Source organism: Myotis nattereri, assembly GCF_964212035.1.
Source record: "Myotis nattereri genome assembly, chromosome: 3".
Taxonomy (NCBI): domain Eukaryota; kingdom Metazoa; phylum Chordata; class Mammalia; order Chiroptera; family Vespertilionidae; genus Myotis; species Myotis nattereri.
This window is the reverse complement of record NC_138077.1, coordinates 167,452,797-167,596,975: the sequence shown is the minus strand read 5'-3', so window position 1 is coordinate 167,596,975 and position 144,179 is coordinate 167,452,797. Positions and strand designations below refer to the sequence as shown.

At 44.3% G+C, this 144,179-nt stretch overlaps 1 protein-coding gene across 1 annotated transcript; it reads right to left on the bottom strand.

Annotated features, from left to right (window-relative positions):
• Positions 1 to 31,687: 31,687 nt before the first annotated feature.
• On the bottom strand, positions 31,688 to 142,670 carry WLS (Wnt ligand secretion mediator). Its single transcript, XM_081085729.1, has 12 exons — positions 142,512 to 142,670; positions 99,896 to 100,168; positions 69,524 to 69,648; positions 61,983 to 62,144; positions 60,572 to 60,708; positions 57,312 to 57,480; positions 55,668 to 55,765; positions 55,035 to 55,098; positions 51,888 to 52,031; positions 50,552 to 50,635; positions 43,645 to 43,798; positions 31,688 to 32,693 (listed from the first exon to the last, which is right to left on the bottom strand). The coding sequence occupies exons 1-12, from the start codon at positions 142,615 to 142,617 to the stop codon at positions 32,584 to 32,586; spliced, it is 1,626 nt and encodes a 541-aa protein (XP_080941855.1). The 5' UTR covers positions 142,618 to 142,670; the 3' UTR covers positions 31,688 to 32,583.
• Between the last annotated feature and the right edge of the window lie 1,509 nt (positions 142,671 to 144,179).

Genomic DNA, 144,179 nt, shown 5'->3' with positions numbered 1-144,179 from the left:
CATGACATTACTGTCTATGTTATCCTTCATCACCTGGTCAAGGTAGTGTTTGTCAAATTTCTTCACTGTAAAATTAATTCTTCTTTCTCCCCCTTTCCATGTTATACTCACAAGCCTGAGTCTTAAAATGTAAGACTGCCGAAGCGGTTTGGCTCAGTGGATAGAGCGTCGGCCTGCGGACTGAGGGGTCCCGGGTTCGATTCCGGTCAAGGGCATGTACCTTGGTTGCGGGCACATCCCCAGTAGGGGGCGTGCAAGAGGCAGCTGATTGATCTCTCTCATTGATGTTTCTAACTCTCTATCCCTCTCCCTTCTTCTCTGTAAAAAATCAATAAAATATATTTTTTTTAAAAAATGTAAGACTAATTAATACAATCCAGAGACTGGTATTTAAAAAGAAAGCTTTACAATAACAAAACAATTCTTAGGCAAGAACAAGAAGAGGTTTCCCTCCCCTGCACCAACAGTGGGAGAGAGGTTTCCTTCAGACTTCTTAGGATTGTATAAAGAATCTGATTTGATAAAGTTTTAAATTGACATGATGCACAAGAATATTCATTTTGTTTTTTATACAACACTAGAGGCCCATTGCACAAAGAGATTTGTGCAATAGGCCTTCCCTTCCCCTGGCTGCCGGCACCGGTTTTCCTCTGGCACCCGGGACCCAGGCCTTCACTCCGGCTGGAGCCTTCAGTCTTCGCGGCTCCGGACGGAGCCTTCAGTCTTTGCTCTGCTGCTTCGCCCCTACATATGCAAATTAACTGCCATCTTTGTTGGGTTAATTCGTATACTCTCCTGATTGGCTGGTGAGCATAGTGGAGGGATGGTTAATTTACATGTTTGTCTATTATTAGGTGAGATTACGCTTTGATTGGTTGAACGGACGACTGGATGACCAGACACTTAGCATATTAGACTTTTATTATATAGGATGGAGGCATGTGAATACTTTTGGTTTTTGCCTGGTTCTGTGCTTTGTTAATATACATCTGTCCTTGGCCACACAATGTGAGAATAATGAGAATAACATAATATATCAGAATAATAACATAAGAATCAAATACAGAGATAAACAAAGGACTATGAGAACGTTGGAAGAAAGAATACTTTCAGCCAGGCAACTTGAGGACAGCTTCATGGAGGGTATGACATGTGAGCATGGGTTTAAGAGGCAGAGGAGGCTGAAAGAATATCACATGCACTAACATGGAAAGCAGAAGGAAATGCAGAGGTCGAATGTGTGAGCACACAGGGCAAGTAGAATGTCTGTGCCAGGCTAAAGAGTTTTCACTTTATTCTGTAAGCATAGTTATGGGGGACACTGACATTTTGGGTTAAGGGCAGTAATATGATCAGATCTGAGTTTTAGAAATCTTAGAGGGAAGGCGGGGGCAGAGGGGGGGTGAGTGGGTGGGAAAAGATTAACCAAAGAACATATCTATCTAATAATAGGGTAATATGCAAATTGGTTGGGACGCTGTCATGTAACGACTGATCAGCAGGCTGCGTGCACAGCAGGCACGGGTGGGCAGGGACTTGCAGTGTCAGGGCTGGGGGCCGGGGAGGTGGGGCCTGGTGGAGGGCGGCCTGTACTCCCCACATGGCGATGGAGGCTATGAGAGCTTCTGATGGCCACTGCCGCTTGCCCAGGGCTGGCCCGGGGCTCTGGCAAGCCGCCAATGGTCGCTGCCACTGCGAGGGCCCGAAGCTCAGGCGATGAGGGCCAGGTGAGGCTCAGGCAAGCCACAGTGGCTGCGATGGCCGAGGCTCAGGCAACCTTGCAGCTGGCAGTGGCAGCAGCAGAGGTGTGATGGGGACCTCACCTTCCCCTGATCGCAGGGTCGCCTCCTGCAGAGGGAGGCCAGAGGCAGCAGCAGCGAGGGGGTCAAGGGGGTGGTCCCTTCCCTTGATCGGCTGGTCGCCTCCTGCAGAGGGAGAGAAGACTGCAGCTTAGGCTCGCTACCCGCGGGGAGCAGGCCTAAGCCATTAGTAGGATATCCCCTGAGCGCTCCTGGACTATGAGAAGGGGCAGGCTGGGCTGAGGGACACCACCCACCCTTCCAGTGCATGAATTTTATGCACCAGGCCTCCAGTATGCATATATGCATAACCCATGGATACAGACAATAGTGTGGTAAAGGCCTGGGACGGGGGCAGATGTGGAATAGAAGGGGTCAATGGGGGAAAAAGAAGGACACCTGTAATACTTTGAACAATAAACATAAATTTTAAAAAATTATTCACCTGATGTAAATAAAAAAAGAAAAGAAAAATAACTGGCAAGTGCCTATTGGAAGGATAAGAGGTTAGAAAGAGGGAGAAAAGGAGGTATTACAAGAAATTATGGAGAGAACCAAGATGGCGGCATAGGTTAACGCCGGAGTTTGCTGCTTTGAACAACTACTTCAAAAGTGAAACCAAAAAACGGAAGGGACATCACCCAGAACCACAGGAACGCTGGCTGAGTGGAAGTCCTACAACTAGGAGGAAAGAGAAACGCATACGGACACTCAGAGGAGGCGCAGTGCTGAAGTCAAATTCTGAGGTGCGGAGTGTGCGGAGCGGGCTGGCGGCGGAGGGCGCGGTTGGCGTTTTCAATCGGGAGGGAGACGCAGACTCTGAGCTCCAGATACGGGTGAGTCTTTAGGGACCCAGACTCAAACGGGAGAAGCGGGACTGTCTGGCTTCGGTCAGAGCGAGTGCAGCTTTCTCTCCGAGCTTTGCAGCGGGTGCTGGGACTCAGAGAGGCAGAGCCCCTGGGGACAGGACTGAGAGCCGCCATAACTGCTCTCTCCGGCCCACCCTGTTGATCCTGTGCGACCCGCCCAGCCCAAGCCCTGCACAGAGGCATTTGCTGGATAGCCTCAGGCAAAGGCTAGATTAGCACCTCCCTAGAGGACAGAAGTTCTCTCACTGCAGACACAGCTGATTCTCATAGCCACTTGGTCTGGAGGTCAAACCCTCCCTGGAATTAGCTACAACAATCAAGATTTAATTATAAGACTGAGAACAAAGACCACTAGGGGTGCACCAAGAAAGCATAACAAAATGCGCAGACAAAGAAACAGGACAAAATTGTCAATGGAAGATATAGAGTTCAGAACCACACTTTTTTTCTTTTTTTTTTTTTATATATTTTATTGAGTTTTTACAGAGAGGAAGGTAGAGAGATAGAGAGTTAGAAACATCGATGAAAGAGAAACATCGACCAGCTGCCTCCTGCACACTCCCCACCGGGGATGCGCCCGCAACCAAGGTACATGCCCTTGACCGGAATCGAACCCGGGACCCTTCAGTCCGCAGGCCGACGCTCTATCCACTGAGCCAAACTGGCCCCGGCAGAACCACACTTTTAAGGTCTCTCAAGAACTGTTTAGAAGCCGCCGATAAACTTAATGAGATCTACAAGAAAACTAATGAGACCCTCGATCTTATATTGGGGAACCAACTAGAAATTAAGCATACACTGACTGAAATAAAGGATAATATACAGACTCCCGACAGCAGACCAGAGGAGCGCAAGAATCAAGTCAATGATTTGAAATGCGAGGAAGCAAAAAACACCCAACCAGAAAAGCAAAATGAAAAAAGAATCCAAAAATGCGAGGATAGTGTAAGGAGCCTCTGGGACAGCTTCAAGCGTACCAACATCAGAATTATAGGGGTGCCAGAAGATGAGAGAGAGCAAGATATTGAAAACCTATTTGAAGAAATAATGACAGAAAACTTCCCCCACCTGGTGAAAGAAATGGACTTACAGGTCCAAGAAGCACGGAGAACCCCAAACAAAAGGAATCCAAAGAGGACCACACCAAGACACATCATAATTAAAATGCCAAGAGCAAAAGATAAAGAGAGAATCTTAAAAACAGCAAGAGAAAGAAACTCAGTTACCTACCAGGGAATACCCATACGACTGTCAGCTGATTTCTCAACAGAAACTTTGCAGGCCAGAGGGAGTGGCAAGAAATATTCAAAGTGATGAATACCAAGAACCTACAACCAAGATTACTTTATCCAGCAAAGCTATCATTCAGAATTGAAGGTCAGATAAAGAGCTTCACAGATAAGGAAAAGCTAAAGGAGTTCATCACCACCAAACCAGGATTATGTGAAATGCTGAAAGGTATCCTTTAAGAAGAGGAAGAGGAAGAAAAAGGTAAAGATACAAATTATGAACAACAAATATGCATCCATCAACAAGTGAATCTAAGAATCAAGTGAATAAATAATCTGATGAACAGAATGAACTGTTGATTATAATAGAATCAGGGACATAGAAAGGGAATGGACTGACTATTCTTGGGAGGGAAAGGGGTGTGGGAGATGCGGGAAGAGACTGGACAAAAATCGTGCACCTGTGGATGAGGACAGTGGGTGGGGAGTGAGGGCGGAGGGTGGGGCGGGAACTGGGAGGAGGGGATTTATGGGGGGAAAAAAGAGGAACAAATGTAATAATCTGAACAATAAAGATTTAATTAAAAAAAAAAAGAATGTTCTAAAAAAAAAAAAAACCTAAAAAAAAAAAAAAAGAAATTATGAAAGGATAGAAAAATAAAGGAGGTGATATTGGAAATAGAGAAGAATAGAAAAATTTAGAGATATTATGGAGGCAGAATAGATAAGACGTGTAGTCAATACAACAACTAACAGTAATAGAGACTAGTAGGATGTTCACTAAACCCATTTCCTCCTTTTCCTGGCCACCCAGCTGGAGTACATTCCCCAGCATCCTTTGCATTAGACGGCACTGTGTGACTGAGTTCTAGCCAAACAGAACACTATGGATGAAAGTCACATACATTCCTTCCAGACCCATCCTCTAGGCTCTCTTTCTCTTCTCCATTCCTCGTCACAGTGGAATGGAGAACTCCCATTCTGCTCTGTGGGCCATGCATTGAAAATGGTAGAACCACAGGAGAGCAGGAGCTCTGTTTCCCGAATCACCACTTGGAGAAGCATTACCCAACTTGCTAGACCTTGAGACAGGTGAGAAGTAAATGGCATGCTTGGGTCTCTCTGCAATCACAACATAGTTTAGACTTTCCTCAGCAAATTAGAAATTGGTACTTTGAGCCCTGACCGGTTTGGCTCAGTGGATAGATTGTCAGCCTGTGAACTCAAGGGTCCCAGGTTTGATTCCAGTCAAGGGCATGTACCTTGGTTGCGGGCACATCCCCAATAGGGAGTGTGCAGGAGGCGGCTGATCAATGTTTCTCTCTCATCGATGTTCCTAATTCTCTATCTCTCTCCCTTCTTCTCTGTAAAAAAATCAATAAAATATATTTTTTTAAAAAAGAAAAAGAAATTGGTACTTAGAGGTGGGTGCTCCCATAACAGAAAACTAAAGCATGTGACATCGTTTTGTGCGGAAACAGATATTGGAGGCTGGAAGACTGGAGGACCCTGTTTGCTATGGCAACATAGTTGATTAAATTGTTGCCTGAGTCACTGTGCAACGTTTGGGCTGTGCACAGGTAATATTCACAGGAAGGCTGGCTGCACCAGTGGCTCCATAATCCCTGATGGAAAGGGGCTGAAACAGCACCTGGGTTGAAGAGAGGTTGAATGAGTGTATACAGTACTTTATATTAGATGTAGGAATTGCCAATTGAGTTTATCCAACAATAGGATGAGAAAGACAACAGAATTATGAGGCCCTAAAGCCCACCTGAGAAAGCCCTCAGCACTGCCATATTCTTGCAGAGTGGTCTTCTCTGCTATCCCCCTCACAGAGCTGGAGCCAACCTCGAAAATGTCTCACTCAGACCTTCACCTGCAAGGGCAACTTGCTCAGGAGTAAGGAAATGGCAGCTCTGGATCTGGGGCCCAGGTTTGGGAGATCCAGGAACATTTTTTCAGCCAAGAAGTGTGGCCTGTTCTGTTTGGGGTCCTAGAAGAGTTAAGCAGGAGGGATAGGAGAGGACATGGGAGCTTGGAAATATAAAGTAACCTATTCAAGGTCACATAGCTGTTTCTCCATTCTAAATGGCTTGCCAGCATGGTGTAGCAAATTAGAAGCAGAGTCTAAACTATACCTCATGAAATCTAAGAGGGGAGCTGAAAGGGACATTAGTGTCTGTTCTATAGACATCTGATCCAACTCATCCACAAATGGAAACATGAAGGCCCAAACAGAGAACAATAAGAGTCTACTCTCTCTTAAAAAAAAAAAATTAATGAGAATTTAATAGACTATTTATTTATTTATTTATTTAATCCTCACCCGAGGATGTTTTTCCATTGATTTTTAGAGAGTGTGGAAGGGAGGCAGAGAGACACACAGAGAGAAACATTGCTGTGAGAGAGACATCGATTGGCTGCCTCCCTCATGTGCCCTGATCAGGGCCAGGGATCGAGCCTGCAACCAAGGTATGTGCTCTTGACTGGAATTGAACTTGGGACCCTTCAGTCCATGGGCTGAAGCTCTGAGCCAAACCAGCTAGGGCAAGAGTCCACTCTTACGCAGCACCTGCTGTGTATACGCCTGGCACCCTTCAGAGAGCGTCCCATGTATTAACTCATGTTATCATCACAACAGCACTATCATCTCCATTTTGCAGATAAAAGAGCACTCACAGAGTGGACAAGCGATATCAGAGGAGGACAAGTACATTGTCTAACGTCACACATCTCCTAAATGACAGAGCCAAGATTCAAATGCATGCTGTCTAACTCAAGAGTCTCTGTTTGCCACCACTGTGCTATATCCCAATGCTATAACAACACTGGGCCAGGAATCTCCCGACAGTGACAGTTCAGAAAGATGAGCAGCAGGGGCTTTGCAGAATACATGCTTATAAACATACCCTTTAGAAGGAAAATTATAAAACTCTAAAGTTCAGTCATGGTGAGAAATATTGGGAAAGTGTTAAAAAAAACTTTATGGCCTTAAAAATTCAATAACTCAATAGCTTCATTCTACTCAAACCTCTCAAGGGCAGAAATGAAGTCTCCTATTGCAGATTGTAACTTTCAAAGGGACTTTGACGTTTGTCAAAGTATGTGTGTGGGTGGCAGTACTAGTAAATGCCTTCCTTGCAGCTGCTGGGAGCTGCGAGCTCTCTGCATGGGGAGGTGTGGGTAGCGGGATGTCTGTTCTCCGGGAGGCAAGGAGAGGCAAGGAGTGTCTACTATGAGCCAGTTGTGTGCCTTGAGTATTTTATTCAGCACTCCCCTGCTTGTGTCCAGGAACCATTTTCGCCTCTGCATTCTTTCCGGTTTACACAGCAGGAACCTCTGCACCCTGAGCGATTGGGAAGTTAGCTCGTCCTCGCCTTCTCCCTCTCCTGCACCACTCCCCAGGGAGGGGAGGCCAGAGAAGGGCTCCCTTTTTCAGGCTGGCTGCACACAGGATGGAGACTGTTTTCATTGCTTCTGCTTTCCAGTGGGAAGAACAGTTGGATCCCAGCCCAAGACCATGTCTCTCTTTCTCCAGAATTCAGGGGTTAGAGGCGCTCTGCCCACCCTCGTATGTCTGTGCCACATCTGCAGTTCTACCCACGTACCGATCCAGACTAGGCCAGGGCTGTGCTGTTCTGAAGGTCATTTGGTGGCAGGTCCAGTTTAAGTGCTCCAACACGGCCATCAATCACGCTACTATTTTCATCTCTATCTGATTGTAAATATGACTATTTTTAATCTGGCCCAGAACCAGAAAATTCCTACTACCTACAAGAGCTGAAAGGGGGCTTGAAATGGTATAGTGCAAGCCCCCTATTGTGCAGGTACAAAGCTGAGAACGGTATGCCTTCTTTTTGGTCCACCCTTCCAGAACCACCCCCACCCCAGGTGCTGGCAGCATAATGGAAGTGGGTTACCCAAGACCGCTCCATAGCCAGGCCGGGTCCTGCTGCTTTAAGCCCTGCCCAAACCCTGAAGAACTGGGAGACCCAACCCTGCCTCAGATCTCACTGTGCCTTGGCTTTGCCCAAGTTGACCCTCTGCTAAAAATTGCTCTGTATCTGCTGTGGTCACTCACTCAGGAGCACCCAAGTCTCCCTCCCCTTGGCACGGCTCAGACCCCTTTGTATTGCCGGGACACGGCCACCAGTATGTTTGGGATATGGCTATGTTCTGGATCTGACCCAGTGGGCTGAAACCTGCATCTAGGTCACCTGCCTACCTGCCCACACCAGGGTGGGTACTCGCTGTGAACTATATAGTTGGACTTCTCTTAATATCAGACTTTATTAAAGAGAGCAATAATTTTATCTCATTAAGTGACTCCAAGATGGTTGCTAGGGAACTAATAGGCATATATACTAATACTAGAGGCTTGGTGCACAAAAATTTGTGCACTTGGGGAGTAGGGGGTCCCTCAGCCCGGCCTGTGCCCTTTCACAGTCTGGGACCCCTTGGGGGTGACCACTTGCTGGCTTAGGTCTGCTCCCTGGGGGATTGGGCCTAAGATGACAATCAGACATCCCTCTGGCAGCCCAGCAGCCCTCGGGGGATGTCCACTTGTCAGTGGGGAGCAGGACTAAGCTGCAGTCGGACATCCTTAGTGCTGCTGAGGAGGTGGGAGAGGCTCCCACCACCACCGCTGTACTGGCAGCCATCAGCCTGGCTTGTGGCTGAGCAGAGTTCCCCCCAGTGAGAGCGCACTGACCACCAGAGGGCAGCTCCTGCATTGAGCGTCTGCCCCCTGGTGGTCAGTGTGTGTCATAGTGACCAGTCATTCCCAGTCTTTCTGCTGTTAGGGTCAGTTTGCATATTACCCTTTTACTATATAGGATAGAGGCCTGGTGCATGGGAGGGGGCCGGCTGGTTTGCTCTGAAGGGTGTCCGGATCAGGGTGGGGGTCCCCACTGGGGTGCCTGGCCAGCCTGGATGATGGGCTGATGGCTGTTTGCAGCTTTTCACACTCCCTTCAGGTTGGGGGTCCCCACTGGGGTGCCTGGCCAGCCTGGATGACGGGCTGATGGCTGTTTGCAGCTTTTCACACCCCCTTCAGGGTGGGGGTCCCCACTGGGGTGCCTGGCCAGTCTGGGTGAAGGGCTGAGGGCCGTTTTCAGCCTGGCGGGTCACTGAAGCTCCCAGCCTCTTTTTTTCTTCTCTTTTTTTTTTTTATTCTGGGATTTACCTTCTATGGCTGTCACTGGAGCTGAGAGCCTGCTCCAGCTCTGAGGCCATGGCTGGCTGAAAGCAGGTACCTGGGTTTGTTTAGATTCTATAATTGAAACTCTGCTACCATCACTGGTGCTCTAAGCTCTGAGCCTGCTACAGGCTGAAAGCAGGTTTCTGGAGTTTGTTTAGCTTCTATAATTGCAACATTGTTGCATCTGGAGCTCAGAGCTGGGCTGCGGCAGGCGGGGAACCTTGGCTTCCTCCGTCACTGGAGCAAGCAAGCCTCATGTTCCCTTCAACTGAGTGGCTGCCAGCCGCCATCTTGGCTGGCAGTTAATTTGCATATCTTGCTGATTAGCCAATGGGAAGGATAGGGAAGTTACGGTTAATTACCATGTTTCTCTATTATTAGATAGGATGTAATTTGTAAATTTTGTAATGGCCCTAAATTAGCAGTAATCTGTGCTCTTGCTTCAAATGGATTTGGACTGAACAGACTGGGAAGCAGGTGAGGAGGAGAAAACAATCAGAGGTTGGTTTTCACTGCGGTGTGTGCACACTCCTCAAAGGGGGAGGCAGAGGGGACATCATCGCACCCTTTCTAGTGGACCCGGAAAGCTAGAAAGGCAAAATAGTGCAGTCCCGCTGTTCTTATGAATTCAGGTTCTCCTAGCAGAGTGATTGGAGGCAGCGTCAGAAGAGATGGAGATAAGGGAATATCTACAAGGACTTTTTATTTTAAGATGGATTCAGAATCTTAAATTGTCATTCATAGAAGGCTGCAAACTCCAAATTAGGAGAATCAAGCCACTTGGGAAATGTCATCACCAGAAAAACCCCAAGGTGGTCTGAATGTAGGATCTGGAGTCAGAGTTGGAAGAGGGTGGACATCATTTCTGCCTGGTCTTTTCGTGGTCTATCCCTGTGGTCAGAAGGTCATCCAATCTCTGTTCTTGGATATTTCCAATGACGAAGAACTCACTCCCAAGGCAGCCAACTTTATTTTAAAACAGCCCTCAGGGTTAAGAAACATGCTGTATGTTGAGTCAAAAGTGGGGTATGGGTGGATGGTATTTTCCCTTCTTGATGCAGTTGGCTGGCTGAGCTCACCGAGGCTGGTTTATGAGTCTGAAAGATAGTCTCCCTCTGCTGTATGTGCCCATCACTGAGCAAGCCGCAGTGGCTCTGGGGCCCAGGACTATCCAGAACATTCCTTGATGCACCGTTTGAATAAACCTGTCTCTCAGGGTCCAGCAATGTTTATCTCATTGTGATAAAAACCAAAATCGAAGTGCAGACCCCGTTGCCCAAGGTAAATGTCATATGAAACTTTTCTTCATACAGTGTCAGAGCCAAAGGAGGGTGACTCTGCTCTAGTTGTAGTCAGGTGTGTAAGTTCAGGGGGGCCCTGGGCTCTTCTTTGGAAACATCGTAGTTTCATTAATGCGCTGGATGTCACATCAGCTTGTGGCAGCTGCCTCCCCCTGGCGACTCCTGTTGAACTGTCCAATCAGTGAAACCCCCCAGGTTATTTCTTCCTGCTGGTGGAACATGACATGCCCCACCCCCACCCCACCTCAGCTCTGTTGGGACTGTGGATGCCCTTCTAGTTGCTGGCCTGCTTTTGCTGTCATGTTCATGCATATTTTAAAATTAAGATCTCAGGGATGCAACCTCCTGTCTCTGGTTCGTTGGCACCTCTTCTGGTCTTTGAGGCCCTGGGAGGTCATTGCCTTATGTGACCTGATTCACACGGTCCTGTTCCCTTTCAGTTCAGTCAAACTCGAATGTACTCAGACAGCATCCCGAGTGAAGCTAAATGTCTAATCTGCCCTTTGTCAATGTCTGCTCTCTTCCAATGCCTTGACAGAGAAGTCGGAGGAAAGGCAGACACGGGGGAGTTCTGCTCTTTCTCTGATCCACGGGAGCATCCTCATGTGCTTATCTGATGATACATTACCCTGGTGAGAGGTCATAGTTTAGGATTTTTTTTTTTTAAAAAAGACTTCCAACCTGAGTGTGTATATTCTGCATAGCCCCTTTACATGGTTTGGGACTGCTGGGTCTTGTGCTATTTCATTGTTTTAACAAACAGTCCCAGGGCCTATAACATATGGACACATTCATTACATTCTTGCTCAGTTCAGTCACTCTTGTGGAAAGTCTATTTTTATGTGCCACAAAGTCATAGCGAAGGTTTGCCTCACTGTAGAGAAAGAATCCAGGAAGAAATAAATGGTCACGGGTGGCAACTGTGTACATTCCAAACTGAAGTGATGATCAGATCCCTGTGGTGGGATTCTAGTTTTGTCTCTGAACTCGGCTCAGGATTTGCTAGAAAACCAGCTGCCCCGTAAACTGGGAAGTACAGAAAAGGGGGTGTGATGACCTCAGCCTTAGAGTAAGGAGTCAGAATGTGTCTGACAGGAAACAGGGGTGAAACGCTGGGACTGATGGGACGGGGTTTGGAAGCTGCATCTCTGGAAAACAGCAGTGCTATTCTCTTTACCCGAAGTCAGGGGCATGCACACACAGTTAGCTAGAAGGAGGAAAAAGGAATACCTTTGGCCCCAAATAGGAAGTAGCACGGATTTTCTAAAAAAAGAGAAAAGATGATGAGACTCTGCCATTATTTTTCTTTCTTTCTTTCTTTCTTTCTTTCTTTCTTTCTTTCTTTCTTTCTTTCTTTCTTCCTTTCTTTCTTTTTCAGAATACTAACTTTAAACTTTAGTCACTGCAGTTGAAATTGTCCTATGGGAAACAGTACATGGCTCTGAAATGCCAGAATTCCTTGGTGTAGATTTGTGCCTGGGAAGAATCCCAGTTAAAAGCAACTATCCCCATAGCAATGTTAAAACTTTGTGTTTAAAATGTAGATGCATCAATAATATATACACTCTTGAGTGGTTAATTAAAAGGCACTTATAACCATCCACACAGAGATAATAATAGTGTAACCTCCCCTAAGGGCCAGGAGGGGAGTCAGGGGTGAGTGCTCCCAGGGAGATGCTGAGCCTGGTGGATAGGATGTCTGCAAGGAGAGCCTAAGGGAGCCCTGAAACTGCCCCCCCCCCTCCTCCACCGATGGCCTCTGCAGTTTGACTGAACTGAAAGGCAGTTTGGAGGATAAAGATAGTATCTCTGGGCAAGAGGTAAACCCCAGGCCTAGTGGCCTCCAGGTTTGGGGCCCCAAAGGCAAGAGCTGGGGAAGTGTACTGTGATTTGATTTCATCCAGGAGGCAAATCAATCCAAACTCATTGGATTGGAGGATCTAGGAACTCACTACCCGCTGTTCACAATGCCAGGCATTTGGGGGCAGAAATCTTAGTGTTTCTCAGGCATATGTAGGGTGCTGCCTACTCTCCCTTCGAAGGGGCACACAGAAATGTGCAAGGCTGGTTTGCTTTGTCACAATGTGTGTGTGTGTGTGTGTGTGTGTGTGTGTGTGTGTAGGCTTCTGGCATTTAGTGCTTGGGACCAGAGATGCTCAGTGTCCTTCCTCTTTGGGTCAGTTTCACATAACATACTTGACCCCATTGTCAAACACTGTGCTTTGGGCTCCGTTAAAAGAAAAATTCCCTTAAAAGAAGTAGGTACCATTTTCAGTTGGTTTCGGTATTTTACAGTTTAAAATGATTGCATCTCAATCTTTCCTGCTTTTACATTTTAAAAGACTCCTAAATTTAGGAAATACATATTAGCATAAAGAAAATGATAAAATAATCGTCAATACCGCTATTTAGATATAATAATTGCTAATGTGTTGGTGTCTATCTTTCCATTCATTTGTAAAAAATAGGACAGAACTACATGTACTATATTTTAATCATCTCCTTTTAGTTAACACATTGTGAATCTTTTCATTTTCTTAAATGTAACCTTCTATACTATTTTAGTTGCTGCCCAATATTCCATTTTATGAATGTGCATTATCTTACTATCTTCTGCTGTTGAACAGCTAGATTTTTTGCTATTAACACAATATGGCAATTTATCTTTTCTTCAAAAAAGATCCTTAATTGTCAGAGAGCGACAGGATGTTTGACATCCTGGGAAGAGTTTAGGATCTGCAATGAGGAGCCTTAGATTCAAGTCCCACCTCTGGTACTTATTTGTTAATCACGTGGCCTTAAACCAGATGTCTGTGCCGCAGCGTCATCTGTAACATGAGAATAACAAGACTTACTCAGCAGGACAGCACAAGGGGTTGGCTGTGATACTATCCACAAGGCTACCTTTTAACTGTAACTCTCAGTAGGAGAAATTTTAAAAATATATTATCTACCATTTATTGCGAGCCTCTCATATGCCAAGTACTTTTCTATGCTTTACATACTTAATTTCATTTTAATGCTCATAGCAAATCTATAAGGCATGTACTATTTTATTACCCACACTAGAGGCCTGGTGCACAAAAATTTGTGCATTCAGGGGGGAGGGGGGGTCCCTCAGCCTGGCCTGTGCCCTCTCACAGTCTAGGACCCCTCCGGGGATGTCCACCTGCTGGCGTAGGCCCGCTCCCCGGGGGATTGGGCCTAAGCTGGCAGTCAGACATCCCTCTGGCAGCCCAGCAACCCTCGGGGGATGTCCACTTGCCAGTGGGGAGCAGGCCTAAGCTTCAGTCAGACATCCTTAGCGCTGCTGAGGAGGTGGGAGAGGCTCCCGCCATCACTGCTGTGCTGGCAGCTGTCAGCCTGGCTTGTGGCTGAGCAGAGCTCCCCCTTTGGGAGCGCACTGACCACCAGGGGGCAGCTCCTGCATTGAGCGTCTGCCCCCTGGTGGTCAGTATGTGTCATAGTGACCAGTCATTCCCAGTCTTTCTGCTGTTAGGGTCAATTTGCATATTTCCTTTTTATTATATGCCTGGTGTATGGGTGGGGGTTGTCTGGTTTGCCCTGAAGGGTGTCCTGAATCAGGGTGGGGGTCCCGCTGGGGTGCCTGGCCAGCCTGGGTGAGGGGCTGATGGCTATTTGCAGGCTGGCCACAGCCCCTTCAGGGTGGGAGTCCCTGCTGAGGTGCCTGGCCAGCTGGCTGAGGGACTGAGGGCTGTTTGCAGGCTGGCCACAGCCCCTTCAGGGTGGGGGTCCCCCGTGGGGTGCCTGGCCAGCCTGGATGAGGGGCTGATGGCTGTTTGCAGGCTGGCCACAGCCCCCAGCCACCCAAGCTCCCAATGGAGGCTGGCTGGAAGCAGGTATCTGGGGTTTATTTATCTTCTATAATTGAAACGTTGTTGCCTTTAGCAGAGGCCACAGCCAGCCAGGGCAGGTGGGAAGCTTGGCTTCCTTCATCGCCGGGGCAACTAAGCCTCCTGCTTGCTCCAGCTCCATGGCTGCTGGCCGCCATTTTGGTTGGATTAATTTGCATATAGTTGCTCTGACTGGCTGGTGGGCGTGGCTTGTGGCATAGTGAAGGTATGGTCAATTTGCATGTTTCTTTTTTATTAGATTAGATTTTACACAGGAGGAAAATGAGACAGGTGCATCACCTACCCCATATTGGGCAAAGCTAAAAGAGGCAGAGCAGGGATCCAGGTCTGCCCGACCCATGGCCCAGGCTCTGGAGTGAATACCCTGAAGACAAGGGGGCATGCACAGTTTTGCAAAAGACCTGCTCTAGCTTCATTGCTGTCTTCCATACCCGACTCTATGGGAGATGAATATAATCATTAGTGGAGATGTTGTAGAAGACCAGAGAAAAACCAAGCAATGCTTTAGAGAAATGGAGTTACACAGTTTATTATGCCGGCAGACTCAGAGGAATAATTTCCCAAGTCTGAGCAAAGTAACATGCAAGGAGTTTCTCTTTTATATTTTTCTGGGGTCTTTGTCCCCCAGATATGGATTATGCTTCCAGTCCTTTCACGGGCTTTGCAGAAAAGGCCCCAGGTATCAGGGGTCTTGAGACCATGTTTAATGGTCTAAAGCGCTAATAACCCTCCCCTCTGGGGCTGTGCACTGTTCATAGTTTATGGCCTCTGTGAAATGTGAGCATTTAGGTAATAGGTCCTGCAAGACCAGTTTCTGGGAAAGAGGCAGGGGCATAATTATAGGTTATCAAGAACGTACACTGGGCTTGCTGGCACAGATTCAGATTGCTAACCCCCCAAATATCAGGGTTACATTGGAATTAGCCTTTTAGCCTTCTCAGAGACAATCTTAAGGCCAAAATGGTCCCAACAAGCCTCACAGCCTGGGTTTAAAGGGGGCTTTTATCAATCCTTGAAAATGGATGTGATGATCCTTATACATACATAACACTTATATATTTCAAAGCTGTTTGCTGTTGTTCTGTTGTTCTCTCATTTGTTCCTGATGATATCTCTGTGCTGTGGGTGAATCAGGTGTCTTATAGGGGAGGAGTGGCTTGTTAAACCTCACACTATAGGCTGTACATTGGGGAGAGAAAACATTGCTAAATCAACTACATTAATATCATCAAAAGATACTTATAAAGAAAGTGAAAGTACCAAATATCTTGAGGGAAGATGATTTTAGCATAATAACTCTAACTGACAAGGAATTTGCCAGAAGCCAATTCCAGCATGTCATAATTGCAAGAGTTTCATCAAAAGGTTGATGGAACTTGGGGACTCAATAAGGGCTGAGTCATATATGTTGTCACCTGTTGGGAATGGCTGAAGGCATTTCCCCAAACCTGAAAAGGGATGATTGTTTCTGCCAGACAGCTCAGGGCATCTTAATCTACATGTTATTGCCTCCTACTGGCCAAACACCTGAACAGCCATAGACTAATTCTTTCAATCTGACAATGGACTGTGTATACGAAACCCTACCCTTTGGAAGTGTATATCTCCACCTCTCCTCAGGACAATTTGTGTTAATAAAAAGCATGGGGTCCTGAGACGAGGAGATCATAGTTTCTTTAACTAGGCTCCCCTGACCCTCAAATGACTTTCAAAATTATATTTCGTCTCTGGACTCTTAGTTAAGTTACAAACAGCCCCTTTTCCAGATTGTTGAATCCTTCTTAATGCTGGAACAAGAACCCTGGCAGAATGAATATCCAGATTATATATTTTAAAATTCTACAAATCAATTAAGACAATCCCCTCTCCAAATGGGAACAGCATACAAATAGGCATAATTGCTGATGAGGAAACACAAATGACAAATAAACATAGGAAAACATGTTTAATCTCAATAGTAATCAGGGAAATAAAAACTAAGACCAATGGGACACTGTTTTACACAATCTGAATTAGGAAAATTAAGATAATAGCAAGTGTTTATGAGGATGTGGGTCAACGGGGACTTTTTTACACTGCTCAGAACACTGAGATTTATATAATCACTTTGCAAAATGATTTGGTAGGATATAGTCCAGTGACAACGCGCCATCCCTATGACCCATCAATTCCATTCCTGGAGAAACACTGGTCCCTGAGGTACTAGAGACATGGACAGTAATGGAAATGAATAACACACAGCCATTCGCATCAACTTGAAAAAAATCTCACAATCATCCTTTTTAATTTAAAGAACAACATAACTCACATAGTTGATGATCTAATGTTCTAACAGAGCAAGATGAGACAATATCCATGTTTTTCAAAAATTCATAAGAATTTTTTGCTGTACCGGACGATGCTCCAACCAACTGAGCCACCTGGCCAGGGCCTGACCTTCCCTCCCTTTATCTTTTATCTGTTTAGCTGACATGAGCATCTGGCGACCAAGGATGCAGTTAGAGCACATGGCTCCCCTATGTTCTGTGGTCTCAATACAGAAACCTAGAGTCTGATTAAGACTTAAGAAAAGAAAAAGCTTCCGTGGTGAGTGGAAAAAACTGGTGAAAAGGGGTGAGGAGTGGGCCAATCTATGTGTCAGTTCTTGCTTTGCCTCACCCTGGCGTGTGGCCCTCGACAAGTCACTGGGCTCCAGTTTTCTCCTCTATTTCTTTTTTATCAGTTGTTCTCATTTGGAGGTGAGCCCTCCTGAAGGGGCCTTTGTAACATGCAGGGGGGAATTTTTGTCACCAGTGACTGGGAAGCCACAATGCCAGTGGTGCCCCTATTGAGAAACACTGGCTCTCACGGTCCCCTGAGCCTCTGCAGTTCTCTGCTCTGCCTGTGTGATGGTTGCTGTTGGGGGCCGGGACCTGCGGGATGCTTTCTGAAGCATGCGATTCTCTGCTCGGAACAGTGGGGACACATGGCTGTGATACAACTCCAGGATCTTTAGGGCTGCAGATGCTCCGCTCTCATTTATTCCCTGCTTGGGAGCTGAGCTGTCCTAGCAGTAAGATTCTTTCTTTCTTTCTTTCTTTCTTTCTTTCTTTCTTTCTTTCTTTCTTTCTTTCTTTCTTTCTTTCTTCTTTATTGTTATTGTTTTATTGCTTAAAGTATTACAAAGGGTATTACATATGTGTCCTTTTTCCCCCCCGCCCTTGACAATCCCCTGGCCTCCCCTACCCCCCAGTGTCTTATGTCCATTGGTTATGCTTATATGCATGCATACAAGTCCTTCGGTTGATCTCTTACCCCCCTCCCTCCTGCCCCCCACCCTCCCCGGCCTTCCTGCTGCAGTTTGACAATCAGTTTGAGGCAGCTCCTTGCAGTAAGATTTGGTTGATTTGTTTGAAGAGAACAAGCACAGAGCACTTGCTCACTGGCTCCGTCAGCCAGCAGGAGCAGAAAACTGGCTTGCTCCGGTTCTACCTGCATCCTCAGAACAACTGCATTCAGGGCTCTGTTGTCCTGTGCGAAGCTGAGCAGCGCCCTCTCTGGGACACACTGGGAATATACATGACTGGCTGCTCTGAGAATAAGCCTCCCCCCGGGGAGAAAACGTCCCATAGCTGTGGCTTGAGCCGAGCAGACCACTGCCATCCTATGGGGGTGCCTCAGTGAACACTGCCTTTGGGGAAGGCAGCCCATGCCAGGGTGCAAAGCCTGATGGGAGGAATGAGAGCTGGGCTTCGGTGCTCCCCTGCTCCCCTGCCCAGGCGCTCTTGTGCACGAGCTGCACAACTGTACCCAGTGGCCTGACCCTCTGCTCCCCATCCAGCTGGGGACCCACCCTTGGCTTCACTCGGGAGCCTGTCTCTCTGCGGCTGCTTCATTGCAGCCTGAACCTAGAAGCATGTACATCTCAGATTCCAGTCCAAAGGGATGGGTGCGGGGATCCAGCCCCCCTGGTCTGACATTCAAGGCTTTCTATACTCTGCTTCCAATTTTGCTTTACTCCCCACTACTCCCCAGACACTCCTAGGCACACTCCCTTAGTCATTGCCTCCCAAGTCACACCTGTGAAATTTCATCTTCGTGCTCTCTCACACTCTTCCTCTGCGCCCCCCCCCCGCCCCCCCCCCCCCCCCCCCCCCGTTATCCAACTATTGGAAGACGTGGCTCATTTGGCCTTGGCTCAGGAATCACTGGGAAGCCTGGCTGCACAACTCATGTTTTGGAAGCCCTGCTCCCCAAGATTGTAAGTTCCTGGAAGGTGGGAACCAGTTGGAGGAGACGTGGCCCCCAGGTTCCTTTACTTGAGAATGGCTAAGCAGTTACCATGGTGACAAATAGCTTCTCTTTCTGTTCTCCCAGATCAAAACAAATAAACAATAAAGAAGCAAATTGTCGAAGGGCAAGGGATCTGGCTTCCTGCCTGGATTGGCAATGAGAACATCCGGACAAGGATGAGGCCAAATCGGTGACCCTGGTTTAGTAAGTTGCCCATGAACTTGGCCTGGGAGGCTTTGGCTTCATCCTGATTGCCTGAGGGCCACCCACCTGAGTGCCAGAGCAGGAAGCTCTCTCTCCCAATGATTCACTTGGAGACCACATGGCTGAGGCTCCTGCAACCAGGAAACCAGCTATGTCTGCACAGGTGGCGCCTCACATATATGCGGGTGGGTCTGATGGATAAGTTTAAGAAGTGCTTTGACTGGTGTTCAAGATCTCTGGTGAGTTTGCAGCAGGACTGGACCACTTACGGACTCACAACCATCACAACTCAGTATAGCAAATGTTTCAGAAAATGCCCGGAAAAGGGTATCTCTGCTGAGTTTCCCTAGCGATGCTATCATCCCGCAGGTATATACCAAGCACGTCTGGGATCCAGGCACCGTTTTAGGTGCTGGACATGCAGCTGGGAACAAAACAGACAGAACTCCCTGTACCCATCAGTTTCCACTCCGGCTCAGTGCCTAGTCCACTCTTCACATGACCCAAGCCCTTCAGCAGGCAGTAGGGCTATGACAGAGGTGTCACAGAGCTCCTGGGTAGGGGACATAGCAGACACAGCTTTTAGAAATAGCGCCTCAAACCCCACTGTGCAAAGTGTGGTCTGTGGACCACTAGCATCAGCACCATCCGGGAGCATGATAGGAATGCAGAATCTCAGCTCCTCTCAAGACCTTCGGAATCAGAAGCTGCACCTGAGTGAGGCCCCAGGTAGGCTGCATGCAGGTGCAGGTTTGAAAAGCACCTTACAGGACGCTAAGGCCCACAGCTGTCCTGTAAACAAGAAAGCAGAGTGGTGGAATGAGTTTGAGAAAGAGCACATCCTGTCTATCCCTTGCAGAGTCAGAAAGCTGGCATGTGAAAGATTAAGATGTCCTTAGAAAAGAAACTTGTGCCTGAGCCAGTTTGGCTCAGTGGATAGAGCAGTGGTTCTCAACCTTCTGGCCCTTTAAATACAGTTCCTCATGTTGTGACCCAACCATAAAATTATTTTCGTTGCTACTTCATAACTGTAATGTTGCTACTGGTATGAATCATAATGTAAATATCTGATATGCAGGATGGTCTTAGACCAACCCCTGTGAAAGGGTCGTTCGACCGCCAAAGGGGTCGCGACCCACAGGTTGAGAACCGCTGGGATAGAGTATCGGCCTGTGGACTGAAGGGTTCTGGGTTTGATTCTGGTCCAGCACATGCTCAGGTTGCCAGCTTGATCCCCAGTAGGGGGCGTGCAGGAGGCAGCCGATCAATGACTCTTTTCATCATTGATGTTTCTATCTCTCCCTCTCCCTTCCCCTCTAAAATCAATAAAATATGTTTTTTTAAAAAAAGAAAGAAAATGCCAGCGCTCCTCCAAAGCACTGGACAGCTCAATAGTGACTTGACAACTGCAAACATTCCGTGGAACTAGCGTCCTATGAAACACACCTCAGGCAAAACCGTGTTGGCCTCCAGTTTCAACTTCTTTGGCTGAAACAATTCTGGGTGGAATGATGCCAGGGTCCAGCCCCAGCGGGTCCAGGGGTCCCCAAAGGTGTGGACGGAGTCGGCGAAGAAGGAATGACACGGAGACAGCGTTCAGTTGATCATCAGCCTAGCCAGGATCTCCAGCCAAGTTCTGGTCTGGATCTCCAGCGAAGTTCTGTTTAGGATCTCCAGCCAGGTTCTGTGTCCATGGTCTCTTGCTAGGTTCTCCAGGTTCTGTCCAGGTTCTCCAGCCAGGTTCAGTCACCAGGTTCTAGTCAGGTTCTCTTGCCAATTTCTGTAGTCAGGTTCAGTCCAGGATCTTTTGCCATGTTCTCTCGTAGGTTCTGTCTCTAGGTTCTGAGGCCAGTTTCTGTCCAGGATCTTTTGCCATGTTCTCTCCAGCGAAGTTCTTCTGTCTCTAGAGAACGTTCTGTGTAGGTTCTGTGCCAATTTCTGTCTCTCTTCGTTCTGTCTTCTTACATCTGTATTTATACCAGTTGATTCAAATCCTATCAATCTCTATTTCAAAGGTTAGGGCGTTTCTTATCTCCATTCCAGGGAGTAAAGATTATGTAGCTTAAGCATGATTGTTCGTAGTTAAAGTGATTAATTACCCACCTGGCACTTAGTTAAGAGGTTTTATTCCCTCCCTAACTTCAGGGGAAAATCCCTACCTGGGGAAACAACCTTTCTCAGAGACCTTGGTTAAAACACATAGTGCCTAGAAGGTGAGCAAACATATTAAGAACGGTATGCCATATATGCCAGGTCCCTTGAAACAGCAAGCATGGACCAGCTCCTGGCAGAATGAGCCAGTGGTATAATATCTGGCAGCCTTGTTGAGGCACAAATTAAAATTATACCAACTTCTCAACTGCTGGGGCTCTGAGCAAAGGTCTCATTTCTGGGCGGGGGAAGGGGGGGGGGCGGGTCAGGGGACGGAGGGGAACAAGGGACCTTTTCTTCATGTGGCTGGTCTGGTCTCTGCCCATGGCTGTGGCAGTGCTCACGGGATAATAAAGATACTGCACCTCCATGGACACTGGCCACACAAGAGCTAAGCCTTCATGATGATTTCAATTGCTGTTAACTTGTGGGACTGCACATGGGAAACACTACCTTCTAGAAGGATGTCATTTGGAGAAATCCAGAAGCCACGTAAGCACCCTTACTCGTCATTTAGGGGATCCAAGAAGGCCCTGGGCCATGTATGCTCCACAGGTGTCAAGGATCCACGCTGATGATAGCGACGCTAACATCTATTGAGAGTTTCTTATAAGCCACACACTGTCCTAACTCATGATTTTCTTGCAACCATGCTGAGGTAAGTAGTGTAATTATTTTACAAGGAGGAAACTGAGGCACATTTCAATCCTTTTTATGTTGAAGGTGACTTCTGAGATTTAGGTGACAGTAGAGACCAAGCTGGCCAGATGATGGGGTGGTCACTGGGACCCTCAGTGCCCCCCGCCTCAGCAAGCTCCCCAAGAGCTTAGAGCAGTGGTCGGCAAACTGCGGCTCGTGAGCCACATGCGGCCCTTTGACCCCTTGGGTGTGGCCACGAAGTTTCAATTGCACTGTACGTGAGTGCCAGCACATGGTATTTTGTGGAAGAGCCACACTCAAGGAGCCGCAGTTTGCCGACCACTGGCTTAGAGCCTTGCCCAGAGCGCAGGTCAGACAGTGGGCATGACTCAGCAGAACTGCCTGGTACCGCACTCTAGGCTCCTTCCTCCTGGGATCCTGTAAACCGAGAACGTTGATCTCCTTTGGGAGAAAGTCTCTCCTGCCCCCGGTGTGAAGGGGCTGCTCCGGGTGTGAGCAGCACTGAGGAGACAGGGGCAGACTGGAGTGGCCCTAGCGGCGAACCCCAGGCTGGGAGGGACGCCTGCTTTGCCTGAGCGTTGCATTTCTATCACGCTCCAGGCGCTGCTGCTGCTGAGGCCAGGAGGGAGGCAGGGCATGGCCAGGGCATGGCCAGGGCTGCCAGGGAAAACAAACCCTGCACTTGCAAGGCCTGGGCTCTAGTCCAAGCTCGGGCCCCCAGCTGCTGCACAGTCTCTGGCAAGCTTCCTCCCCAGGCCTCAGTCCCCTCCCCCCTCCCCCCTCACAGAAGACTGCTGAGGGCTTCTCACCTAGTGTGTGGGGCAGTCCCTGGTACCTCTTGCTTCAACTCACTGCTGCTCAAGAGGTCCTTTCCTGGACTCCCTTGGGCTTGTGGCTGCTCCAGGCTGGCAAGTGGAGATCACGCGAGAGCTGGCCTAACCCTCCCCGCCTTCGCGGACACACAGGTCTGCTGCCTCCACATCACCCCAACAGAACCCCAGCGATGAGGAGGAAGCCCTGTTCCGTGGTCAGACAAAACCCAGGGGTAAACTGTCTCTGCTTCTTGGGGTGACACTTAGAGGTAGGTCCCTGGGACGCAGAGGAGAGTCACTCGGTTCATGTCACGCTGGGCTCCAGCATAGGGTGGCGGTAGTGGAGTCATCCAGGTACAGCCCTGCGTGTTCGTGGAGTGAGCCGAGAAGATGACCTAATCTCTCTGAGCTCCAGAGTGCTCACCTGCGAGAGGCATGAACGGAAGTCCGTATATCCTGAGGCTGCCGTGAGGAGCTGACAATGATCGGTGCTTCCTAAAGAGTAGCTATTACTATTGCTGTTATTTGACTATTTGTTATAAGAGCGGGTTCTGGGGGTACACTGTAACAGAATAATTTTTAAAATCTGCCTTTTAAAAACATCAACAAATTTCTAAATGGAACTTAAAATTATGTTTTTCTTTCCCTATACAATTCATGTTTTATATGAGGTTGGACACATGATAAAATAAATTAACAGAAATCAAGGGTTCCTAAAAATCCGAGGAGTCTTTCTATGTCCTCCTGCCCTTCCCCCCGTTCCTCCTGGCAGCAGCCGCGTTTCAGGGCAGCCTGGCAGGTGGCCCCTTCCCTGGTCAGTAGGTGTCGGTTCTCCCGGGAGCTGACCTGAAGCCCGCTTGCTGTATGCTGTCTCTTTGACCCAGAGACCTAGGCCAGCACGGAAGAACTTCAGTTTCGTCATTAACTTCCAGGTGGCCTCCTGCCCTTCATGCTGAACTGGGGGGGGGGGGGGGGGCAGGGTCACAGGGACCACAAGTCAAGGTCCTGGAGCAGCATGTGAGAGATTCAGCCCCTCCCATGGCTTCCTGACCCTCCCATCGGAGGGCCAGTGTGGGGAGGGGGAGGACGGGGACAACATCGGGTCAGTCCCAGGTCTGAGCATGCCAGCCCCTGCCATGTGTCATTCTTCCCACAGCTACATAGGGTCAGGGACTGGCTCGCCGCCACACAGAGGCTGAGACGGAGGAGTGGCTGAGCCAGACGAGCAGTCGGCGTTTGTCTTTCCATCTGATAATGTCGCTGTCTGTACCAAAAGTGTATCTACTGAAACATGCCAGGACAGGGCAGGGTATGGAGTGGTTAAGAACAGGCTCTGGAGCCAGACTGAGTTAAACCAGGCTCAGTTACTTCCTAGCTGTGTGGCCTCAGGGAAGTTGTTCAACCTCTCTGTGCACCAGTTGCCTTATCTGTGGAATGGAAAATAATCATACCTACTGCATAGGACTGATCTGAAGATTAAAATGAGTTGATAAATATAAAGCCATTAAAATACTACCAGCCACACATATGTTTGACATTATAATTGTTGTTGTTACTGAATTAAGTACCGTGCAGGTAGGAATTTTTGTGTTTTGGTTCCTGGTCTGTTTTATAACAGTGCATGGTACTTACTAGGTGCTCCATAAATGTTTGCTGGGTAAATGAATGTTATTGCAATCAGAGAAAACTCTTTTGTAATGCAGACATTATTTATTTTGGCCAGCAGAGAGCAGCAAGTAGCTGTGACTGACACTAATTCTGGGCCAGGGTGGTTTTAAGTGTTTTAACTTTGAAGGCTAACAGGACTGTCCTGAGCCAGCTGGTGGGGTGAAAGTTTGCTATTGCACTTGTATGGGTGGCCCCTCCCCCTCCCCCTCCCCTTTGGGCAGGTTAGAATGATTGGCAGAAATTCCAATTCACAGCAAACCTTGGTTCAATATTTTCTCATGGGCCCAATTCATTTTCAATTTCTCTCCTCCTTTCCTTTCTACCTCTCTCCCTCCATCCTCTCTTTCCCTCCCTCTTCCTCCTTCTCTGATTATATGTTCCTCTCTCATAGACACACTTAGCCCTCTGTATCAAGCTAGTATACTGTACATGCTCCCGAATTTTATCTGTACAACTGCAGCTTATATTCCAAACCATGAAGTGCGTATCCTTATGAAGTATTCTCTCAACCCACTAATAACACTAAATGTGGGATAGTAAAAAGAACATCTGATTTGCTCAAACTAGACCCAGAGAGATACTATCACTGGCTCAGGACACACAGCAATAAGTTGTAGAGTAAGAGCACTAGCCAGGCCCTTCGGCTCTGTCCGTCCAGCCAGGTCATCACTTGCTCCCCTTTGTACCCACAGAAGAGGCCCAAGTGGTTCCCTTGTGTTGATCCAATCAGGTAGCCAGCAGCTCTGGCCCCAGATGTCTGGCACAGAGGAGCAGCTTCCCGGGAGGACTGCTGCCTATTTCCTCCTCAGCTCACTGGGTCCTGCCCAAGCTGTCGCGTTTCCTCTGTGACCCAGGATGAGACCAGATGGTGCATTTCCTCGTTGGGACAGGCCCACCCCAGCAGGGTCAAAGTTGCATTTCCTGGGAGCCTTTGGGGAACCCCTGGGTAGTGGGGCCCAGGAGGCTCTACACCTGCCCCGCCAGCGCCTGCAGCAGTTCCCTGCATCAGCCTCACCACCGCTCCGCTCTCAGTTCAGGCATGGCCTCTTCAATTGGCTTAAGATCCTGTCTTTCCCAAATATCATGCTAGCATTACTATTTGGAAAAAAAATTTAATTGATATTCCTACTGAAAAACAAACTCCATATGAATTGATGAGTTAAAGAAAACTAAAATAGGGAAATTTAAAAACTAGAAAAAAAATATGGGTGACCTATTCTATTATCTTAGCTTAGGAAGATCTCCTTAAGCACTACAGCAAAGGTAGAAACTCAAAAGGAAAAGATTTACAGATTTGATTACATAAAAATAAAAAGCTTTATGCCCCAGAAAACATCAAAAACAATATTAAAAGCAAGAAAGAAATTGGGAAAAATTTGGCTACACATATAACAGAAAATATACATATAAACAGACAATACACATAAAGGTCAGAATATCAGAGGAAAAAAGATAATTAACTGACAAACTAAAAATATCAACTTACAGGAATATGGAATATGTTCAATCTCACTCATCATGAAATACATAGAAAATTCAACTTTTCTTTTTTTCCTCTTGAAGTGGCAAATAAACTCCCAGTGTCAGTAAGGATGCTAAACCACAGGTGGCCTAATTCTGCTGGTGGCACGTTTCTGGAGGGCACTTTCAGCTTAGAGGTGTCCCTGGTAAACGCCTTTTCCCATGGCCTTTATGCTATCACTGTATTTATTTATTACCTATTGTCCATCCCCACCTTCCCCTCACGAATCAATTAATACCTTGGTGACAGGGACGTTGCTTATTGATCCATGGCAGGTGCTTACAACAGCACCTGGCCCATAATAGTTCGCTCAACATACACTTAGTGAGTGAGTAATTGAACTTTGGCCCTGGTGACTCTACTCTTAGGAATTGCTCCTAAGCAACAATCAGAGATCTTCAAACATATTTACACCCAAGATGGTCATTTCAGCATATATTGCAATAGCCAAACTTGGTAAATCATTTAAATGTTCAACACAGGGAATTAACAAAAAAAGTATAATATATCCTTACCAGAGGCTACAATAATAAAGTTATTAAAGTCATGTCGTAGGCGATAATGACACTGAATGATTTTCTAGATATAGTGTATTATGAAAAGGGCAGGTTACGTGACCCTGTTTTCTACAGAATTTCTGAAGAAACTTTCCAGAACATATCTGTATATAATACTATCCTAATTTATGTATATATTTACACCAGTGCTGCTCAGACAGCAATGCCAGTGCACCTGCCCATAGCAGATCCCATCAGCCACTGGACTGCTAAAGGAAGTCATTAACATGTAGCTGCCTGTGTTAATTCTTAGAATCGAGGCTGGCGAGTCCTTCAGAATTCACCTAGCTCGAGTGGGTGGGGGTGACGCTGCCTGAGGGTCCCAGAGCAAAGGCATGTGCATAGCCAGGACCAGAACTTACTAAAAAGCAGCAATTCTCATGGAGCCACTGCCAATTTCCCAAATTCCAAGGTCAGCTTTTTGATCTGAAGATTGGCCCAGTGATAGCTGTCATCCTCCCTTCGGCCAGAAGAGGGCAGACACTGGCCATCGATGGAGCTGGAGAGCTGGCAGATACTTTTTTAAGGCTGAAATAACATTTCCCAATAAGGTCATTCTGCTCTATCTGATGAGAGCTGAAGCTCAAAACAAAACCCTTGACGTTTCTGCTGCAAATCTGCTACTTAAAAGGCAGTGAGGTCCGAGGACTGAGGCTCTCTTCTTAGCTCCAACGTTGTCCCTTCACCTCTCTGCGCCTCAATCTTCATTATGTGAAGCAGGGTCCCTGCTGTGTGACTAGGAGGTGCTATTAGGGGGGAAATATGTAAATTAGAGAGTTCCGTATTACAAAACACATATGCACAGTAAATGGGATCTAATACAATGTTGTGTGTGTATGCATGTGCGTGTGCACACACGTGTGTGTGTGTGTGTGTGTGTGTGTGTGTGTGTGTGTAGAGCTGGACACAGGACTGAGGTCCCGGCCCTGGGAGGCTTTTCTCAGATGAATATATATATATCAGTTCTCAAGCAATTAAAACCAACCCATTTTGCACTTGGGGACAATTTAACTACCTTTATTTACATTACAAACGGTGCTTATCTTAAAAGTTGCTTTACCTATTGACTGTGTGAGAAGAGAGTGAAATATCACAGGGATACATGTAAAGTCCTATGATTAAGCTGAAAATGTTCCTGAATATAAAGGAAGGTATTGGTAATACTCATTTTTAAAATTCAAAGTGCTTGAGTGGGTATACATATTGTATGTGTTCACAAGGAGCAAAAGTGTGTAAGATGTGGATATTTTTTAAACATGGTTTCATTTTCTTAGGACGGGGAGTGCTGGTATTATTTTCACACCCATCTGTGGCAGCCGGAGTGGAAGTGCAGGGTGAGTATCAGACTTTGGAACAATGAGAAACTACAGTGCCGTTGCCAGTCATGAAGGAACTGTGTCTGATTCCAAAGCTGAAATAGGAACTGAGCTGGGAGCCTGGAGGAGAGGGGCCCTGAGTGGACGGGACCTGTAGGGAGATGTTCAATCAGAACAGGAGGGTCCAATTCACAAAGGCAGGCCTGTTCTCATTGCTGAAGGACCTTCTCAGCAACCAGAGAAAAGCGCATGCTCAGAGTCAGGAAGCTCCGGACATTCAGAGGGTTCAAAGAGTGCCTGGAAGACCCCTCTGAAGTCAGGAGAAAGGGCAGTAGGTGGTCTCAGAAACCCTATACAGTGAAATCAGTCACATATCAACACGTGACAGGTGAGAGCAAGCTTACAGGTGTCAGTGAGCAAGCTTCTGGGTTCCTATAGCACCACAGGGTGGGAGGGCCTTGAAACACAGGGGCAAAGGTATAGACGCGTGAAAGTCAGATGCACCAACACGTTGAGCCACATCAATGGCACTCACATATCCCCATGATGAATGGCGGGGAAAGAAGCAAAGTCCGCTTGAATCAAACAAGAGAAGGGGGTCCCAACGAGTTTATGTGACCGGAGAGTCAGAGGCTGGAATCGCTGAGGTGTGTTCACTCACCCACTGACCCTCCCCAGTGGAATCCCCACACTATGCCAGGCACTTTCCCCAGAGCTGTGTGTATTTGCTTTGAGGGCACAGGGGACGATGCCTCAGGCTTTGGGATGGTTGAGATGTCACCTCATCTGGGGGGATGGAGCCACCGTATGTGTCTGCTGTCTTGTGTAAAAGATAGCATCAGAACTGTAGTTCACTGAGATTCCCCAGTGTGACCAGTCAGCCTCTCAGAGCCTGATCAATTTGTCAGAGATGATGAAAGAGTTTTTAGAAATACAAAGCTAAGCATGGCACCCAAGCCCCATCTCCCCTCTGAATTTCTTTCAACTTTCTCAGAAGTCCCTTCGAGGCCCCCAGGGGTGTGACTTCCAAGGGATTCACCAGCTCAGGGAGATGGGCTGAAAGACTCAGGCATCGGAATTACAAGAGTGTTTTATCTCAGTTTTGAGAAATGGTTCAGACTACCTGGAGGTCACACGGAGAGCAGATTTATTTCGTTATTATGGACATTCTCTTTCCCTAAGGGAAAAATGTAGGAATAACACCTAGTGAATACCAATGGGTGGACCGACATAAACCTGATTTTTGTTTTTTCTTTGAAAGAGTAATTGTGTTGTGTTTGTTGACGATATTGCTGAATTTTCTTATTGTTTAAAAGTATATAATTTTGATATTTTATACATCTTTTCTATAATATTCTTCAAAACTACATGAAAAATATTAGGGCAATTTATAACCCTGGTATACATGGCAAATACTTTGTTTTGCCTAGGTTAGTTGTCCTTAACAAAGGCTTTTTCTCACCTGGTGAAGAGTTGCTTGAATTTTCCACTGGTTGAAAAGGTTGTGTTCAACTGGCATTCTTGAAACTGAGAACTTTTCAAGTTTGTGGAGAAGACTGAACACACAGAGAGAAGACAGCCATCTCTCTTTCTTTTTTAAATTGATTTTTAAAGAGAGAGAGAGAGAGAGAGAGAGAGAGAGAGAGAGAGAGAAACATCGATGAGAGAAACATTATCGATTGGCTGCCTCCTACACGCCCCCTACTGGTGATTGAGTCCACAACCCAGGCATGTGCCTTGATGGGGACCTCTTGGTTCACGGGTAAACGCTCAACCACTGAGCCACACTGGCCGAGCAACAACCTCTCTCCTTTTGACCTAAAATTTCCTCTCCAACATCCATCAGTTATTTCTCTCTCATCTCAGGATGAACATGTCCCTTCACTCTTTCAAAATGAACACATCAACTCATGTCCTAGATCCCAAAGTCACTAATCTTCCTCGGGGCTTATGTTATCTCATCATCCTTTTGACTTCTTGGCTGGCTCTCACCCCTCAGGTTTACCAACTCAGTCCAGTTCTCTCCCCAAACTAATATATGCAAGCCTTTGGCTCGTCCAATAACCAACCACAACCCTACCTCCTTCCTTCCTATAACGGCTACCATTGACAGCTCCACCTCTGGCTTCTGGCCTTGCCACTTGAGAAGGCCAGGTTCAAACCACCAAATCCAACAGGCTTTATATTCAATCCTTAAATACTGTTGAATCTCTCAGGATATCTCATCATTCCCCCATAAATCCGGTTCTTTCTTTGGCTTCTTTAACACTTCACGTTTTCGTGAGTGATCTACCTCATTTTCTTCCTCTCACCTATTGAATGTGGGCAGGCCTGGTTCCCGGCTCCTGGTTATCTTCCCGGAGGCTTTAATGAGCTGCCCAGCTGCACTTCTTCTCAGGGGGAAAGGCTGCCAAACCTCCTGCCCCCGAGTGGTCCGCTCAACCTCTCATTTCTAATTGTCAGCTTGTCAGTTCCTCCAGAGGATGGCTTTTAAAACCCAACCCAGACAAATCCAAACCTATCATCTCGCTCCTTGTGGTAGATCTTTTCTGATTGTTTGCCCATGGCTAAATGGATTCGCCACCATCCTTTGGAAACTGACCCCAATCTCAAAGCCACTTGACTTCTTGATCACAGTTGATTGCCACAGGGACAGGCGCCTGCCTGAGGCGGAGCCACTCAGCCTCTCCTAGTCTTGAAGTGAGAGAGGCAAAGACCTGGGCTAATTATAAATGTCACCGTGCAGGGAAAGGCCCATGAGTCCGCGGTGCAGGGGTCCTTTAGAACTGTCCCAGTTCCCAAGCTCTCTGGTCATTCAACTGTTCCATGGATTCATGAGATATTCTAAAAGAAGTCTAGTGAGGCCCCTTTTTTTGGCAAAGCTTGCTTGAGTTGGCTTTTGCTACTTATAGACCTTTAAGTAACACAACCACCTACACTTCTCCAGGAATCTCTAATTCTGTCGGGGCGCTGCCACTCCCTTCCCAGCCAGGCTTGAAACTTGACTCTGCCCTGGCTTTTCCTGAGGCCCACATTCAGAATGCTCAAGCCCTGCCAGCTTTACCTCCTAAACAAGTCCCCTGCTCTCCACATCCTGGAGTATTGCCCTAGGTGCAGGCCTGTGGTCTTTTGCTGGGCGTGTCCAGCCTCCATAGCCTCCAGTGGTAGGTAATTTAGAGCACATCGCTTCTCTAAAACCCAAAGGCTGTCTTATGGCTCTCACCACAGCATGACGACCCTTCTCCTCCTGCCTCCCAGGTGCACAGGTTTACCTCCTGCTACTTCCACTCCTGGTGCCAGGCAGGCCTGACGAGCAGACGAATCTAAACAGCCTCCATCTTTACTTCCTCCATGATTCCTGTACTTCTGGTCCCTTTGCCTTTTGGCCCTAGTAAAATCTTTTTTTTTTTTTTTTTTTTTTTAAGGTCTATCTCAGGCCCTTTCCTCATTTCTTTGGGAGAACCTCTCCCTGCTCCCTCTGGGACTGGAGATCCTGGCCATGTTTTAAGTTGATGTTCATCTCCCCTTCCAGATGGGGAGGCATGGGCTACCTTTAATTCCTGGCACCATCGTGGATGATCAGAAGTGGATGTGGAGTGAATTCATTCATACACCGTCAGATGTTTACCGGGATAGGGAAAGACCCACAAGAACAGCCAAAGCCAAGGTATTTCCTTCTGCCCTTGCTTGCTGTGCTTTTAGCCAAAACCAGCGGATGGGGTGGCGGGGATGGATGGTAGGTGCTGAGTGGATGAATTAGAATGTGACCCAGACTTCTTGGCATCAGTGTCTGAAAAGCAGGACACTCCTGGAGTTGTTTTTGATTCCAGGAAGAGCACATTCATATGGCCTTTGCGTTTAAAATTCATTTCCATATACGTTACCTGACTTATTAGGTGCTGCAACCCGGCGAAGCAGTCAAAGTTTATGGAGGCCAGTTGGTGGGTGAGAAGGCATCCACAAGGTCATACTCATAAAGGGCAGACTTTCCATGGGAAACTGCCTTCTCACCTCAGATCCAGGCTCTTTCCCTCTGTTATACCATTGCCTGCCTCTCCAGTGGCAGAGTTAAGACATCATCAAACAGGCTATTCATGGAAGTGGGAATAGGTGTGTGTGGGGGGCAATCTGCTTCTAAATCATATCACATTTTCCCCACCCTTGTTGCCAGACATGACAGCGAGGCAAGTTAACCACCAGTACTAAAGGTTATCCTATTTCCAAAAATAGATACTGCCCCCAAACACTTTGATTTGATGGCAAAATACTTTAATTTCTCATAAAGCCACTTCCCCCACCCCATGGACTTGACATGGAAAAGAATCTGCATGCGTGTGTCCTGGCTGAGCAGGAGGATGACGTGTGCATGTACATATATGCATATACATACAGGTTTATTTCATTGATCCGATCTACACTTCTGAGGGCTGCTTGAAGCATCTTATCAAAAGGAAACACATTGTAAGCAGGAGGTAAAAAAAAGCTTTTCAGACCCAACCCGCCTCCAACAGATCGGTCAGTACTGGATACACAGATTTGGTTCCAAAGCTGAAATAGACCGTCTCACAAAATTCAGTTATTTTATAGTATGCCATAAAAAAGAGGGACACATGTCTATTGACAACTTAAATATTAACTCAACAGGCTACCTGGTGATATAAATAGGAAAAAAAAAAGTGGTCACGAACTAGGAGTGAGAAACTATGACATCAGCCTCTCTTGGACTGCAAAGGATGTTAAAAACCTATCCTAGAATCTAAAACAGGAAAAGAAGTCAAATATTCCACTCCATTTAGACCCCATCTGGCCCACATCATCCCCCCAAGGAGTATACCCCCAACACATGAGGTTTACTAACCACCTGCTACAGATGTTACTACATCACTAATTAACAATGATCACAGAAAATGTGTCATACCAGAGGTTTTGTTATACACAAACGCCTTATGGCTGTGGAATCTTCCCCCAAGAGCTGTGGTCAGAAGGTAAAGAGACAACGTCCACGCCACTGTTCCAAGAAACCACAGCTAAGACACGGGAGCAGTGGAGGGCTGGTTCGCGCAGTGAGCTCTCGCTGGCATGCTCCACACTCCAGGCAGAAGGGCTGGGATGTGGGGAACAGTCCCAGCCAGGGGCTGCCGCCATCTATTCCTGGGCCTCCTTGCGGGTCAACTTGTAGATCTCAGTGGGTCCGTCCACGTGGGTGATAGTGGTGGTGAGCTGGAGTTCTTCCCCATTGTGGACCCTCAGATCACCTGAAACAGGGATTTTGGGGTGAGACATGTTGGAGGAGGAAGGAAAAGAAAGCTGGTTCATCTCCATAACCACCGCCCTTTCACATTCTGAGCTGACAGCGAAAACCTGGGCACAAACACCAGGGCTCACGCCCAACCTTTTCACTCAAACTTGGCAGTAATTTCATCCACTTTTGTCTCCCAGAGAAGAGAGATGAATGAGAGATGAGTCAGCTTACTGCTTATGTAATTTGTAGTCATTACTAACATTAATGAGAGCTTACTTGGTGCCTGACGCTATTCTCAGTGCTTTATCCTTGATCGTATTTATCCTCACAAGAGCCCTCGAGGCTGATCATGCCAGCGTCACAGATGAGGAAACTGGGGTGGAAGGAAGGTGACTGCCCCAGGTGACGGAACAGACACACAGCAGGGCCCGGAGCTGGGCCGAGGAAGGAAGGCTGTGCTGTGGGCTAAGCCTCCCTGCGATGGGAAGGCAGGCACACACACCCGTGTTGTGAATAATTGACAAAGTGGCTATGCCATGTGCAGGCAAACAAGACCTGCCTATTACCAACCGATTGGGCAGGGTACTACTTATAGTACTTTTAAGAACAATTAGGAGTTTTCTTCTCAAGGAAAAAGGACCAGAGATACACTCAATTTTCTGCTACCCCCAGGATTCTGTACACAACACCACTGTTTTGGTCACCCCACACAGTGGCCCTGCAGGGTGCTTGGTCAAAGCTAGTTCTTAATTTGCATATCTGGGAGAGCCATCAAAAGTTCAAAGCCAGTTTCAGGATCTGCATGTCTGAGAGTCCTCAGCATTTCAAAGAGTCCTGACCACCCCAGGAAACCGCTTAGCATCTCCAAGTATTTACCCAAGGAATCCCTTTCATTGAAGACTTCTTAGAAATAGATGCCAGGATGCACTTTTCTTCAGGTTTTGAACCAAAGATGGGAATTCTTTAAGCTTAAAATGTGATTCCAATTAGCAGGCCCTAGAAAATGTATCTGATCCTACAGATCATTTGAAGAAACAGCTAAAATTACTTGGGCTCCTTTATTTCACAAGTACCTATATTACAGGATGTGCCTGACACTGTTCTAAACACTTTACAAATATCAATACATTTAATCTTCCTCCCAGCCCTTTGACAGAGGTGCTGTTGTCATCATTCCCATTCTGCTGATGAAGGAAGTGAGGCGCAGACAGGCTAAGCACCTTGCCCAAGGCCCGGGTTGATACATAGAGATTCAAAGGGGAGCTATGAGACTCCAGCATCCAAGTGCTCACCCTTTAGGCTATGCTGACACTGTAAATATTCAAGTTTCCAACAGCCAGTGAGACTGCCAGCAAAGCATAAATTCACATGCAATGTGTTACAGTCAGAAATACATATACACAGTAATTTGGATAGATTGTTCAGGACATTAATTTTGCTCTTTTGTGTCTGATGAAAGACAATTTATAGCACCAAGTATCAGTGCACTGACCGTAAAGAGAGCTGTTACGTATGAGCATTTACCATATGCACCAGTAGGGGCTTAACGTGCCCTGTGTTTCCTTATAAGATGTGAAGACACTGTGGCTCAGGTAGGCAATTAATTTCTCTATGGGATGCAGCCTGCTCCCAGCAGAGCTAGGCTGAGGACCCGGATCTACACACCTCTGGCTGGTGGATCTCTGATTCACCTGTGGTTGTATTGTACCTCAAAGGCCAACTCTTTCCCTGCAGGGAATGGATGTGGGAAGGTGGCGGTAACATGGCAAGAGTGGGGATCCCTCCATGTGTCTCCATATTCCAGGGTCCCCCACTCCTGCCAAGGTCTCACTCCATCTGTTCTTCTCCCTCTTTTGGCTTCTGCGGCACCATGCACAAACACACTCGAAGACTCTTCCCTTTCAAGACCAAAAAAACCCTTCCAAAAATGTGATGTGTTCCTTACTGAGGGGGGAGAGGGAAGAATAAAAGGAAAAAGAATAAATGATGGAAGGAAGAGAATTCTTTGGTTTGTAATAAGTCTCTTTCTCTGGTTATGATGTCAATTCATCTCTGCTAATTAATAAGACAAAGGCTTCTTTCTTTCTAACCTCTGTGAAATGAGATTGATCTCTGGCACAGGATTTAATCTCAAAGGACTACTGATGGGCCCATATTTTTGGTATCGTGGCCAGAGGTAGCTGCTGCTTAATTCTAACTGCCTGACATGCATACTACGGACCCAGAAACCTACATAAATGGAACGATAATGACATAATGGTAAGCACAGCTTTTAAAGACAGGCAGCTTTTTTAAAATGACAATTATTTGTGTATCTGTGACTACTTTTGTAAAAAGAAGAATAATTCTAAGATTGTTTCACAGAATCTGGAAGAGATCAGTGGTCTTCTAATATTAATAAGGACCACCTAATTCTTTCCTCACAACCACTAAGACAAATTAACACCCCATTACCCAAACCTGGGGGCCAGGGAGGTCACACACCATGAGCTCCTGTTTATTTCTTGAGAGCCAGGATTCCAATCCATCTGTGTCTACCTCCAAAGCTTTGGTTGTTTCTGTAACATTATTGACTTCATTCTTTTCTGTGGGATTTTTTCCTAGTCCCTCACTGACTTCCTTCTATTCACCTTCAAAGCTAAGTTATCAAATGATAACTCCCTAGAAGTCCCTGGTTCATAGCAGGATGAGAAAATCAAGGTGAGTACAGTATTTGTAAAGCAAAATTATTTCCATGCACATGACTGTTGTTTACTCTCAGATTACGTCCTTCCTATATGTTGCATGTTAATAAAATAGTGGATGGTAGGTCTCAATATTCTTTTTTCTTTTCTAAAGAATGTGAACATGCAGCACAGGATCTGGTATAGTAAGTGCTCATTACAACAACCACCAAGATTTGTTTGGTACAGGCCAGTCTAGCTCCTCCCTGTTCCACTCCGCATGGCTGGGTCCACAGTAAACAGGTATGCCGTTGGATGACTCTGCTGTTGTGATTCCTCTGGGGGGATGAGGCATAGTAGTCTTGGTGGGACAGGGTTCAGAATCCTGGGTCCAGCCATCTCTCAATCCCTTTCAATCATCAAACATAGCCTATACCAGGCTCGGGGTGTGGTATTTCCTACCCACCTCCAGACACTCAACACCAGGCAACTGCAAGGAGGGGACACAATAAAGTCTAGAAGTTTTGAGTGAAATCCTAGTGTTGTGGGCTGACTTGTATTCCATACCCCATAATCATTTGTTGAAGCCCTAATTCTTCAATACCACAGAATGTAATTGTATTTGGACATAGGTTCTTTAAGGAGGTAATTACGTTAATGTGAGGCATTGGGATGGGCCCTAATCCAATATGACCAGTGTCTTTATAGGAAAAGGAGATTAGGATAGAGGCACACACAGAGGGAAGACCATGCGAAGACACAGAGAGAAGACCTATAAGCCAAGAGAAGCCCTGGAAGAAACAACCCTGCCGATAACTTGATCTTGAACTTCGAGCCTCTAGAATCATGAGAAAATAAATAGATTTATGTTATTTAAGCCACCTAGGCTGGTATTTATTATAGCAGCCCTTCCCAACTGATACCTTTAGGAAGCAGAAAGGTCCTTTCAAGCAGGTGACTGAGGTACCTTCTATATCATAGTGGGGTGCTAGCCATTCTAAGACTCAGAAAATGTAATTTTAGGTGCCTGGGTAAGGAAAGATCAGGCCACTGGTAGGCAAGAGAGGCAGGAGCAGAAAGTGCCTGACTGCAAAGAGCAGAGCAGGAGGAGTGAGGCTGGCGAAGCTGGAGAGGCTGGTGATGGCCTGCCTGTCACCTCTTTCCCATCGTCACTAGGGAGTGGGAAAAGGCTGTTGAGGCCCATGTCAGAGTCTGAGTCCCGCCCTGGTGGGAAGACCAATTCCATCTAGACATCAAGGAGAAGCCGGGCTGGCCAGGGTGAGTCATCTAACAGGCAACCAGAGGAAAGACCTCAATAAAAGGCAGCCACTGTCGAAGCCTCATGACTCAAACCAAACATTTACTGAGCCAATGAAAGCCAAAGCCACCTTCCCTGTGAACCCAGCAGCATGAGACCTTAGAGGCTTCCGGAAGTAAAAAGGCCACAGCGGGGTAGCCAGCCACCAGGACCTGGGACTTGGCCGCTGCCGTGGTTCCGGCAGCCTGAGGGTGTCAGACAGAAGACATTCAGTGTGAGTAGACACAGAAAGAAACCAGTGGGCAACTAGAGTGTCTCCTGGTCCCTTCATCATCATCCAGTCAGAATCCCGTTTCTCCTTTTTTTTTTAAAGCCTCTGACAAGAATTCTCCAGACGAAAGAATACAAAAATGAAAGTGGTTATTAAGAATTGTCGGACTTCTTAAGCAGCACCAGCCTTTTCCTCACATGAATTGGTGGCAGGGAGTTGGGATGGTTGGCTGTGTGTATAGGGCCTTCATGTCGTATCCCTGGGAGACCGTGCCCTCCCTCCAAGCTAAGGGCTGACCAGCATCAGCTGAAATCTGTTTCCGCCTAGGAAGATATCCATAGTGACTCACAGATTGGTATGGGAACAGGAAAAAAGAATGATTTTAATGAAAAGGCAGCAAGAGCAGAGCAGAAAATGTGAGTGGTCCTTGCAAGAATGAGGTCTAAATTACCTTTGTTAAAGTAAAAAAAAAATAAAAAAAAAAAAATAGGAGAGACAGAAATTGGCACAGAACCTACACAGAACGTTCTCTAGAGACAGAAGAACTTCGCTGGAGAGAACATGGCAAAAGATCCTGGACAGAAACTGGCCTCAGAACCTAGAGCCAGAACCTAGCGAGAGAACATGGCAAAAGATCCTGGACTGAACCTGACTACAGAAATTGGCAAGAGAACCTGACTAGAACCTGGTGACTGAAACTGGCTGGAGAATCTAGCGAGGGAACATGGCTACAGAACCTGGCTGGAGAACCTGGAGAACCTAGCAAGAGAACATGGACACAGAACCTGGCTGGAGATCCTAACCAGAACTTCGCTGGAGATCCAGACCAGAACTTCGCTGGAGATCCAGACCAGAACTTGGCTGGAGATCCTGGCTAGGCTGCTGATCAACTGAACACTGTCTCCGTGTCATTCCTTCTTTGCCGACTCCGTCTACACCTTTGGGGACCCCTGGACCCGCTGGGGTTGGACCCCAGCAAGAGAGAGAGAGAGACAGAGACAGAGACAGAGAGAGAGACCAGCCCTGAGATGGGTGGCATGAGGAGCCGGTGACATGTGGGCTGTTTGGCAGGGGAGGGGAGGGGAGGGGAGGGGAGAGGAGGGGAGGGGAGAGGAGGTCAGAGCAGAAGATGGGGACATGGGGGTGCAGGCGCCACACAGACCTGGGGCCGAGGTGTGTTGACTCACTCTGTCAATACGACAGTCCTGGGAGCCACCCTGTCAGGATCCCTGTTTCACAGACAGAGAAACTGAGGCACAGAGAGGGCAGACGCTTGCCCAGAGTCACACAGGAGAAGGGGCAGAGTCGGACTTCAGGCCAGGGGCTGGGCCAGCAGGCTGTGCTCCAAACCGCTCCCACGCCCGCCACTGGACGCCTAGACACGTAACTGTGAAGGCAGGATTTTGTTTTCCTGGCTCCGAATTCGGCAGCAGATACATTAGATTAAAAAAAAAAAAAATCGTCGTAAGGAAGGTTGGAGCCAATCTGAGGGATGCAACGAGTAAGCATGTGCATCTGTGCGTGAATCATCATCTCATGCGTTTGCACGTACATGCTACATGCATTTGGCCTGTACATGCCAATAACGGTTGGTGTTCTACCAAGAGAGAACATGCCTTCTCCACGTAAGTCCGTGGCCCCTCACAGAAGTAAGGGTGTTATTCTTGCCCTTGGACACAAAGAAAATCTTCGTTTTCCAAAGCGATGTCACAGGCCACATGCTCGCCAGTTAAGTCAGAAATAAATAACAGTGATAAAAAAAAAAAAAAAGTAAAAAAAAATAATACATGCAGATTTATGTATATATACACACATAAAATGATGATATGAACATATCCATGCACACAGGCGCGCACACATATGCAAAACCATGCATGACTGACCACTGCACTGAGGTAAGTCAGCCAACAAGAAGGAAGTCGGAGCTCCACGTGCCTGCAGCACCAACCAGCCACTGAAGACACGAGAACGTGCTGGCTGGGCGCTGTCCTGCCGCACCCCATGTTTCAGGAGCCAGCCGTGGAAGTCTTGTCTCCCATCCCAAACGTCCAGCTCTCTGGGAACAAGGACTGTCTGCGGGCTTTACATCACACCCCCTTATCTCACCTAGCACAGTGCTGATACTGAGGTGCTCAGTGGTTCATTTCTAAGGGCCACTGGACCCACGCAATAAAAGGCAAACAAATATATGAGAGAAAATGCTCTTTGGAAACTGACTCTCGCTTGCACCTGCTGTCCACTTTGTTCCTCTGTCCATTCCTTGACCAAAAGGGAGAAGCAAACGTCTATGCCAGCCATGGGCAAACTACGGCCCGCGGGCCGGATCCGGCCCATTTGAAATGAATAAAACTAAAAAAAAAAAAAGACCGTACCCTTTTATGTAATGATGTTTACTTTGAATTTATACTAGTTCACACAAACACTCCATCCATGCTTTTGTTCCGGCCCTCCTGTCCAGTTTAAGAACCCATTGTGGCCCTCGACTCAAAAAGTTTGCCCACCCCTGGTCTATGCTCTCTGCTCTCACTTCCTCTTGTCACTTCTTGGCATCCTTCTCCATCTCCCAAACAAAACAGCCCTTCTCAAAGGTTGTTTCTTTGGCAGAGGTCTATCTTTTTCCAGAGGCCTATCCAGGATCCACCTCATGCAGGCAAGAAGCATGGCACACCTGTGATTCATTCTCCACAGCAAGAGAGAGCTGAAGTTTTGGCTCTGGACCATAAAAGCAAGGGGTAGTTAGAGCAGTCCAAGCCAATTTAAAAATAAAAACTTTCCAAGAGAAAGGAAAAGGAGCACGAATAAGCTGGGGTGCGGGGGGAGAAGAAATGTCATCCAGAGAATTTAAAACTACAGTATATCACCCTCAGTGTTTATTTTCTAGGTTTCCATGTAACATTCCAAACTAGCTCTTTCAAAGGAGCTCCAAAATCTTGGCAAAGACACCATAATTCCTAGGCTACAGTGTGTGGCTTGGCGGCAGATGAAGAGATGAAAAGTGAAAGGAGCAGAGAAGAAAAATGATCAGAGAACCCAACATGGAGAGCCCCTTCCAACGGCTCAGCTCACAGCACCATGTGGGACAAGGGTGCCACCAGCTGCCAGGGGCACAGACACAGCACCATGCGGGACAAGGGTGCCACCAGCTGCCAGGGGCACAGACACAGCACCATGCGGGACAAGGGTGCCACCAGCTGCCAGGGGCACAGACACAGCACCATGCGGGACAAGGGTGCCACCAGTAGCTAGGGGCACAGACACAGCACCATGCGAGACAAGGTGCCACCAGCTGCCAAGGGCTCAAGGGCTGCCCTGAAGTCACAGCTGATCATGTCACCACCGCAGACCTGCTAAATGGTGTCTCCTTTGTGTTTATGATCAGACAGGGTCCCAAAAGGGTCTTTCTACTAAACTGCTTGGAGGATGTTTCTCAACCGGGGTTCCTATTACATTAGAGGCAGGACAGTTCTTCACTCAACGAACTGCTTCGCTCAGTGCAGGACATCGACATACCTAGAGCCCGGTCACTAAATGCCAGAGGCATGTCCCGGATGATCTAAAACAACCATGAGCATTTCCAAACACCACTTGGTAAAAGATTCAGGGCAGGTGACCTCCTCTTGAGAACTAGCTTTTATATTTTTTAAAATTGATTTGAGAGAGAGAGAGGGAGAGAAATATCGATTTGTTGCTCCACTACTCTATGCATTCAGTGGTTGATTCTTGTGTGTGTCCCGAGCAGAGATCGAACCCACAACCTTGGCGTATCAGGATGACACTCTAACCAACTGAGCTCCTCGGCCAGGGCTGAGAACTAGCTTTTGAGCTTTCTGTGAAATTGCAGTTCAAGCTGTCTTCAAAACAACAAACCTATGATGAGAAAAAGATCAAGTGCTATTCTCAACTGCAAGGCTGCAAGCCCAGGAGGGCAGCAGTCCTGCAGGGAAAGAAGTCCTACTGGGAGCTGCCTAACACCTGGCTGCAATTCAGCCACCCGGCCCTGCAGGGGGCAGGCAGCCAGGCTGTCTCTGCAGGGGTGGCTCCAGCTCTGGCCTCCCACGTGCCCGAGAGTGCCAGAGCTGGGCAAAGTCTCACCGGTGTTTGGAGACCCCTTACCTGTGACAGAATCACGCCCTGGGCTGCGACTTTATGACAGGAGGTGCTCCTCTGCCCCTTCCTTGCTATCAGGAAGAAAGAAAACCATAGAATTTCATGGTTCCATGAGACTCCGGGAAATCACTGACAATCGGGAGAAGTGATGCACATGGGAGTGAAGCAGTTTGCCAACAGCCATAGAGCAAAAACAACCAGCACAGTGTGTGTACATGAAGCACAGGTCAGCACTCCATAATTCCTACCCATTCGAATGATCGTTCCCACATCCTGGGAAGGCCAGCCATTGCTTTTATGTGGAATTCCCCCAGAAGGCAGGAGCTCACTCCATCTTTTGGATTCCTGCTTAATATTCTCAAGTCAAGAACAGGTCCATGTGCTTTGTGCCAAAGTCCAACAGGATGTCCATGAAATGAAATAAAGATTCTTGTTCACAAGCCCAGAATGCCTTTCTGCGGGCGCTGTGGAGGCCCCCTGTTGGAGAGGCTGCAGCTTCCACAGGCCATGGGTAGAGTAAAACAGAGTTGCTCGCAGTGGAAAGGAAGCTGCGGGAAGTGAATGCTGCCTAGCTCCCAAGCTGTCTAGAGAGGAAGTCAATCAAACCCAGAGTTGGGCAGCTGGGCAGGTAAGTCGAAAGGTACTGATGAACCAAATAGAACCAGAGGCATGGATTCATGGCACAGACTTGACGAATGCCAAAGGGGACGGGTGTGGGAGGGTCTGGGTAAAAGAAGGTGAAGAGATTAGCCAAAGAACATATATGCATATCCCATGGACACAGACAACAGTGCGGTGAAGACTGGGAGAGGGGGGTGGGCGGGAGCTGGGTGGAGGTGGGCAAAGAGGAGGGAGATGGGGGACATCTGTAATAGTGACAACAATAATTTTTTTTAAAGTCTTTATTCTTGCCCAGGACCCATGGCCAAAGGAAAACCCGATACTGAGTGTGACATGAAGTCGAGGACCAGGAAGGAAGGCAGGCCTGAGGTCTAGGATGCTCTTGCACAGAGTGGCGGTGTAGGTCGGAGACAGATGCTGGTTGAGACCATTCCTCTACCGCTGACCCTCAGCACAGAGACCTCCCCTCCTCGCCCCATTTCTCATGTCACCATCCACCTCCTTTACCCCACTTTCAAGATCGCTCATCTGTGAAATGTGAAAGCTAATTCAGAACTCTTATTTCTAAAGCATTAAGTCACTCGACATTTTCAAAGCACCTTAACCAGTCCTCGCCCTTAAGGAGTTAGTGTTCCAACAGGAGTGAGAAGGGCCAGGCGAGCTCATGCACAGCTGCACAGCGAGTGTCGTGTGAGAAGCGTAACCTTGTTCCCCAGGCCTCTTCCCTAGGACGCCGGTTCCGGAAGATACACTGCCTAGAATTAGGGTTCCAGGGCCAAATGATGTAATCACTTGGGGAAATGCTGTTACCCCCCGCCCATTTTAAATGACTTACAGTACGTATTAATGTGCTAAAGGCATTAAGATGTCTTTTAGTAAAAACCCCATTGATGCTGATTAAAAACCCAATGATTATCAAACGTATTTGACTATTAACATCCCACAGCAACAGTATTCTACTGAATCTAATTTGCTGAACTCCAACTGAAAAGGTTTCAAGAAGGAAGAAGCATTTTGAATGAGCCGAAGAGATAGGTAGGGTTTTGTTACGCCCAGATGAAGGCAGGATATAAATCTATTCATTCACCACACACTCACTGAGCACTTCCTATGAGCAAGGCCACCCCTGGTGCCATGGTGGACAGGCAGACCTTGAACCCTGGTCTCTGCTCTGGCGCAGAGTGGAGGGTACTGGTTCTGATTTGAGGAAGAGCTTCTTATATTTGGGGAATAGCAAGTACGTGGCTTGGGTAAAGCAAGTGGGAAAAAGAGATGAAAGAATAAGGGTGGAATGAAACAATAAATCAAGCATCCCAAGAAAAAATGAGCTATCAGGACAGATGTGTACCAGGCCACGAATTCCAAGTTAACAGCTCCGCCATAGACAGTAATATTCATTTGTTTCTGCCATGGCTGCTAGAGAAACCTCAGGCAAGCCCCTCCCTTCTATGGGCCCCAGTTTTCTCATCTATAAAAGACCAGACTGGCTAAGTTCTCTAAGGCTCTGGCAGCATCAACATCTGAGATGGCAACACCAGCACTTAAGGAGGGACAGGGTGTGGGGTCTGGTGAATGGCTATTAGTTTGGACACATGTCAACAGCCTTGCAGAAAAAGTGAGCAGGAGAAAAATGAAGCCAGCTCCTTCTTCAATGCCCAGGGCCCAGTCCCACTCCACCAGATATCTTAGGATCATGCTTCTCATACCAGAAGAGTGAAGGTGGTATACTTTTCAACAGTCAATTTTGCAAAAAATAAAAAATTGAGGAAAGCAAATTTAATTTTTGTACTAACACTGGGACATGTTTTAGACTAGAATATAATATTCCCAATGTATTTTCAAGGTATTTTTGAAAATGAGAACTTAAAGAAGTATTTGCCTTGTGCTGGCTTTTTGTCTTATGGTTCTGCAGTCCTTTGGATGCTCACTCTCACTCAGAGGAGGGAAAGTTTGGGAAACCCAGAGCCTTTGCTAGCCTTAAATCTTGTAGAGACAGAAGCCTACTTATCCTCAATAAAATTACACTAAAGAGTCTGGCACTCACCATTAGACTGGTCATCCCCGTAGTTCTTATGGGATGGTGCGTACAGGAACATCAAAGCAAAGACGTACAGATTCCACATCCCATAGATGCCTGTGAAAAAGGCACTGTTCACCTGGACTGTGACACCGCCCCACTTCCAATGGCCTTCGGTCACCTGTGGAGAGAAGACAGTGACACAGAATTAGAGCCGAGAAGAAACACACCACCAACACGGGAACAACCAACACAAAAACCAAGTCTCTTCTACACGTGGGAAAAGTGTAGGGCGATGTAGGACTCCAGTTTCTAATCTGAATCACACTCTGAACAGATTAATTAAGGGCTTACTATATGTGTCAGGCACATAGTCTGCTTGTCGTTTGGCTGCACACCAGAATCACCTGGGAAGTGTCTCTTCCTGAAACAGCAGCACACCATTATCCCTCATGTAAAGAAACTATGATTGAACCTAACCCTTATCCAAAGTACAGCTCCTCCTCTGGTATGTCTTCCCAGCTCGCTGTAAACTGACCGCAGACAGAGGCCAGCTCTGGTTCGTTTACTGCCATATCTTCAGTCCCTGATGTGCCTTGGGTTCAGAGAAGGCAAGTGAATCCTCAGAGGGAGTTTTCCCTAGAGGGGCGGTGAGGGGAAGCGCGGCAGAGATCTGGATCCAAATCCAGCCTCCACCACGTACTCTGTTTAATGTAAGAGAAGTAAAGTCTAAGACTCTGGACTTTAGTTTCGATCAGTGCAAAAGAAGAACTTGCAGGGTTATTGAGGAGAATTAAGTAAAAATATTTCTAGAAATTTCCTGGCATGCAGTAAACACTCAATAAATCTTTTTTATATCCTGTCTCTCTTTGTAGGTCACTCACAAAAGTAATTATGAGCTTTCATGTGCTTTACAATCCTGCAAGCATGTTTTGAGGCTGCTTTTGTGTATGTTAATGACTTGGTAATTGTTTTAAGAGCTGTCTGATGACATATGTGTTATACGAAGAATTGTCAACAGAACTCTTGAGGTGAATGACTGGTGATTTGTGAGATCAATTAAATGATTTTGACCACTTCTGCCTGCCACAGGAAATCTTACATGGGAGTAAAACAAAGTACTGGACATATATTCCTGTGATAGTTTAATGAGGCGAGGTTATATAAGCTATCCCTAAGGAGCCCCTTCTAAGAACTAAAGTGTAAGAGGGCAAGCCATAGCTAACTATTAATGACTAACAAACAGGTTGATTTCACCTCCTGTTTTCGAAGCCGTGGGTCTATATTCCTTTGGTGCCCTCTTTATAACCCATAATCCACTAGGGCAGTGGTTGGCAAACTGCGGCTCGCGAGCCACATGTGGCTCTTTGGCACCTTCAGTGTGGCTCTTCCACAAAATACCGGCTCTTCCACAAAATACCGACTTCTGCGCATGGGCCACGAAGTTTCAATCGCACTGTACGTGCGCACCCGCACGTGGTATTTTGTGGAAGAGCCACACTGAAGGGGCCAAAGAGCCGCATGTGGCTCATGAGCCGCGGTTTGCTGACCACGGCACTAGGGCCCCAGGCACAGCACAGCTGTAATGACAGGTATTTCTTCCTGTAACCAGATTAAGTGATTACAGACTTGACCAGTTTTGATTTGACATTGACGATACATAATTTTTTTCATTTCTGTGAATCATAAATAAACCACTACCATGAACTTTTATTTATTTGGGGGAAATAATTCATTTTATATGACGTGTTCAGGAAGGCTTTGGCCAAAGAAGGATTTCTTAACCATTACTGATTTTGGAGCAATGCACCAACATTCAAGCTATTTAGGGCTTACTTTGTAGAAAGGTCTCCAAATGTCACTTTTTCTTATTTTTAAGTACAGAATAGCCTAACTTTATAAGAGTCACAGTACTTAGAGATACTTAAGGTAATTTTTTAATGGAAGGGGAGAGGAAGCCTTAAGATAGTTTCCGGAACCATGTAGCAGATACCACATGCACCTGCTGTCCTTGCAAAGGGAGCGCCTCTCTATGCGATTAAGGAGGGGTGGCTAGGCTGGGAGAAGTACAGGTGAAACAGGGCCAAACACTTCTTATCCTCTTCTACTCTATTAAGATAGGGGACCTGTCAGAGAGCCTACTTCCTGTGACATAAGCTAGAAATACTCAGGATTGACAATTCTGCTGAAGTTGATTCTTGCTGGGGTTGGCATGATGGATTTAAAAAAAAATACCCACTTGTGTGCCTGGTACACAATGGTGCTCAACAGACAGATGTTTGTTGAAGGAATATGGGCAAAAGGATGGGGATGTGCAGAAACATGGAAAGGGGGATAGGAACAGTCACGCTTAGGAAATATCTGACTGAAGAGTCAGAAGAAAATACCGCAGTCCTTCACAAATCCCAATAATTGCACTTAAAAATAAGAGGTCAATAGGTCATAAGTGTTATTTCATTGAAACATTTATGCCTATTGCATCCTTTTAGGTCAATTTAAAAAAAATAGTTAATAGGTATTAGCAAAGCTAAGATTTTAAAAAATAATGGCAAGGATAATAATAGTTAACATTTATTTAATGCTAGTGGTTTGTCAGGAAGTACGCTAAGAATTTTACATGCAAGGTATTTGGTTCAATAACAAATCTATGAAATAGGTGGTTAAAATTTCTATTCAACACCTGGGTAAACTGTGACACAGAATGTCTTGCCTAAAACTGCTCAGCCAGAAAGTCGTGGATCTGACCCCAAAAGAAGATCTACTTAGCCATTATACAACACAAGAGTAGGAATATTATCTTAAACAGGGGTGGGTCTCTTAGGCTAAATTATGAGGCAACTATTGTATAAGGTCAAATTTCTTTTGAAAATTCACTTAATTGGCCATGATGCACACTGGTTAATTAGTATATGTACACGCAGGTGTGTTTATTCAACTCTGTACAGTAAAACATATACACTATATATCCTAGATATAATGCATGGCATATAATAAATTGGATGTATATGCAAAATACAATTTTATAGCAGAACCACTCAAATGACATGCTCATACTCGGAGGGGCCCACAGGAGCTGAGGAAATAGCATTTTCATGCGCAACTCGCATGTTTGCTTCAAGACACATGCACGTCAAGATAGAGTTGCAGAATTATCCATACTACTTAATTTGTAATCTCTAAATGTGTTATTTCCTGCTGAGGGCAAAGAATTGAATTTGCATAAATAAATTGTATACCGTGTCACTCTGCTGTTGGGGACTCGATTGTGTTTTCCCCTTTCCTCCCTCAATTATTCATGCCTGAGCCATCCTGGGCTCTGAGCACATTCCCACCACCATGCACCACAATCAGCAGCCTCCTCAGAGCAGCCTTGTAAATCCAAAAAGCTCATTAATGCCAATGCAGAGAGGTGACAGTCACCCCGCTTTAACTTTCGGGGAGAAAAATCAGGTAGCCCCAACAAAAAACAAAAAGAGAAAATCATCTCCCCTCTGTATACATCCTCTTTCTAAAGGTTCCTGCTTTTCCTGATTTAACATTTGAACAATTTACTTTTGTGTGAAACCACCCAATTATACTCCTGGAGCCAAGTGAAGGTCAAATCCTTTTACACCCAGTAGTCTTGACAACCAGCATTCCACTTCACAACAAGATTTCCAAATCCCAGACACAGGCTCTCTTACTGGAAACATTTCCTCTGCAAGTAACAGAATGAAGTGATCACACAAACAAAAGAAGAAGAGCTGGGGAAAGGCTCTCTGGGAGTTTGCTGCTCATGGCTTGACCTGCATGTCAGGCACCTGGGGGTTCCCTTAGTGAAGGTTGGCGACCTTCTCCCCTGCATTGCACTTCTGTTCCCTACTGCTCGTCACCCCTAAATGGAACGCCTCTTTCTTTTCCAGAGGGAAGGGGCTAAAATATCACACTGTGATGTGCCATCTCTCGGTTGCTAGGACTGAGGCCATTAAAATGGCAGGCGTTAAAAAACTGCACCTCAGTGCCCAGCTACAAAGCCTCAAGGTCACTGCATTCCACAGCTTCCGTCGGCCTTTCATTCCTGGCCTCCAGCTTCAATGTCCTGGCGAGAACCCCTCGCATTATATTTCAGGGGCTTAAATGCAAGCTCTCCCAGCAAGCCTAAGTGTATAATGGAAGTTTTAATACATTCCTTTTACCTAAGGCTGGGATCTATTTCAAAAAGTTACCCAGTAGATTTTCTTTCAGGTGAGCTCATTGCTGAAACACTCCAACATGACATTAAAAAATAAATCCTCTGATCACTATATTAATACAGTACCTGGGACACTGAGAGTTATGCCTGAAAACGTCTTAAATCTATAAATAAAACTTTATAAAAAAGCCACCCAGCAGGAGGAATGTGAGCAGCTAATGGAATCCAAAAGACCTCATTGCTACCCCCTTAGAGTTCAAATCCACTCTGGACCGACTGTCACAGCAGATATAAAAAGCCAGCCACAGGCTGGAGCTGTGTTAGAAAATACTGGGGCAATGGAATATTAATCTTTTTCTTAAGAGAAAAGCCACAGACTCTGCTCCTTGGAAGACTGACCTCCTTTGCTCTAAAAAGGTGCAGTCATTAAACATGTACAAGGTTAAATTCGGACAACATATGACCACCTTAAACATCAGCCCAATGTCCCTTCTTGACTTCTGGGAGCAGGGACTCTGCAGAGACAAGAGAGGAAGGGGGATGGGGCCGTGGGAGACTGACTGCAGCTTTCTAAAGTGGCAGGAGCACATGTTAGAACCAAATGTGCCTGTCCTGGGAGCATATCTTGGTACTGCCTTTTATTTCTCAGCTCATCTTACGTGAGGTTCCGGATCTCCAAGCGGTGCACGCTGCTCTCTTAGTCTGGCAGAACTGGCTGTATTAACAAGCACATGACCAAGGCACTGCAGGGCTGCAAAGCATTTTGGTCACACGAGGGACTCAGCCAAGGGATAAGTCGGGCCTCCCGCACAACTTGTTTGAGCCTCAGTTAGGTGAATAAAAAACTCATTCAGAATTTGAAATATTTTTACTGCATCAGGGGTGGAGAATGAAGTCTCCAAGGTTTTATAAACAAACAGTCTGATACAAGCACAGCACTGTTGTAGGCCACAGCAGATGTGGTGAACAGATCTTATGAAGATATACATGTATGTATTTGTGATTTCCCCCCACATTCACTTCAGCCTTCGGGAGCAACACTAACACTGCCCAGTGGGCGTGGCCAACAGAACTCCAGGGACTCCTCACTTGGTGTCCTTGATGGAATTCAAAGGGTGCGTGAGCTGAAATGAGGAAAATATGCTACCTTTGTTTTCACCAGCCTGTAGTTGAAAGTTACTGTTTCTTTCCATTATGACTAGAGAAAACAAACCCCCATAATAGAAGCACTGCCTATAATTTTATTACCCATAGAAATCATATTTTCATATCGATTACACTTATAGTTATGTATCGTTGCACATATATATCATCTATCTATCTGATTCCCTTTGAAAATCAAAGCTTTCTTAGTTTACTCATTTAAAAACATTCAAAGAAGAGATCCATAGCTTTCACCAGTGTACCCAAGGGGTTCATGGCACAAAAAGTTAGGAGCCCCTGTACTGGAAGGAAAATTGCTAGCAGAACGGGGCAAGTCTTGCCCTAAGGCTCTGTGAGCATGCCTAACATTTTCAATTTTGGCCAAATACAGGCATGGCAGAGGAGCTGGTAAAAAAAAAGAATAGTCCAAAGGTCTGGGTTCTGGTCCCTAACTTAGTCTAGGTCCTTTAGCACAACAGTCACACTTTTTGCTATTCATAAGGCATGCCTGCCTGCTCACAACACCTGCATTTTGCAAGCATTAGTTCATGGGATCCTTATAGCCACCTTCTACAGTGTTCTATTATTACATCCATTTAACAGATAAGAAAATTTAACCTAGAACTTTTAAGTAATGCATCCATAGTCCCACCCAAGTGGAAAACATTATAAACAGGACTAGAGGCCCATTGCACGAAGAGATTCGTGCAATAGGCCTTACCTTCCCCTGGCTGCCGGCACAGGTTTTCCTCTGGCACCCAGGACCCAGGTCTTTGCTCTGGCTGGAGCCTTCAGTCTTCACTGCTCTGGCCGGAGCCTTCAGTCTCTGCTCTGCCACTTTGTGCCTATGTTTGCAAATTAACCACCATCTTTGTTGGGTTAATTTGCATACTCTCCTGATTGGCTGGTGAGCATAGTGGAGGGACAGTCAATTTACATGCTTGTCTATTATTAGGTAAGATTAGGTACGCTATGTCTCTACAGCCACTAGATTTCATATTCTAGCAAACTAGGATAACAAATCTTACCATAGGATTTCTGTGAAGTTCAGATGAATGATAGATACATAATAAATTAGATGTAAATATTAACTTCCAAAAACAAGATACCAATATTTAAAAATCATTCACATTAAGATTTTGAAGCACAGCGAAATGTTGAGATTTGGAAATAACCAGTAGAGATAAGGGGACTTTTGAATTTCATTTCATGTTTAAGTGGCAATAGAATTATTAAAAAGAATGGCTGATGGCCTATAAAAGGATCTACGCTAATGCTAGATAAGGATCAAATCAAATTAATACTTGCTTGCTGGTGTTCTGCTACAGGGCTTGAAAAGTTTATTCTCTGAAGTAAATGAAACAAGGGCTCTTCAATATGGCTGCAGGCTGTTAATTTACTTAGCAATTGTTCCTCCCCCTGTACTGAAAGGGAAAATTCAGTCCACTTCTGGCCGGATAATGACAAGACCCAGAAAGAAGCCTAGAAAACATGGCTTGCTCTGCTGCCCAGCGTGAGAGCTTCCCTGCTCCTTTCCCAGTAGCTCTGCAGAATTCTCTGTGCAGAGTAGAAGGGCCTCTCCAGGGACAGTCTCACCCTGACCTCTCGGGGTCCACTTACCTGACTAACAATGAAGAAGATGATGGTCATGGCAGCACAGGCCAAGGTGATAAGCATGAGGAATTTGAACCTGAAAATCAGCCCCTATTAGGAGAGAGAAAGAGTAGTTTAACATTCCATCAGCTACCATCAATCCTTATCTCAATATATAAATCTCTAAAAAGCGAATTTTAAAGAAATCTATAAAACCAAATCCCTAAGAGTGATAGTGAAATAATTTCACATAGTAACCTTTCTCCTGCAGAGGGAAAAAAAATGTCTTGGGCCAAATATGTCCTATGTGCTTATCTCTCATGAAACAGTAATACCAGAGCCTGGGAAATTATATTCACAGCACATCATGAGGCTGCTAATTTCCCTGCTAAGCTGGTTATGCTTCTCTGCAAGGGTTCAAAGTTACCAAATCCAAGTTGTTGTTTTTTTTTGCAATGGAAATAAAATTCTGCTCCAGTGAACAAAAAGAAACGTGCATATTAATCAACATCAAGTGGACTTGGTTGAGTTTTTTCATGTGTCACTCTAGCTCTAGAGACAGGCAAAGCTTTAGAAGTGCCTCTGGTTTCTGAGAGCAGGGTTGAAGGGAACCTGTGTTTTGGGAAGGGACACCTCTACAGATATACTGCATATGGGAACCCTGTGGTTCTGCCATTTCTGTTTCTCTCTTCAGAGAGGAATTAGGTCCATGTTTCTAAGCTCAACCACTTGGGCGTGAGCCCAAAGGGATCCTTGAGAAATCAAGAACGTGTTACCCACATTAGAGATTTGAGTGTTTCTCTTGAATGAGGCACATAATCTATAAACAGAGATCATTGAACTCTATCTGAGCACCTGCTGGGTATTTCAGGGGGAACTGTGGCTTCCTTGAGTCTGAAAATCAGATCACCTGGGCTGAACCCCACCCAGTCTTAAGGCTGATTCTCAGCCAGGGAACCTTAACTAATGCCTCATCTCAAGCCAAATCCCAAGTCTATCAAACTCAAATCTCTCACCGAGCATGTACCTACATTCCACCCCAAAGCCGAAGAACCTGTGGGACAAGTTTACTCCTCACTGGGGACAGAAATACATTTATACCCTCAGAAAACTCCAAAATTTAGATAGTCCAGCTACATGCCTCTCGGCGTAGGATTTAACCTCTTATTTTTCCCAGAGATCCTCTAGTACACATAAATCTCTCAATGTGTATGTGTATTTGAAATAAAGGCTTCCAATCTCCAGGTGTAGGGTGGGGTAGGGTGTGGGGTGTGTGTGTGTGTGTGTGTGTGTGTGTGTGTGTTTAAACAGCAGCAGGGGATACTGAGTACAATTTCCTGAATGAGCCAAGAGACCTGCTCACCTCATAGTGCAGCCGCCGGACTTTGCTCATGGCTGGAAGGCTGGACTGCTTCCCATTGATGTTCCGAAACACCTGAAATACCATGAAGCACAGAAACAGGAAGTACAGGCAGAGGCAGATCCCAGCCACGATGATGAAGGCCATCTGATGGTGTTCGGTGAAGGAAACAGCAGGGAGGCAAGCACACAAGCCCTTCTCCCAGCTCCACTGGTAATACCTTTTCTCTCCAAATATGTAGGTAGTTTTCAGGGGTATAAAATATTAAAACCTGGTTCTAAGGTCAGTTAGACAGGTTTTCTGCCACAAATCTAGCAAAGAGAGAAACATTCCAAATTGCTTTCTAAGCCAAATAAGAGAAACAAAGCTTCCCTTGTTAAAAATGCAGACTCTAGGGCCCATCCTAGACCTTCTGAATCAGAATCTGCCTTTTAACAAGATCCTCAGGAGGTTCATATACACAATAAATTTAAAAACACTAAAATATTAGGTGTTGATTGCATAATACTGATCAAGTGGACAGCTGCATTAAAATCACCAGAGGAATTAAAACACAGATAGCCCAGGTCTCTCAGTGCAGGTATATGGAATCAGATTTTCCAAGGGATAGGACACCAAGAATAACCATGTTTGGAACCATTGGGCCAGACTCTGGATTTTTGGAAGGAGATTGAAATACCCTGGGATCAGGAGCGGGTGGTATGGGGTTGGGTGCAGCAGCTGCTAAGGGAGGCTGGCCATGGGAATGAAGGTCTTAAAGTAAAACCAGGTGTGAAGCTCTGTTTGCAATCTCCTGTCCACCACAAAAACTATCGTGTCAAATGGAACAGGGAGCAGGAGGACACATGGCCAAGGTGGGAGTTGAGAGGGTGGCAATATACTTTCAGACCAAGCAGGGCGACTTTAAGACCTATCTTTAAAGTTCAGTCTGAGAACCACTGAGGCTTGGGGTAGAGTGAGCTGGCTCAGGAGACAGGTGCCCTGATCTTTAATTCCTTTCTGCTACAACTCTACCCCAAGTTACATATTTAACAATTGTTTAACAAGTGTGAATTCAGCATGTATATTTCATTAAATAACATATTTAATGAAGCTTTTCCTTCTTTCCTAAAATCAATAGTACCCTGGAATACATAATTATTTGCTTCAGGACTCTAAATGTTATTTGCCTTCATAAATTGCCATCATATCATAGAACAAAAGGGCTGGAGTAGATGTAACATTATATATATATATAATCTCCTATATAGTAAAAGGCTAATTACTATGCAAATAGACTGAATGGCAGAACAACTGATCGCAATGACGTGCGCTAACCACCAGGGGGTGTGTGCGAAACATGGTGGGTGTTGGCCGCTGTGGGATGGTGGAGCAGGTGAGACCAAGGTGGGGTGCCAGTCGCTGTCATTGGGGCAAGCCTCTGGTGGTTACTGAAAATTCTTTGCTCCTGCGCACTGTGGTCCCGCCTGGCATTTGCACCTGCTGCTGGCGCCGGCCCCACTTGCACCCACAACCAGCACTGGAGCTGCCATTTGCACCTGCTGCCAGTGCCTGGCGCCAGTACCAATCACTCGGCGTCATCAATGGGTGCGAGTGGCAGCGGCTGCTGGCCCTGATTGCCCCTGAGGGCTTCTCCACCTCCCCCTGCTCCTGAGGGGAGACCAGGGCAGTAGACGCCACTCGCACCCACTGCTGACGCCAGCCCCAATCGCTCCGCACTGTCAGCGGGTGGGTGAGAGCGGGGCTGGTGGCGTCAGCACATGGGAGCGGCAGTAGTGGGATTGGGGCTGCTGGTAGACAGGGGACAGGGGGTTGCAGCAGGAGAGGCCAGGCAGGGGTGTGGAGGATGGGCCAAGACCCACCCCTGTGCCTACTGCAGCCTCACAGGCCACAGTTCCTTTCAAGGTGCACGAATTCGTGCACTGGGCCCCAACCCCCCAATCGGCCCTACCCTGAGTGTGACTGAGGGTGACATCGCAACCTCCCGATCCGCCCTACTCTGTGCATGACAGGGGGCGAAGCCCCAACTCCGCAATCGGCCCTGCTCTGAGCCCGACCAGGGGCTGCACCTAGGGATTGGGCCTGCCCTCTGCCACCTGGGAGCAGGCCTAAGCCAGCAGGTCGTTATCTCCTGAGGGGTCCCAGACTGTGAGAGGGCACAGGTTGGGCTGAGGGACCGCCCCCCGCCCCCCTGGGGGCACAAATTTTTGTGCACCGGGCCTCTAGTAATAATAATAAAACCTTGAGAGTATTTGCTTAGGAAGTTTTCAATATTCAGTATTTTTGGAAGTGTCAATGAAGTACTGATGGTGGGGTGGTCATAATAATCTGGCCACTCAGTGTGTGTGTGTATATATATATATATATATTCCCCGTTTGGTGCTGCTCACAGATTTAGTGTGCTCACAGACTTCTTGTGATATTCCGAAGCCAATATAAATATCATGGCCAGCACATAACAAGATATTATCCATCAGGAAAGAATACAACTCAAGCCTTTCTCCCCTCTCTAGAGGAGAGTCTTTTTCTCCCCAAGGATTTAACGCATTATTCAGGAAGATAAAATATTTAAATCCAGCATCCTAAAAGGGATAAGCTAATACTGTCACTTCTGCTTCATGAAGATGACTCCGGCAGAGTTTATACAACCAACCAGAGGCCTTGGGCAACGCCTCTGGAACTAATCACCTTAGCCTTATCTCCACTTGGTCTGGGAAATGAATAGCAGCAGCATGGTATGCCAGCACAGCAAGGTCACTGTAAGAAGTCTCACACACAGAGGAATTCAGAAACTGGCTCTCCCACAAGGAGCCCAGAAATGAACCTCCGTGGCTCCAGGGAAAAGCTAGTCATGCTTCGGTCTGCAGTAAACAAGGGTGGAATAGATAATTTAGACAGGGTGCAATAAGACCAGCAATTCTGATGCTTCCACTGAAGGGACATGCTGCAATCTCCTTATTTTGCCTGCTCTTACCCAGGCTTGAAAGCAAGCATTAATTCCTTCGTTATTTGCTTTAATTGTGCCGTTATCTTCGGTCTAAGGATCAAAGCTCTGGCTGAGCACATATGGAGACCATCATTAGAAAATGATCTTGGGGATCAGATGGCTATGGGAAGAAATAAAACCCTGAGACCATCCAGGAAGGATACAGCCAGCTCTGTTCCAACATCTGTAGTCCAGATACTGTAGAAGGGATTCGTGAGTTGTACCCCTCTACAAAGAGAAACGAGATGGAAAAGCAAGAAACAATTAATACAGAGGCAAAGGGGGCACTTTACTTTCTATATAGTCTTAGCTTTTCAGCTGGAGGGGTAGAGGGTGTATTTAGAAATGTCACAGAGGACTTAAATAGAAAAAGAGTTTGAAGAATATCAGCCCAATCCGGCCAGTGCTGCCCAGTGATTGAGTCTCAACCTAGGAACCACGAGGTCACAGTTTGATTCCATGATCAGGGCATGTGCCCTGGTTGTGGGCTCGATCCCCAGTAGGGAGCGTGCAGGAGGCACCTGATCAATGATTCTCTCTCATCATTGATATTTCTATCTCTCCCCCTCTCCCTCCTTCTCTGAAATCAATAAAATACAATTTTAAAAAAGGAATAATCAGCCCAAATTGTTTGCATCTATAAAGAGCTTTACCTTTGATTTAATCCCAATCTCTATCTGAGGATGTGACCACAGGCTCCCAACTACCCTTCTCCCTTTTGAAAACTCCTCCTGAAGAGTGGGCAGTGGACATGCTGGTGTGCATTTCAGCCCAGAGTCCCACAGGCATCTGCTCACCTCTCACACATGTCAAATATGAAGAGGCAGAAAGAGCCAACAGCGATTGGTCCGACTTGCTTCCAATACCCTGCTATGTGATTCCGCTCATGCTGATCCTGATGAAAGCCAAGTGGAGAAATGAGATAAAGATGGGGAGAGCAAAACAATTCTATCGGTGAGTCAGTCATTCGAACAATCCTTGCTGACAACCTGCTGTGTATCAAACATTGTGTCAGACTCTAGGCTTTTGAGAATGGGTGAGACCAAAATCTGTTCCTAAAACTCTCATAGTAATAACAACAGGGTGCTACAGGAACACAAAGAAAGGCCTTATAGGTTAAATCATTTAGAATTAAATTCCTATGTGACTTATTCTTTGTGTTTGATAAGGTGGGGTGGTCCCCAGAGGACTGAATAAAGGCTCTAAGGTATTCAACTATGTCAAATGTAAGAGGTCTCAAAGTTAGGAAAATAAATCCATGTTTCCCCTGTCTTTATTCAAAACAGGAATGGCTCCTCTAGATACATGTACATAGATACTAAAAGACAGAAAATAAAGGGGGGTGGCCGGGGAGTGTTGGGGTTGGGGAGGTAAGAGATCAACCGAAGGACTTGTATGCATGCATATGGGCATAACCAATGGACACAAGACACTGGGGGGTAGGGGAGGCCGGGGGAAGGTCAATGGGGGGAAAAAAGGAGACATATGTACTACTATCTGTAATACTTTAAACAACAAAATAAAATTTAAAAAATATACTTCATTAAAACAATTTCACAAAAACCAAAGAAAATAAAGGCGAGTAAAGTGAGAAAACAGAGAAAGGCAAAAGACATAGTTTACATCCAGGCTGGGATCCCGGTGGGACAGTCCACACCAATTCACTCTGGGAAGTGCACCCCGGCAGACTGTCCGGCCGCTACCCCTGAGCCCCCTCCACTCACTGTCCCTGCTGCTGAGGGCTCGTTCTCCATGTGTCACTGCTGGCGAACCCTCATGCCTCCCCTGGCAGGAGGCAAAGCCTTTCTCTCCTCTCACTGTTCTCCTGGAAGGGCTGCACGGCTTCGGAAGCAATGAACAAACCGTCATGGAATTCACAAACAGCCCACCCAGCCACGAAGCCCATGTGCTTGACCTGGGGCCCAAGCTCCAGCTGGCGTGTCATTTTAGCCACAACGTGCTGACGGCACCATTCTTATTTTTATCCACGGTACCGTCAATTCCTCTTGAAATACGATTTGGTGTCTCTGCAAACTGACCAGGGAGGTCAGCGTTTCCGGGTAAGAGGGGTTACTAGGCCACCTGGACAAATTGCCAGCTGGAAAGAACTGGGCCTACACTACATTCTCTGGGGGTGACGTTGGTCCTGGGGATAAGCAGAGCAGAAGCCAAAGGACAAGAAATAATAATAATCGCTAATCTTTGTGTGTTTACTCCCTGCTAAGTATGTTACATTTACATCTCACAAAAACCCTATACACAAATCCCAGTTTATAGATGAGGAACTTGAGATTCAGAGTGATTAAGTCACGTGCCTGAGGCCACTCAGCTAACCAGTGGTGAAATTGGAACCGAGAGCCTGATCTCAGAACTCACTTCTGTAGCCACTAATTTATTCTGCCATAGCCACTGTCCCTTCCCCGAGAGGTTCTGACTCTTACCATCATGTGTTCGCCACAGAAGATGATCCAAAAGGAGAGAAGCATTGCATAGAAGATGCCCTGCCGAATATCACCAAACAGTAGCATCCAGGTCCAGTCAAACCCAATGGAAAACCATTCCACTGGGATATTGATAAAAGTCATGGAAATCCCAAGGGCAAAGATGACTCTGATGGCAAGAACATATCAGGAAAATGATTTGATCAATTTGGGAAGCAGATCTTCAAACGTCAGAAGCCAGTTTTGGGGAACGAGATGTTACTTATTGGGAATGAAGCCATATGACCAATTTTCTTAGCTCTCAGAGTAAGTTTCTACACAGAGATACAAAATGTCTTCTTTTTGTGGTACCATTGCAGAATGAAGGAATGTTACCGTAACCTTTCTAGATCACTGAACCTAACCTCCTTAATCCCTGGAATTTTATTTTGGTACCAGCTCAGATTAAAAGCTTCCTAAAATGTTTTTACCCTCCCTTGCCTCCTTAATCAGATCTCCTTGAATATAATGATCCTCTCTTATCTATTCAGGTTATCACTAACTTGATCTCTAAGAATATTCATTGTTATAATGCTTTCCTCAGCAACTGTGAATAATATGAGCATATTCGTTTCGATAATAAGTGACTCCAAACAATATGAAATGCATTCTTTTAATGGCTTGTTTAGTGTTTATTTTGCTTCCCCCATCACACTATTAATTGCCATTTCTCTATCAAATTATTCATTGAGTCACTGATTTATTCCTATTTTCATTCATTATTCATGAAATACATATGTTTATTAAGCACAGATTATGCACTGGGCATTTTGTTAGGGCTATAAATACCTAAATAAATATGACCAGTTCTTCCACTCCTGGAAATATGTTTAGTGCCTCAGCCAGATAAAGAGACAAAGTGTGGTAAGCGGTGTGATAGAAGTGTGTGCACAGGCTGCGACTGGGACCTCTGACTTTGACAGAAATTGAGGAGAGTTGTGAGTCAAGGATAAGGAGGTGGAAGGGCATTCCAAGCAGAGGGAAATGTGTGGATGAGCCACAGCAGCCTGCAACAGCCTGAGCATTTGGGGATCTGCATGAGGCACTTATCAGGAAATGTCAGGACATGATACCAGAGAAGTGAAAAGGGGTGAACTCATGAGGAAACTTGAATACCTCATTAAAGAATTTGCAATTTATCTTGAAAGAACTGAACCAATAAAAAAGGTTCAACAATGGAGTGACATGATTCTTTCATTCATCCATTCATTCAACAAATTCGTATTTATTGAATTCCTTCTATGTACCAGTCACTATTCTAGACACTAGGGATGTAATAGATAGCAAAACAAAGACCCCACTCTTGTGATACCTGCATTCAGATGGGGTTAGAGGAGGGATATAAGAGGAAAGATAGTAAATAGAGAATGATTGTTATAAAGAAAAATAAAGCAAGGTGGGAGAATGGAGAATAGTGCTATTTATATATGATGGGCAGGAAAAGCCTTTAAGATAAGATGCATAAGAGCAGGGCCTGAAGGAAATGAGAATTGAGCCACAGATCTATCTGGATAAGAGCATCTCAGATAATGAGAACGGCAAGTGCAAAGGTCCTGGGGTTAGGCATGTTTGAGCACTATCAAAGGGATGGTAGGTGATGAAGAGGATAAGAGATAAAATCAGAGGTAGTAAGAGTCCAGGGCTTTATAGGCTAGGGCAAAGGAGGTGCAAAGCCAATAGAGAGCTTTGAGCAGAGGAGTGACATGATCTGATTTACACTTGGGAATCTGGCTGCAGTGTGAACAGATTATAGGGAGGAAAATGGTGGAAGCAAGGAGAACAGTTGAGAGGCTATTTCAAATAAACCAGGTGAGAAATGATGGAGGGTTAGATTAGGGTAGTAGCAATGAAAATGGTGAGATTTCTTGGTGGGTTAGATGAGGAGTGTGAAAAACCAGAAGTAAAGGGGACAGGGTGGAGTTGCCATTTCCCATGATGGGAACGCCTGGGAGAGGAACAGGTTTGAAATGGGAGGATATCCATTGTTTTTTGTGCGTGTTACATTTCTGTGTAAGTGAAGATGTTGAATAAACAGTTGGAATATTTGAATCGAGAGTTGGGAGAGGCTGAGATTGACAATTATAAATTAAGAGTCATCATTTAGGTGTTTTTTAAAACCATGAGATTAGATGAGATCATCTAAGGACTAAGCACAGCTAATAAAGAGAAAAGTTCCAAAGACTGAGCCCTGGCTCCAAAGTCTAAGAATTTGAAATTTGGTTGGAAAGAGCAATGGAGACTTGAGTGATGGTCAGCAAAGGAGGAGAATGACCACAAAAAGGGTGGAAAAGGCTCAAAAAAAGAAAAAAGGCAGTGATCACTCATGTCAAATGCTGATAATGGGTCAAGAAAAGTGAGGACTGAGATATGACCATTGGGTTTGGAATGTGAAGGTCACTGGTGATCCTATCTAGACCAGTTTCATGTGGTGGGGGTGTGTGAAATGGGTTTAAGAAAAACTAGGAGGAGAAGATATACAGACAAATTTTTTTGAGGAGTTTTGTTGTAAAAAAGAAAAAAGAAAAATGGTGTGATGGCTTCAAGGGGAAAAGGGAAAAGGAAAAGTTTTGTTCAAGAATGAGAGGTTGCCAAAACCAGTTTGGCTCAGTGGATAGAGCGTCGGCCTGCGGACTGAAAGGTCCCAGGTTCAATTCCGGTCAAGGGCATGTACCTGGGTTCCGGGCACATCCCCAGTGGGAGATGTGCAGGAGGCAGCTGATCGATGTTTCTCTCTCATCGATGTTTCTAACTCTCTATCTCTCTCCCTTCCTCTCTGTAAAAAATCAATAAAATATATTAAAAAAAAAAAAAAAAGAATGAGAGGTAACAGAGAGTATGTATACATTAGTGGGAATGATTTCAGCAAAAAGGAAAAAGTCAATAATATGGGAGAAAGGGTTACGTCTACAGGAGCACTGTCCTTCTGGACTGGGCTTAGTTAGGAGAAAGGCAGCTCACCCCCTGTAACAGAGAGAAGTATCTGAGTCAGACCATGGGGCTGAGGAGCAAGGACAGAACAAGGAGCTGAAAGAGAACCTGCAGCATTTAATCATAATTTGTATGTGAAAGCTGGAGGAGAAAAAAGTCCAGAATGACTCCTGGTCAAATCACTAGACCAAGTACTACACTGACCACTGGACCTAGATCCCGCAAAACCAGGAGCAGACAATCAGATCATGCAATGCTGTGTTCCGTCAGGGTGCTCCCATCTCAACCCTTACTTTTCTAGAAGCACCGGGGGTCGGGACATCATGGTGATCCTCCTCCAGTACCACACCATAATGATGAAGATGCTGGGCGTAAGGAAGGTCTTCATGGCAAACCACACCTTGGTGAAGCCTCCATTTTGGTGGATTCCCTAGAGAGAGGCCAACATTTCAAAGGTGAATATATCTTGGTGTTATTTTCTACCAGCAGAGAGGAGTAAGGGGAGACCTTGTCTGCTTAACTGTCCAGATCAAAAGCTTTCACATTCAGAGCATATACTGTCGCCTACTCTCCCTGACCCCTTCTCAGGCATTGTAGAAATATAAATCAGAAGGCATAAAAATGGACCCACTCTATACGAAGGGGATAATTAAGAATATGATCAAAGATTTTTCTGTATGGCTTTCATTGAAAAATTGGAGAAATCGTAGATGCCCAAGTTAAGATTGATAAAGTGTGTTAAAGTAAATCTATGTGAGTGAGTGTGTGTGTGTGCGTGCGTGCGTGTGTGTGTGTGTGTATTTAATATTCATTCACTGTATATATAAAATATTCACAATATACCATTAACATATTCACAAAATGCCATTAAATTAAAAGAGCAAGGCCCGGCGGCCAGTGTGACTCAGTGGTTGAGTATCAACCTATGAACCAGGAGGCCATGGTTCAATTCCCGGTCAGGGCACATGCCTAGGTTGTGGGCTCTGACCAACGATTCTTTCTCATCATTGATGTTTCTATCTCTCTCTCCCTCTCCTTTTCTCTCTGAAATCAATAAATATATATATTTTTTAAAAATACAACAAGGAACAAAAGTATCAATTGAGTATGATCCTATTTTTGTACATGAAGGATTATATATGAATATATGTATAGAAGAAATCTGAAATCAAAACCTCAATGGTGGTTATTTCTATATGCTAGGATATTACAGGTAATTTTTATATTCTATGTGTTTACTTGTGCTATCTAATTCTCTACAATATATATGTATTTCTTGTGTAACTATGTTTTAGATTTAAAAATGGTCCCCTTGCCCCATGTTCTAATTTTTCCCATTAAACAAATAAATGGAAAGAACCTAAAACACCACTGCTCCTGTTGACATTTAGGCTTGCAAGGTGAAACATGTAAAAGAAATTGCTTTTATTTTGGTGCTATTCATGATGCAAAAGTAATCATTATCACATCTTCAATGGGCACAATAATCGCTTTATTTTCCATTTCTGTAATCTCTCACACAAATTTCTGATCTCAGCCATCATGGGTATGTGTTATTATTCTTATTTCTCAGGTGAGACAATAGAGGCTTGGAGATACCAAGAGTGAGATGAGAGCTCCCTTTCAACGCACTTGCTCCATAACCAGTGTTCTTAGCCTGTGTTCTAGTGCTGCTGACTGCCTGGGCCAATTAGATACACTCACCACCAACCGAATATCTTTTATCTCCCCAATCCCAACGTTGATTTTCTTCTTTTCATTCACAGGCAGCCGGATGTTCAAAAGGTAGTACTTATGAGCCACAGACCCGATTTCCATGAAAGGAAGGACATCACATTCATAGTAACGGCCCTCGTGCTCTGGGGTCTGGAAGAAGAACAGAGGTTTTGAGGCAGGGTCACTATTGCCAATAGACTGTCTGAACTCTCTTACCTTTGCCTCCTAGCACAAATTCTTTTTAAAAATATATATATTTTATTGATTTTTTACAGAGAGGAAGGAAGAGGGATAGAGAGAAACATTGATTAGAGGGAAACATCAACCAGCTGCCTCCTGCACACTCCCTACTGGGGATGTGCCTGCAACCAAGGTACATGCCCTTGACCGGAAGGAATAGAACCTGGGACCTTTCAGTCCGCAGGCCTACACTCTATCCACTGAGCCAAACCAATTAGGGCCCTAGTACGAATTCTTAAAGGTATTCCTAGCTAATGCTTAAAGGTATTCCTTAGAGGTACCAATAATAGGGCACACTGGAGGCATGGTATCCACCGGCTGCCCTTCTTTCCTTCAAAAAACAAACAGCCATTAGCCACATTTGAGGTAGAACCTAAAATGTTAGGTAAAAATCTCTTCTATGTCCTTGCGCTTTTCTCAGTTTTAATCCTCATTTGAGCCTCCTATCAGGTTCATCTGGTCTACCAGGACTGCATGCTTTTTATTTGCAGCCTGTCACTGGAGACCTGTAGGGCTCTGCGGAACAGTCAACTTCATAATGTTCAGGAAGAAGCTCTTGCTGACATTCTGCACAGTCTTAGGTAACGGCTAATTACTTACATGGTTTTGGCCAGCAGGAGAAGCTGCAAGAAGCTGAGAACATCTATGTTTTATTGATTTGACAGAAAAAGAAGCAACTCCAGGAACCCTTGAGACTTGGGAAGACAGAAAGGGATGAAAGGTAGTAATGGGATTAGTTTGAGATCCCCAGTTGGAATTTTCTATCTCCAAAGCTTCTAAACTGCCCAAGAGGCAAGATGGCAGAAGGAGCAGACATTTTAATTGAACAAAAATTAATCCCAGTTTTTAAAAGAAGCCTCTCACCCTTCCTGCCAAGCAATTGAAGAGTTACTGCCCAGAGCATGGCAGTGGGAGGTTGGAGGGTAGGGGCACAGGTTGTTTTGAAAACTAAATTCTGCTCTCCCGCACCAGGACTCCTGGCTTTGTGTTCCTACCAAGGGGTAAATATGGCTATGTAGAGGCGTAAGCTTTCGCAGCCAGGGATTTTTTCCTAATAAAAGAGATGAGTGTCTGCCATCAATATTGGGTTTATATGCCAGCTTCAATGTTTTCTGATCAAATGATAGGGAAGACCTAATTTGTTGTTCCCAAGCCTAAATTCTCAGAATTTCTATAATTTTTTGTGACTTGTCAGAGTAAAAAGTCTAGTGGAAAAATCAGAAGGAAGATAATAAGGAGTCTACAGACTAACTAGTGTATGAAGAGACTTCTGCCCCTCCTGTGATCTTGCGGAGTTCTATATTGGAGAGTCAGAACTTAGAGTGCGATAAACACAAATCTCTGTATAGAGACCAAAGACACACATGACAAAGTAGAGGTAGAGCAGACAAATATCTGGCTTATTTGCTTCCACTCCCTACTCAGAGCAGACATCACTAATCAATCATGATCATTTTTTATCCTTTAAGGTTTGAGGGGCTCTTATCAGAACTATCAGTTGATTAGACTTGGCTTATGGAATTAAAAAAAAATTCTTCTGCAGAAAGAATCCTGCTTTTTACCTAGACTTCATCTGCAGGCTGGATGATTCTTTCTTTCTTTTTTTTTTTTTAATTAAATCTTTATTGTTCAGATTATTACATTTGTTCCTCTTTTTTCCCCCCATAACTCCCCTCCTCCTAGTTCCTGCCCCACCCTCCGCCCTCACTCCCCACCCACTGTCCTCATCCATAGGTGCACGATTTTTGTCCAGTCTCTTCCCGCATCTCCCACACCCCTTTCCCTCCCAAGAATAGTCAGTCCATTCCCTTTCTATCTCCCTGATTCTATTATAATCACCAGTTCATTCTGTTCATCAGATTATTTATTTACTTGATTCTTAGATTCACTTGTTGATAGATGCATATTTGTTGTTCATAATTTGTATCTTTACCTTTTTCTTCCTCTTCCTCTTCTTAAACGATACCTTTCAGCATTTCACATAATCCTGGTTTGGTGGTGATGAACTCCTTTAGCTTTTCCTTATCTGTGAAGCTCTTTATCTGACCTTCAATTCTGAATGATAGCTTTGCTGGATAAAGTAATCTTGGTTGTAGGTTCTTGGTATTCATCACTTTGAATATTTCTTGCCACTCCCTTCTGGCCTGCAAAGTTTCTGTTGAGAAATCAGCTGACAGTCGTATGGGTACTCCCTTGTAGGTAACTGAGTTTCTTTCTCTTGCTGTTTTTAAGATTCTCTCTTTATCTTTTGCTCTTGGCATTTTAATGATGATGTGTCTTGGTGTGGTCCTCTTTGGATTCCTTTTGTTTGGGGTTCTCCGCGCTTCTTGGACCTGTAAGTCCATTCCTTTCACCAGGTGGGGGAAGTTTTCTGTCATTATTTCTTCAAATAGGTTTTCAATATCTTGGTCTCTCTCATCTTCTGGCACCCCTATAATTCTGATGTTGGTACGCTTGAAGCTGTCCCAGAGGCTCCTTACACTATCCTCGCATTTTTGGATTCTTTTTTCATTTTGCTTTTCTGGTTGGGTGTTTTTTGCTTCCTCGCATTTCAAATCATTGACTTGATTCTTGCGCTCCTCTGGTCTGCTGTCGGGAGTCTGCATAATATTCGTTATTTCAGTCTGTGTATGCTTAATTTCTAGTTGGTTCCCCAATATAACATCGAGGGTCTCATTAGTTTTCTTGTAGATCTCATTAAGTTTATCGGCGGCTTCTAAACAGTTCTTGAGAGACCTTAAAAGTGTGGTTCTGAACTCTATATCTTCCATTGACAATTTTGTCCTGTTTCTTTGTCTCCGCATTTTGTTATGCTTCCTTGGTGCACCCCCTAGTGGTCTTTGTGCGCAGTCTTATAGTTAAACCTTGATTGTTGTAGCTAATACCAGGGAGGGTTTGACCTCCAGGCCAAGTGGCTATGAGAATCAGCTGTGTCTGCAGTGAGAGAACTTCTGTCCTCTAGAAAGGTGCTAATCTAGCCTTTGCCTGAGGCTATCCGGCAAATGCCTCTGTGCAGGGCTTGGGCGGGGCGGGTCGCACAGGATCAACAGGGTGGGCCGGAGAGAGCAGTTATGGCGGCTCTCAGTCCTGTCCCCAGGGGCTCTGCCTCCCTGAGTCCCAGCACCCGCTGCAAACCTCAGAGAGAAAGCTGCACTCGCTCTGACTGAAGCCAGACAGTCCCGCTTCTCCCGATTGAGTCTGGGTCCCTAAAGACTCGCCTGTATCTGGAGCTCAGAGTCTGCGACTCCCTCCCGATTGAAAACGCCAACCGCGCCCTCCGCCGCCAGCCCGCTCCGCGCACTCCGCACCTCAGAACTTGACCTCAGCACTGCGCCTCCTCTGAGTGTTCTCTTTCCTCCTAGTTGTAGGACTTCCACTCAGCCAGCGTTCCTGTGGTTCTGGGTGATGTCCGTTCCGTTTTTTAGTTTCACTTTTGAAGTAGTTGTTCAAGGCAGCAAACTCCGGCGTTAACCTATGCCGCTATCTTGGTTCTCTCCAGTTCTGGATGATTCTTTCTGTATAGGCTGTCTTTCTCTCCTTCCTGTTCCTTTCTCTCTCTTATACGTACAAATCAGGGCTAGGAGTAGCCTCTGCAGGAACAACTGAAAACAGTATAGGCTCTGATTCAGCCTCAGATTAAACTGCATTGTGGAGGTTGATGACCCCCTGTGGTAGCAGGAAGGAGGGTTTTCTGATATGTTTCCAGAGTCTTGCTTTATTGAGAGTTTGAGGGGGAAGAGAACAAAACTCTATTAAGTCTAATGCCGTGGTCCCAAAAGTAATAGTATGGGGTTGAGGGCCTGGGCCTTCCAAGTCCAGCCTTCAGCTCCGATGGGGAAGAGGTTACTTGAGTACAGCAGGAAGAAATGAATGACACTGCATCAGACATGCCTGAGGACAGGCATTGTGCTGTGATGAGGATGGCAATGACCTGACCTTGCTCCTTGCTGGGTACCCTGTGAAGGTCATCCACCTCATTTGGCCTCACTTTCCTCATAAGTAAAACAAGAAGGTAAAATAAGATAATCTACCGGGTTCTAGTCCCCTTTCATTGTTCTCTAGGTGTCCTCCACTTTCCTGTCCCTACAGAGGCTAATGCTACCAACCCATGAGACAAATGTATCTATGTTTCCTTGGCGTTGGGGCTCAGTGGTTGACCGTCAACCTATGAACCAGGAGGTCATGGTTCAATTCCCAGTCAGGGCACATGCCTGGATTGCAGGCTCAATTCCCAGTAGGGGGTGTGCAGGAGGCAGCTTTCTCTCTCTCTCTCTAAAAATCAATAAAAAAATTTTATCTAAGTTAAAGAAATTGGATACACCGGATTCTGGGATCCTCACCTAGCCTACCTGTCTCAAAGATAAACACTGCATCCTGTTGGGGACTTTTCCATACACACTGAAGTTCTGCCTCTGCCAGTATTTAGGACATTTAGAAAGACAATCCCCCTTCTCTCTTTATTTTCTCCCATCCCCTTAGCCCTCCCCCAGCTCCAGCCAACTCCAGCATGAGACTGACTAATTAGGACAAATTACAGCAGGTGGCAACTTGACTTCTTTTTTTTTAACTTCGCAAGCCACCAGGGACTAAAACCCTTTACTGCAATTTCTCATTTAATCTTCAGACTCAAAACTAAATTTCACTGCAATCAGAAAGCACAGATTTGATGATTCATTTTCCTTCACACTTTTCAAGGTTTAATATCTTTCTTGAAAGGGATCAACACATCCTAAAGATAATTAAGCAGCCAACACGGAGGAACAGTTGCAGGCTTCTTAATGACTCCCCCTCACTCTGCTTCTCAGTGCCCTGCAAGTGTGCAAGTGAGGTGAGAAATGACTTTTCCCTTTTCTGAGGATGAAATTCCATATCCCGAAGCTTTATATCCTTTAGATTAGATAGCCAACCATTCTCACCTCTGAAAGACGCAGGCAGCTTGCAGCAACAGCTAGAAAGGTTTTAATTAATTTTCTCTGTTGCACACAAAGATCTGAACATGTTAGAGAGTCCCCTCTCCTGCTACCTCCAGTTTCCCTCCACCATTTATTTTTACCCACTGATTGTCCCCTGAAGGCCTCCCCAAACAATTCCAGATGGCTTTATTTTGGTTGCAAGTGGAACTATATTTGGCACTCAGCAAAGGGTCTAGGGCTGTGGTCGGCAAACTGCGGCTCGCGAGCCACATGCAGCCCCTTGGCCCCTTGAGTGTGGCTCTTCCACCAAATACCACGCGTGGGTGCGCATGTACAGTGCCATTGAATCTTCGTGGCCCATGCGCAGAAGTCGGTATTTTGTGGAACAGCCACACTCAAGGGGCCAAAGAGCCGCATGTGGCTCGCGAGCCACAGTTTGCCGACCATTGGTCTAGGGCAGTGGCTCTCAAAGTTTATCAAGTTTAAGAGAAGAAATTGAAATCCTCTTGAAACACAGATTCCTTGCTCCTGCATGCTGAGATTTTGATCCATTAGTTTTGGGGTGTAACCTGGGAATCTGCATTTCCTACAAGCTCTCAGATGATGTGAAGCTGCCAGTCCTCAGATCATGCTTTCGGTAGCTCTAGTATGGAACCCGGAAGAGAGACTTAAGCGTCAGGTGCCCCAATAGGTGCTTATGCCCACGAGAGTTCCAGTGGCCCATCTGATTAACATCCTCTTTCATTCTCAAATGTGTCCCAGACGACATGTTACGTGATAAGGCCATTCTGCTTAGGTTCACTATCCCATGTAGTCCTTATAAAGCCTCCCATAGCAGGCATTATTATTCCATTTTGCAGAAGGGAAACTGAAGCTCAGACAGAGTAAGTAAGTTTGCCTAAGGTCACGCAGACAGTAAGTGATACAGCCTGGAACTGAAGACACATGTTTTGCTCCAAATCCATGTTTTTAACTAATGTTAATTCTGTGAGCCTGCCCCGTCTTACTCCTCCTCAAGGTAAGACGGACAGGGCAGGGGCATGGCACTCAGTGGCTTCAACCTGCCATTCTTACCATTGCACAGGGAATCCCAATGCCATAGTTACCGGCAACAGCAAAAGGCCAATGCTAGGAGAGGAAAGGAACGAAACCAAACAATGGAGTGGGTATTACAAAGCTATCCAAATCCTTCAGGAGCAATTGACCTGGAGACGCCGTGTGACAAATGACATACTCAACAATGTGCTCTCACTAAGTTTGGCCTCTCATCCACTAACACAAAGAAAATGAGACCCTTTCTGTACCTGAAGGACCATCAGGGATCACCTATCATTGATGGTGCACCACGCCAGCACCCTTGGGAACTGTGGGTAACCATGAGTAACAGTAACTATGGCCCCATTTCACCTTCACAGAGACTTTCAAGAGCAGAGGGGTCAGTAAGGGTGAGGGGCCAGAATGTCATGGAGGCATGTGTAAGGGCAGCACTTGGCTTTTTAAAGGACCTCCAGTTCACTTTGATTTGGTTCTTTAATCATCAAATCCCACTATCCCTGGACGTCATTGAATCAATCTTTGGGCCTCTGCCCCAAAGAGAATGTTTCCATATTTTCAATGCAGGATAGTAATCTCCCTCCCATGGGTGGTTGACTGAGTCCTCCTGGAAAAACCAGAGAAGGGAGTGTCTTAAAGACAGGTTAGAAGACTGAGGTTGTCTTTCTGTCTGTGGTCACTGGGATTTTTAGTCTTCGTACCTACACATGAACTTTGACAGCAAAGAGAAGCCTAAGAAAAAGAGAAGTAGACTCAGCACTACTCCAATATCAAGATTCTTATATATCAAAGTAATTTAGCAATGTTCTTCAGACACATTCAGCTATTAACCAAAGAATGAGGAATTTATTTTTATGGAGGTATTTTAGAGAAACAACTAAATCACTTCAGACAGACTTTCCTCCTATTCTTTCCCCCTTTGCCGGGATAGGAAATATCTACCCAGCCCTTTTCTCTACTAAGACAAAGGATAATGTGGGTTATGCATGCTAAGAAATAAGGAACATATCTGTTAATTGTAAAGCAAATCTTCCCACATAACTGGAAATCAAATAAAAACTACAGCCCTGACTGGTTTGGCTCAGTGGATAGAGCGTTGGCCTGCAGACTGAAGGGTCCCAGGTTTGATTCCAGTCAAGGGCATGTACCTTGGTTGCGGGCACATCCCCAGTAGGGGGTGTGCAGGAGGCAGCTGATCAGTGTTTCTTTCTCATTGATGTTTCTGACTCTCTATCCCTCTCCCTTCCTCTCTGTAAAAAATCAATAAAATATGTTTAAAAACAAACAAAAAACTCCAACAAATTAGAGGTCAAGGAATCCTACCTTGGGGGATGTGAAGATACATTTGAGTTTCCGAGGCACTCTCTCATGGGCCATTTCAGTCCATTCAGCAAACATATCATCACGGTAAGCCAGGGAAACGTCCATGGAAACTTCTGCATTTTCTCCTGCAAGAGAAAGAACTCACAATTCCAAAACGGCTTTGGACACAGCTAAAAAATTCTTATTATAGGCTCTGCTGTGGAAACCAATAAGACAAAAATATCCTATCTAATAAAAGAGAAACATGGTAATTGGCGTACGACCGCTACCCTTCCCATTGGCTAATCAGCGAGATATGCAAATTAACTGCCAGCCAAGATGGCGGCCGGCAGCCAGGCAGCTTGAAACTAACATGAGGCTTGCTTGCTTCAGTGACGGAGGAAACCAACACTCCCCGCCTGCTTTGCCGGCCTCTGAGCCTGCAGTTTAAGAAACATTGTAACGAATATAGAAGCTAAACAAAACCCCAGAAACCTGCTTTCAGCGAGGCCAGGATCTCAGAGCTGGAGTTGATACAGAGTTTCGATTATAGAACCCAAACAAACCAGATAACTTCTTTCAGCAGCAGAAGCCTCAGAGCTGGATCCAGAGCTAAAGCTGGCACAGAATAAATAAAAAAAAAAGAAAAAAAAAGGAGCAGTTGGGAGCTTCAGTCAGCCTGAAAACAGCCCTCAGCCCCTCACCCAGACTGGCCAGACACCCCAGTGGGGACCCCCACCCTGAAGGGTGTGTGACAAGCTGCAAAGAGCCATCATCCCCTCACCCAGGCTGGCCAGGCACCCCAGTGGAGACCCCCACCCTGAAGGGTGTGTGCCCAGCTGCAAGCAGCCATCATCCCCTCACCCAGGCTGGCCAGGCACCCCAGTGGGGACCCCCACCCTGATCCAGGACACCCTTCAGGGCAAACCAGCCAGCCCCACCCATGCACCAGGCCTCTATTCTATATAGTAAAAGGGTAATATGTCTCCCAGCACCAGGATCCGCGGAGCCGAGAGGCCTCCCGGCACCGGGATCAACGTGACAGGGGGCAGCGCCCAAACCCCCTGATCGCCCTGTGGCTCTGTGTGTGACAGGGGGCGGGGCTACAACCTCCCTATCTGCCCTGCTCTGTTCGGGACAGGGGAAGGTGACCCAACCCCCTGATAAGCCCTGCTCTGTGCCTGATAGGGGGGAGCTCCCCAACCCCCTGATCGCCCTGCGGCTCTGTGTGTGACAGGGTGCGGCGCCTCAACCCCCTGATCAGCCCTGCTCTGTGTGTGACAGGGTGTGGCACCCCAACCCCCCCCCCCCCCCCACGGGCCCTGCTCTGTGTGTGACGGGGTAGAGCCATAACCTCCCCATCGGCCCTGTCCTGAGTGTGAGAGAGCGGTGCCCCAAACACCTGATTGGCCCTGCTCTGTGGGTGATAGAGGGCGGCGCCCAACCCCCCCCACCCCCCACGGGCCCTGCTCTGTGTGTGATGGGGTAGAGCCATAACCTCCCCATCGGCCCTGCCCTGAGTGTGAGAGTGGCGGCGCCCCAACCCCCTGATGGACCCTGCTCTGTGGGTGATAGAGGGCGGTGCCCCAACCCCCTGATCCGCCCTGGCCTGAGTGTGACAGGGGGCGGTGCCCCAACTTCCCTATCGGCCCTACTCTGTGAGTGACAGGGCGGAGCTCCTCAACCCCCTGATCGGCCCTGCTCTGTGCATGACAGGGGGGAGCTCCCCAACCCCTTGACTGACCCTGCTCTGTGCATGACAGGGTACGGAGCCCCAACCCCCCTGATGGGCCCTGCTCTGTGCATGACAGGAGGCAGCGCCCAACCCCCTGATTGGCCCTGCTCTGTGCATGACAGGGTACGGAGCCCCAACCCCCCTGATTGGCCCTGCTCTGTGCATGACAGGGTACGGAGCCCCAACCCCCCTGATGGGCCCTGCTCTGTGCATGACAGGGGGTGGCGCCACAACCTCCCCATCGACCCTGCCTTGAGTGTGACAGGGGTTGGTGCCCCAACCCCCCAATCGGCCCTACCCTGAGTGTGACTGAGGGTGGCATCACAACCTCCCAATCTGCCCTGCTCTGTGCATGACAGGGGAAGGTGCCCCAATTCCCCAATCGGCCCTGCTCTGAGCCCGACCAGGGGCTGCACCTAGGGATTGGGTCTGCCCTCTGCCACCCGGGAGCAGGCCTAAGCCAGCAGGTTGTTATCTCCCGAGGGGTCCCAGACTGCGAGAGGGCATAGGCTGGGCTGAGGGACGCCCCCTCCCCGCCGAGTGCACAAATTTTTGTGCACCGGGCCTCTAGTCTATATAATAAAAGCCTAAGCGACCCTATGGCGGAACGACCAGAATGACTGGTCGCTATGATGCACACTGACCACCAGGGGGCAGAGGCTCAATGCAGGAGCTGCCCCCTGGTGGTCAGTGCGCTCCCACAGGGGGAGCTCTGCTCAGCCAGAAGCTGGGCTCATGACTGGTGAGTGCAGCGGCGGTGGCGGGAGAGGATTCCTGATAGAAACGTGACCAGGTTTTTTAACTCCCCTCAGAGACATGGTTTAAGTACCTTTGGTGCTTTCTTCTGGACATACTCTAGTCTAACAGCACCAGCAGCCTTAAGGAGCAGCGAGCCAAGCGGTAAGGAGCAGCAAGCAGGCGGGCGGTAAGGATCAAGGGGTCCTAGGCTGCGAGAGGGATGTTCGACTGCTGGACATCCCCTAAGGGGTCCTGGACTGTGAGAAGGCGCAGGTCAGGCTGAGGGGCCCTCCACCTCCAGTGCATGAATTTTGTGTACCAGGCCTCTAGTATATAGATATTAGTGCCGATCAAACTCCAATCTGAAATTCTAAATCTAAAGACTTAAAAGTCATCAGATGAATGTCTAGCTGGATGCTGCGTCCCCTTCTATAACCTCTGTGCAGAGATGGGGGCCTCTCTCTGAGGCAGCTCAGATGGTCATATTCTGACTCATTCAACACTTACCCTCCTATAGCTTGCACTACAGGTCCTAAGTCTGCCCATAGGAGTCACATGGAAAATAAGGTACTTCTTCTGCAGAAGTTTCTTAGGCCCTGAAAGCCATACCTCATCTGTCTGTGTTTTCTCTCCTCCCTTAGAAAAACGTGACCAGGTTTTTCAACTCCCCTCAGAGACATGGTTTAAGTACCTTTGGTGCTTTCTTCTGGACACACTCTAGTCTAATAGCACCCTTGTTAACATTACTTGAAATAAGCTCTCAAATATAAGATCTCGCCTGGCCTATGTGGCTCAGTGGTTGAACAGAATTCAACCTATGAACCAGAATTCTTAGTCAGGGCACATCCTGGATTGTAGCGAGCGGCTCTAGAATTAAGCCTTGGATTGACCTGTGGCAGAGCCACAAACAAGTCCCAGCTTAGAGGGCAGAGCCCTCTTAGCATAATGAAGCTTGACCTTATAAGCTCCCTAGACCCTTCCTGAGTAGCTAATGGATTGTGGGAGGTGCAGCAAGTGCTGCCAAAACAAGTGAAACTCACAAGAACATTGTAAGTATGTTGACCACTACCTTGCTTTTCTCTGACTATTAAATAAAGCCTCAGCTTGCTGGCTGGATCCCTCTCTGTGGCCTCATCCAGGCACAGGAGATCTACCAAGCCCCAGCTATACTATATTCTCTTTGTCTGTCTTTAATCCTTTGCCACCGCCCCCGCCCCCTCCGCCCCCCACCTCAGGCTCACCGAACCCTTGGCTGTGTTGGCACAGCACACTGGGTTACAGGCCTGGTCCCCAACAGGGGGCATGCAGGAGGCAGTCAATCAGTGATTCTCATCATTGATATTTCTTTCTCCCTCTCCTTTCCTCTCTGAAATATATATATATTAGAGGCCCGGTGCACGACATTTGTGCACTAGGGGGGGGGGGCGCACCTCAACCCGGCCTGTGTCCTCTTGCATTCCAGGACCTCTGGGTGATGTCCACAGAGGGGTCCTTAGCACTGCTGTGGAGGCGGGAGAGGCTCCCGCCACAATGCTATGCTCACCAGTCATGAGCCCAGCTTCTGGCTAAGTGATGCTCACCCTGTGGGAGTGCACTGACCACTAGGGGAAGCTCCTTCATTGAGCGTTTGCTCCCTGGTTGTCAGTGTGAGTCATAGCAAATGGTCGCTCTGCCGTTCGGTCAATTGCATATTAGCCTTTTATTATATAGGATATATATTATCTGCTACTTCTCTAAAAGGTAAAACCCCTTCTTCCTATTGTGGACAATGTTAATCCAGAAGATAAAGGGTTTTTCCCCCAAATTAATGACTTATACATAGGTAGGAATACATTAATGAGTACACAATTATGCACAGGAATGTTCACATATTATTCCATATCAGGAAGGACCATGAGTAGGTTTAAATCACCTAAGAACTCATTAAGGAGTTTAGATTCATAAAGATTGCATCTATTCATTTGTCTGTTTTATGCTATGTTAAGCAAGTCCAAGAACAAAGGGACTATAATAAGGAATGAATAAAGGACAGACCACATTTCCAAAATGATTGGAGAGCTGGCTCCCACTGGGGCTATGAGACTGCACTCAATTCTAGGCTCTGGAACCTGAACACACACAGGGGATCCGATAAGAATAACTGCTGTCTGGAAATTTAGGGCTTTTCTATCACGGACCCCGTGTGGCTTGAGGTCGATATGATAGTGCCATAAATCCCCGCTTCTCTGAAAATGTCCAGAAAGGGAAAGAAATGATGCACAAAAGAAGGGATCTGAGGCCATTCTTTTTTTTTTTTTTTAATATATTTTATTGATTTTTCACAGAGAGGAAGGGAGAGAGATAGAAAGTTAGAAACATCGATGAGAGAGAAACATCGATCAGCTGCCTCCTGCACATCTCCCACTGGGGATGTGCCCGCAACCCAGGTACATGCCCTTGACCGGAATCGAACCCGGGACCCTTTAGTCCACAGGCCGACGCTCTATCCACTGAGCCAAACCGGTTTCGGCATGAGGCCATTCTAATGTAGATGAAACCCTCCATGAACATCGGATCTGCTACTTTATTAGTATTTAAATCTAGTCAAACATGGTGAATTGGCTACTTGTCTTCCTCCTCTTTCTCCTGAAATTACACACACTACAGTACACACACACACACACACACACACACACACACACACACACACCAGAAAAGGAAACCAAAGACTATTGAACCACAAGGGGAAACTGTAGATAAATGAGTGGGCCAGAGGTTTCAACTAATTTCTTACAGATGAAAAATAGATAAAGTCGGGTTTCCTGACAGCCATAGAGACAGGCACAGCCTAAACTGCCACAGAAGCAGTACTGGCAAAGTGAGCAAACATGCCCAACAGACACCCCCACCCCCACCCCCCGGGCACTTTGAACTTGAAAGCACCAGATATTGCAGAAGACAGGTGAGGCCTGGTGCCAACAACAGGGTGACTGGGTCAAAGTCTGTACATAGAATCACTGGGCTCCCCAGGTCCCTTACATCTTCCCGTCACCATCACCACGCAGTCTGAGGGGAGACTCTGGCCTTACAGAGACCCAGGGCTGAGGCCCCTGGTCTGAACCAGGCAATACAGAGACCCAGGGCTGAAAATGGGGACGAGTCGGTAGGAGGAACTGTGGGGTGCCCAGCTGGGCAGAAGCAATGCTTGACCATTGTTTTTCCTCTAGGTTAGGGCTGGCTGCAACTGCTCCCTACTGGGCAGGCTTAGTGGTCAATAGAAAGAATTGGCCAAAGCTTTAGTAGTAGGCACCAAGGGATATCTTTTTTTATTTCTAACTGGAATTAGAAATCAGGGCTTTCAATCTGTTGAAAGGGCACTTCTAGAACCATATAGGTCAAGAATACAAATCTGAAAAGCTGTAAAAGAAGCTGTCAATTCAGGATTTGGGCTCCTTGGAGCACTATGGTTCAGTGCAGCACCGGCCTTAGCCACAGGTAGGAGGGGCCCTTTTCCAGCTGTTCCCTTCCTCAGAGGATGAGAAAACCTTAGAGAAGCGTATGTGCCCACCCAGAGTCTAACTCCTCCCCTAACTTCTAGGCCAGTGATGGCGAACCTTTTGAGCTCGGCGTGTCAGCATTTTGAAAAACCCTAACTTAACTCTGGTGCCGTGTCACATATAGAAATTTTTTGATATCTGCAACCATAGTAAAACAAAGATTTATATTTTTGATATTTATTTTATATATTTAAATGTCATTTAACAAAGAAAAAATCAACCAAAAAAGAGTTCGCGTGTCATAGGTTCGCCATCACTGTTCTAGGCAGTGGTTCTCAACCTTCCTAATGCCGTGACCCTTTATTTAATACAGTTCCTCATGTTGTGGTGACCCCCAATTTCATTGTTACAAATTGAACATAATTAAAGCATAGTGATTAATCACAAAAACAATAAGTAATTATATATGTGTTTTCCCATGGTCTTAGGCGACCCCTGTGAAAGGGTCGTTCGACCCCCAAAGGGGTCGCGACCCACAGTTTGAGAACCACTGTAAGAGCATACTCTAGGAGCCTGGGACCCCAGAATATCCTACTCATATCACTCTGTGCCACTTTCACAGTCTGGGGGGGGGAGGGGGAATGGGCTCTTCCTCAGATCTGGCCTCCCAAGGGGACCTAACTGCACAAGCATACATGTACCCCTGGACCCAGGAGTGGTCAAAGGCTGCTGTCTGTAAGAGGCTATGAACAGAGGTTGGGCGTGGAGGTTGGGGTATCCACACAAAGCACACAAGGCCCCTTTCTGCACAGATGGATCCAGGGGTGGGGACAAAAGGCATCCAGGGGCCCACACTCCCAGGTCAGCCACATTTTGGCACAGAATTCTAAGGAGTCCAAGAATCCTAAATTCAAACCTGGCCTTCCAGTCCATTATGCAGGCAAATTTGTTTCAATTAGATGATAGACCTTATTTATCTTAACAATCTGTTGGCCTTACTTATCACTTTTAAATATTTAGACATATGGCAGCCATACCTTCATAGGTACTCTTGCCCTGGGCCCCACAAATGTTTGGGATGGGCCTGGTTCAGAACAGGGGCCTCAGAGAAAGAAGCCAGACAGGTTTGCCTCCTGGCCTGCTCCCAGCTCTGAGTTCATCCCATCTGCTGGGAATCCCCAAACCGTTTTAACATATGCTGCTAAAAACAAAAGTTTAAAACACTGTGCTCATGTACAACTTCTCTGTATGAAGCCCTGTGACTTCTCCTGCTTTCATCTAATTTTCCCAACAACTCTATTAAATGAGCATGGGTATTTCCTTTGATTAGGAAATAAACTAAGGTCCTCAGATATTAAGTAACTTAAAGTCATATTGCTGTTGGTAACAGGAGAGTGACAATTTCTTTTGAAATTGTCTTAAAAGACAATCATCATTTTGTGTGGTTTTTAAATAGATTTTTATTAATTTCAGAGAGGAAGGGAGAGGGAGAGAGAGATACAAACACCAATGATAAGAGAGAATCATTGATCGACTGCCTCCTGCATGCCCCACACTGGGGATCGAGCCTGCAATCTAGGCATGTGCTCCGACCGGAATCGAACCACGGCTTCCTGGTTCATAGGACGATGCTAAACCACTGAGCCATGCCAGCTGGGCAACAATCATCTTTTTTGTATTGCTTAAAGAAATAACTGTCTAACTGATGAATGAAGCCCCTCAAACTAGTCACAAAATACGAACATGTAAGTTTTTAATAAAAACTCACAGCCATCCTAGGAAGAAGTTATATAAATTGCCCAAGAATACCAAGGGTACATAGTAATACATTGCAGTAATAGCAATACCATGGCAGAGGTGGGAATGTAAGCCTTGGTCTGGATCAGCCCAAAGCCCCCCTACCCTCTACTACCTTTTTGGGAGAAACTAGTAAACTTCAAAAGAAACTTAACAGTTGAATCAATCACAGTGTGTGCAAGGGGCCACTCAACACTGACCAAGCACCCTTTGCAGATTTCTATAAGAGAGAAATACCCAGTGTTCCTGGGAAGCTGCCAGCATGGCGTGTAATATATCTGGAATTCCCTAATCTGAGCTTTGATGCGAAGAACTGCTGAAACCCACTGGAGAACTGCTGGAACTCCAGTCATTTCAGAAAACTGACTCGGGAAGCATGATGTGATCCCAACCACAGGGAATTGGGAGCCTGGGGACACCTGGGTTTATGCCCCCAACCACATGTGTGACCAGGGGCAGGCTGGGCTTAGATAGGGGACTAAGCCCCATCTGCTTTGAGCTCCAGTCCATAGACATGATGAGGCGGTATAGGTTGTTCTTACCAGACTAACTGAGAGAAGCTTCATAACAACTCTAATTCACTAACAACAGAAACTAAACCGAAACAAAATGAAAGACAATCTCTGCACAGGTCAGCTCACAGAACAGGAGGAGGCCTGAGTCACTCTGTGGAGGGGACATTTCTCCCACACCACCATTCCCTTCTCTCCATTCCACCATCGAGGCAAGATCTTTCTAAAGCTTTCTGTGATTGTTCATGAACTTGACCCCACACTCTGCCCAAACTTCACACATCACCTGCTTACTTCCTAGGCAGTTGGCGGCAGGTGTCATCATTCCTGTTCGTGAGATGGAGAAGACAACACTCAAAAGTCACACCCCTAGAAACACTGGTCTCAAGCTCCTATAGTAGTGGTTCTCAACCTTGGCTGCACATTAGAATCACCTGGGAATCTTTTTAAAATCCTGATTTCTGGGCCTCATCCTCCAGAAATTCTGTTTCTTTGTTACTAATGTTGTGGCCCCACCCCATAACAAAGAAACAGAATTTCCGGAGGATGAGGCCCAGAAATCAGGATTTTGAAAAGATTCCCAGGTGATTCTAATGTGCAGCCAAGGTAGAGAACCACTGTTCTAGAGCTTTATGGCCTACAGCCTTACAGCTTTACTGTCTCTTGAGGTGGACTTTAAATAGAAACCACAGGGAGAAAAGCCAGTTCGAGTGACCCTTCAGCTCTCCGTCACTGGATGTTGTGATATCACTCTGGGACAAATGCTCAGGCTCCTTTTCTGTTGGAATAAGACTTGTCTCCTAGGATTCTGTGATCACTAAATTAGTTACTGCATCAAAATATGTACAGCCCGGCCAGTGTGGCTCAGTGGGTGAGCATCGACCTATAAACCAAGAGGTCCCCAGTTCAATTCCTGCTCAGGGCACATGCCTGGGTTGAAGGCTCAATCCCCAGTAGGGGGTGTGCAGGAGGCAGCCAATTGATCAATGCTTCTCTCTTAGCATTGATGTTGCTATCTCTCTCCCTAGCCCCTCTTTTCTCTCTAAAATCAATAAAAACATATTTTTTAAAAAGAAAAAAATGTTCAGTGCAGTGCCAAAAGCAGAAAGGATTCACTATTGTTATCATTTTATTGGGGATGTGAAACTCTCATACCTACCTTTGACTCAAAATAATTACCAGGTTTCACTAAGAACTCCTATCCAAACCTGGGACATAGAACTCAGAAATAGGAAAGCTCTGGGCTAAGGAGCTCAGCAAAGCTGTGAAGTCAGCCACCTGAACCATTTTCACTCCTGCCTCCAATGGACTCGGAAATAAAGTTCAGCTTTAATGACTACGTTGCATGTAATAAAACACCCGTTTCATGACTCCTGGGATACTGCGTGGGCAATACTCCCCTCTGCCCCATCCCCACGCCCGGACATAATGAAAGTGAAGGATCCAATTTGCAGTCCCTGGGAGAATGGCAGGAAGGCCAAGGCTACGCCTGGCACCCGGAGAACCTTCCCTATAAAACGAGAACACTGGTTATTCCAGTTCCATGGTGGGGAAAGTAGTGAGGAGTCAGCACAGGGCATTTATCGGTTGGAAACGCATGGTTCTTCCACAATATACCAGAGCAGTGGCCTTGCTCTACTGTGGGCTGTCCAAGCTTCGCTTTTCTCAAATGGCTTTGGAGACATGTTTCTGTGGGGTGGAAAATTCACCCAGAATGGGAAGGGAGGTATGGAAAGGCATTGTGACTCTTCACACTTACTATTTCCAGCCTGTGATGGGGGCGGTGCTCCAACATGAGGAAACCTGCGCTCCAGGGTTCTGGGGAAACAGACCCAGATGGGAGAGGACCATTCCTGGGGGAAAGACCTGTGTCTTTCCGGATTAGGAAGCATCCATCAATAATATCCGTCAGAGCATTTACCTCTGTACTAGTTACACTGCCCTGCCCGCAGGAGAAAAGCATGTGTGCATCGGTTTTCTGAAGACAGGGGCAAGTCAGAGAGGAGAGCAAGTCCTTTTGAATGAGCCAAAGGTGATAGGGGGACAAAGAGCTAGAAAAGAAGTTAGGGCAGCTGTTTAATGTAAGAACAACCCTTGGGGGCGGGGAGGGAGAGAATGAAGTGATGAAAGATGAGGCTACAGAGGAAGTAATCAAAATGCTTTTTGCTTACACTTTTATTTTTTTTAAAATATATTGTATTGATTTTTTACAGAGAGGAAGGGAGAGGGATAGAGAGTTAGAAACATCGATGAGAGAGAAACATCGATCAGCCGCCTCCTGCACACTCTCCACTGGGTATGTGCCCGCAACCAAGGTACATGCCCTTGACTGGAATCGAACTTGGGACCCTTGAGTCCGCAGGCTGACGCTCTATCCACTGAGCCAAACTGGTCAGGGCTTTCGCTTACACTTTTAAAAAATTATTTTTCAATTGCAGTTTGTATTCAATATTATTTTGTATCAGTTTCAGATGTTACTCAGCCATAAAACAGTGGATTGAGCGTCATCCCATGGACCAAGAGGTCCCGGGTTCGATTTCCCAGTCAGAGCACATGCCCAGGTTGCAGGCTCAATCCCCAGTAAGGGGCGTGCAGGAGGCAGCTGATTGATGTCTCTCATCAATGTTTCTATCTCCCTCTCCCTTTCTGTACTATATAAAAAAGTATATATTTTTAAAAAAATGAAATCTTAACCTATGCAATAGCATGGATGGACCTAGAAGGCATTACATTGTTGAAATGGTCATTTGCCAGCTAGGATAGTACGAAGAGTTTGGGGCCAAAGAGTTCTGCTATCTGTATGTCTTTCTCGCTAAGAGACCTTGAATAAGTCTCAGTTCCCACCTCTGCAAGATAAAAATAGCGGGACCTACTGCCCCGGGCACACAGACACTTAAAAAGTTCCCTTTCCAGCCAGTCCCCGGATGGTTAGATTACATTGTTGACCAATTAACTGGAAATAAAGGGGAAAGGGTTAGAGGAAATAAAGAATTATTTTATGGTTGTCAGAGGTTCCCTGCGAAACCTTGATTATCCTGGGCCCTTGCCTGGGGGGGGGGGGGGGGGGGGACTAAAGAGGTTTCGAAATCCTCCTATGCATTCCTACATTCCATAGGGGAGTCTGTCAGTCACCAGGGTTTGTTTGGGTAACCTCTGAAGGAGGACGCCCAGACCAGCCTCCTCCCAGCCTCCAGCAGACATATAATCTGGGGTTATTTATGCCAGCGTTTCTTCCCCAATCAAAAACTCTCTGACCTGGCTTGCATTTTCTTGACGCTTTTAATTAAGGAAATAACAAAACAAACCCTGTCCTCTATCCATGGTTAGGTCTGGTAAAAATGGACTCAGCCAATTATAAACTTGGCCCTGGCTGTTTTCTTAAGATGACCTACCGGCCTGGGTATGAGCACTTATGAAAATGAATGAGTACAATGATTTCGCAAAAGCAGCCTAACAGTTTAGTTCACATTAGCTCTCTCGTTTGTCCCCATCACGTCAAGCATTTGCCTTGTGGAGAAATATTTTCCACATGTAAGAAGACATGTTTCTAAGCATCACCAAAATGGTCCCTTGCTAAGTTCTGAAGCAATACCTCCTAGGCAAAGTCATTTGGGTGTAATAAAATGCCAATCTATGAAACATGATTAGGACAGGGGGAACATGGCTCACATCCGGCCCTTTGCAAAGTGACATCTCAGTTAGAAAACATCCATGTACCCCTATGGTTCCCTACTGCACTTGTACATTCATTTGGACAAGGAGCTGGGACATCAATTGTTTCGGAAGCAAATGCGTCTGAACCACCACAGAATATAGAAAAATGACATCGCTGGTGTTCACCAGGTTGGAGAGGAGCTCTCTCCCCTTCTAACTCAGCACACTTGCTTTGAGGGTGTCTCGTCTGCTCCTGGAATGGCAGTCACCTTCTCAAGTTCAAATTTCCCTCCTGAATTTCAAATCTGCATGCTCACTTCCCACTGTGTGTGTCTCTACTATACTTCCCTCATCCCTCACTGGCTCTCCCCTTGTTCAAGGCCACTGGCACCTCAGACCTAGACTCAAACCCATGCCCCATTCCTCTCTGTTTTTTCACTCTGTAGCCAGCGAGATAATTTCCAAAATACTCGGAATGCCTTTGTATTGTCCTCAGTCTAACGTTGAAACTCTTTCAATAGCATTAAAAGACTCAAACCTGGCTCCTGGTGCTAGCCTGGCTCCCAGGTTCCTATCTCATGAACCCTTCCCTGCTCCTGCCACCACCAAGGCTGGTCACCTTGCACACAGCCTGTCACCGCCTCCTGCTGTGGAAAATGGGGAAGAGCTCAGGCTCTGGAGAGAGACAGCCCGGGATGGCGGCCCACCTTGGCAGTGGTGCTTGCGTCACGGTGGGCAAGTCACTGAACTTCTCCCCCCATAGACTGGGGGTGACAGCAATGTCTGTCTCCTATGGCTGAAAGCATTACATGAGATAATATGTGTGATCACTCAGCACAGCCCTGGCATACAGTAAGCACTCGCTAAATGCTGACTGCTGGTCTAAGGCTGCTGCTCAAGGTTACCTACTCTTGGTGCACTCAGGGTCTCTACTAGCACACTGAGTTTTTAAAGGGTGCTCATGTGAGGGTGAATTACAAAAGGGCTTCTTTTCTTCTGGGGCGCAGACAGTCCTCTGCATACGGTGCTTGGCATCCCCACCTGTACCAAACTAACTCCTTCTCATCCTCAACACGTGCAGATTCACTCCCATTTTCCCTCACCCCCCAAACTCGATGAAGTGCCCCTGCTGTTGCTCCCACAGCACCTGTGCGCCCAGCTCTGTAACATGTTTCCTACCGCAGGGCAACTACCTGCTACTCACACATCTCTCCCTCCTTAGCCTCCTCCTACTGGGGTGGAGAAGTTGCTGAGAACCAGTAACTGCCTCAGTCTTGTTCACAGCTCCATCACCCATGTCTTTATACAACAGCTACCCATCAAACACTTGCCAACTTAACAAATATCATCCTTCTTTCTCCAAATACTCCTACAGTCCCAAATCTCCTCCGTCACTTCCTCACTCTACACCGCACATGTGTGGTCTATGGTTTGCTGTATTTTGGTGGCATTCACTTTCTTTCCCCACTCCCTGCTTCTCTCTCCCTACCCACCCCCACATGCCCTTCAGAAGAAAAGGATGTTCCTCAAATTTGGCCCAAGAAACAATGTGCCTGTTCCCCAGGACTGGGTGGGAAGGGAGCTTTTAAGGGACACGGTCCTGAGGGAGGCACGGTCTCCTGTATCCCTCACATCTGAATGATAACACGGGGCTGCACTAGTGTTCTACTTAAGAGGGCTACTGGGTGCAAAGGAGACAGGCTGTAACCACAGGGACTAGAAACCAAAGTTCTCCGACCTGGTCTAGAGTGAAAGGGTGAAGTAAAGCAATAAAAGGGCGAGCTTTTGAAGTGTGTATCATACCTGTCTAAGGCTACAGGAATACGAGAATGAATGGAACTACAGGCAAGAGATTCCAGAGAAGGAAAATTGTGCAGCATTCATCTGGGTATAACACGTCACGTCTCTGATTATCTACTCAGGCCTCCTTTTCCAGGACTAGAAAGAAACCCATCAGGACCTCAGAAGCCCCAAGAGCAGGTGCTGCCACCAAGATGGAATCAATCTACCTCTGAAAATCCTAGCACTAGACAGACCATCCAATCCAGTTCATTTTTTTCCCCCTCCATACACAATAGTGGGGATAAAAAGACAAAGTCATTGCCATCAACTGTTCACACTAAAGTGGGAAAGGCAGGCATATACATAAATAAGCATAATTCCCAGTGGGTAGTACTACATCACAAGTACATGTGAAGTACATTGTCAGCACAAAGGTGCCCAAGTGCTAGGTAGGGGGACAAAGGACCGTGGCGTGGAATACATGATCTTCCACATCACCTCATCTGGACAAGATGATGGTCCTCTGTGAATCACTGGTGAGTAAGAGTTCACTAGGTGACAAAGTCAGAGAAAGAATTATAGGCAGGGGAAGCCGCATGGATAAAAAGTCATGGAAGCTCAAAGTAGCCTAGTGTTGCCAGGGAGGAGTGGCGAGACTAGGCAAGGCTGTAGAGCAGGAAGAACCTGATGACAAAGGGAAGAAGTCTGCTCTGAGTTGCAGCATTTTATTGGAAGGATGTTTAAGCAAGGAGATCTGGAAGCTGTGGGAAAGGCAGACTGGGACTTGGGGTCAGGTAGAGTGATCTAGATGGAACTGAGCTCATTGTCCTCACACAGTTCTCAGCATGTTTAAGATTATTTAATTTCATAGAAAATATCACCTTGCCTGTTTTCCATGGAATCTGAATTCCACAATGAACCGATCTTTTCCTAACAAAGCTAGAGAAATCAGAATTATCCAAGCGGCAAGTGTTAACACACTGGGAAACCATTGTGGCAACAGCTCTTCCTCTAAGACCATAATCAACCTAAATGGGGAGCGAAAACAATCCTGACAGCCCAGGGAGGAAAACACACAGTGGCTTCTGCGCTTTCTCCCCAGGACACTGTCAGTGCACAGCGCATTTAGAATGGTTGACTTGATGGTTATGAAACTCTCTCTCTCTCTCTCTCTCTCTCTCTCTCTCTCTCTCTCACGCGCTCTCTCAGGCTCTCTCGCTCTCTCACTCTCTCTGGCTCTCCCGCCCTACATCCCTTCCTCCCTCTCTCTCTGAATGCAATTAGAGAAGAGAGCTTCATTCACACTGAAGCTAAAAATAGAATGGATGATGGCAGAGTTCACCGACTGATAGCTGTATTCTCATACAGTCACCAGGAAGGGAGATGGATGGCTAATTTACCTTAACCGCTTCCAAAACAAACAGTGCAGACGAAGCGCAGGATGAGGAGAGAATGCAAAGGTCACTTCTTCAAAGGGCTGGCCGAGGAACGGGGCCATCCTGTGGCAGTTTGTCAGCCCTCCCAGGTCCTGGTGAAACTGGCTCAGTATTTTGCCCAGATCTGCCCAAAGTCCTTTAGGCAAGAGTTTTGGCAGCTGCAGCTGCTAAAGGCATCCAAGCAAGGTCAGGCAGAAATGCCAGGACTTGCCTTTGTAACTTCTTCAGACACCACCTGGATATCCAGAAGTTAAGATTTCTAGATGAGATAAATGAGCACCTTTTCCCCCTTCACCACATCTAAATTACACCCAGCTTAGCCTGGGGCAGAAAACAAAAGTTATTCAGGAAATAAACATGGATCATGAAGGGGGAGAGACCAGGTGTCTAAAAGGAGTGACCCATTTCTTCCTCTCCTCTGTCTGCTCTGGCCAGGATTATGGTTGGGCTTCAAAAGAAACAAGGGGATGCTTGTGGACAGGAAGCAGATCCTCTCTGCACTCTCCCACGGACCTGTGGAGGCTCTCCGGGCTGCTGCCAGCCCGCTAAATGTCAGATCACTGCACCCCAGCATTCCCGCGCACACCCCCTCCATCACCCTGGTGACTAAGCTGTTTCAACAGCTGTGTTATTGCTGGAGTCAGGCCAGTGTTACTCACACAGAGTATTTGTTTCGTAGGATTAGGTGGTGCTGTTGGGGGGAAGGGGGGAGAATGACTGCACTTGGCATTGGGGGTTCTATTTGCAGGTCAGGTCCTTCCCTTGATCCATCAGCCAGGGCATTCCCTGGACCCGAGCTCCGGGGAGCAATGAGACAATACTGGGTTCCCTCCCAGGCTTCCAAAGTATGGACAGATTCGTAATAACACAGAGAGGGCGCAGAAGGCATGTGTGTCTGAGAGCCAGAAGGAAGCATAATAAAAACCACGACCCTTGGTTGAGCCCTGAAAAACCTCCACTGTCCCTCCCTCAGTAAAAGCCACCTACACGAACAAGATAAGTCCTTTCCCTTTTCTCCTCTCTCTCACCAGCCATCTCCTTCAGTCATTCCCTTAGAATAGCTTCTCTTTCCCTTTGGGTAATACTGGCACCCCCACTGCCTGGGTCTCTCCATGCACCTCCACACACTTGCCTCTGATTACTGAGTCTGGGCAGCGTCCTTCTGGTTGCTCCTCCCTTAGCCAATGGCCTTCCCCTCTGTCATCACGTCTGAAGCAAGTCGGGCCTGTTGGCTTGTTCATCTCCCCCACCATCCCGCATCCGCACATTGCGAGTCTCTTTCTCAGCATAGTAGGCACTCCACTACGAACTGCTGAAGGAACCAACCCAACTCCCTTCCACTGAGGGGTGACAGGAGAAGGGAGAAGGCATTGCACCTGTCGGCAGGAGCCATTTCTATTTCTGGTTCATTATAAGCTGCCTCCACCTCAGAACCCTATTAGCCTGCTCTCCCTCCTAAGTTCTCACCAAAAGCAATAGGACTACATTTTTCTAATATTGAAGAGATCATAGAAATGTGGGTTTCTTATAGAGGGTCTTGTATTTTAAAAATAAATAAAACAATGATCCTTAAGACCTCACATTTTTGAGCGCCTAATATGTGCAGACGTTTTTAGCCACATAGAGATGCCAGGCGGCTGTACACGATCATCTACAAGCACAAGGCTAAGGAACTGAGAACACAGTCACACCGTTCGTGTGGGAGGGAGGTGAAATATGAACTCAGGTTTGCCTGATTCCACAGCTCGAGTTCTTTCCCATTAGGTCACCAGGTAGGAGACCTGTTTCTTGCTCTAGAAAAGCCACTAATTAGCTGTACAGTTTGAGTAAGTTGCTTTACATATGGCATTCTTTTTTTAAATACTGAAGTTGAATCCTAAGATGACTAAGGTCCTTCTAGTTCTAACAATTCATGAATGTAGACATCCAAACTGCCACCCCCTATTTAACTTCCTCCTACACTTGAGGCATCCTGGCAAAAACAAAGAACAGTAAGACAATTCCTACCCTCAGGGCACTTACAATAGAGTTGGAGTGATAAGGGATGAAAACTTGACTTTGACTCATGTAAGAGTTAAACAGTGAAAAACATAAAAATACCAGAGTACATGGCACTGGAGAGAGAAAACACAGTCATAATTATAAAAAGACATTCGTGCATTGCAACAATGGGTCCCCCCCCACCCCACACCAAGATATCTTTGTGCTGCCGGCAGAAAGAGCCCGCCACCAGAAGGGATCACATCTGTTTCGTGGGAAAGCTTTGTTTCTGACAAGTTTCATAAAGGAAAAAGTAGGCTAGAACAAGCTTTTTATTTCCAACCCATCTTTTCTTAGTTCCCATGAATGAGGAGGGGATACAAATGAGAGCAGGCAGCCGGGGAGAAAAATAATATGGCTGGTGGTTCCTGACCTCCTGGATTCCTGCCGTCAGAGAAGCCTGAGAGGCAACATTTAATTGTGGAAAAACCAGCCTTGCTAGCCTCTTATCTTTTTCCTCTGTGACTTAAACCCACAATTACTGGCAACCCCTCGATTCCGAGTCACTCAGCTGGTGGTGGCAGCGATGCTGTGTCTGCAGCTGAAAAGCAGAAGGGGAGTCAGATTTTACCTGCCTCCGAAGCCAGCCTTCTGCAAACACAGCCCTAACCCAGCTCTACGACTTCTCCCATTAAAAAGTTCACAGATGCCCTCCTGTCGGGAATACCACCATGCAAGGAGTCCAGATGGAAAAAAAAAAAAAAGGAAAGAAAAAGAAATGAGACTTCCAGCTGCTGTATAATTCAAAGGATAAGTGATGAGCCTCAAATCCTGAATTCCACATTTCCTTTCAGCACTAGACACGTGATCTTCGATTTTCTCCTGAAGTATCAAACTCTGGACTTCTTCGCCCGGTCAGCAAGGCAACTCACCAACTGACCCCTGTCTTTCAGGAGCTTATCTATTCTCTCCAATACGGAATTCTTCTACAGACTAACAAATGGGCTTACTGTCCTTTGCATAACATGTTATTTCACAACTTTTCACGGTAGAAAAATATGGGTGTTAGTCCTGATTTTCTTACCTGCAAACCAGGAGAAGTCACTTAACTTCTGAGGTTGTCTCCCACATACTTCTGCTCCCAACCTGAATTATTATTCTGTTCCCAAACATTTTAATTTATATGTTAATAATATCTTCCATTTTACAAGGGTATTCTCCATGTTTTTAAAGTGCTGATCAACATGATATCTGGCACTCTTGGGGTCTACCTATACCAGTGATGGCGAACCTTTTGAGATTAGTGTGTCAGCATTTTGAAAAACCCTAACTGGTGCCGTGTCACATATAGAAATTTTTTGATATTTGCAACCATAGTATAACAAAGATTTATATTTTTGATATTTATTTTATATATTTAAGTGCCATTTAACAAGGAAAAATCAACCAAAAAAATGAGTTCACGTGTCACCTCTGATACGCGTGTCATAGGTTCGCCATCACTGACCTATACCATGAAGTTGGAGCTCTTACTTTGAGATTCACAAACCTCTGAATTCCATGGATGACTTTCAGGGCTTCAGTAGAAATATGAATACAGTAAGCGTGAATGGGGCCTGTGTACATTTTTCTCCCAAGGTTGCGATCCTTGACCCAAAGTTAAGAACTACTACCCTGAAGTAATGAAAGGCCTGTGGTAGCATCCACCTGGGTCCTTGTTTTACACACTCAGCCCTGCTGCCTGCCTTTCTGGGCTTCTATCTTCTCTCCAGAACTCCCATTCCTCTTCTCTAAAGAATAATAATAACTCACCTTTATTGAGCGTTTATTATGTACCAAGCACTTACTATGTAAAAGCCTCATGTATTCTTCTAGTTTAATTCTTAAAACAATTCTATAAGGGTTGACTACTATTCCTTCTATTTCCTAGATGAAGATAATAAAGTATAAGGAAGTTCAGAAACTTACAAGAGGTCACATAATTTGTAAGTGGCAGGTTGGGGATTCAGCCCAAACACTTTGGCTTCAACATAACAAAATGAGGCTGCCTTTGAATTATTTCTTTGCCATCAGATAATAGATTGTCACAAATTCCACCTTTTAAGACTCCACCCGTAAAGAGTCTTAAAAATTACTTTCTCAGAAGTGAGCTAATCATTTCCCTGTCTGTGTTCATCGGATACTTAGCACTGAACACACTGGTGTAGTTTTTGTTTCTGTATCTCTGAACTAGATTGTGAGCTCCTAACTAGTTATTTTGAGTGCATCTTGAGTATTTACTGTGCCTGGAACTGTGCTAAGTATGAAGACACAGAAATGAACAAGTACTGTCCCTGCTCTCAAAATTTAGTCTTGCAGAATAAAGAAAAGTAAACACAGAAGGGCCACGATGTTTTCTGAAACTGTATTATGAAGGACTTATCTTTGTATCTTAAATCCTAAGTAAAGAACATGTCAGCACATAGTAGAAGCCCAATAAATGAAGTTGGGAAGGAAGGCTCAGAAGTTGGACTGTAAGATTAAAAGATCCACCATCCCTTTATGAAAACTCTTTGGATATTTATACACTGACTCACCTAAAAACTGCTTCCTGTGTTGGTGTCTATGATACATTTTTTAATGTCAGACTAAAAATACACTTCCAGTACAGCAACCCTGCCTGCCTACCCAAGGACTAGAAATGAATACAGGGTAGCAGGTAACAAAATAAAACACAAGAAAACTCACTCATTTCAACACTGAGCTCACCCAATAACAAAGGGGTGTCTTCTAAAATGGTTCACACTTGAAGGTCCCCAAAGTCACCTATTTACAAAGCTGAAGAAATGAGATTTTTATAGAGCCAAAGGATTTTCAGTGAGTCATGAACTCTCTGCAAAAGAGAGTTAGAGTAACTGGGACTCTGGGGGTCGTCTAGGATAATTTCCCAGTCACAACAGGAAACCACTTCACAGCACTATTGATAGACTCACGGTGGGATCCAGGCCCAGAGCCACAAGATCCCTTTCACTTACAACCTTCTATTTCCCAGCTTGGAGACTTTGGACAAGTCAATTAACTGCTCTCATCCTCAGTTTCCTCATTCTGCCAGGAAGAATAGTTGAGATGATCAGATGAAATACAGGTAACGTTGTCTTAAACAGAGATGATTTGGTTGCAAGTAACAGGACTTTACCCACACAAGCTTAAGCAGAAATTAGCTGGAGGGATATAAAGGTATCTCAAGGAACTCAAGGACAGAAAGTTCTGACAAGTTTAAGGGAACAGAACCAGGAAGAGAAATCTGCCAAGAAGAAAGTTATCACTTGTAGTCAATCATAATTACACCCGATTTCCTTCATCTCCACTTTCTCTTTGCATCTGATTTCAACCAACTTCTGCTTCTCCATGTATGTGGTGAGTGATGGCTGCCCAGATAGCCTTCAAGACTTCTCAGTTTCAGTGCTAATGAAGGTGGACCTAGAAACAGTGAACTCCAATTTCCAAAAAAAAAAAAAAAAGAGAGAGAGAGAGAGAGAGAGAATCTGATTATTGCCCCTTGGGTCAAGGGCCCATCCTAATCCAATCATCTGAGGTTAGAGGGCTGATCCAGTGACCAGCTGCTCATTCAATAGGAGTGGTAGAAGCCCACTCTTGAGGGAGGGGAGATAGGCAAGTTCTTTAAGAAAATGGTGTGAGGCCCAAGCAAATGGCTGGAAGCAAAGACAACCACCAACATCTCTTGTACAAAAGTACTTGGTAGCCCTGGCTAGTGTGGCTCAGTCGGTTGGGGTGTTGTCCTGCACACCCAAATGTCATGGATTCAATTCCCGGTCAGGGCACATACCCAGATTTCGGGTTTGATCCCTGGTTGAGGTATGTATGGGAGGTGACCAATTGATGTTTCTCTGTCGGTCTGTCTGTCTCTGTCTCTCTCTCCTCCACCCCCCTCTCTCTCTACCCAGGCAAGCTATCACTGTGGTCATCATCATCATGGCCCCCTCCCCACAAACAGCTTCTGCTTAATTACTACCAGTAACAAGGTGCTCACTACTTGAGGACAGAGCCTTTTCATTGCTGATCAACTCCAATTATTAGAACTCTTTTCTATGTGACAGCAACTTTTTTCAAAGATACTAAATTTAAATATTTTCAATTTTCCCCAAACCTTACTTTTAAAGACAGCATAATTTTGCCTGTCAGGTTAGGCCTGGGCTTTCCTTTGTGGTCATAATATGAATAACCAGTAAGGCAGAAAGGATAGGTTCACTGGACAATTATTTTAGGAAACAACCTAGACAAGAGTAATTAAAAAACCAGAGCCTCTTCTTCCTTTAAAGAATTTCTATTCCCTCTACTATTAACATCGACTTACTAAAGCCAAAGAGAAACTGGAACTATTTCTGGCATCAGTGTGTAGACAGATATAGATGTTGAAAGAAATGGGTTGTTTTTTCAACGTAGAGTCCCTGGCACTTTTGAGGGTAGAATTCTGCTTTGTTTAATAAAGGATTTTTCTTCCCATCTAACTTTCTTTTGCTTCGGAAAACAAAATCCAGAAAATAATTTTACTTCATATTTCCTAAGGTTACTCACAATAAAAGTATAATTCCCCATAAAGTAACCTCACACTAGCGATGTGATGGCTAGCTGCATTTAAATAGTAAGAAGAAAACACAAAGTTAGAGGAGGAGGTAAAAACACCTTATATATAGTGGAGGCCCCATCCTGGACTCATCTGCTGCTGGCTGCTGTGCTGTTCACATTTCTCATTGATGTCACCAGGCTTTTATTTTAGTAACCAGAATATACTTATTATGGATGCAAAGAGAATCTCCCCATGTATATTCTAAACTCAAAGCAGGAAATGAGACCTGTGGGTGATCTGCAGCTGTGGTACTATAAACAGGACCTGCCTACCTCCTAGTCTAGGTTTGAGATTATACTGGAATCCCTGAACTAACTACAGATTGGGAGATTTTTTTAAAAAATAGAAAAATACACCATTTTAGAAAGACCAGAGCAACTTCAGTCCAAAAATTAGAGGCCTCCATCTGGTAGAAGGCTCACTGACCTGCACAGTGTAGTGTACTTGTTGCTATGTACCATCCGCCTACCTAAATGGTTGATATACAACAGGGAGATTGTGCTATGTCTCCAGCCAGCTGCGCTACAGTGGGCAAGTATCACTGGTTATAAGGTTTCTTCATCTGGTAAATTAAAGGACTAGTCTTTGACATTTGGAGGTTAAGCACCTCTTTGGAAACCTGACAAAACCCACAAACCCTCTAAATCCCCAAGGTCATAGAAGTTTATACAACTAAAATTTTGCATAGCGTTATCAGGGGGCTCACTTGGTCCTTGGAATCTACCCATAGACTCCTGTTTGAAGATTAGTAGACCAGCAGTACTCCACCGTTGCTTCAAGTACTCAGAGTCTGCAATTACACAGCCAATACTTAGTAACAACTACTGCAAATTATTCAGCACCATAGATGAGTGTTTTGTTAAGACTAGAGACCAAGCCAATATGATCTGCTTTCCAATGTTAAATTGACCAGTAAGCCAATAGACAACTGGAAGGAGGTAGGAGGGACTGGATATTAAAAACATTAATAAAAACAAATCTTGGGAAAGTTTTGGAGGAGCCCAACTCTGTTCCTTGATTGGATTTTTTAATTTGAAAATACAATGCAACACCATCAAACTAGATAGAGAGATCCAGCTTTATAGTGATATTGTCCAAGTGAAGGGCTTATAAATCATAACACCAAAATAAAACAAAGCCCAAAATTCTCACATTCCTGCCCATATAAACATGCTCACAATGATTAGTTCCAAAGTTATGCCTGAAGATTCCCTCAAAGAGAAAGATATTCATAAGTGAGAGTGAACAAACACGATGTGCCTAATCTTCACTATTCAGGGTTAATCATGAAAATTAGTGTTCTCCCGTGATTTTGGTTTCTTTCTATTCCAAGTCAGTAGGTAAGACTAATTCATACTAGTAAATTCTAAGTTCTAGCCTTCATTTGAAGGGGGCACATGACTCCCAAGGAAAGAGGACTAGCCACATAAACCCATCTTGAATACTGACAACCTCCCTTTATCCACCACTACAAACCCCACTCTTTTTAAGTCTCCTTGATCATTCTGGTATATTTTGAGGTTTGGGGGCTTATCTTTTTTTGAGGGGGAGAAGTATGAGGGTAGAGAGAAAATGTGAAGTTTTTATTTTTGTTCACATTAACTCTGACTGAGGTAGGTAAAGATACTTAAAAGGTAACTTTGAAAATCTTAGTGACTCTAGCCTACGAGGAAAAACATTTCATCAGAAATGTTCTTCTTATAAAGAGAGATAACAACATGGTCATGAATCAAAGAATGTCTGCTGGGTGGGAATGGGATGGTAGAATTCTTTTTCTCAGTAGTTGTTTCAACATAGTTTGTTAAAGAGGATTACCTGATGAAGCATGAAATTCCAGTCATGTGAATACCATGTTACCAGTGGTCTGTTCCATCATAGCAGTTATAGTCTGATGATGTATGGAACCCTCTGCCCCATTCAGCTCTCCTTATGGATGCTTCCCAAGAAACATATGAAAACGAATTAAGAACCATGACTCTTGCCCTAACCGGTTTGGCTCAGTGGATAGAGCGTCGGCCTGCGGACTCAAGAGTCCCAGGTTCGATTCCGGTCAAGGGCATGTACCTTGGTTGCAGGCACATCCCCAGTGGGGAGTGTGCAAGAGGCAGCTGATTGATGTTTCTCTCTCATCGATGTTTCTAACTCTCTATCACTCTCCCTTCTTCTCTGTAAAAAATCAATAAAATATATTAAAAAAAAAAAAAGAACCACGACTCTTGCTGATGGCCAACCATTAGTTCACAAAAGGATTCCCTGACTTTCTTCCTTCTGTATTTCACCCCTGACAATTTTGGATAATCTGACAGTTTATTTTTTACAGTTAACAGATTATTCCTTTATTTTCATTGTTTTCATGAAGTATCTACTTAATCCCATAAGAGGGGCACAAATGGATGAGCACAACCACTTCATAAAAAGTTCAGCAATTTTCTTCCAGAACACTCAGCCATCTAACTTGAAAGATATCATCCTAATTATATATTTTTTATTAGAAGTAAGTTTTACAGCAATGTTTCCAGTTTGAGAAAAGAAAAATCACTCATCATTTATAGAAACATGTAATTCCATCATTTTATGTAGTCATTTGCAATAATGAAACAAGCCAGTTAGACTTAATATTCAACTGTAGAGTTTCAGCACAGGGCTCAAGGCAAAACAACTTCATTACCTAAGAAGAGAATAGACACCCTGGCTTCCCCCACTGCATACCATTTATAGTATTTCTTCAGCCTAAGGGATTTTTAGACCTCTGAAAATCCGAGATTTACTACTCAACACAGCAATCCATCTTGAAGCTTTCTGCCAATGAATCTCAGTATTTCTATTTCAACAGTCTGTAGATTTGAAAGCTGTGTTAAGACATGTCAAAAAACCCCCACAAACGTCTTTGATCTCTGCACCCAAGTTACTCAAAAGGAACCCCATGGAGAGTCTGAAGTTATGCTAAGTATGTGACTTGCAGTTATAATCAGTAAAGCAACATTCCATTACAAGTGGGCACCATGTTAGGTTCTGAAGCCTATATTTCACGAACACACACATAAATTGAGTGAGTGACTGACAATACATTTTAAAATGAATGAGATACACCCACTCTAGAGGATATTTATTTTCAAGTACAGAATTTGATGTTACAGAAAAATCTAAGCCCATCACATAGATAAGCATATATTTTTCCCAGTGATTAACCTACATCCAGATGCCAGATGTTTAGGCTGACATTTTTCTGACACCCTTTATAGTCTACTCACTCTCCCTACATGTCCTAACTCTTTGGGGTAAAACTGAAATCTGTGTCCATTGCAATTCTACAGAAACACCACAAACTGGTTAATTCCATGCCTCTAAAATGTTCAGAAAAAGTCATCATTCACCCAATCATAGATTTCCACAAGGAGGTCTGCTCAGAATTTGTAACTGGTATTTGCTGAAAGGTCAATTACCCCCATGTCTAGGTATCTCTAAGTCTGGATTTTCTTCAATTGGACTTTCTTCCCTGGATCTTGTAGACTATTATTTTACAATTATCACCATTTAAAAGTTGAACTGGCTAATACTATTCATACTTATCATCAAATGACAATTGTAGGTATTAAAAATGTTTATACTTAAAAGGTGAAAAGTAGGGTTTCTGTTTAAAATTACTTTTTCAAATGTGGGTTACTTTTTTGCATAATATACATGGGATATCTTCTTTCTCAATAATTAAATATAATATACATATTCTCTTAACCACTTTTATCACTATGAATTACCCTTTAATGTCACCATTTTCCCTCTAAAGGATAAGCCTGATAATATCTTAAAATTGATTAAACAATGACTAGCTTTTAAATAGTAAGTCAATATTTTTCTAGTTTCTAAGGGTTTATCAAGATCTCAAATCCTAGCCAAAATCCTTAAATTAAAAAGCTTAAAGGAAATAAACATTTAACCCAAATAACTAAAATTCATTTAAAATATAGAGCAGTCAGATTATTGCATCTATTCAAAGACCCTTAAATATAGGTGAACACTCTGAATATATATATATATATATATATATATATATATATATATATGAAATCCCAGCTTTAATTTCATAGTCCAAATGAGAAATCTCTTTTTAATTTGGAATTTGAAATTCATTTCATAGACTGCCTAGGAAAGCTTAAAGAAAAAATAGGATTGGCCCTGACTTTTTCTTACATTGGAGGTAATATTGTTACAGCTGAATCTTTGATAAATAGGAAGTCATCTACATATAATGGGATCTTGTTCACCATGCTCCCAGTCTCTTTTCTCCTGCCCCATTTATTGCTGTCAGAAACACATCCAAACAATGATAAAATATAAAAAGTGGACATGCAGTCTCATGTATTCCTAATATAAGAGTCAGAGCAAAATCTATCATGTCTTACAAATATTATAATTAAAATACATGTATGTATATATCTATATCAGTGAGCAAAGACATACCATCACTCTTAAATCTGTGTCTTCATTGTCCATAAACAAAAATATAGAGAATAAATTTAAGGGAAAAAATATTCCCACAAACCCAACATGCAACCCTCTCATATTAAAGCTAATAGTCCCTACCCACTGCTCCTGCTTAAAAAAGAAAAGTATTTTTTTAAATCTGGTTTTCTTGAGGTTCTATGATTTCAGCTATTTTATATATCTACTGACAGAACCTTTAGTTTTCTATCTTGTCAATTTTTCAGTGTGCCTTTATTAAAATAGTGCAGGACCTTATGTTACAAGAAATTTAAGGATTTTTTTTTTTAAAATAAGAACCTTTACTAAGATCTTTTTCTACATGAGGATAAAATATATTTTGGAACCTGAATACATACATTCATACATCATTTAATATATAGAAACTAGAGGCCCGGTGCACAAAAATTTGTGCATGCGGGGGCGGGGGGGAGGAGAGGGGGGGTCCCTCAGCCCGGCCTGTGCCCTCTCACAGTCTGGAACCCCTCGGGGGATGTCCACCTGCTGGCTTAGGCCAGCTCCCCGGGGGGATCAGGCCTAAGCTGGCAGTCAGACATCCCTCTGGCAGTCCGGGAGCCCTCAGGGGATGTCCATTTGCCAGCAGGGACCAGGCCTAAGCTGCAGTTGGACATCCTTAGCGCTTCTGAGGAGGCAGGAGAGGCTCCCAGCACCACTGCTGTACTGGCAGCCATCAGCTTGGTTTGTGGCTGAGCAGAGCTCCCCCATGTGGGAATGCACTGACCACCAGAGGGCAGCTCCTGGATTGAGCGTCTGCCCCCTGTTGGTCAGTGTGCGTCATAGTGACCAGTCATTCCCAGTCGTTGTGCTGATAGGGTCAGTTTGCATATTACCCTTTTATTATATAGGATATTTTATCAAAGCATTACAACATAGGCATTTTTGATGTTTAGGATTAATATTTGCTGGGAACTAATTTATCTGTAAAGTTATTAAGGTATGTAAGTAATAGGTTCTGACTACCAATTAGGATGTGTGTGTGGAGAGGGTATGTGGGTGTGTGTGTGGGGGTTCTCCACACTTGAATAATTCTCGAATACCAGTAAGGTATCCTACCACTCAACTCAATTCTGACAGTACCTAGAGATAGCAGCAGATTCCACAGATTAAGGGCTTAGTCCCACAAGAACTACCCTCCACTACAGATGCCAATCATAAGCCCAGATTGTCGCCTATGGCTTCTGACGGACTGGCTGTAAATTAGAGGTTCCCACGACCACCTCATTGTGTTCAATTAATGTGCTAGAACAGCTCACAGAGCTCACTAGATTACAGATTTATTACAAAAGACATGACTCAATAGCCAGATTAAAAGAAACAATGGGCAAGATCCCAAACAAAGGAACTTCTATCCTTGTGGAACTTGGGGTTCTGCACATGGAAGTGTTCCAGTTCCCCAACCTGGAAGCTCTCCAAAGCCCCTCCTTTTGGATTGTAGAGGCTCCCTTACATAGCCACAGCTGATGAAACCACTGGCCATTGGAGATTGAATCTACCTTCAACCTCTCTTTCCTCCCTAGAAATGGTGTGTGTGTTTGTGTGTGAGTGAAAGTTTCACTCCTCTATTAATGGTTGGTTTCCTTGGCAACCTGCCCCTGGCCTTAGGTGTTTTCTAAAAGTCACCTCATTAACATAAGCCCAGTGGTGGTGGTGGAAAGAGGCTTGTTATGAATCACAAGACACACATTTCACCTTTATGACTCTGAAGCATTTTTAAAATCCAAGAACAAGAGCCCAAATACAACAATAGATGCTCCCCAATGCCTTTATTGCTCAAAATTCCAAGGGTTTGGGACGGGGGGGGGGGGGGGGGGGCTGTGAGCCAGGAACTGTGGACAAAGGCCAAATGTATATGAGAAATATTTTTGGGTCATCTGAATGGCCTAACAACTATTTCTTATAAATCACAATATCAAAACATTGCCCATTCCTCTCATTATAGCATATGTATTTCTCTTTGGTAGGTTTAAGTATCTGTTTCCCAACCACCATCTTCCCTAATCCCTCACAAGAACATTTTCTGTTCAGTCTTGTATCCTTAGTATCAATGCTTACCACAGGCATGGGACTTAAAGTTTGAATGCACGAACAAATAAATGTGTTATAAAACCAATGAATAAGTCTATATATAAGAGAATAGGACAAGGGAAATAACACTTGAATGCTTACAGCTGTTGTTCAAATCTAGACCTTCATATCAACTGTCCCTTTTTCCTTCTAATTATAATGCTCTATTATTTGTCCCCATCCTCACCCCCAACTCCTTGTCAGGGTTTTCACTCTTGAGAGCTTGTTTGGAGGTTCTAGCAGGGGAGCACAGCTACTCGTATACCCTTGACCGAAGACGGTTCCTCTCCTGGGGGTGGGGGTGGGGGGGAGGTCGTCCTCTTTGACCGAGCTTGCAGCTTCGGGAGGGACGCACATGGATCAGTGAGGGAGGAGGGGGACACCCGCCTAGCCAGCCAGATCAGCCGAATCAACCCTGGCGATCAATGGGGTGACAGATGTCACAGCCAGATCGCCCTCACATCCAAGGTTTTCACTCTTTAACACTCACCTCAAATATCTGCGCACACGGACACACACACCCCAAGATAGCTTTCCCTTTTTTTGCTCTAAAACCTTTTCTTGATGCTCCTCAGCCTCCTGGGCATACCTTAGTCACAGCACCTATCACACCATACTATAAAAGGTGAAAGATTTATACGATCTGAAGAGAAACCAGAGTATCTATTACACCATACTGTAATGATTGGTTATTTCCTAGTCATTTACACTTGAAGGATAGTCTTCATCTGTATGAGCACTCAAAAACATTTAGACGTAATGGGTAAAAGAGTAAATGAATGGGAAGGGGAAAGTCTACATTATGGAAAAGTATCTCAGCATAACTTCTTTGATAAGGTGTCAATCAGGTAGATACACTATTTCAACTTCTAAATAGAGAAAATGAATATGACTGTATATTAAGATCATTGCTTAATACAGGAAAATTACAATTAGAAAAAGTGCTTTAATTCATTGGAAGGACCCAGGCAGAATTATCTTCAACATTCTTTTTCCCTCTCACCCCTGATCCCGTGTCAGTAAAAAATGCTTTCTTCCTTTTCAACTTAGGATCCCCTACGCTATCCCCAGAGGCCACACGTGGCTCTCCTTCCCAGAAATCACCCAATGTTCTCTTCCTCCCAAAATGTGTATATGCCCCATGTCCTCAGAGTCTTGAATCACAACTGAGTAAGCTCAAAAATATAACCCAGTTGTGTGGGAAATGGGTGCTCAAGGATTGATGTTCCCATTTTGATAGATACTTTTTTCTAAGGCAATGGCTTTACTCAAAGCCCAGTGGCGAGGAAAAACATTTGAAACATGGGACCTTTCAGAAATCCTCTAGTCACTGCAGTGGGGTGAGCTTCCTCGTGGCACAGGCCACAGAGGTGAAGGGGTGAATGGGCCATTTGGCATGTGGATTATTTTGGGCTGAAGGCCATTGAGACCTAGCATACTCAAGAAAAAATTTTACCACTCTTCACTGCCTAAAATAACTTAGATAATGAGTGGGTCTAGCACAGAAAAAGAGCTTAATCAGAGATAACTTTTTATCTCAAAGACTTACCTGCATGGCAGGGCAAACTTCTAGTTACCAAACATCTGCTTTCTCATTATCCTGCGAATTACCCTATTTTTTTTGCCCTTTGAGCTCTAGGCCTCTCATTTCTCAGCTCAGGATGGCATATTAAGCTTTGATTTTCCAACTTGCCCTTGTGTCTCATATCTTTAGGGCTCCCATACATATGAAATTATTTTTTTTCTCCTGTTAATATGTCTTATGTCAATTTAATCATTAGACCAGCCAAGGGAAGCGGGAACACTTCCCACCGCCTGGAGAGTTAACAAAGCTTGGTGGGTAGGGCAGGGCTGGAAAGCCAGGCTGCCTGAATTTGAATCCACTCTCCAGCCTTCTGAAACCTTAGGCAACCTCACTGGTGCCCACATTTTTTAACTGTAAGACGAAATAAAAGACCTTGCTGTAGAAACTAGTGGATTGATAATTGTCTGCTATTAATATTATCATCTTACTGTGATTAGGACTAGCTCTGAAAGAACCTGAAGAGAGAAATTCCCCAAGGTCAGAGAGAAAAAAGGAGAGTGCACTTACTGATTTGGTTGTTCAGCTTGAATGCAATGTCCAGCTGTAGGATAAACAGCATGAACTGGAACCAAGGACTCATCTCCATGGAGGGGAGAGGAATGTGGACAGAAAACACAATGTCATTGGCTCCTATTTCCTTTGGAATCGCTTCATCGATGTCTCGGATTTTGTGGCAGTGGTTGGGTCCCCAAGGCACGAACCATTTTGTCTTGTGATGGTTTTTACGAACATCCACACATTTCACTGACATGTAGGACACTGCCGTGGTGGGTCCTGGAGCTGAAAAGAAAATGTTTTCTTATTTTAGAAAAATCATCCACTCAGGTGCTCATTTCTGGCTAACACTCTTTTTATTACCTTCTTCTCTCCATTTTTTTTTTTTGTACTGCCTTCTATAATTTGGGATCAGTAATACCTATGGATCTCCCAAATCTTGATGAGAATCCTTCAGTGACCTCTGTAGGTGTCTTAAAGTATCCCCAAGAGCCTACCCAGTGTGTTTTCAATCACTGGTATTTATTGAAAGAATATATTTGTAATCTGTTTGGTTCAGTTACCTCCTCACTCTAAAATGAATGTCACAAAAATGCACAGTGCTTCGGTTCCCACCTGCCTGAGAACCTCAGGGCTCCGGTGCTTCATAGATGAGTGTCTCAAGTCAGAAGACCAGGGTCTGAAACCTGCTTAAACAACGTCCTCTCAGTTCATCTTGGGGAGGTTGGTTAAATCTATAGTGGCTTCAGGACCCTCATCTGAGAAACAAGATGGTTGGTTTCTAAGATTCAACCAAGATAGCTGGTTTCTAAGATTCTTAACTCTAAAGTTTTACAAAATTGCTTTTCTAAAAATATATATTTTTATTGATTTCAGAGAGGAAGGGAAAGGGAGAGAGATATAGAAACATCAATGATGAGAGAGAATCATTGATCTGCTGCCTCCTGCACACTCCCTACAGGGGATTGAGCCCACAACCGAAGCATGTGCCCTTGACAGGAATCGAACCTGAAACCCTTCAGTCTGGAGGCCAAGGCACTATCCACTGAGCCAAACCAGCTCTGACCAAAATTGCTGTTGATTGAGAGAAAGAACTAAGTTAACCTCAGGTCCCCACTTATAGAGTGGTACCTTTCAAAGGATGAGAACTCAAACATTGATACTTCAAAAGTGTACAAAATATAATCCACGCATTTTAAGAGAGAACATCAGATTTGAACAATATAACATTGAAAAAAACACTATTTTGTGATTACAAAATGATTACACGATTACAGCAGAAATTTTCAAAATATAGAAATTTTCAAGTTTGAAACAACATTTACCCAAAATCCCACTAGCAGTGGTTCTTAACCTTCCTAATGCCACGACCCTTTAATACAGTTCCTCATGTTGTGGTGACCCCCAACCATAAAATTATGTTTGTTGCTACTTCATAACTGTAATTTTGCTACTGTTATGAATTGTATTGTAAATATCTGATATGCTATATGTGTTTTCTGATGGTCGTGACCCACAGGTTGAGAACCACTGCTAGAGGGAAGTAACCATTATTAGAAAATATCAAAATACTATCTTTCTTTTCTATGAGTGTATCCTATCTAATAAAAGACAAACATGGTAATTAACCACACCTCTGCTACGCTTCCCATTGACTAATCAGAGTGATATGCAAATTAATTGCCAACCAAGATGGCGGCCGGCAGCCAGGCAGCTGAAGGGAACAGGAGGCTTGGTTGCCCTGGCGATGGAGGAAGCCAAGGTTCCCCGCCTGCCGCAACATGACTCTGAGCTGCACTCTAAGCAATAATGTTGCAATTATAGAAGCTAAACAAACCCCAGATACCTGCTTTCAGCCATCAGAGCTGGAGCGAGCAGGACCGCAACAGTGTTTCAATTATAGAAGCCAAACAAACCCCAGATACCTGCTTTCAGCCAGCCTGCCTCGGAGCTGGAGCCACAACAAAGTTTCAAGTACAGAAGGTAAATAAATCCCAGAATAAAAACAAAACAAAAAAAAACAGGAAAAAAGGAGAGACTGGGAGCTTCAGTTGCAGGCTTGGCCCGCCTGAAAACAGTCCTCAGCCCCTCACCCAGACTGGCCAGGCACCCCAGTGGGGACCCCCACCCTGAAGAGGGTGCAGGCAGCCTGAAAACAGCCATCAGCCCCTCATCGAGGCTGTCCAGGCACCCCAGTGGGGACCCCCACCCTGAAGAGGGTGCAGGAAGCCTAAAAACAGCCATCAGCCCCTCATCCAAGCTGACCAGGCACCCCAGTTGGGACCTCCACCCTGAAGGGGGTGCGGGCAGCCTGAGAACAGCCATTAGCTCCTCACCCAGGCTGGCCAGGCACCCAAGCAGGACCCCCACCCTGATCCGGGACACCATTCAGGGCAAACCAGCCGGCCCCCACCCGTGCACCAGGCCTCTATCCTATATAGTTAAAGGGTAATATGCAAACTGACCCTAACAGCAGAAAGACTGGGAATGACTGGTCACTATGACGGACACTGACCACCAGGGGGCAGATGCTCAATGCAGGAGCTGTCCTCTGGTGGTCAGTGTGCTCCCCCAGGGGGAGCTCTGCTCAGCCACAAGCCAGGCTGATGGCTGCCAGTACAGCAGTGGTGGTGGGAGCCTCTCCTGCCTCCTCAGCAGTGCTAAGGATGTCCAACTGCAGCTTAGGTCTGCTCCCCACTGGCAAGTGGACATCCCCCGAGGGCTGCCGGGCTGCCAGAGAGATGTCTGATTGCCATCTTAGTCCCAATCCCCTGGGGAGCAGGCCTCAGCCAGCAATAGTTATCTCGCGAGGGGTCCCAGACTGTGAGAGGGCACAGGCCGGGCTGAGGGACCTTCCCTGCCACCCCCCCCCCCCCCGCCCCCAGTGCACAAATTTTTGTGCACTGGGCCTCTAGTAATTATATAAAAATGTATACATGAATTAAATTGTATGACCTTAAAATACATTCTAATATTAACAACAAAAATTTTACAAACCGGGATCATGCCATACATAGTTTTGTAGCTTTTCCTTCTCACTCACTTAGAGAAGCAGAGCAGCACAGTGGTAAATAATACCAGCTCTGGGCCAACTTGCCTGATGTCAAATCCTGGCTCTCTCATTCTCATTGTGTCACTGCTAAGCCACACTAGGAAAGTTTTGGGTGATATTACTAAACTGGTCTGTGTATTATTAGTTTTATCATCTCTTTAATGGCAATAATAATAGTACCTACCTCTCTGAGTCATTGTGTACAAGAAACAAGTTAGCATGGAACGTACTAAGAACAGTGTTTGAGAACATAAAAAGTATAAAACTAATATTACTTATTATGTTATAAATAATTTCTCCATAATTAAACATTTTTAACTTGCAGTTACAAAATAATTATATGATATACCAAATTGAACTTACCTACACACCCCTTAGTTTGTAAAGGTTGTCTATAAGAATAATTCTTTGCCTGATATTTTTTGTTTCTAATTTATCTTACCATTTGCATCTGCTGTCTATATTTTAATATAGAGATGATCCAAATTATATATAGAATCTCTCTTTTCATTTGTTTTTTTTTCTATGCTTTTTTCCTTAGAGAAACTTTCTTTACCTCCAAATTCAAAAAAACAGTCTCCTTTATTAACTTCTAGTTATTTTTAACAATTTTATATTTTTAATGTTTAAATAGTTGAACCTTCTGGAATTTGTTTTGATATAAGAGATGAGGTGAGGTTCTAGATTTTTTATTATTTTTAATATTGACATTGTTCTCTACTGAATAGACTTTCATTGACTTACGACATCACTTTATCTTACGTATAACAATAGATGTTTCTGGACAATCTGTTCTGTTTCATGTATTGGACTGTCAAGTCATGGCCCAACACAACACTGTTTTGAATTCTATATGTTGATGGTGTGTATCAATATCTGACAGAGAAAATCCCCTCTCCCCAATCCATTTCAAATGTATGTCCTATTGCTGGGATTTTCACTGAAATTACCTTAAGTTTATAAATGAAAGTGGACAGAATAAGTATTCTTTTCCAACATTTAGTGTTCCCATGCAAGAACAATGATCGCTTCTCCATTAATTGGACTTCATTTTGACATCTCTTTCATAGTTTTCTTCATGTGGATTTTGCCAGTATAGTATCTTTTTTTAAATCAATTTATAAAAATGTTCTCCGAAAGTTAGTAGTGAATGAAAAACATTATATAAATTATGTTTAACGTGCACGGTTTACATATGTTTAATTCTGTAAATATATTCAGTATACTGTTCTCTCAGACCTGTTACCAGCAGAAATCATCTCTTATTTAATGGAGAAATATATAAAGCAAGAGCAAAGTCACATAGGAGGCAAAAGTTTGTATAATTAATATGTTCTCTACCTCTAATGATCAGATACACATTATTCTACACCTAAATATCTATCCTAAATTTTGAGTAGTAACATGTTTGCAGAAAGTGTGACAATGCCTAATGAAAGGTACCCGGAAACCCAGCACTATAAACTCTAGCTGAAAGTCCTTCAGTGTAGAATCCTGAACGCTGCGGCCCGGAGTCACCATTCATCCATGCCAGGGCAGTTTTTTAAAAAAACTCAAAACTGTATCACAAAGACATTTTACACCTAATTCATCTGCAATCAGACATCTGGCCTATTATTAGAAATATGAATCAATCAAATTTTGGTTATCCTGACTCAGCTAAATAGCCCACTGACATTAAAAAGACCAAATGGCACATTTAACTGAACCCTTTTTAATGTGGTTGGAGAAATAAACAGGGAGACAAAAGTCATGAATTTTATTTTTGGCTAACATGCTCAAACTGACTATTTGTGGCAAAAAATAGTGACTACATTTTAAAACTTCTATTCTTCCAAAATGAACCTAACCTTTTTTCATTTTTTTTCCTTTTGAAAAACAAGCCTTTCCCCCGTTGGACCAAAATGAAAAATAACTAGCTGAGTTCCTCAGCTAAACTCCAAAACCACATTCCAAACTTAATAACAGAGAAGCTGAGCACTTTACGGGCACAAAGGCTGCATTTTTAATGGACACAGTGAACGCCTGCCTTTGTAGCAGCCTGAGTCATTTTCATTCTTTCATTAGACTAGTGTTTCTTGCATAAAGAAAAAAATCCCAGGAATACTAATATTTTTCATAAAAGTCATGACAATGAACTTGGAGAAACCTCAAATGCATCTCCAGCTACACTATGAGAATCACAAACATTTTCCTATACTTGAATAAATTAGTCTTCTGGACTCAAAAACCTTTGCATAACTTAAAAACCTGAAGACAATTTAGTATTTTCAATGTTTCTAGTAGTGCTCAAAAGGCAAAATACTTGTATTGTTGGAGAAAGTAAATAGAAATTCTGATATTCATAAATGGACAATAAATGTTTCCTCAGTAATGTATTTATACCTCAAGACAATTTCCTACTCCCAGATGTTTTTTTATGTAGGAAGCCTATCAAAGTAAACTAAAAAATAAAGCTTATACCTAAAGGCTGGTTGCCTACAGTAGTTTCATTAAATTGTAGCCAAAATTGTGACTACATGGATTACAAAACAGTGTCTAAAATTAAAAGAAGTTTGATTTGTCATTAATTTTTTTTAAGTGTGATGGATTTTATTGTAAGGGAACAGAGTGAAATGAAGAAGTTGAAATTACCTGCAGCCCCTGAAGAAGCTACAGTCAACTAACAGGTAATATGAAGTGAAGGTCTTACTTAGAAACCAGTGTGGTTCTAGGGATTAATAGACTGTGTTTATTTAAGAAGGGGCTGGATGGATTCAGGTCAACAAACTGAGTCATGTTTACTCGGGTGAAAGCTAAAAATAACCACTCCTCAGTAGTCCTAGGATAGTAATGCAATACCACCCAGCTGCCTCAGCATACTTCGTAAATGTCCCCTCTATCCACCCATAGCATTTACTTGAAAAAAGTGGGCCAAAACTTACCGCTACATCAGTACAATTTAATAGACAGAGCAATCTGGCCAAAAATGAATATGCCCAGGTGCTGTGGATGTATTAACTTCTGGTAGGTTAAGACAGCATTTAGAGTGTGCCCAGAAGTCATAAAACCACAAGTTGCTTCATTGAAAACTCTGGCCCATTTGAGTTCAGTTCTCTTTACTATGTCAAACATAGGGCTTTTTTTCTTTCCTTATCTGTATTGCCACACAGAATTTTTGGCCTCCGCTTCTCTACTATAGCACAAAAACTGTGAAATGTGATACCACATGGCATTTAATGTTAAATGATATGAAATCAATTAGACTTCTAATGCAAGGCTGTGAAAAACTGCACAAACACAATTTTAAGCCTTTGAAAATTCAGTGGCCTCTCAATTATGCACATCACTATGACTCATACTTCATTCACCAAATATGTCTTGAGGACCTACTATGCACTAGGCACTGTTAGAGGGTGAAGTGAACCTAATAGACACCAGCCATGTCAAATGTACAAATAATGGGAAAAACAGATTAAAAAAAACAAACTCAAATAATTACAGGAAAAAGTAATTATAATTGTAATGAATACTACGTTTATCCTGACATTACATGAAAAAGGACAATAATCAGATATTTGGGAGGCAGGGAAATTGAATTTTTGAGAATGAGGCAAAAATTCCATTCCTCATCACAATGTAACCTTGAATAAAAATATAAGTGAACAATGACTAAACCCACACTTTTGGAAGAATATTCATTGACTCCAGTCAGCTTCCTGTTATGGCCTCTCAAATGGCAGTCCAGTTTACAAATTACTATCTAGCCAACCACTACCGCTATCATGCTCAAAGTTGAGTCAACATCAAATCATTAGCCCCTACTCCTTCCAGACCTGTAATTAAAGAGTTGGACAGAGATGCAAGACTTGGTTGCCTCCTAGAAAAGTTAAAATTAAAACAGTATGTTGACATGACACATGGTCTCCATTTAGGCCAACACAGACTACTTATTTCTTTGCTTTATTCAAGTGAAAAAAACTCCTTTAGCAATTATCTAGGAGCATTATTATTATGTGAGCACTGTGCTAAGTAAAGATAGAGACAATGAGAGTCCCAGACCCCGAGTTGCTCACAGTCTGGTGTGGGAGGCTGAGAAGTTGGCAGAGAAGTACATCCTGATGGAAACTTGCTCTGATAGAGGTTTGGACAGGATACATCAGTTGGAAAGGGGGCGGTGGGTGGGGGAAGCTGCTTGCAGAAGGCTTGGACTTACTAGTAGGTTCCTTAGGTTCACACTTATCCTTGAAAGAGAGCAGGTGTTTCTTAGCCAGAGGGGGAAAGGGCGACAGCCAAATGGGGAAGGTTCTAAAGAAGACCATGTACTCCATCATAGGATACCTAGGAAATGACGGTATGTTTTGCAGATGTCTGTGTTTGAGCATTAACATTTTTTTAAAAGATCACTTAACAGGTGAAGATGCAGCACCACCCTAACTTTGTTTCAGCTCTTTGCTTTCTCTAACCAGTGGCATAGTTCTACTAGGGAGCTTGGGTTCTGCTCCCAACAGTCTCTGCTCCAGTCTATAGAGCAACACGAAGAAGAAATAATAAACAGACCTACAACGAATTTTTACATGGAGGATCTTTCCTCCTAAGACACCTATCTCTCTGTCCTGTAGGAAAGTTTCCACAAGGCTAGACGTGAGCTCTACTGGAAGGTTGGAGAAGCAAGAAGGGGTGTGGGGAGGGAATGAAGAGACTCCATCTCTTATTCTGGCAACTGGGCCTCCGAAGAGCCTTTGAAGTCTAGATCGTCAGATAACATCCTTCACCTAAATTACAAAAAGAATGTCTGCCTTGCAACAAAAATGATATTTAAAGATTAATCTGCTTCAGACTACAAGGGGAAGGAATGTGGAGAACAGACCAGTTAAAAGGATAACGCATGTTTATGAGCATTAATAATCATCCTGCAATGGCTAGCAGATTCATTTAGCTACTGCCTCAAGAGGGAGGTTGATTTAACTCTTGAACCCCCGTCTCAGTTTGAAAACTGCTATCATGATCTCTGGACCTGAAAAAGCATGGATGCCTAATTTATTAATCTATATTGAAAATAATTTCCTCTACTTTGTTCCCTAAAGGTCTTGGGTTACTAGAAAGTGAATATTAAACTTTATTTTTTTAAAAGAATTGAGGCTAATTTTAAAAGATAGAATTAATATTTGGGGCTTAAGACTTACATGGCCTATGTATATAGCTACAAAATTAGAGAACAAAAGCAATAGTTGGACAATGTAAGCCCCCACAACTTTCACCTGAACTATAAAGCTAAGTGACTCAATATTCATTTCACTTTGTAATGTAGAGAAAACTTCTACTGCCTGGCTCTGAATGGTATTTATAAGATTATATACAGTTATTCTCTCTTATCCACAGGGGATACGGTACAAGACCCCTGGTGGTGGATGCCTAAAACACCCAATTTGGCATACCCGAATTGCTAGCATCACTCCTCTTGTGCTTTGGGGCCATTCTGAGACAGTCCATCCGACCACTGAGCCTGGCTACTGACTACTGAGCGGGTGGCATGTACAGTGTGGATATGCTGGATAAGGAGATGATTCACGTCCCAGGCAGGATGGAGCAGGACCACGCAAGATTTCATCAAGCTGCTCAGAACAGTGGACAATTTACAACTTCTGAATTGTTTGTTTCTGGAATTTTCCATGTAATATTTTCGGACCACGGTTGACTGTGGGTAACTAAAACCATGGGTAAAGGGGGACTTCTGTACTTAAGTTGGTTCTAATCTTTGCCTACCTGCATATCTATGCTTGCCACAATGAGAACTTCTAGGAAATGTACTGGGCATTCAGCTCTTGGAGAATTCCAGGGTTTGCTAAGGCTTTTTTAAAAAAATATATTTTATTCATTTTTTACAGAGAGGAAGGGAGAGGGATAGAGAGTTAGAAACTTCGATGAGAGAGAGACATCAACCAGCTGCCTCCTGCACACCCCACACTGGGGATGTGCCCGCAACCAAGGTATATGCCCTTGACCGGAATCGAACCTGGGACCCTTCAGTCCACAGGCCAACACTCTATCCACTGAGCCAAACCGGTTAGGGCTGCTAAGGACTTTGATGTGCCTCAAGGACAGGAAGGAGGAGAAGGAAAGAGGAACATGGGTGGCAGAAACCGATGAGACCAGATGGATTCCTGTTATTTATACAACTACACTTTTTATTCAAAGTCCCCCCCAAAGCACTCATTTAACATAAAAGAATCTTCAACTAAATTTAGAAATTAGTTTTTGAATGTGTTAATGTGAGTTCCCACAGAGATTCCGCCTGTCTTTCTCAAGCTCAAAAAACCTCCTGCTCTAATTCTAGTTAAAGGGAAACATGTGGGCTATACTGTACAACTGATGTAGCCAGATCGTATTATTTGCCTGACTTGTGAGGTTTTAGACAACTAGCCATCCCTTCAGCCAATTTGGTTTGCCGTTCCCTCCAGGCCAGTTCCCAAAATGATTCCTTAGTATCTGCCACAACCTGTGTCTACTAAGTTTTAGGATGTCTCACTATAATAACTGCCTCCAAGTTTTCAGCTAGAAAGTGTAACACTTGTGTTAAACTAACTTAGTGCTTCGGAATGAACTGCCTCAGTCTGTTAATTCCTTTTCTGAAATTGCTCTGAAGTTATAATGGTCAGACGCTCACCGTACCTCTGCCACCGACTCTGAAGATAAAATTCTCCTATATTTCAACCAGACCAATTAAATCTTACTAGATTACCAAGTGAAATATTATTTCACAATTCAATCTCAATTATTGGAGAACTGAAAGTGGGTCTTCAGGGCCAAGACTGGAGAAGTGGTTTTCGGAATGATCCCAGCCATGCCCCCGTGTGTGTAATGGGGTGCGCTAAGTATAATGTAATCCATTCCTGCCAGCAATTTTCAGTAAGTAGTTAATTATGCTAACATCTGTTCTAGGAAAGCTAAATTTTTTAACACGGCAGAACATTCCTCTACACTAAACTACCACCACGAAAACACACAAACACACACACCACGTAGCCGAGTTGAATGCAAAATAATTTATGCCATACATGCAAATGTCAAGCACTTATTTAAAAGTAGTTCCCTACAGCATAAACTTGTGAAAAAATGACATAGACTTTTCGACAGCAAAGTCTCAGAAATTGTAGCAAACATTTTGTATAATTCATTCTGACTTTTAAAATACTGAAAAATGTTCTATGTTTGCATCGAAGGCTGATGAGGATTTTAAGCTGCTTGGCCTGCAACCTCAATTGTGTTGGAGCCAGAGCTGTAACAGCTTTGAAGAATAGAAGAATAACTCTATATTTGTCAGAATTGACACGGCAGACAGGCAGCGGCACTTGGCTTCCATTACTTGCCTGGCTTAGATCCCGTGGAACTGAGGAGGGTTGGAACCGAGAGGGAAAAGAATGAGAGTGCTTCTGGGTCCTTACATAGTATTTGAAATGCTGTGGTAAACATGGCATTACTTTAGGCTCAAAAGATTGGTGCCAGTTTTTTCTCTTAAGGAAAAAATAATAAAATGCACAGAAAGGGTCTTGCCAGAGACATAACACATCAAATCTGCCAACCATCAGACGTGCTAATTGGGGGAGCAACACTAAATTCTGAATTCGGATTACAAAACAGACCCTCACCTTGGGTATGCAGCAGCAGAGAGAGACTAAATTAAGAAATTCAAGGAAAGTACGTCACATCAAATCACGAATTCTAACCGCTACCCCTGAAAAATACTTACGATTACTGTTTCTCCATCACTCCCGAAATACTCAAAACAGTAAATATGAAATCCACATGAAGTGAACACAAAAGACCTCCCTAGAAAAACCAAATGGCTCATCTGTTGATGCTCTTGCTCACTGCTTGGCAAACCAGGCGTCTGGGCTGAATTTTTGACTCTCTGCCAGGGCTTCAAAATCAGCCACCTTTCAGCCAAAAGGCTGTGGAACGCGGCCAAGACCACCTATGGAAAGTGAATTATGGCACCTTATAATTTACTGCCTTGGCTATGATCTTTCATAAAGCTAGCATGGAGGGCAGACCAGCTCTTCTGTGGGAAATCTCGGAGCCCTCGGAGAGGCCCCAAAGCTGCCCTGGCGGAGCTGTGGGGCGAGGGGTGGCAGAGAGGTGGACAACTGACTCTCTTTTGTGAGCAAGCTTGGCACACTTTTGTCTTAAAATTTTAGGTTGAAGAAACCCCAAAATTTAGCAGCTTTGTCCTGAAGCACTCGTTCCACTCTATAAATTTCACACATTCGTTATTTATGATTTATTCTTATCAGGCATTTATTATTTATAAATTGGAGACCTCTACCTTTATCAATATAATCAATGTTAATAATAAACACAGATCTTAACTATGCCGATTGCACATTACAGTTTACAAAGCATTTCACACACTGGCATCATCTAATCCTCAGTGAACAGGTACAGCCATTAGGACGCCCCTGCACAGCACATACTGAAGATGGGTGGGTTTTGTCCCACCAGCAAGTGGCAGAGCAAGAACTAGCACCCCAGTCTGACTCGATATCCAGTGCTCCTTCCACCACACTGCACTGCCTCTCAATCACTCACTTCCTTATTAGCTCTCTCCAATTACCTGAGAGGTAATGGCAGAGCAGAGAGGTAATGGATGAGGAAGACAGGGTGCCAAGGGGAACTTACTGAACCTCCACAGACAGGTCAGTATCCAGCACTGGGCTGGGCTCCACACCAAGGGCCCAGGCAGGATAGCTTCTCTCGAGACTCAGTCAGCACCAAGGTTCCTCCACTGAGTTCCAGAAAGAGATGGTGGAATAACACAGGCTCCCCAAAATGCACTGCACTCACTTGAAGCTAACGGCTACTCTCCCATCATTTATTGGGTTTGAGGTTATGACTTCAGTCTGGGAAGTTAACCTAGACGAGAATGCCTGACCCGGGAACACATGGCAGACCTGCCATGGGAGAGTCGAGGCCAGACCTGTGGGCAGAATAAGTGCCAAGATTCCAAGTTGGAGGTAAAGTAACGTCCGAGCAACCTAAGGAAAGAATTCGCTGATACACTGCATAGGCAAACAACGGCACAATTGGACTCAGGAAAGGGCGAGGTCTCCATTCATGGGAACATTCAGGAAGTAACTGAATAGATAAGAGCCTGAACTAAGTCAGCTTTCCTCAGTGACACCAAAATGATACAGTCTCCTATTCATACACGTAGGATACTAAGGAATGGAGAGCATAAGGCCCAAAGAAAGAGCTTCATGCAGCTTATTGATTACTATTTCTCCATATCTGATCCATTTCAGACAAAAGTACAGGGCACTCTGAAGGGCCAACAATTTAGTGTTAGAAAGTGCAAGCTGAAGCTAAGGTCAAGCAAGGCTCATTAATGACTTTACCTGAAATTTCACAAATGCCAGGGATAATCATATCCCCTTTCTTGCTTTATCAAAGAAAAGGTAGGACCTTATAATTTCAAATTCTCTAGAATTGGAGGTAGAGGTCAATTGGAGGTAGAGGGTAAACTATAGTTTCAATGGTTACATACTTAGAAAGTATTAGGTTTTTAAAAAACACTGAAATAAAATTAAGACTGCTATGTAATTGTTAAATATTTTAATCAGCTCTGGGTTCTAGTTTAGGTGCCACTTCATTCATTCAATTTGTTAAATGCCCATAATGTGCCAGCATCTCAAGACTTCGCCTGTTTCCCTTCAGTAACAAACTATTCTTACTTCCTCTAATGCTAATATTCCCTAGTCTAGGCTTTTATTATAGCACTAGAGGCCCAGTACATGACATTAGTGCACTGGGTGGGGGGGGGGGGAACCCCTCAACCCAGCCTGCACCCTCTTGCAGTCCGGGACCCCTTAGGGGATGTCCACCTGCCGGCTTAGGTCCACAGGAAGCGGGTCTAAGCCAGCAGGCAGACATCCCCCGAGGGGTTTTTAGCACTGGCACAGAGGCAGGAGAGGCTCCCGCCACCACGACTGCTCTCTCCAGCCATGAGCCTGGCTTCTGGCTGAGCAGCACGCCCCCTGTGGGAGCACACTGACCACCAAGGGGCAGCTCCTGCATTGAGCGTCTACCCCCTGGTGGTCAGTGCACATCATAGCGACTGGTCGTTCCGCAGTTCGGTTGATTTGCATATTAGCCTTTTATTATATAGGGTTCTACTTTATTTGCAAACAAAGCTTCTGAAGCATACAAAATTATAAGCTCCTGAAAGGCCAGTTCTTCTTCCTCCTTATGGCACCAAACATAGAGGTTTGAACATGCAGATCTTCCAAACCTGAACTGAACTATTTCCATTATATCATAATAAGCACATTAAGTTACTTGTTAGGAAATTAACATATACCAAACACTTATTCACTTTTTGTTTACTTATGAAATACTTATTGACTTTTATCAAACATATTAGGTACTACAAAAAAATGCCATAATGAATCTGACCCATGGCCTGCCTACATCAAAGTACAATTAAGACTGGCATTCAGTGTGGGACAAAGCTATGCCCCTTCTTGATGCCCACCACGCAATGTTACACATGTGCCCCAGTTGAGGCTCATTTCCATTTATGATGGCTCTTGCAGATCTGTGTCAACCGATAGATACAATGAATACTGAGTTTTGAGGATCAAAATGACATCTCCTAAACTGGAACACTACTGTCTCAATCCACAGTAAAAAAAGAAAAAAAAAAAGTACATTTACACATCAAAAGAATGTGTAGGAGACAGACAACAGGCAAGCAAAAACATGGTGATATTTTTAAAATTTTGCCCAAAGGGTTTACAGCTAATATTAAAATGTGGGAGCATGTTTAGATAACTACTCTTTAGCCTACTTCCTGGAAATTGAGGTTCTCAAAGTTAGAATTTAACAATTATTTATCCTATTCCAGCACTGCCCTGAGGAAATCAAGGCCTGCATGACAGAAATAAAGTAAGAAAAAACATTTATTTCTTAGCCTTCACTGTATATAATGAGTAGCTGCATAAATGAAGACTTTATGACAAAATCTTTATTCTTAAGAACACCCAGAGGGGAAAACTGGCAATTTCATTAATATCTTAAACCAGAGAAAAAAGTAAACACCCTTTCTAAAGGTATCAAACCTACTTTTGAGATGAAATCTACAAAACAGGTTCAGACAGAAACCTAGGCAGAGGAACCTTCTGTTGCATGTATATTCTATTTACCCAGCAGCTCTTAAATGAGTTTTTCTCTCTGGCCCAATGAATTACATACAAAAGTTCTGAAAGAACTAGTAGAGAAAAGCAATGGAAGGCTTCTGGTGTAAAAGGATCTGTGAGGCATAGCCTGGGTATCCAAAGTCTCAAGATAACACGTGGAGCTTCTTCTTATTTAGAAAGAAGAATTTGCAGGCCCTGTTGATTCATGTGGGATGTGAGTGAGAAAGAGAAATCAAGAACGTCCCCCAAGTTTCCTGTACCATCAGCAGATGGATAGTAATATCATTTTCCTTGAAGAGGAATCAAAGAAAAATGAGTGATAGGACATGTTACAGGTAGAACACGTAGGAGCTGGAGGTATGTGGCTTGTTAAAGAAAAGAGCTGGGTTTGGGAGTAGGTTACAGCTAAAAGGTCACATATGTGAGTGGCTAAGAATTGGAAGAGAAATTAGATTTATTCTAGGTTGTCCCAATGTTACAAGTTCTAAGGAAGGAATTCTGAGATGGATACCATCTGATGGTCCAAAGTCCACCAGATCAGTTGAAGACAATGAGCTGCCCACACCTGTGTGAATAAAGGTGCTCCTGCTGGCAACACTGGGTGGTGCGAAAAGTGCAGAGGATGGAATCTTGGAGGGAAGGTGGAGGTGGGTGGGTGGGTAGATGGGAAGAGATTAACCAAAGAACTTGTATGCATATATGCATAACCTATGGACACAGACAATAGGGTGGTGAAGGCCTGGGGCAGGGGTGGGGGGGTGGGGCTAAAGGGATTGATGGGGGGAAGGGGAACCTATGTAATAGTACTTTCAACAATAAAAATTTAATGGGGAAAAAAAAGTACAGAGGATACCTGAGCACTGGATGGGGGTAGAAGTGCAGCCGTTAGTGCCTTCTTCATCACCAACATTCTATGAGCCCTCTTCACACACTTAGAGCTTCACTCTGGGCCACAAATCAGTCTGCTGTTCCTGAACTACTGCAAACTTGCGGAGAAGAATCTTGGTGGAATTATCCCAGGAATCAGGCCTGCTGGACACGCCACCAACCAGGCAAATTATCCCACCAAACTTGGGGCCCAGTGCTTTCAAAGATAAAGGCAGGATTGTAACTGTTACACACCTCGAACTTAGAAATTGTGTGACTATAGAGGGAAGCAATATACTCTATGTTATGGTAAAAATCATTCTTTTATGATTTAAAATTATGTTTTCATATCAGGGTCAATTTGTATGCCAAGAAGGGAGGCGGCCAAGCCTTGTTCGTCTATCTAGGCTCCTTCTCCCCTCATTTTCCTTGTATTTTCATATCTATTAGAGCAGTGCTGGCGAACCTATGACATGCGTGTCAGAGGTGACACGCAAACTCATTTTTTGGGTTGATTTTTCTTTGTTAAATGACATTTAAATATATAAAATAAATATCAAAAAATATAAGTCTTTGTTTTACTATGGTTGCAAATATCAAAAAATTTCTATATGTGACATGGCACCAGAGTTAAGTTAGGGTTTTTCAAAATGCTGACATGCCGAGCTCAAAAGGTTCGCCATCAATGTATTAGAGGAAAAGACCTTAATCATCCTTCTCTATTAGGGGTCAGAATAGGTTTCGGGTGTTACTATTAGGGGTCAGAATAGGTTTCGGGTGTTTTCTATCTTCCATGAACTGGTGAGATTACTGAACTGTTCCAAAAAGCGAGGACAAACCCCAGCCAACTGTAAAATTTCTTACTGATGTATTCAGCATGATGAAATACACCTCCATAATATGCACTATGAGAAGTGACTCTAATCCAATCACAAAGAACATGTTTAGGGATTTAAAAAAAATCCATTCCAGCTTCCAGCCAATGGCCCATGCATTCACAGTATAATACAACACAAAGACATTCCAATACAATGAAATAATGTGGAGCACATCCAACCTCTGTTTTTCAGAGTGATAGAAATAGGCTCTACAAAGCTGCCTATTACTATTCAGAAGAAATGGAAGTCATGGCATACACTGACCTAAAAGAGCATTGGCAAAATTTACTAATCAATTCATAATATTCATCAATCCATAACATTCACTCAGATTTTCACTTAAACTGCTAGGTTCTTAATATATTTCAAATTTTATATAGATCACCTTCTACAAAAAATACTCCATAACAGAAAACAATAATTACAGTGCAGTGTTCATAGGAAGGGCTGTTTATGTGGCTGTAGACATCTACAAAACAGAGTAAGAAAAATTTAAAGCAAGGGCTACAGACTCTGAAATACTTGGGTTCAAGTCCCAGCTCTATTACTTACTAACAGGTTAGTTGGGCAATATACATAGCTTTATGAAATGTCAGTTTCCTCTTTATAAAATTTTACTAAGAGAATCCATCTTGCCCAGCCAACTTGGTTCAGTGGTTGAGCATCGACCTATGAACCAGGAGGTCCTGGTTTGATTCCGGTTAGGGCATATGCCCAGGATGCTGGCTCCATCTCCAGTGTAGGGCTTGCAAGAGGCAGCAGATCAATGATTCTCCTCATCATTTATGTTTCTATCTCTCTCTCCCTTTCCCATCCTCTCTGAAATCAATAATATATATATATATATATATATATATATATATATATATATATATATATATGAGTACCCATCTCACAGGTTGGTTGTGAATATAAAATAATTACTAGAAAGAGCCTACTACATCACCTTGCACATAGTGAGCCTCAATCTATGTTAAGTATTGATAACAATGACGCTGCCAGCAAATGGAGAAGAAGAATAACCTGGTGGGAGTTGGGGACATTATCCCTGCTCTTTATCATATCTTCTTCCCCCTAAGGATGTGTTAATCTTAAGGTACTAGAGCAGTGTTCTCAACCTTCCTAATGCCGCGACCCTTTAATACAGTTCCTCATGTTGTGGTGACCCCCAATTTCATTGTTACAAATTGAACATAATTAAAGCATAGTGATTAATGACAAAAACAACATGTAATTATATATGTGTGTTCCGATGGTCTTAGGCCACCCCTGTGAAAGGGTCATTCGACCCCCAAAGTGGTCGCAACCCACAGGTTGAGAACCGCTGTACTAGAGGGTCTGGATCTTGGGTCATTAAAAACAGGGATTCTCCTTGTCTCTCAGTGAACAGTCCCAATAATCAGAAATGATGCTATAAAAATTTTAACTTGAGTGTCTAAGATGTATTTCCCTGAGAAATAGCCCAGGGATATCCTAGTCAGCCTGTTGCTTGAGGGAACATAGGATTAGCCCTTGTTTTCTCCTCAGTGAAATGGGATTATAACATTTTTTCACAATTATTTTTACAAATTATTGTAAAATAATTATGGCTAGAAAAATTACCATGGGTCTTCCTACTCCTTCCTGTGCTCCCTACAGATAAAGAGAATGCTGGTTTTGCTTGTCTTGTTGCATACCCTCACCTGCCCTCCAGTGAGGGTTCAACTATTGCGAGAGAGATTTTTTTTTGAGTTTTCCTGATATACAATCAAGAGAAAGGAAACAGGTAGAAGAATGGTCTTGCCTGGAAGAGGTCAGCCATGTCATTAATAAGGGCAACATAAGAAAATAAGATAGCAGATGCAAAAAACGTCATATAAACCTTTGGTAGGATTTATCAGCAAGTGACATTGGGAAGATAGAAAGGATCGACAAGGGCACGTTAGGATTATAGGGCTAGATAAACGAGGTTAGAGCTACAGCTACACTAGATGATCTTATTTCAATTTTTTATTCAAAGCCTAGGTTCCTGACAGAACACTACACCTGCCAATTCCATCTTAGTGCTCCTGGCTGCCCTGTCCCCATCCCTCTACCCCAGGGTTTCTCAACCTGGGTACTACTGACATTGTAGGCAGGATAACTATTGTGGGGGCTGTATCATGCATTGTGGAATATTTAGCAGCAGCCCTGGCTTCTCTTCCCTAGTTGCTAGTAGCATTTCCCTCCTCCCCGAGCAAGACATGAAAATCAAAAATGTCTCCACACATTGCCAAATATCCCCTCAGGCGGCAAGACTCTTCCTAGTTGAGAACCCCTACTTTTTCCTAACAACCCAGGCTTAGAGGAAAAATTCATACCCCTCTAAGTCAATCTGTGACCCTGCCTTTGCAGAGTTTGCAACTATAAGGGTAGTTGAGTTCTCAACAATCCATTACCATTACAGTTATTTACATCCTGGACTGGCTGCATCAGGCTGTCATCAACAAATTATAAATGATCATAACAGGTAACATTTATTGGATATTTGTTATGTTGGGCTAGAGGATTTAACTAGATTGATATCCATTCTTATACAACAGGGAGTGGTAGAAAAGATAGTATTATCTATACTTAGAGACGAGCAAAATGAGGCACTGAAAAGGTAAATAACTCATCCAAGGTCAACAAGTAGTTGAACTGGGGTTTGAACACTAACTCTATCTGAGCTCAGAAACTCTCTTTGCCTTAGGCCATACTATTTCTCCTACTGAGAAAAATCAATGCAGAGATACATGGGAAATGCATGTAGCATAAATTATATGACTTAAAATGGTGAGGCGGTACATGGACTGTTCTAGAACTCAGTGTTCTCTGAATAAGCTGACCACCAAAAATATAGATGTTTTTGTTCTAAGGGTGCTAACAAGTTGATTTTCGAATTATGGACAATCTACTAAACACAGGAAAATGGTGATTTCCTCTAACTAAAAACAATAATCAGTAGCTGGTTGCCATGGTAGCAGAGGTAAACTTAATCTTGATGGGGAATACAATCACCAGATAGGGACAGCAAGTATGGTCAGGAGTGTAAACCAGATAAGGGATGTTTTTCAACTGGAAAAGAGAAAGCTGAAAGAGAGAAATGATAGTCATCTTTAATTATTTGAAAGGCCACCATCTAACAGAAGGGAAGCACATGATCTAAACTATTCCAAAAGGAAAATCCAGGATTCGTGAGTGGAAAGTACAATGTGGTAATGGAAGCCAGTTTTCCACTGAATGATAAGAAAGAACATTTAACTACCATAGTGTTTCAACTGGATTCTCTAGACAGCAACTCATCACTCGGATAGAAAGGGGATGGCAAGGGTGGTGTCTCTGCTGGGAGATCCCAGTGTGGGTGAGACTGGACTAGATAAATTCACAGGCCCCTTATAAAAAAGGGATCTATTTCTCTAAAGAACTAGAAAATTGTGAATTCCTGCTGAAAACAGACAATGGAGAGTGGGGGATGTATGGGTCTCCACTGGTCAGAGAGAGAATACCAGTAGTAGCTCGTCACCATAATAGGAGTGGGAAATTCTAATCTTGCCAAGGAAGAAAATATCATTTAGGTAAGACCAGACATAAGAGAGAAAAACCTTATGGAGAATTTTTTCCTTCTGTACTGAATAGATGACCAAGGGATAGGGCAATAGAGCTTAAAAAAATTCAAGAATCAAGCAGCTCTTTCTTCTGTCTTTCAACCCTAAGATACTGTAATGCCTCTTCCTTGGACTTTACAGCACCTCTCACTATTTTGACTTCAAAATTCCATTTAATTCTTAAAAGAAACTATACAGCTCTGGACGGTGTTATTCAGGGGTTACAGTGCCAGCCCTCCCATCAAAGGGTCTCTGGTTCGATTCCCAGTCAAGGACACATACCTGAGTTGCAGGTTCAATCTCCAGCCCTGGTTGGGGCATGTGTGGGAAGCAACCAATCGATGTGTCTCTCTCACATTGATGTTTCTCTCTCTCCCACTCCTTCCCTTCCACTTTCTCTAAAAAATTTATTGAAAAAATATCCTCCGATGAGAACTAACACACACACACACACACACACACACACACACACACACACACAGAAAATACACAAACATGCAGGTAGGAAATAGCTAGAATAATAGTTGATTAGATATCTCCTAAACACAAATACTACCTTTGGTTTCACTACTTTTGGTTTACCCTCAACCAACAATTTATTATAAATCATCTCACCACTAGATTCACAGAATTGAAACAGGACAAGGCTATCCTCAAACTTTCCTCTTAGAAAAATCAACCACATTGTACACCTAGAGGACCTGTCTTAGAAAACAAAATGGTTATAAAGTCAACTTCTGCTAAGGCACACAACCTCCCTTGTAAAAGGGAGGTGCTAAAAGCATAATATATTTTCTTTAAAAAAAAACTTACACTGATTCATCTTTCCACATTAAATATGAATAATACTTAAGAGAAAATTTCCCTATCTCTTCATCTCCAGGGCACTCAAAACATTTACAGTCTCATTACTTTACAGGACACCCGTTAGTTAAGTGGATACCAAAGATTATTATCCTGCTTTGATTTCCAAAAAGACAACTACAGAAAGACTAAACAATAAGTTGTCCAAGATTGTTCAGTAAATTGAGATGCTTGAAGTTTTCCATTCAGTGCTTACTTTAGGGACTTGGTACTACAAAGTGATTGAATTCTGTAAACACCTAAGCCGGTTTTTTGTTTTTGTTTTTTAATCTCATCTCCATTTCTCACACACACACAGATGAAATTTTCAGCATCTAAGCACTAATCTATCACCTTGTAGATCTTGCACAAGGGTATCCTATCAGACTAGTGCCATGTCTGCTGGAAGCGTGGTACCTCACCCAACCTGGTTCTCAACCTACTTCTTTATCCAGGGAAGTTGATTCCTCCTGGCCATGTCTGGGAAATTTTTTAACCCCTCGATTAGCTATTAACAATTGGTTTAACTCAGACGAGACAGAGGACAAAATAATAGTGGTTGGAAAAAAATGCCTCCACCATTCTGATTACAAAAGGAGGCATGATTAACGAAGTTCCCTTTGTGCCCAAGCGCCATTCTGAAAGCCAAAGAAAGAGCTCTCCACCCCTCTTTTTTTATTGCTGAGTCTTTTCCTACTTGTCTCATCACCCACACAATCTGTTCACAGCCCAAAGAGACAATCCAGCCAGTCTGTGGAGAGTTCCTAAAACATTTATGTCGTGAAAGCAGACAGGATGAACAGGACCTCATCTTGACAAAGGATGATGGGACATTCAGCAAAAGAAATCACAAAGGGAAATACAGACGGAAGGCCCTGAATGAAGACTGCCCACAGTATCTAACACAGTGCTTGTCCTTATGGGTATTTGTAAACCTTCTGGTCAATTTACAGCACCTCCAGGTTTTGTCCCCCAAAATTGACTGCTTTTGGGACAGAGGGTTTTTTAAAAATGTTTTTTAATTATTATTGATTTTTAGAGAGAGAGAAAAAGAAAGAGAAAGAGAGAAACATTGATTCAAGAGAGAAACATTGATCAGCTGCCTTCTACATGCTCCCTCCTGGGGATCAAGCCCCAGAAACCTGGGCATATGCCCTGACTAGAACTGAACTGGAGACCTTTTGATGCATGGGACCATGCTCAACCAACTGAGCCACCCTAGCCAGGGCTAGAACAGAGGTTTTTTATTTTATTTTATTTTTTAATATTTTTTATTGATTTCAGAGAGGAAGGGGAAGAAGAGAGATGGAAACATCAATGATGAGAGAGAATCTTTGATTGGCTGCCTCCTGCACACCCACGACTGGGGATCAAGCGCAAAATGTGGGCATGTGCCCTTGACTAGAATCAAAAACGGGACCCTTGAGTCCGCAGGCCGATGCTCTATCTACGGAGCCAAACCAGCCAGGGCTAGAACAGAGGGTTTTAAAGAAAATATAATTAACAAGTTAAAGAAGTCCAAATCACTGCTTTAAGTTACCTTCAGTCTCTCAAGACCTTTGAATCTGAAAATAGCAAGTGAGATAAAGATTTGAGTTCCAACTTCCATGTAGGTTAAGATAAGGCATATAAAACACTTAGCACATCGCTTGGCACATTAAAGTCTCAATTAATATTACCTAATATTTTATCATATGCTGCTCTGTTTTATTAAAGATGTTCTTTAAAAAAAAAACACAAACATGTTGCTATTGATTTTAGAGAGAGTGGAAGGGAGAGGGAGAGAAAGAGAAACATCACCAATGTGAGAAAGAAACATCAATAGAGGACCAAACCTGCAACCTGGACATGTGCCCTGACCAGGAATCAGACCTGTGACATAGATGCACTGGACAATGCTCAACCAACTGAGCGAGGACTTAAAGATATTCTTATATATGTCCTGCCTATCTACTCAGCTAAAATAGTGCCACCTTATTTGTCTTTGGTGTATTACAAAAGTTAAGTGCCTTCACATATAACATCTGATTTAAGCCTGCAGATTTAAGGTTGGTTATTGAAGAGATACTAACAGCAAATCCAGTCTCATAGCTGTCACACGGTAGATGCCCTAAGATCTCAACTCACTAATTTCAGATCCAGGGCCTCCTTTCCAGAACATCACAGCTGAGCAGATGATTATGTGTTGTGTCTCTTTATATTCCCCAGAACTTAACAAGGTGCTAAGACATACCTTCATCACCATCTAAACAAATTTTAAGCTATAAGTAACCTAAAGACTCTGAGGGTTTACCTTAGTAACAAAAAGAAACGAAATTGGGTGGGAAATGCGAACATATTTGGCTTTGAGAAAGTCATGCCTCCATTTTTATTTGCTAAGGGAAAGCATTGTCATCTCTACTTAGCAAATAATAAAGATAAGAAGAGGCAAGAGGGATTGAATAGTATGGCTAAGCAGGCAGAAGGGGCTAGAGCCAGATGTCTTGTTACTCCACTCATGGCTTTTTCTATTAAGTTCATTTTTAATTCAATGTCTTGAATGAAGTGAATCTTCTCTTGGATTATGCACATCAAATGGTGCTTCAAATAATCACAGCAATCTTCAAAGGCCCAGACCAAACTCACTAATTCTTCAAAAACAAATCTTTTTATATGATCTAAAAAATACTTAGAACACTTAATCTATGTCATCCAACTTTGACTTTTCAACAAAGTATCTTACTTTAATGACCTTATCTCTCCAATCAAATTTAAATTGTTTAAAGGCAAGATCCATGTGTGCACTCCTTCTGAGGCCCATGACTAATCCAGTTCAAGAATGGTAGTAATGTGTCCTGGCTCATTCCTCATTCTGCCTCACAGACTCCTGGATGTCCCAAAGAAACCTCGAGCCATCACAACATCTACTCAAGTTTTCCAACCATTCCCAGAAATACTGCTCTGCTTAGGCAGTCACTAAAGCTTCTCTGGTGCCTTCAAGAACTTCACTTTAGATCAGGGGTGGGCAAACTTTTTGACTCGAAGGCCACAATGGGTTCTTAAACTGGACCAGAGGGCCAGAACAAAAGCATGGACGGAGTGTTTGTGTGAACTAATATAAATTCAAAGTAAACATCATTACATAAAAGGGTACGGTCTTTTTTTTTTTTTTTTAGTTTTATTCATTTCAAACGGGCCGGATCCTGCCCGTGGGCCGTAGTTTGCCCACAGCTGCTTTAGATGCTGGGACATCCTGTTGCCATCCATTTCACATAGAGATCTACATCAGCAGGAGTATGTGGCAATAAGCTCCGTTTCAAAGCCAGCAGCCTGGCCTAGCTCCAGGAATTGTCACTAATGATTTTCACTAGCCACTCTATACTCCAACAGTGATACACACACACACACACACACACACACACACACACACACACCCCATTCCAACCACTGCTCTAGTTGGAAGAACTGTGTCTAACAGAAGTTGGTTCCACAGCTGATTTTATATTTTAATTGTTACAGAAGACCTATTCCATCAAACAAGAGAAAACTCTCCAAAAACACCTTCTGCAATATATTTGTGGTCTCCATCAACCTATCTTTAAACCAAAGACATAGTAATAAGTACATCAGTCAGGGATCTTTGGACTGCAAGAGAATGGAAATCATGCTAAACGTTGCTTGAGTGAAACAAGTCAATCATTTTGTAAGGAGAAGCTGAAAAATATCCAGAGACAGAGCAGTCTTTAGATAGGAGTTATTTTGAGAAATCAAATTATGTCAATAGATCTCACTTACCTACAATCACTTAGCTTCATTATCAGGGTTCACTGGAAAGCTTCCAGCAGTTCCAGGCTCATATTATCAAGATTCAAGTTCAGTAAGAAAAAGAGAGAACATCTCCTCCTGTTAGCCTCCACACAAGCCTAAGAATTTATTCGTATTAGACTAACTGAAGCCACATGTCCACTGTGGCTTGGTCACATGCCCATCACTGGGGTCAGAGGTGAGGATTCTCTTAAACCACATGAGCTGAGAGTGGGGAAGGAGACGTGCTACAAAGAAAACTCAGGATCCTTCTATCAACAGAATTGGGCTGAACCATCCTCCCCAATAAGTTTTCCCTCTTTCCTGATCTCTAAGGAGTGTATCATAGGGATGGTCAACTTTGAAAGTAGTATACTAAAGGAAGGAAACAGCCAGGCAAGTCACAAAAGAATATAAATAGCCAGTAATCATATGAAAAAAGGTTCACCCTCACTAGTAAAGAAATGTAAATTAAAAGAAAAGGATATTCCTGGCACACTGGCAAAAATAATAAAATTAAACATAATGCCTGGTACCGGCCACGATGCAGTGAGAATTTGCCTGAACCAGTCTCCCCAGTAAGTCTTCCCTCTTCCAGACTTGACTAATAGAGTATGTGGTGGTTATCACTGATCTGAAGGGAGGGTTGGCAATTATTATCAAAACATTTAAACATGGGCATGCCTTTTGACCTAAGATAAGTTCACAAAAGTGAAATTGCTAAGGCATGAATAAGAATTTAACTACAAAGAAGGTTTTCCCAGAATGACTATTATATAGTCCCCAAACTAGAAATATCATCCATGTCCAACAATAGGTGGTTGGGTAATTTAATTATGGTACATACATTCTATGTGCTATCATACCAACACCAAGAATGACGTTCCAATGTCTATTTCCTGGCATGACTTGGATAAGGGAGAAAGGCACACCACAGAGGAGTTAATATTGTGGGTGACCATACCACAGCATCATACCACAACACTAGTAAATTAGTTTCACTCTTATCTACTAAGCCCTCACTGGCTCCCTCTTTTAGATTTACATAGGGTTCTAAAGACCCAGATTCTGCCCAGGGAATCAAAACATCTGGACACCCTGAGCAGGCTAAAATTTGTTGTTCCTTCAAAGATATTCTTTTCTAAAACATATATTTTTATTGATTTCAAGAAAGGAAGGAAGAGGAAGAGATAGAAACATCAATGATGAGAGAGAATCATTGATCAGCTGCCTCCTACACACCCCCTACTGAGGATAGAGCCTGCAACCTGGGCACGTGCCCTGATCGGGATTGGAACCCTGACCTATTGGTTCATAGGTCGACACTCAACCCCTGAGCTACACTGGTTGGGCCAGAGATATTCTTTACATCGTTAACAACTATTTATGGGAGCTTCTGAGTGCTACATGGGGAAGGTGAAGAAAATGGACCACAGATGGCATGGAAGATAGCTCAAAAATCATTGTTTGGTTAACATACATAACTTCCATAGTTAACAATTTTCTCTCTCTAAAAACGAACAAACACCTAAGCTTCTTTTCCTGTTCGTCACCCTGTCATCCCATAGCAATCAATCTTCAAATCCCCAGAATAATTTCCACCACAAACAAATCAATTACCTTCTCAAAACACACACACACACACACACACACACACACACACACACACACACACTAACCACAAACAGAGCTATTCTCCATCTCAGTTTCCATAACTTTAAAATGTGAATATCCCTAGTAGGCTGGCCTGTCTTAGAGTGCTGTAGTGCTGTTGGTAACATCAAATGAGATGATTACTGTGGAAGTGCTTTGGAGAAGGGGAAAAGCACCATACAAGTGTGAGGATTCAGAGTATGAATTCATCACCTAGATTTAACATACACCGAACAAAGCATCTGAGAGCCCATATTAAGCCGTTGGTTCCACCATAACCTTCACGTTCTTTTCCTATAGTCATTTCTGAAAACCAGATGTTGTTCTGTAGTTTCCCTGCAACAAAAAGAAAAGCCCTCTCTACTTTCAAACTGGCCAAAGAATGCTTATGGTGTTTCTAAGTATTGAAACATAGGTAATTAATAATTGGGGGTGGGCAGCAAAAATATTCCAAAGAGCAGACAGACATGCCTGGTATACACTGGAGTCTGAAATGGGAAAGGGCAGTAGCATGAACAACTAGGGGAGTTCATGGTCTTCATATTATCTCATACAGCAATTAAAAATCCTAGAAGACGTGAACTTCTGAGTGTGAGATTTCTTTTAGAAGTAGCACACAGTACGGCTATTAACAATATTTTATAGTACTTCAATTATCTTCTGAAAGGAAATCATTGCTTTAAAAAAAGTTGTTTCTTGGTAGGGTTGTGCCTCTATATTATGGACTTACATTCTCTATAGTGTTTCTTCTATGGTCTCTTTCTCATTTTGAAGACTGGTAAAGTTTAAATAAAACATGACGGGTCAATAATAAGTACACTTAAATTCCTAAGTGCCCTTCTTTTTAAACCCCCATCCCAATTACATCCTTCCCTTGAGGATATTTACAATCCTCCATGACACATGCTCTATACCTCTTGGTTCAAGGAAAACACACCTACAGCATTTCAAATTAACTACTGACCCTTATTCTCACACTATAAACAAACCCTTTTCAAAATCTCAATTGCATTGTGTCCACATTGATTAAAGCTTGAAGCCTGGTGACCTCATGTGGTGTTAACTTCTCCCATGCACCAACAGCATTCTGCCTTTCTACTCAATTACCCCCTTTGGTGCCAGAGGATCGCTACCCAATGAACATACACAATGGATTTCTGCTTCATTACACTAACCAACAGCAGGATAGAAATAAGCAGAAGAGGAATAAACAAGCTAATTTATCATGAGGACAGAGCAAGCTTTCACCAGTCTCGCCATGGAAAACGTCAGTGGTTAACGGGAATATCAATAGTCTGGGGGTAATGTTTATGATCTTACATATTACAGACAGAGCCACAACAGAAGCTCAGTAATTAAAGAATTTTGCAGATTAGCAGGTGTGAACAACATGCACACAAAACCCATGCCTTAAAACTCGGGGGTCCTACATAAAACCCACTGAATAATTATTTTGGGACGCACAACCCAGGGCTTTGGATAATATGGGCTGACACCCTGGTAATTTGCCCCGAGTGTTTGACCTGACTGTGGGGCCCCTCTTATTCATCTTTGACAAGGTGTTCAGGAGAGCCCCAGCCTCTTTGTGAGAAGAATTTGGATTGTCTCCCTCCCCGCCTCCCCCCCACCTCCAACCCCAGCGCCCCACTTCATTAGGCATGGCTAGGGCACAGCGGCTGATTGAATTAACAACTTTGGAGGGCTTTAGTCCCAGTTCCCAGACATTAGCACCATCATCCAGAACAAATTAAAAGTCTCACAGCAATTAAGCAGATTTAAAAAATGAATTTCCCATGGTTCAATGGTTCAACAAGCAACTTGATTTAAGTATTTGAGAGGAGTTTAGAAGGAGGCGAGGAGGAACTGACAGTTGAATTTCCAAAATAAATACACAATGGTAGAGGCATAAACAATAAACTTCTGAGCCTCTGCTAACTAGGCTTTCATATTTCTTTTATATAAAGTTGGAACTATTCAATTGCAGAAGGTAAAAGAATAAAAAACACTAACAGAATTGTATTAAAATGATAGGTTTCAGGAAAAATTGCTTTCTGTTTTTAATTCTTTAACATAATTTTATTTTTGTTCAAAAACATACATAAAAATTGGGAGGGGACAAAACAATGCACGTTTCCAGTTGCTAGATTTTAAATTCACACAAGCAATCTAAACCTGGGTCTAGAGCAGTGATGGCGAACCTATGACACCTCTGACACGCGAACTCATTTTTTTGGTTGATTTTTCTTTGTTAAATGGCATTTAAATATATAAAATAAATATCAAAAATATAAATCTTTGTTTTACTATGGTTGCAAATATCAAAAAATTTCTATATGTGACATGGCACCAGAGTTAAGTTAGGGTTTTTCAAAATGCTGACACGCCGAGCTCAAAAGGTTCGCTATCACTGGTATAGAGCCATCTACATCTCTCTGAACCAGGATAGCCAGGTTCAGAGCAGGCACACAAACTTTTATGCCAGCCTCCCAAAGCACTCCACACTCCAGGTAATTTAACTCCAGGAACTCATTCCAGGGTTAAAAGAATACCAGTGAGAGTAAAATAGTACCTAGCCTACCCTAAGTGTTTAATATTTGCCAGGCACTGCATACTTATTACCTCATCTAATATTTTCACATATCATGTCACCAGCATCACAACTATCATTTTACTCATTTGAGAGTGGCAGAAACTGGGGCTCTGAGGTTAAGTCATCCATTCAAGGCCACATATCCAGCAAGAGGTGGTACCAAGATTTAATTTATATCAGGCAAGCTCTTTCTTACATTTAGAACAGCAAACTCCCATTTTCAGTGGAGTTTTTTATGTTGTTGTTGTTGTTGTTGTTGTTGTTAATCCTCACTAGAGGATATTTTTTCTCCCTGATTTTTAGAGAGAGTGGAAGAGAGGGGGAGAGACAGAGAGAGAGAAACATCGATGTGAGAGAGATACATCAATTGGTTTCCTCCCGCATGCACCCCATGGGGCCTGGGATGGAGTCTGCAACCGAGGCACATGCCTTTGACTGGGAATCAAAACTGTAACCCTTTAATCTGATGCTCTAACCACTGAGCAAAACCGGCTAGGGCTCCAGTGGAGTATTACCTAGGCCAGCAGTTCTCAACCTGTGGGTTGCGACCCCTTTGGGGTCGCCTAAGACCATCGGGAAACACATATATAATTACATATTGTTTTCGTGATTAATCACTATGCTTTAATTATGTTCAATTTGTAACAATGAAATTGGGGGTCACCACAACATGAGGAACTGTATGAAAGGGTTGCGGCATTAGGAAGGCTGAGAACCACTGACCTAGGCTTTGGAGCAGTGGATGCATCCATACAGAAAAAAAAGTCATGATTTTAGAGAGAGGGGGTGCATGATGGATGATGTGTTGTCCCAGCTGAGGAGGAACTCCTGTCACCTTTCTTTTAAGTCCCTATTTTCTCTCCAACAGCACCACCTCCCCGTCCCCTTACTCTATGCCATCTTTGAGTCCACTCCTCCTCTCCTGGCCCAAACATTTCCACTTCTAGCTCAAAGGTCTGACTAAGAGAAGTCCAAGATCAGCTTTTGTGTGACTGTCTCCTTGGCTTTTGCTTCTATCCCTTCCAGCTTACATCTGCTTCTTAAATCTCCGCCCGCATCTCCACCGGCTCCACTAGAAAGTCAACAGGCCCAGGTGCACACCCAGGTGCACACTCAGCACAGCATGTTTCAGCACTGCTCAGGAACCTGGAGAAATATGTAGATAAGTTCATTCCCACCGTCCAGATGCACAAACTGAACACAATGGAATGCAGAGGTGGGTGGTTACGGGAACGCATTAGGTGACTGGTCAAGGGCAGTTATAAAAGCTGGCATCATAAACACATTACTGAGCTCCAAGAAGAACTGTAAATACCTCTACAACATTCTTCCAAGAGAAACTTTCAAAGGTGAATTTTTCATCTTCAAAAATTTACAGAAAATTAAGCAAACTATGTGGTCCTTAAAGAGCCCCTAAAAAACACACGGAGGGAGAATAAACATTTATTTCTTAAAGACAATAAATCACAAAATTTCCATCATCTGTCAACATTCCCATTTGAATATCCAAATTTGGAAATACAGATAGTACTAATCCATGTTCCCTTCTTCCCAGACAGTATGTATAGACAGTCCCAGTCGACTCTTGGCCTTTAGGGCTAAGGAAAGACCAACTATGTAGGTCAGACATGATGGTAATCGGCATAACAGTAGGCAGAGGCAAGGAATCACTCCTTTAGTTGTCTTGGTTCTAATCTTATTCTCTCACTGTGATTTCTCTGGGTCTTTGTTTCCACAATATAATAGGAGAAGGTCCCTTCCTAAAACTCCAAAAATTACATGCTTTTATAAATCTAAGCATGCAAACCATGAAGGTGACACAATCTTTTAAATTCGAGAAAGTAATAAGAAAACTCCTCTCATTTAAATTATAAAACAATAGCCAGGAATATTAATATTACAGATCTTAGGTCAGGCCTTAACGTTGAGTCATCTTAGCTACCTCTAACCTCTGCAATAGGTCCACAAGGCAAGTGTCTAGTAATGCTTCAACCAGTATTACTAGGCACCTACACTGCACTCCCCTATGGTAACCACATAACCACTGGAGATAAAGGTGAGCACATTAGACCGTCCTTGATCGCATGTAGCTTTAGAGGGGTTATATTTTCATCTTTGTTGTTGTTTATCATTTCTTCCATTTGAGCACTTCAATTTTAGTTAATATTTCAGAGGTGGATAATATTTAATGACAAAAAAAGATCATCAGTTTTTCCCCTTGAATCTTGACTTTCAAAGGTCTTTGTCATTTAAATTATTATCTAGAAGCCAACAACAACAAAAAATCCCCATGGATGATGACTTCAATTTTCTAATGTAAAACAGATTCGCTCGGCAGCTTGTGTGGATGGAATATAGCTCTTCCATGAATTGAGTGATATCCATTTAAAAGTTTTGCTCCCTGGGTTTATCCATGCTATATAAAGAGCCATGAATACTGGCCTGGCAATTTAAAAGGCAAAATTTAAGATTCCAAGTAAACCTTGATGAAAACAATTGCTAATTGGATCAAAAAGTGAGTTAGCCACTCTAATTCACCAAATGTGTAAAGCACACGCTTCTTGAACTGCTGGTTAGCATGGATTATGCCTCACAGAAGGCTATCAAGAAGGGTGGCTGGGTCTCTAATTTTATGTAATCCACTAAGAGGAAGAAACAACCTGCCACAGGCCTAACCAGGTATAGAATGACTAAGAAAACACACAAAACCTTAAAAAGTTAATTAGTGATAACTTCTCATTCAGGGAAATGGCCAGTATATATTAGTTGGTCTAACACATATGCTCAGGTAAACTTATGTTCTCTCATTTAACCCAACAACTTCCCTGTGAGGGAGAAATCTTTTGCTGAGGAAACGGGGGTTCAAAAGATGTAAGTGGTGATCCAGTTAACAAAGCAAGCTTGATAACAAACCAGATCCCACCCATCAATCTCCATAAAACCGCATGTTAGAAAACCATCAGTTAGACATCTGTCTCCTTTGGTGGAAGGATCAGTGGGTTTTGTCACTGAAAAGGATTATCATATGGAAACTCTTCAGCCAGCACCTAGAATGACTGTTTCCTAGGAATCCTATGAGAAGCCCAAGTCCTCAAAGGCAACTTTCAAAACTACTGTAGCAGCTCTGCTTGCCAGAAGAGTCATTCGAAAGTAAGATGCCCAGAGAGTTAATGGCTATCAGTACCTAACCCAAGTCCTGACCTACAAATATTATGGCCTCAAATTAACGTCACGTTTGTTTAAATCCCAACTATACTGCTCATCCTTCTCCCAAAGTATATTTTCTCTCTCTTTTTAAAAAAAAAAAAAAACAGGTGGATGGCGCAGGGGAGCAGGGGGATGGGAGAATTCTTCTGATGTTTATTTTAAAAAGGAAACAAATGCTAATTGAAAGGTAACCTTAGTATCTTTTTAGCTTAAAAATCTTGGGTATCTACAAATTATCCTGTTTCTTTCTCTTTCATCAACTATTATCCATAAATAGCATGTTCTCTTGGAGCAAAACTCTGTTCTGCTTAGACATGTTCAAAGAATGGTGCTGGGGATTTAACGGCTGCTCTCTCAGGGGCCTGCAAATTCTAGAAAATCGGGAGGAAAGGTGACGAAGAGGATGCCTGAGTCTGCCTGAGTCTGCCTGAGTCACCTGTCACAGTCAAGCCCATAACCCCACCTCACAATTCTGAACAAGCTGATCATATCTAAGAGGAGGTGTGTTCCCTAAGTGATAGCAGGCAGGGGCTAACGCTGGAGCCCTAAGTTTCACACAAGCCAGAACTAGCTGAACAGAAGAGAGAAAAGAAAGGAGTGTGGGAACATGTTCTTTCTACATTTGAGGCATTCTGCTCCCGGGCAAGTTACAACCCAACTGGGAGCAGATGAAATATGTAAGAACCCAGAGTCAAAGAAAGCGGGCCTCCAAAAGACCTCCTCTGCCTTGAGGGCGGGCTGGGTTTCATAAATAGGGAACCCAAACTTTTGGTGTGATCGCCAGAAGGCAAGCATGTTAAACAGAGTTAAAAGCCAAAACTTATTAGGATTCAATCAGAAGATGCAGAGAAGCACAGTGATTTGTGACTCTGCTTAATTTCAACAAAAAGAAAGGTGGAGGAGGAAGAATTTACAGGGTAATCCTTGCACCTCTGGAATCACAAAAATATGCTTGTCAGTCGCAGTGGCATGGAGGCCTCCACATTCAGTTAAGTCCTATTTTGGCAATTTGAAATCTCTGTTTGCAATTGTCCTCAGAGTTGAATAAATGGTAGAGAGGAAGGATGAGGGATTTTGTTGTTTCTTTTGTATGCAAATCAGATAAAAAAAATATAGGGCATGTCACCTCCCTTAAACTCATTATGACTTCAGAATTATGCTTGCCACAAACACCCTCCAAAAGCACAAAAGTTAGTCACAGAATTTTAGTCAAAGGAGCCACAGGTTGAAGTCTTAAGACGAAACATGAGGATGGGTCTTTGGTTGGACTAGCAAGGACCACAGTCGTGGGATTTTTTTTTTTTTTAAGTTTTAAATTTACAACATTTTCTTAAGCAAGAGGAAAGGAATGTACCACACCCTCAGCAAGCAAGGCAGGAATTTAGTTTTGTTTTTTAATTCTGAAGTATTCTTTAAAATCCACATAGAACAGCTTATAACAGTACATAATTACATTGCTCCATAAGAGATTAGCTAAGAATAATATTAAGTATACAAAGGCAAGAAGGAGAAGACATTCAAGTTATTGCTATTTTATTTTCAAGTAGCAGAAAAATTAATAGAGCTATAAGAACTACAAGTGGGTAGTTTTCTTGAGTTAGGACAGAAATCAAATAATCTTCATGCTGAAACTCAGAAGGTGTGATATATGTTTGCACAATTGACTGGCATTAGAACCTGAGTCCAAGCCATGGCTCTGGCTATAATTCTGTAAAGTGAGACCCTTCCTTTTCCTGGGACTGATTCTTCCTTAAAGGAGGTAGGACAAGATGGTGTGCAAGGCCTTTTAATCTTTACATTTTAATAGGCACAAGCTCCAGGGCTTTCTTTCAGACCGAACTACACCAAAGTGTGTGGGTACAGTCACACAAAAGCTACGCTCATGGCAATAAGATCACTTTAGAAGAGAATCAACTAGCATACCAGCCAATAATGTAACGATGCTGTGAATGGGGCTACTGAGGAGTGAAATGACTGGCTCCTATCACAGAGACCCCAGGTTCCTGGGCATTCTTCCTTCCCCTTCTCTTCCTTTGTCCTCATGTTACCTACCACACTCCTGCATCTCTCTGCTGCCAGGAGTTTCTGTGGCAAATTGTCCCAACTGTTGTAGCCTTAGAAATGGCATAACCAAGCTTTATTAAAATTGTGTGCAAAGCAAAAATAACAGATAGACCTTGAGTAAAAGCAGGAGGGATTCTCTTAGGCACAAAATGTGCATGCTTTAGGAGAATGATTTAGACTTGTGCGCTTATTTACTAGTTTTCCGCAATAATAGCTACTATGTAGAGAAGGCTTACGAGGCATTCAGTTACAGCACGGTAATCAATGCTAGGGACCAGGATGGAATGACCTGTTTTGTACTTACACACCCAAACTGAGTAATGCACTGGGTCATTCCCATTTCTTCAATCTCGATAGATCCATGAACCTGGAAGTGTTTGACAAAGGGGTGGTGACTCAAGGAAGAAAAAGAATCCTACATAATAAAAGCCTAATATGCAAATTGATTGAATGGAGGAATGACCCGTAGAATGATGGTTTGCTATGACGAGCACTGACCACAGGAGCTGCCCCCAGCCTGCAGGCCCCAGCCCAGCCAAGGCAGGTGCCAGCGGGTCCCCCTACCCCCTGATCGCCCTGCTGGTTGCCCCACAGAGGGAGGTGACTGGCGGTGGCGGGGGTGGGGCTGGCAAGCGGGCGGCGCCAGGCTGGCCAAGGCAAGTGCCAGCGGGGGCCCTCTGTTCACCCCACCAGTCACCTCACAGATCAGCCCTGATCGCTGGCCAGGCCTAGGGACCCTACCCATGCACGAATTTCGTGCACTGGGCCTCTAGTAGAAAATAAAAAGCATCATGATTATGTTCCTCCATATCTAAGAACAGAGAAGAACAGAGAAAGAAAAAAGTAGGAGAGGTGGAGATGGAATTAATCAAATAGTTTCAGACAATAGTCCTCTGGGAATCACATCTCCGGTGGGCCTGGTTCAGTGAGATACCCCAATGGGCAGTGTGTCTGCCCACTACCTGATGCTGCCTTGAGACGAGCTAAGCCTTATTAATCTGGGGCTTGAAAAAAACTGAGCCAACCATTTACAAACTTGTTACCTTCTTTCTAAAGAAAAATCAAAATGCCTTGCCAAAACAAATGTAATAATCTGGCCTCTTCTTTCAATTCCCTCTGCTTTCTTGGAAATGCGTTTTGTGGATAAAGCCTCCAAGTTGACCCAGGGAATTAACCAGAAGTTTAAGAAGGCCCTATAATTCCTATGGGCCAGTGAAGAAAGAACAACCCTTCACCAGGGAATATTAAAAGAGAACATTGTAGTTGAAGGCCCAGGATTTAAACAGGCATAGCAGATAGAAACACTAGTTCCCTTTGGGGGTGGGGCGTGGTGACATCAGAAGCAGGTTTTGGAAATCCAGTTACAAGCTGTGTCCCAGTGATATGGTCTCATATGTTTACAAAGTCCTTAGTTGTTCCTTCCTGAGTCCATATTCTACTCCTATCTCCCTTCTCCACACCCACATTCCCTCTCTTATATGCAACAGCCATATTCAGGACTGACTGTGTATGCCAAGTCCAGGCAGCGTTCAGGAGATCAATAATTCTGACACGTTTTCAGGTACAACTCTCAGTCCCTCTTTGCCGTGTGTAATGATCCCTAAAGTTTAGGGGGTAGCTGGGGTGCAGTTTTCTCAGGTTCAGCTCCCCACCCCCAGCATGATCTACAAGCACTGGTCAACATTTACAATGGCAAGTGTAGGAGGTTAATATGTATTTGAATTGGCATCATTTGTTTAGGAATTAACTAGGTCCATGCTCAGTACCCATGCAGTGATGAGGGTATGTGGTCTGGGAAAAGGGTTGAAGCAGGAAAAGGGGAGACAGCTTTCATCTTCTACTGAATCTGTGTAGAACCAGTATCATCACACTCCACCCTCTGTTTCCCATGGAAATTGAAGGGCCAGTAGGAGGAGAGTAGCATTAGACTTAAGATCGCTTAGGATTCAGTCAAGGAACATGGGCTTGAGTGTCAGCCCTCTTATTTACTATCTCTGTAACCTCTGAAAAGTTCCTTAAATGTGCCTCAGATTCATCTGAAAAGTGGAGAATGTACCAGCTTCTCTAGGATGTTATGATCATTAAATAAATCTATACACACGAGATGCTTTCCATAGTCAGCGAGTAAATCCTCACACAGCAACAAATCATAATAAGCCATATCTTCCACTACTGATTGGATGACAATCTGATTATTGTGTTTGCTCCTCTATGAGATTTAGAAGTGTGGGGAGTGGGAGAGAGAGAGTAGTAAAAAGCTAAAGAACCTTAGTATTTCTGTATTCTAAAACACATGAATTGCTCTTTTCTGTTGTTTAGCAATCCTTTTAGATTAGCCCTATGATGAAAAGGGAAATTGCAAAACATTTCATCAAGTTTGAGAACTTACAATCCTCAAGCTCCTCTTCTCCACTCTGATCTCCATCCCCACCCAAGCGCTTTCTCTGAGAACTAGCCATACCTGGCTCATTGTCTATTAGGCCACCACTACAACAGCTCAGAGAAGACACAAAACCTAAATGCAATAGACACGATCATTTCATGTCTTAATGCTCCCCATCAGCCACCATCTCTCAAAGTCTGTCAAAATTGAGTCTATCAGCATTTTTTCCAAAGAACAAAATGTATCCATTCAAGGTGTCAACATGGAAGTCTCTGGTTTGAAATGCCCTCGTTATTATGTATGGGTGTGAATATAAACAAAAAATATCCTTTGGGGAATAGAATTTTCAGTTTTCAGTAGGAGGCTCTTCTTTCAATTGCTCTACCATCACTGCCAAGTCACACCCTCTAAAATCCTCTCCAACCTCAGTTGACTCCTTCTCTCCTCTGCCTTTGAAGTCCAGATCTACATAACTATATTAATATGTTAAAACCACTAACTAGAGAAAACCAAGTCGAGTAATCTACCTTAAAGTAGCAGAGCTCAAGCACATTATGGTTAATGAACTTGGCTGCTCAGGCAGTGGATGATTCATACAATTATGGAGACTGGTTAGAACTTGTAAGAAATTGGTTGGACTGGCAATATCAAAAGGTGTCCTCCCTTAGCCTTGGCAAGGACACTCTTCTGCTATGCGGCACAGCTGGACTCCATTTCATTTATCATGTTTTTGAAATATTTTCCTTTTTATATGTTACCCAATGATTACAAATGAGAAATTAGTTGTCTTTTTATTTTACAAAAATTTTTGAAGTTGCATAGTGCTCCTACAAACCACATTAGATACTGTAATAGTTAACTCATCATAAGTCTTTCTATATTCAAACCATTTTTATTCCGTCCCTGAAGTTAAGACTTTGGGAAGTGGAGACAGGATTACCTAATAGTTGGGAATTCTGGCTCTATTGTCAGATTGCCTGGAGCCCCAGCTTTGACCCTGATTAGTTACTAGTAGGTTATCTTGAGCACTTTTACTAGACCTTTCTACATCTCAGTTTATGCGCTAACTAGGCACAACAGTACCAATTTGGCAAGGCTTTGCATGGGTTAAATTAGATAATGTCTGACACATTGTGCACATTTAACATATATTAAACATTACTTAGAGTATTTTTATTAATACATTTTAAGATGAAATATTAATATAATTATTAGATGGTATAATTAATAGGGCTTCGAATTTCAGATGTTCTCAAATTCCCAGTAATGAGTGAGAATTATTTTGATCCTAGAAGCCTTATCATAGGAAATCTTTCGCTGATGAACTTGTATTTAGAGGGGCTCTTTTCTACCTCTGGCTTCACTAGGGTACTTGGGTTTCAAGTCCCCACTTTCCTAACCCCCAGTCGGCATTACAGCCCTATTCTGGGCACACAGTAGGCTCTAAGCAATATTTTGCACATTAGGCAGGTGACACACATGAGCACTAAGCTAAGGACCTTCGTGAAATCTCAAATTCTAAATCTCATTAGAAACACTCTTATGAGGAAGATAAGGTAAGAATATTTTCTCAGTATATATGGATTTTAAAAAATTTTAAAGGCCAAGTGTTTGCAAAATTTCAACTAGGTAGGAAAGGCTTTGAGTCTAGATATGGGTTCCAGGCAGCGGACTTGAACACCTTACAAAGCCACACGTCGCACTATATTATCTGAAGGAAATATTTCTCACCTTTAATAGGGAAATGGGAAAGCTCCAGCAGAAAGCGAGACAGGCTTCTCTGAACAGTCAGAAGAAAGCATGATTAGAGATTGTTAGCACAAGCATGATTTTGTTGCAATAACCAAGTAGGTAGTTTAGCTTTCTTAAGTCAATAATGTAATTTCAATTAAAAAAATTTTTGAAGTTGCAGAGTGCTCCTATAAACCACAGTAGATACTCTAGAAGTTAACAAAGAGGGGAAAAGGACATTATTTAGTCAAATACAAAATTTTATAAACTAAAAGGGAGAATCAAATACAGAAAAATGTGGGCTAACATTTACCAAAGGCCAAATAATTAGTTCTTTTCAAGATTCTCACCAGATAGAGAAACACTGCAGGATTAAAAGTGCTGCATTATTAACAAATGCTAAAATAAAATAAATACCACGACAAGCTTAAAACCTAATGTATTGGGAAACAAACTCTTATATACTCTGCATAACTGTAATTGTATTTAATTTCTTAAAATCCTGTAACTTCTAAATAAATGAGTCACAAAAACAAAAACTCACGAGAATAAACCACAATCAAGACCACCAATAATTCCCTCTTAAACAGTAATAGCACAATAGTATTGGCTATATCATTGAAAAGTAGTCCATAAGTCCATGTAAAAATTAAGAAAACTGATTACATATATGCACACACACAAATACACACACACATATATACATATATATACACATACATAATAGTCTCAGCATTAATATGCTCACATAAGGAGCTTTTGAAAGAGCAATCCTTCCTAAAAAAACAATTTTTGGTAATTTGTTGATACTTATTTGTAGTTTAAGTCTGAAATATTCTCATTTCTGTGTATGCTTAAAGCAATGAAATAATTTTCTATTCATCCAGTCCTCATCCCCATACTCTTAACAGTTTTAGAACAGGTGGGAACAGTGACCTGCTTTTTCAACCATTATATCCCCCAGACATGACTAATTAGAAGCTGAGCAAATTGCACATAATGGGCCAAGGATTCAAGTTCATGATTCTTAGTGGCTGCACTCGTGTTTCAGGGCGCATGGTTTTCTCCCCGCCCCCCTCACCCCTGCAGCTGCCTGTCTCTCCATGAAATCAAAGGAAATTTATTTTAAAAAATTTTTCTGCAGGCTTATTTTTAAGGAGGATAAAGATTAAGCTATGTCTTTAAAATTTTTTATTTTACTTCAGGGGGTTCTTAAATTTTTAAATGAGTTCTAAATACTAAAGAAGGTAGCCACTTAAGCCTTTTCAATACATAAGAAGACAACCAGAGGAAAGATTTTATTATGGCTCGGTTTTTACAAAAGCATAGCATAATTTAGTGAATTTTTAAATACCCCAAATTCTGCCACATACACATTGCTTTCCAGAGCCTTTTTGCAAAATCCCATTGAAGATTTAGCAGTACACAGACACTGGCACAAGAATAAATAAATAAATAAGTGCACACACCCGAACACACATACAAACTTGGGGCAGGGGAGTGTTTAAGCTGGCTAAACAAAACCCAATCTCTATTTGCTTTTTTATTTAATGTTTAAAGTTTCCCCATCAATTTTGGATGGCTGCAATCAAACACCAGTCTCAATGCCACCTAAATCTCTCAATGTACGGAAAAATTCATACAATTTTATAACTGGAAGAATCCTTAAACTCATTAACCTAACAGTGAGGAAACTGAAGCCTGTTGGTTAATTGATTTGCCTGGTCACTTTGGGATGTATGGCTTGCCATTGTTGTTTAGGTGTTTGTTTTTGTTTTGTGTATATGTGTGTGTAGTACTTATATCCTGATAACCAGGAGCTTTGCCATTCGGATCCTCCTCTTTCTAAGTCGCCATGTTTCCTTTCATCTGGGACAATAGTGATCAAAAAGGAACACATATTATGGCCAACTCACCGCTAAAATTTCACGTTTTCCCTTGGCCTCTGAGGATTAGATAGACACGTCCCACCCAGGACACCTGACTTCTAACATATCAGTGGAAATGAGAAGTAAGGTTCTTTGCTCAGTGGGGAGAGTGGAGAAGGAAGTTTGTGAACTTTGCTTTCCAGCCTACAAACTGCTCCTTCATCTATTGATTCCACAGGCCCACTTTGTTGAAGTTCTATTCTCCGATTGGTTTCCCCTGCTTTCCAATTTAGGGAAGTTTGGTGGGAAAACATATTTACCATTTGTTGATATTTATTTCCCGTGTTTGGGTCTTGTAGTATACCCAAGTTCCTAGATTTCTTTAGCAGTAATAAATAACTAGCTAACTACATAAATAAAATCTCTAAATGGACGAGATAAAGGCTAAGTCGCTGTTCAAAGTATTTAACATGGACTGGATCTGATCTTTTCAGTCTTCCAGCCAGAACTGGGGACATAGCTGTGACAACTGAGGAAGGAAGGAAGCTACACAGTGAATTCACAACAATGTCCCCCAAGAAGTGTTAGACATAATTATTTTCTTTTTCAGGGAAAGTTGGAGAGGAAGTCATGTGTTGAAGAGAATCTAATTAGAGTTAGAACCTACCCCTAACTTTTTGAGACTGTTACCAAGTATGGTCACTAACCAAGTTCTCTGGGGAAAACAGCCCTTGGCCCCACTGATCTAGACAAACCCCTCTTTGAACGTGCAACTGCTCCGATTCTACTGCAACTTTAATGTCCAGCCGTCACTCACCAGTGTCCTGGAACCATCTCCCTGGTCCTAAGACTCCAGAAACTATACTAATTCCATCAGTGCCCTCAGAAACCTAAGACAGTGGGTGATGGGCTCTTCAAGGTTAGTATCAGCTTTAGAAAAAGAAATGTGCACCAACAAACACCAGGCAGCTATGTGTAATGGTTCACTGCCTGTGCAAAAACCTCAAAGAGGATGAAGGTCAGACAGGGATAATAGGCCAATTTAATTCTGAAAGCACAAGGTGCAAGAAATTTTAATTATGGTCTGCCACTGAAATCACACAAGATCCAATGGCATCTAACTGCAACTGCTCATCAAGGGAGACAAGAGGTGTAATTGTAACCGCTGCATAATCACTGTGAGGGCACAGGGAAAGGCTGCCTTCCGCTCCCAGCAGAGAATGTATTAAGAGCCTCGAAAAATCCAATACAAGGAAACAGAGAGATTGCACATAGCTAAACAGGAGCTCATAACAGGAAAGCTCAACGAGAGAGAGAGAGAGAGAGAGAGAGAGAGAGAGAGAGAGAGAGAGAGAGAGAGAGATTGTGTGTGTGTGTTTGGGGGGAAGGGGTGTTCCAAGAATAACAAGATTAAGCTGTTTGGCCCAAATTGAAAATACGAGCTTGGAAAACTCTGAACCCCTTTCTGCTTACATACAGCGAGAAAGGTATGATCTCCTCCAGCAATTTCTCTCCTCAGTGAAGCTTTGCCCGCGCCCCTTTGTTTAAACAATTATCTTGGATGTGACAGTGACTTACAGAAGCAGGCTCCCTTTGATTTGTTCCCATCAAACCCAGGTATGGAGACAAAACACCAAGCATAGGACTCAAAGCGCCGAGCTCTCATCCCCAAGACGACTACGACGCCGGTTCTGTGCAGACTCTTGGCAAAGGGGAGCGGGGAGAAAGCCCCTCCGTGGACTTCCCACTCCACAAAGTTTTACAGATCCCAGAAGGGAGCAAAGTCTCCCATCCGCGCAGGCTGCAAAGTTGGCGCTGAAGTTTGTGCCGGGATGTCCTAAATCTCGTGGGGGAAGAGGACAGGAGAGTGTGGAGAGGCGGGGAGATGGATGAAGACGAAGAGACAGCAAAAGAAAAAAAGGGGGGGGGGTGGTGTAGTTTTTCGAGTGGAAGGTCCTTGAGACCTTCTCCTTCAGCCGGAAGCCTCTTTGGCTCTGAGAGGTCCGGGCTGCGCGCACTGGGAGAGGTCTCCGAGGCGGGCGCCTTCGTCGCCGGGGCCCGGGGAGCTGTCACCTGCGCGGGGCTGCGGCGGTGGCGGGGAGCTTCCCACCAGCCAAGGTGGGACCGCGGGCTGCAGACTCCCCCGCTCTCGGGGCTCTGAGAAGTGGGGGAGGGCAGATTCGAAAGAGGGCGCCGGGCCAAAAGCAACACCTTTCGGATACGCTGTTCCCCTCCGACCTCTCCAACTTCCATCGGCGCCAGCCAAGGACTTTCTCCCACCGCACCCCACCCCATCCTGCCTCCCAGCCCACCGCTCGGACCTTCTGACTGCAACGGCGGAGGGCGGGGTAGGGTGCGGCGAGGGAGCAGAGGGAGCGGAGGTTGGGACCCAAAATACAAACTCTCACCCCCTGGCTGCGAAGACCAAATGCATTTCCACAGGCAACCAGCACAACCCTGTAACTGGGCTCCGGATTTGCACGGGGCGCAGTTCCCCGACTCTTCTGTTGTTCCTAATAAAGTCTATTACGATGCCCTCCGGAGCTGAATGGGAGGGAAGGGAGAGGAAAGGGGAGGGGGGGAGCGCGGGAAAAAGCGGGGGTGGGGGGAGCAGCAATCAACTTTGTAACCCAGCGCTTCCTCCCGCGATCCGTCGCCATGCTTAAGATTCCCACCCCCGCCACCCCCCTCCTTCCTTTCAAGTGGATACTGAAACTAGGCCAAAACTTTTCCCCCTCCTTTTCTCTTAGCCACTAGACTGGATTGTGCCCCACGGAGCCCCATGGAGCTCTGCTTTCTTAAGCACAATAGCCGGACTAATTAGATCATAGAAGCAAGACAGTGATACTGTAACAAGTAGCCCGAGAGGCAAAGAGGGAAGGGGCCCGAAAAGAGAGAAAGGGGGAAAAGTTTGCAGCTCTGGCACTTACCAATCAAGCCTCCCACCAGAAAGGCGATGATTTGGAACACGAGCAGAATCCCACCAACAATGCATAGCTTCTTGGTGCTCATATTTTCTATAATTGCCCCAGCCATTCTTGCGCGCCCCCCCCCCTTTTTCCTTTTCTTTTGGAAATAAAAAAATGTCTTAGGGTGTGCTTTTGCTCGCTCTCCGCTCACGCTCCCCCACTCCCTCGCCTCCTTTCTGGGCGCTGCAAAACTTCAGGGGTGCGGGATCGCGGCGAGGATGGGACCGGGACGGCAGGCGCCCGCACGGATTCCCCCGGCGCAGCCGCTCGCGCTCCCCCAATGCCCGGAGCTGTGATTGTGGCCGCTCCGCCGCCTGTGGACGCTTAAAGGAGCAGGGAAGCGGATCACATGACACCGCCTCCCTCCCTTTCTTCCTCCCTCCCTCTCGCGCTTCCTCCCTCCCTCCCGACCTCCCTCTCTTCCTCGCCCCCTTGCCCGCCTGTGCGGGGCTCCGAGCTCCCGAGTCAGGCCGGCAGCTTGTCCCGCCTGGGGCCCGTGTCGTTTGGGGGTTGATGGTGCTGTTAAGTGGGTTCCCCCTACCCCGCCTCTTACACGCTTTCTTGTCTGGTGCGAGATTTAAATCACTCGTGGGTAGCTTTGCAGACCTTTAACTAAGGCGTTGACTTTAGGAAATGGTCCCCACCCCCCAACTGCTAGAACTCTCTTTAGGAAAGAGGAGGAGAATTTTTTTTTTAAAGGGACCCCAACAATGTTTAAATCAAAGAACAGAGATGTGGAATAATGTCTCAGCTCGGCTCCCTAATGCCTGAGCCCAGCCGCTGTTATTAGGCACACACCCAGCTAAATCCGCCCCCCCCACCCCCCCCCCGCCCGCCCGCCCGCCCCACGGCACCCCTTGAGGAACCCTGTGCTCCAGCCAAATCAGACCGCTGTTCCTTACATGATACCCCACTCCCTGTGTTTCCAGAGCCTTGACCCTAGTTCTTGCATTTAAAAAAAATTGTTTTTTAAAGTCCATCAGAGTTTTAATCCTTTAAAAATCAACTCGCCTGAAGAACCTTGCTAATTTTCCAAACCATCTTTGTAACATCCCCGGGAACTGAGCCCCTACAGTTCCTGTTTACATTCTTAGCTCCTATTGTAAAGGACTTGTAAGGGCGTTTGTCTCCACCGCGGAGCCTAAACTCCTGGGGGATAGGGACCGAGTTTTATTCATCTTTGCACCCCCCGTGGTGCCTAACAAAATTCTAGCTCTAGTAGGTCCTCCATAAACTTTTGTGGCCTGAATAAATCAGTGAATGTGAAAACAAGCCCACCGTTTGCATTTCAAAAGCCTAAAAGAGACATTTGATTTAGATGGTACACATATTAAATTGCAATGTTTGTTCTCTCTTAGTGAGGATATACTTATGCTTATACTTAACCTCGAGGGGGGAACAGAGGGCGGGACACAAGAGATTTCCTGCTCTTTGGAGAATAAATTCCTGGGCCTGGTTTATCTGTGTTTCATAAACTGGTCACTTGGCCAGCGCTACACACATTTCTCAATAGACCCTGGGTCTGGTAACCTCTCCTCTCCATCTCACGCATGCAGGGTTTCCACCCCCCACCCCCACTTACACACCTGAGTTCTTGCCCCTCCCCTCCCCTCCATCTCCATCGACACC

What these genes read in the sequence shown, in the direction of transcription:
- WLS (XM_081085729.1), bottom strand. Translation starts at nt 142,617, where the DNA reads ATGGCTGGGGCAATTATAGAAAATATGAGCACCAAGAAGCTATGCATT. An exon ending in TCTGGTGGGAGGCTTGATTG is followed by an intron (nt 100,169 to 142,511) that starts GTAAGTGCCAGA and finishes TTTTCTTTTCAG; the next exon opens with CTCCAGGACCCACCACGGCA. An exon ending in TCCGGCGGCTGCACTATGAG is followed by an intron (nt 50,636 to 51,887) that starts GTGAGCAGGTCT and finishes CTCTCCTAATAG; the next exon opens with GGGCTGATTTTCAGGTTCAA.